This window comes from Strix aluco, chromosome 3, assembly GCF_031877795.1.
Source record: "Strix aluco isolate bStrAlu1 chromosome 3, bStrAlu1.hap1, whole genome shotgun sequence".
In the NCBI taxonomy this organism is placed as follows: Eukaryota; Metazoa; Chordata; class Aves; order Strigiformes; family Strigidae; genus Strix; species Strix aluco.
In genome coordinates, this window is record NC_133933.1 from 29,672,948 (window position 1) to 29,817,126 (window position 144,179).

General features: G+C 40.3%; 3 protein-coding genes across 5 annotated transcripts in view; 2 read left to right on the forward strand and 1 right to left on the reverse strand.

The window, feature by feature from the left end:
• Positions 1–26,136: 26,136 nt before the first annotated feature.
• DTL (denticleless E3 ubiquitin protein ligase homolog) lies at positions 26,137–47,237 on the reverse strand. The gene is made up of 15 exons (XM_074820636.1): positions 47,192–47,237; positions 46,809–46,934; positions 45,645–45,743; positions 45,258–45,319; positions 45,046–45,166; positions 44,507–44,572; positions 43,215–43,330; positions 42,447–42,520; positions 41,410–41,513; positions 40,323–40,427; positions 38,138–38,250; positions 34,381–34,470; positions 32,455–32,593; positions 27,735–28,597; positions 26,137–26,205 (listed from the first exon to the last, which is right to left on the reverse strand). Exons 1-15 carry the CDS (start codon positions 47,235–47,237, stop codon positions 26,137–26,139), a joined length of 2,193 nt encoding a protein of 730 aa, XP_074676737.1.
• Positions 47,238–47,482: 245 nt separating this feature from the next.
• On the forward strand, positions 47,483–86,801 carry INTS7 (integrator complex subunit 7). Of its 2 annotated transcripts, XM_074817950.1 has the most exons (20): positions 47,483–47,693; positions 47,986–48,115; positions 48,994–49,140; positions 51,148–51,285; positions 51,786–51,832; positions 52,323–52,522; positions 54,175–54,297; positions 56,955–57,072; positions 58,010–58,144; positions 58,707–58,804; positions 59,499–59,738; positions 60,431–60,568; positions 61,294–61,500; positions 66,282–66,476; positions 67,249–67,352; positions 67,742–67,810; positions 68,919–69,051; positions 70,297–70,395; positions 71,073–71,258; positions 72,193–86,801. In XM_074817950.1, exons 1-20 carry the CDS (start codon positions 47,603–47,605, stop codon positions 72,478–72,480), a joined length of 2,886 nt encoding a protein of 961 aa, XP_074674051.1. In that variant the 5' UTR covers positions 47,483–47,602; the 3' UTR covers positions 72,481–86,801. The 2 variants fall into 2 exon arrangements, with proteins under 2 accessions (XP_074674051.1, XP_074674052.1); XM_074817951.1 differs by lacking the exon at positions 48,994–49,140.
• An 8,898-nt stretch (positions 86,802–95,699) lies between these two features.
• The window catches only part of LPGAT1 (lysophosphatidylglycerol acyltransferase 1), a 68,110-nt gene continuing 19,630 nt past the window's right edge, over positions 95,700–144,179 (forward strand). The window contains exons 1-7 of one of the 2 annotated variants that reach the window (XM_074817952.1): positions 95,700–95,812; positions 96,126–96,278; positions 96,716–96,983; positions 123,890–124,008; positions 130,537–130,632; positions 134,044–134,317; positions 142,875–143,001. In XM_074817952.1, coding sequence (XP_074674053.1) covers positions 96,746–96,983; positions 123,890–124,008; positions 130,537–130,632; positions 134,044–134,317; positions 142,875–143,001 — 854 coding nt within the window. In that variant the 5' untranslated portion in view covers positions 95,700–95,812; positions 96,126–96,278; positions 96,716–96,745. Of the gene's footprint in view, positions 95,813–96,125; positions 96,279–96,715; positions 96,984–118,691; positions 118,756–123,889; positions 124,009–130,536; positions 130,633–134,043; positions 134,318–142,874; positions 143,002–144,179 lie in introns of those variants that run through there. The other variant, XM_074817953.1, reaches the window with a different exon arrangement.

Below are 144,179 nucleotides of genomic sequence, written 5' to 3' on the forward strand. Positions count from 1 at the left end.
TGAGATACAGATAAAGGTAGTGCTCCTACCCATAGTGGTGAAAACACTCCATAATGTTGAATATTGACATCTTCCCACTATTGATAATGGTGTGTAGAGAGCACTCCTTATGGAGTGCTCACTTGTATGTTGGCTCAGGTAGGAGAATTTAGGATCCAAACCGGCCCCTTTTAAAGACCTGGCATATTTGTTTTTCAGGAAGCCTGCCTCTGATGGTGGGGTTCTGAGATGCAGAACTCACCCAAGGCTGCCAAAGACCCCTTGCCCAGGGGTTTTTCTACGAAGGCTTGAGAGTCTGCACTAGCCATGCAACTTCTGCACGTGTTTATTTTCTATCTGTATTCTAGAATAGCTCCAGGCCCATTCCCCTGGGTGCTGGATCAGCCCACAGAAATATGGTAACTATTCAAAATAAGATCTATATCAGACGTCAATACTCATATCAATTAACACATGACTGCACAGATTCATACAGACTAATCTTGGGCACATAAGTAACGTGCCTTAATTAGGGATCTATGCTCCCTCTACAGTCAGCGGAGAGAGGTAGTTGATAGATGGGCTGAAGTTGCATTCTTGTAACCTCTAAGTGAGCAGGGGATGATTAGGCATCAATGCTTAAGAGGCTCGACTAAACGCTTGGAGTCAAATGGAGTTAAAGTTTCCACCTCTGAAAGATGAAGTAAAAAGGGAGGGAGAAAGGTGACTGTGTCACCTTGGATGAAAGGCTATTTCACTTGCATTGAGCAGACTGTGTATGCACAGTCATGCTAATGGTAACCAGGAATTTCACCAGAAAACTAGGTGAGAAGCAATATAGGTAGGACAAATGGGGACGCGATTGTATAAGAGGCCTTCTAGAGTCATGGTCAGATGAAGGCAAAGGAAAAGATGATACACCAGACAAAGAAGTGGTCTGAGTTGTTCAGCTGATGTCACATTCGAGCTAGAAATTGCCTTTTTGTTGCTGCTTTTTTCTGGGTTTGACTGGTAATAACTGGAAAATGGGTGGAGAGCAGCTGAGTAACAGGGACAGGAAGACCGCCTGTGGCAGAAGAGAGGAAGGGCCAAAAGCATGGCCAGTTTGGGACAGTATAGAAAGATAAAAAGCAGGTCTCACTTCTGAAGCCAGAGGGTGGGGACATGAGAGTGGAAAGCCTCCTGTTGCTGCCAGTGCTGGGACTGCTGGAGCAGCTGGGGAGGCTAAAGCTTGTTGTACAGGCACCGCACCTCAGCCCACTTGTGAGGATGCTGGGGCAGGTGAGCAGCTCTAGAGCACTAGCAGGGAGGCCAGCAAGGCCTCGACATGTCTTTGTTTCTGCTGCAAATACAGTCAAATAAATATCATGCCTGTTTTGAACTGCCAGAGCACCCAAAATGTTTGCAAAACCCTTGCTAATTATTGTACTTAAAATAGCACACTTGATAATTGCCAAAATTGTAGGTAGACCATATGTTTTGGTTATGGTTTTGGTACAATTTGTTCCACTCAGATCTGAAAGGATGCCATTTTTAATAAACTCTAGAGAACAAATGAGTACTATATAAACATAAGAATGAATCAATAGATTCATAGACTTGGAAGTTACCTTCTGCTGCTCAGGATTGCTATTGATTTATCGTGTTCTTTAATATTTCCTCTTTTTATCTGGGCTTCTTTGCTGTGGGTGTTGAAGTCCACTCTGGCTGAATGATTTATGGGGTCCAATGACTTTAGACAGGCGATCATCTCTGGCTGAACTTTCCAAAAGCTCAGGCTCTTTGGGTCACTCACTGGGCCAACCTTTATAAATAATGTAGGCTATCTCCTTTTTTCATATTCCTTAATTTGAAACTCTGAATAATGTTCCCTGAGCAGTCGTTTATTTGGATGATTTGGGACTACAGTGACATTGTGTTGGACATTCAAATTACATTCAGATGAAGCAGTTTTCATATCTGCCTCAACATTTTATGTCTTAACCTCCTAAATTCAGACTGCAAGTTGTCAAGGTGAGGTGAATAATTTCTATATCATGTATTTACTCTTGTAATTAATTTCTGTGGGTGCACCCAAGGTAAGGCTTCCCTCTAGAATGCCAGGTTATGTTAATATTCCAAGAAAATTTCCCCTGCTCAGGGATGAACACAAACCCTATATAGCTCTTATGTGCTAGTAGACCCTCAAAATTTAGTTTCTTTTCAGTTTAAGTGATTTGCAAAGAGTGGTGGATTCAGTTCCTAAGTCCTTGAGGACCATTTGTGAATCAACATATTCTCAAAGAGAAGCAGGCTGGTAGCAGCAACGGCTGGTAGAGACCAGCCACCTTCAGACAGTAAATTCACTCATGAACATAAGCAGGATTCTATCGGTTTGTTGTTTCTTCTAATTCACACTCCAGTTATTCTTTAAAGCTCAGCCTTCCTTGCAGCAAGGCAATTTTGTTTTAAAATCAATCCCAATCCATCCGACTGTTATGATAAATACCAACCCGAATGACTGTTGACCTGCAGCTGGAGAGTAAAAAGAGCCCAGAAATAGAGAGCCCCATGGTGCCAACGGTTCATGAAGGTGCACTGCAGGACCCCCTGGCCATGCACTGTGCTTTAAGACATGATATGTCCGTAAATATCAAAAAATGCATGTTCCTCCTTAAACGGCCATAGCAAGACACTGTTGCAAGACCTATTCACCGCAGACTTTTCTCTCTTCATGTACAATAAAAAGGAAAGGTGAAATTGCTGAAAGATGAAGCCTTTTGCTCTGTGACTTGCTAATTTCAATTTCCAGACATCTCTGAGTTAGGAAATGAGTCAGATGGTTATTATTTACTCATCTGCTCTGCAGTTTCTGCTGTCTTAATCATTTTAGATGTATCTGGGAGTGTTACCTTCTTCAAAACAAAGGCTTGAAAGATGAGCGACTAATTGCAGTCTTCACCCCTTTGATTACAAAACACCAGTAGGTACAAGGCTGGCAGCCATATTAATGCCTAGGATGATGTATTTTCCTGCAGTGTTTAGAGGGATGCCTCAAGTGTTTAATCTATAAGGAGAGTTAGAAGAGATGCAGTTAGTAGTACAGGGATATCCACCAGTGAGACCATAGCCCAAGGCCTCCTCCATCCCCTGTGCATGGATGGACCCCAAGCCCTGCTGGCTTCTGTGCTCATGGGGCTCAGAATGAGTCAGAGCTGGTCCACAGAAGTACTCTAAAACTGCCATCCTGTCTCCCAAGGGTTAGACAGGACTGCTGTAATGCATCATATTCCATGATTGGTCTCTTCCTAAACAAAAGTGAAAAAAAACACCATCCTCTTTTCTGGTCCTTTAATGGTCTCTAATTTTGACAAGCAGCCTCTCCCACTGCATGACATCCCTTGCAGTCTAGTCCCACTCATGTGAAAATGGAAGGAGAGTTTCACAGTGGCAACCATCTATGAAATATTTCCTAAGCATCCATATGTCTGTGGCAGCCATCACTGTGGTATCTGAATACCTCACAAAACCATTGCCACAAGCTCTAACTGCTCATGCTTGCCTAGCCGTAGGTTTAGAAAGTGTGGTATATTTTGGGGCTATCTGAAGTTTGAAGTGACTTGCAACAATGCCTGACTTGCTTGTATCATCTTCCTTCTTTATGCAGCAGTTTAGTAGCTCAGTGTCCTGTTTGCTTTAGTTATCAAAGCAGCATGGTAAAGGTACAGGCTTTTCTACAAAGGTTTCACACTCACCCACAACTGCTAGTGCTGTAATTGTTCCTTTGATAACAAGTGCTGTGTTAGTGCCTTGTTTGCTATCTCTATCACTGTCACGTAGCTGTACTGGATGTCACTTATCATTGGACTACTGCCCTTTCTATATGTGGGCTTTTTCAGTAACCATTAGACTTTCTCACTGCACATCCCTGTATGATTTTTAATCTTTTTTTTTTTATAGCAGCAGCTAATGGTCCCAGTGAAATATAAGAGCTATGGTTTGAATCCAGCATGCAAATACATAAAAATAAGTTGTCCCTGCCCTAGTTAAACAGTTTACAGTGTAAATAATAAAAAAGGGCATCTGATGGGAGAAAGTTAAGCTATTTCTGCGCTATTACATTTCTGACACTACTGGCATTTAGCATCCCTCTCAGAATTGTTGGCAGGATCAAGACACTGCAAGAGTGTAAGTGCTGGTTTCAGACAGACTAAGAAAAAGGGGGAAAATTAAATTCATCAGACAGTTTCTCTTTATTGCGATATGTACACAAACTGTAATCCAAGTATCACACCATCATTAAGTCTTAGCCACTTACCTACTTCATTAGTTCAAGGTTTGCGGTGCTTTTAATCTTTGTGATCTGGGTCACTGTAAGATTCAGGCTAATGTCTGAGTCAACACGGGGCTTCAGTTTCCTACTCCTACCACTGAATGTTTTGCAGTCTGTTCTCACTCAAGTTGAGTAAATATGAAGAAAGTCAGATTTTGAAGCTTGGCTTTTTTTTCTTTAATAGTCATGTCAGTTAGGTTCTTTCCTTGGTTTGTCGCTAGGTTGTTTAAATAACTGACATGAAGTAACCAGGGATCAAAACCCCACTGTACTCAGCACTGTGCAGCCCTTTGCTTCCCCAGCTCCCAGAGATAAAAGCTTGAAAGTGTTTCAGGCGAAAGCAAGTTTTCTTGGCTGAGGTTGTGGATTAGTTCCCTGTGCGATGTTTTACAGCAGCCTGGTACCTACCCCATCTGCAAGGAGGACGTAGTGAAGTGCAGGCAGCTCTCCAATGCCCTTCTCATGCTTCCCCTCTGAAAGTCCAAATGCTCCTGCAGCTGACACAACCAGCAGAGACATATTCCTCAAGTTTAGCAGTCCAAATAGTTGCAGGACATCTCCCTGGACAGTCAGACTGTAGTTAACACAAATAGACAGTTCTTCATACTAATTTTTAATAGACGAGCCTGGGCTCTCTTCAAACTACCAGTGCCAACCATGGCATGAAGACATGTACTCAGAGGTGGTGGCAGTCTTCACTTCAGATGGAGCATTCTTTCCGTTTTTGCCTCCAGCTTGTGATTGCCTCAGAGAAGGACATGTTAATGTGCGTACAGGGGCTGAGGGGATGCTGATTCCCTTCAGGAAGCATGGAGGAATTATCCCAGTGATCTCCTGTGGCTGGGAGTAATTACATTGCTGCTACTAGAGAAGAAGTAGGGAAGATAGATGTACACACATAGGTACCTTATCCAGTTTTGTGGGGTGGCTGTTAGTTTCTAATTCAAATGTCTGATAAATCTAAATGTGCAAGAGCCTCAGAGAGAACTTGCATGGGGAAAAATAAGGTCTGTACTTAGGGAAACCTCTTTGCAATGGAAATTAGGCTGGCAAGGCAGTCTGATGGTAAGATGAAAAATTATACCTCTCTCGAATTGTATTCATTCTCTATCTTCCTATATATAAATGCAGGAATAAGCAGGTAACAATATTGCCTAACACTCACCTGTCCTGCTGGAATAACTGGGCTGTGTTGGCCTTCTGCTGCAGCTGGTTTGTTAACCCATCTGATAGGAAAGAAGAGGAAGTGCCTGTTGGAAGAAAAACTGGAATTTAGGTGATCATACCCGTAGGTTTGATCTGAAAGTGTTTCAAGACTATTGGGAGGAGTCCAGCCTGGTTTGTAAGCTGCAGAAGCACACACAGAAGCACAGCAGGGAAGACAAAGAGGGGTCGTGATGAAAAGATCCCCAAAGAAAAATCCCAGAAGAAGTGATAGAGAAATAAGCAAGTTCAAGAAAAGGTGACTTTAGTTGGGACTTATACCTAGTTGACACTGGGGTTTTATTAGCAAAAATATGATTTTTCTGTTGAGATGTATATAGATATATAGCCAGTGAAAGCTGCACTCTGCATACAGAGATAAAAAATATGTATGCCAGTATACCCTGTTTTGCTGCGTGTAACTGGACTAAACTGTACCAGTATAACTGCTACTGTGCCAGAAAGGCATTATGCTGTTCTGTGTTAGCATAATTAAAGTAGCAGAACTGGTAAGCATAGATGAATCCTTGAAGACCTTGGAATCTTGTTTGGAGTCAGGCGGAGCTGCTGGTCTCATTTGTATTGCATTGCTTTTTAAAAATATTTTTCTGGGGTTTTTTTTGTACAGAAATACTTCCTTATTGCCATATAATCCCTCTCATAGTGCTGTATGCACTTAATAATGTACGCTGGTTTGTTTCTGAAAGGTTTCTTTTTTAATGTGCGGGGCTGCTGAATCTTTGAAGAGAAATCCTGGATCACTGTTTTAATGAGGTGTGGAAAGCGAACTGTGGGAATAAGTGGACTTGGCTGGACTGTAACTTCCCTAGATGCTCTGGGAGTTTTTCGTGTCTGAGGGATGTGAGAGTTCGACGTTAAGAATATCACAGAAACATGAAGTTCCTGAAGGAAATACTAATCATGATCACATGCATCCTAAACCCTAGCAGCTCCTGAGGTTTCAAGCGTTTACACTTGTACCCCTTACTTCAAAGGAAGTGTGCCTGAAGGGAGTAGTTAGATGATTCACAATAAAGTCCATAAATATTATAAGACAGTAAAAATATGTTCTAAAACAATTAATAACATTAATAACCTGTCTGAAATATTGTAACTTCAGCAAAATCTATGGGGAAAGATTCTGACCTCCCTCATCCTTTGTGAAAGACAAAAGCACCATTCTAAATACCAGGGAAAAGAATAGCGAAGGATCGTCATGCCTCAGCCCTTGGGAAAGATAAGCTAGATCCAGAAAGCACGAGAGGCATTTTTACACACGTCAGTGCAGAGAGGGGACATTTCTCTGAAGCACTTGAACTATTTTATCTGTTTAGGAGGAGTTATAGCAACAGTAATCAATGAGATATTGGCTAAGAAACTTGTGAAGTAATCAGGAGGATTTTAGATAGAGAAAAAAAATCCTTGGGGCTTGTATGTATATGTGCAATCATCTTTCTTTGAGGAGAATGCGAAATGGCTTTGTTCTGTGGTCCAAATACTGCCAAAAGCAAATGGACCCTCTCTTTGCTCAAACTAAAAGGACCCTGCTTCTCTAAGCAAGAATATTTGGATTCTGCCTGGGAGGCACGGTACAGCTTTGCATGCTCAGTGTCTGCTGAGTGCGCAGCTGGATACCTGTGAAATGCTGGGTGACCACAGACTCATTTCCATGTATACTACAGCATTCCTTTGGGAGGAGAGGCTCTTAATAGGTCTGTTCATAATGGATGTGTAAGCATGCAAGCTTTATTACCTGCCCCTGCCAACTCACCAGGAAAGTATGCCATTCCTGCACCAACGGATATGTAACCAGGGCTGTTTAATTGTCATGTGGCTGTGCTGCCAGAAACACTGGCTTGCTCTGTCCTTGGGCTTTTCACTGATATACACAAAGCAGGAACCTCCTGCTCCTCTGAATCACTACTGGTAATATTTCAGGAGAAATGGAAGGGCAGACGAGGAAAGAGTTAGTCTCTCTGCTTATGAAGAAAGTTGAGGAGGCACTGATTTTAGTGCAAATCTGTGACTTATGAAGTCTGTGCCCGAAATGTGTATGACGTGAAATATCATAATTCTAAAAAAAACCCCACATTAAAAGGACTTTCTGCAAACTGTATACATTACAATAGTTTAAACGGTAGGATTTAGACACGGAGGGTTTTTCTTTGCCTCTTCTCATGCTTGCAAAACTAACGCTCTGAGACAGACCCGCAGTGTTGCCATTTAAGTGCTGTGCAGAAGAAGTCTGATTACAGAAACACTATTACGAGCTTGAGAGGAAAAAAAATACAGAAAAAGAAAGTTGAGGGATTAAGAAGGAAAAAAGAGCACAAACCCCAGCCAAACCAAAGCCACAGGAAATGGAGTCTGAATGTAAGAGCAGGATCGAGACAGAAAGGGATTTGGCAGGAGAGAAATTGTTGCAAGGACTTCAAGGAGAAATATAAGGCCCAGTCCTGTAAAACTCATGCTCGTGATAAGTCTTTATTCCTTCAAATGAAGCCATTTGCATGACTCTACTATAGTTAGTAGGTCTAGGATGTTAGAAAAATACTATCTGTTAAAAAAAGGGTAGCACCACTGGAAAGGGAACAATAGGTAGGAGCAGTGTAATGTATAGGGAGGAGGGATTGCTTGCTTTAAGCTCTCTTTGGCTGGGCAGCAAGACTCATATCCACAGAAACAGGTAGTGACTGTTCTTTTCCAAATGGGTAGGGTGTTTGTTGGGAAAACAGTGCCTCTGGTTGTGACAAAAAGGGGTACATTCACATATGCTTATTTGCCAGCTCTTCTGTTTCCATCAGGATACTCCTTGTGATGCTGGATTCCTTCCCAGCCTCCTGTAGATTTTGGAAAGCCTCCCATTCAGCTGCCATGTAGAAGGCTTTGAACTTAAATGGGAACAGCTGAAATGCACCCAGTGCTGGGGGGACCCTCACAACCCTCTCACCATTTCTTTCTTCCCTGTCAAGACCACCAGGAAGCTGGCAGACGCCATCCTGGGACTAGCAGAGCTGGCAGTGAGCAAAAGTGGGGTTTGCAGCACAAGGTGAAAACTTTTGAAGATGGACGCTTGGATGTTTAATTGAGATCCAGTGCCTGATTAGTTTTTGGGATGGAATTAAATCTCTTTGTGGAAAGAGAGGCACTTGTCCACAGGAGGGATTTAGCAGTGCAGGGTCCAATGAAGAGACACTTGTCCCAGAGCCATAAAAGTGTGTGGAAAGTCTGCAGAGAGACATACTGCATTCCTGTGGAAAAACAGGTAACATTAGGATTTCTTTGTAAAAATCAACAAACTACTTTCCCTTCAAGGAACAGACACACTGATGAAGAAAATGCCATCTGTGCATCAGCTCCCCTCTGACTATAAATGTGTCTTAAGTCAGGAGAAACAGAACAACAAACTAAGCTGATAAGCACAAGCAAGTAATTTAGCTGTGGCATACTGTAGGTGAGTCTTATATCAGTGTGAGTTGTGTGCAGCTAAATCTGGCTCATAAAACAAACATAACTTTGGGCAGCTACTCGGCAAAGTCCTATCCCACTTTATCCCCTTTGGAAGCATAGTCATGGCACTGATAAGTAACGTACTTATTTATCGATATGTCTGATGTTTGCATATAGGGTCTGAACTAGAAAGACAAAGAGATACCCTGGGATATGGTTAATATTGCCCTCAATATCCTTGATACACCTGGTGCTGTGTTTACCTATCATAGCACATTTGAGATCCCTTTCTCACTGGCCTGAGGAGCTGCAGAAAGTTGTTGGTGTGAGAGAGCAAAACAACATACTTTCTTCACTTCCTTCCTTACACTCTTGCGTAAAGCTGTGGTCACAAGCAGAGAAGAAAAAATAATGCATACTTTTTTTGTCCTTCTTTTTAAAGGCTTTATCTGGCCTCTTCCCTAATCCACAGAGTTAGGCTTCAGTTCTGCTGGAGAGACCCTCACGGTTGCATGGACACTGCAGAAGATGGTGCAAAGTGCTGCACCTCATGAAGGGAGGTACAGCCGGTCCCACGTGTACCTCTCACAGTTTGACTTGTGACGGAGGTTAGAAGAACAGATTTCAGCAGTGATGTAAAAAAGCATCCCATCAGTTTACGGGGATTTCTTGCAACTTTGAAAGTGACTGCTCTGTAATAAAGGGTATCTCACTAATGAGGGCTTTGAGCCATGCAGAAATTGAGATGTCACAGGGCTGAGCACTGCATTGTTGGTGGGTTTGTAGGATTTAAGACATCCAAGATAAGAGCTTTGTTCCTCTACAAAATACATGGGAGAGAGAGAAACATCTGAGTGAATAAATGGGACAATTTAAGAATAGTTACTTTTCCAGATTTTACACAAATATAGCTACCCACTTTTTTTCCCCTCCATTGTATTTGAGAACTAAATTCTTTCAGTTTTGTTTAAAAATCAGCTTGGTTTTCCTGGTCAGAAAAATGCTTTGTTATTAAAATTCTAGACCTTGTACAGAGGTAATGAGATAATTTACAGACATGAGGCCCTGATCTTTAAACACTCACCCTGAAGAATATACCAAGTTTACTGACCGAAACCTAGTTTAGGGAAATATGCTCTAATTTGTCTTTTCCTTCAGTCATGTGGAAAAAAAGACTAGATTTTAAATTTTTGAAATGTTTGATTGTCTTCCTTGATAACACTTAGTGGACCCTGTCCAAATAGCTGAGTGAGGGAAGTATATTGCATAACTTGGCCAGTCCCAATGTGTTGTCCTGTTTGTATCTCCCATCGGTTCAGCTGAAAGAGCACATGCTCCTGTCCAGACGATGTACCACTGAGCTGACAAACAAAAAGCTATCCAGGAGATTCGTGGACCTGTCTCTTACTGTGCATCTTGAGGATACATCTTGGTCCATAACCTTTAGGAAATGCTTAGGTACTTGTTCTACCTCACCCACCCAGGGAAAGCAATTCTGGCATAATGCAGAGATGCTAAAGCAACTCAGGAAAGGAATATCAAATTAAATAAAGCAATCAAATTCAACTTATCTGGGATTTTTTTTCCTCTGGGATCTCCTCTGATGGTCACTTGTATTTGTGTAGGTATGCGGTATCCAGGAGGAGAAAAAACTCTCCACTGAAGAGGATTCTGAAAGAGAATAGTAGACAAGATAATTCACTAGGAACAGTCATCGACGCCAGTTGCAATGTAGTACTCTGCCTTACAGGTATTTAACTTTCAATAATGTGCATGGCCCAGGTCCTGATAACCATAAGTGTATCCTTCTGCTACACCAAACTGGGAATCGTTTGAGTTAGCAGCATTGATTATGCTTTATACAAATGCAATAATATCACCCAACATGTTGTGAGGGAGAGGATGGATGATTCATTGAAGTAAATGATGCAACGGGAATATTTTGCTATTACTCAGAGAGGAGAGCCAAGCTGCTGCTGCTGCCTCTGGACAGATGTGTCAGAAGTGCCCTTTGCTCTTCCAGCACATCTGTGCAGGAAACAGCCATCACACTGTAGGCCATCCCCTCTCAAGGCTCTTTCTTAAAAACAAGTATTAGTCACGTGAGAGGTTTGAATACTTGTATTGGAAAAAGTGTATAATTAAGGACTTTCTAAAGCATGCAGTATATCCGTTTCAAACTACAAAGCAATTGAAAGATCAGTGGTCAGGGATTTATGAAATGATTTATTGTGTCAGTGACCACTTAGATACTTCATATCAATGGCTTATTTTTCTCTGTCACAGGAAGAACATTTGTTTTTATCCATGGCCAAAACCTGAAGTCATTATTCATTTTATTACTTAGGCAAAATTCTCATTAAAACTTAAGCGTTTGGCTCAAGGCTCAATATTTCAAAGGAGAATGCATTTAGAATAAAAACCAGAAGGAAGATCTTTGTAAACATCTGAATGTCTCTTTAAACTCATTCTACAAACACATTAAGTCCATAGCAATGCAAACAGAGAAAGTTAATTCAGACGTAATTCCCAGCCTTCTCCTGTGCCAAGAGATGGATCTGTTTACTCCTCGTGAAGATAACTGTGTTTATGCTCTCCCAAGCCAGCCTTAGCACCTCCCCTCTTACCACCTTCATCAGACGTGAGCCCTACTAGACTGCTTTACAAGCCTGCTGTGATGCTTATCGCCTTGGCATCCGAAAAGATCTCGGACAGCCTGTAAGTGAAACCAACTAGAGTGATAGAGCCTTTCAAGTGTGCTGTCAGTGAACAAATGATGTGGTCACTGAGGGAGCCTAAAATTAAAATAAACAGCGTACAGATTTCAAATTGGCCTGAGGGCCCCCTGAGAAATATTGAAGGAACATAGTGCAAACCTATCAGCAAGCATCACTGATATGTACTGGGCATACATATTCTTGCCTAACTCAATTAGGGAAGTTGTATCTGTGTAAATACAAGGTACCAAATGATTCTGCAAGTATGTTTTCAAGTTTAATTGGATACTTTTAAAATATGGAAGTGGCTTACCTGTAATATAGTATACTTTCATCAGTCTTTAACTAGATTTGACAATTCCTTAGGGCATTATCTTTGGTTGTGGTGCACATATGGATGACTATTAAAAATTTAGTAATGTATGTGGGGAAAACTGGAAATGACTGTAATTTGCTTTGTTTTTCTGAAAAGTCTTAAAATTTGCTTCTGCACACTGAGACTATGGTAGCTCTATGTTTGTACAGTGGAGAGATATCAGATTTCAGAGGTCAGTTTTCCATGTTAGAGTTTCCTCATGTAAATTATACCACCTTCCATCCTGAAAACACATTTTCCCTCTTCATTAATGTATCAAAGTGTAAGAATGACATTATTCTCTGAATTCTCAAAATTAAAGTAATGGACAGGAACCGTTTAGGAAGGAGAAACCTAAGTTTCACTTAGTCCAACTTCTTGGTAGCAAAGACAGAGGATGGTTTTCTTGAGTATCCAAACCAGCATGAGGATGAAGCAGCCTAATTCATCTTCACTTGATACAGCTTTAAGATTTTGAATTCACATCATCCAATATGATCCATTGCCCAATAGCACAGAAAGCTGCTTTACTATTCCAGGGTGTATTTGTCCTAGTCAAAACATCATTACCTGAAATGACACTCTTGGCCGTTCAACCAGAGATAAATGTGTATAAATACTAATCTAACTTCAACTGCAGGGCGAATCCGAGCAGATCTCAAACACTGGTGCACAAATGTGAGGCAAATTCATCATTCAAATAAATGGTGCATTTGTTAGGTAACCTCCTACTCAGAACTGTGTAAAGGCCATCAGCTTTGGTCAGGTGAGATTTTTTTCTTCTCCCATGTTCATCAAACAGTGGTTAAGCATATGGACAATTGATTTGATCATAATTTATTAACCTGGACAACACCTGCATATTTCCGGTATTCCAAAATAAGTCTTTCCTACGTGATCTGGGAAAAACGGGTAGCAGAGAGAGATTAATGGTCTTCAGTATGTGATTGCCTTATTTAACATATACCACATGTGGAGTATTTAATGTCCTTTTACTCTCTTTTTTAAAACAAAAAGGCAAGCGCTCAGGGATGTTGAAATGCCAGATTGAAAAAAAAAACCAACCTGCCTGTAACGTGTAATTCTGTCTCTTTGTGCTTCCATTAGCACCATCTCCAACTGCTAGGTTTTGGCAAGTGATTGAACTTATTTGCAATGTCCAGAGGCATGGAAAGGGATTTTCCCACTTGAGCCAAGGCAAGCCTTTCGGGAATGGGGCATGTGCTGCTGGGGCTGCTCAACTGCTGCATGACGGTGCTGGACTCCTGGCTTTGCTTGACCTGAGAGAGCAGTGCTGGCAGCAAGCAGTAGACCTCTGGATGCAGAAAAGGCAGCCGACTCCAGCATCATGTCACCTTGGTTGGGTCCATACCACCATACACAGGCTGCCATCCTATAGCTCCTAAGCATGCTGTGCCTGGCCACCTGCTTTCTGTCCTCATTGCTGCCTGAATGTGCACAGCCTGTGCAAGCACCACCAGCCTGGCTGGGAGCAAACACGGCCAGCATGCTTGGGCACTGGCTGTACCCAAGGTGTTTTTGCAAGCTTGCAGGAGAGATAGCAAGTGAATTTGCTTTCCAGGGCAGCCTCTAGGTCACCCGTAATAGGTCAACCTTAACGAACAGCGTTGACATGGAGCTGGAACAGCGGTGAGTGAATGAAACCTAGCTCTCTCCTATTTGAGCAATGGAATTTATTCCCAGCTCTGACCTCATGCAAACTCTGTTACCATATTTATCACATGGAAAGAATGACCATGGCCGCTGCCAGCAGCGTGGACAGGAGGGCTCCTCAGCAGGAGCAGCTCCCAGCCTGGTCAGGACACTGAGGAGCCAAAACACACCCTGTGGTGCTGAGGAAAGAAGGGAGGAGGGATGTCCTCTGCTCTCCCACCTGAATCTGGGGACATTGCAAAAGGCTGTTGAACCTGAACGGCACACAGGACATGGAGCCGCACAGAATGCTGGGCTCTGCTGCTCCCCACTGTTTCTCTTTCTCTGTCCCCTGGGGACCTCTGGGTGCAGGAGAGCACTCACTACCCAGAGCTTCACGCCCAGAAAGGGGTGCAGAGAGCTGGCCCGGAGTGCTGCTCTTTCCAGCCGTGCCATTGCAGCTGAAGGTGGCAGGCCAAGGAGGCTGCAACCTTACCTCACCCTTGAAATGAACAGCTGCATCTCTGAGACATGGGTTTGCTGCGAGAGATGCTGTGCTTGCTCTGCCAGCTTCTCAGAAGGCCAGCAGGAAAGGGGATTTCTGCATAAAGAAAATCTTCCCTTCGAATCCATACCTCCTCTTGTGCTGGCAGGTGCTACTTAGCTATTTGTACAGACACTGCCTGTCCTGCACTCCCTTCTCTCCTGCATGCCCCTCTCTGCTGGGAATTTACTTTGCCAGAAACAGCAACTGACCTCCCCAAGCATACAGGAAGCGTCATGCTAAAAAAAGAAACCAGATTGTGTGAACAGAGCTAAACTTCCCATAAGGTGTAATTTTTCTCCCTTTGTTACTTTTAAATGCAAATACATCATGACAAAGAGATAGAGAAGAGGTATAAGAGAGCAGGGGAAGGAGCCCTCAGGACCCGTCTGCTTTGCATTCGGATGTCTTGAGCCTAGAGAGACATTTGTGCTAAAGGTTATTTCAAAGTAGCTCAAAGGGGAGGCTTATTCTTACTTCAGGATTTTTGTTAATCAGCTGTGACGCACCTCAAATCATTCACCTCTTTGGGCTTTATCTGAAATAAGTCCATGTTTTTCCAAGCCGTCGCGCTGGAGGAAGGAAACCTCCTATTTTGGTCAAAGTGTAGGTTCTGGTAATAGCAGTGAGAATAAAAGCAAAGCCCAACGTGCAGGCACAGCAGTGCTCATACCGCTGCTTGGCAACCCGCAGGGAGCCTGACAGAGCCAGACAGCCTCCTGGGAACACTGGGACAGGATCTGCTGGGGACGAGGGCTGTGGGGAGGGACTCCCTGGCCCAAGCCTGCTTTTTCGGGTGGACTGCAGCAGCACCACAAGAACATGCAAAGGGCAAGAGGGTTTTTTTTAGTCATTAAGCACTTGTTCATTTGGATGATACAACTTTTTCTGAGTAGCTTCCGCAAACCTGAACGGGTGTAATAAAATGTCCACCATAAAGAAATCATCCCGCGTAGCAAACTCATTTTTATTGCCTTAATGTTGATCGGATGAAATATTATTTAAAGGTCCTACTACAGTGATCCTTCCCTGGGTTTTCCCTTCCCTCACTTAAAGTGAGATGCCAGAAAGAAGGATAGTTTGCCGTGAAGCATTTTTTTGACATCTCCAGCTCTGAGACAGAAAGCCTGTTGTTACACTAACTCTTTGGATTTGGGGGGCAATATACTTTCTCCTCATTCCACCAGTTACCCTGGAGCTGTAAAGTGCATCTCCTCAGATGTGCCTCTACACAATGATTTTAAAGCATTTTGCAAGTGGGAGGTGCCACCAGTGTTAGATGAAATAGAGAGGAATAACCTCATTACAAAGGAGGAAAAACAAGAACAAAAATGTCAACCTGTAGAGAACTTGCTGCTGGCAAGAACAGGGTTCAACTTGAGCCTCTTGTCCTGCGGGCATCTGCAGGTATATGGCCACCCTGCTGCCTTGGCTCCTCGGGGTGTGCCTGGCATGAAGCAGTACACAGTGCTTGAGCTGGTGGATCTAATGACTCATCCGCAGGCTTACTAAGCAAAAATCATTATCTCTGGTAAGTGTGAACACAGACCATAACTTCCTGCTATACATGATAGATACAGAAACGTAAGAGGCTACCAACAACTCGCAACTAGGGTAGACGAAAATTTTGTTGCATACTATGGGCCGGTGAGCAACCCTTTTCATTTTCTGTGGGTGTTTCAGTCTTTCTGTTTCACGGTGGGGCTGGGTGTTACTGCAAACTGCACTTCCTAGCCGGCCACTTGCATCGTGATTGTGTCAAAGCTGCCCAGAGAAAGTAGAATTGCAGCTGAGATACAGCTGAGCAAGATTAAACTGCTCTTTTTGTTTGCACTGTTTATCTTTTCCCTTGGCAGTGCACTTCCCTGCATTCCTCTGGTGCACTTTAGAACAAGTAAGCCTTTTGAAATGATTCTTCTAGCACAGAGAAACCACCTCAGGCAATCATCAAAAAGCCAGGCTCAATTTAAGTGAGGCATACCGGCAAGAAAGAACAAAGGTGAAGCTTTTTGCCTTGAAAAAGTGTGAAGCTGACTGTTGCAGTCTGCTGCAGAGGAGATTTTATTTAGAAACACACACACAAATACAGTCATGTAAAATAGAAGATGTTCAAACTCTACTGGCAGCACTTTCTTGCTAATGATGTGGTACAAATGGTTTGAGGCTTAAATTCGACAAGAATAATGTAAGAAAATTTATCTACTGCTTTTTTACCTTTCCATTGGCTTCACACAATACTGTCTTCATCACTCCTCTTGGCATCAATTCCCCTCTCTGTAACATGGGCCTTCTACTTCCCTGATGCTCTGGCCCTTTGAAATGCTCTCATAAGAAGTTCTGTAGGTCTCTCATATTTAAAGATGACTATTGATTGTAGAGGTATAAAAAATACATTGGTACTTACAGTTGAGCTGGAAAATTATGCTTCTACGGTATCATTATTTTGCCATGATAGGTTGCTGCAGGGACTTACATATTAATGTTTGATTTACCACAGCATGACTTCAGTGGTGGAAAATGAGCAACGGGCAAGTGCATAAACACAAGGCACTGAGAAAGTAGCAAATGTTTTCACGCATTGTTCTGTCTGATGATTTGATAAATCAGTAAGTTCTGCCTTTAAAATAATACAGAAGACTTTCAGAGACTTCAATTTGAAGATGCTAGTCTTTTCTGAGGTGAGAATTTTGTTCTCAACCTTCATAATTTCCTTTGCTGAAAGAAGTTTCCAGTTTGATGACAACAATGCCCAGACTGGATGCCCGGCCAGAAGGCAGGTGACAGCAGTGGAAACCCAGCTACAGTTACACTAGGAACTGCTATCAGTGGTACCTGGACTTACAAAGACCCTATGAGGAAATGATAGCTCTGTGTGCTGAACCTGTTTGGAAATAAGTGTATGGAAAATAAACAGCTTTTGTTGTGCCAGGTTTGGTTGAGAGTGCTTCCCCTTTTAACAGCTATTCAAATACCAATCTATTTTTAGCATTCCAAATATTTTTACAGCACAGTTTTGGCATGTATTTTCATACCATAATTTGGAAGGACTAAGTTAAGGTTTTGCTTTTGCTTTTTAAAATGAAACCAGAGGCATAATGCAATGCCCTCTTCAGCCGAGAGCCTGCACAAGAGTGTGATTTCCCTTGTAGTGGGATATGGAGTGAGTATAAATTAGAATCTAACACCTGAAATACAGTGGACAACACCTTCTGTTAGTGTAAAGGAGCAGAGCTGCAGTGTCAGTGGAGCCTGGCTGATTTATGCCTGTGGGAGTCTGGCCCTTTGTCTGTGCAACCCACATTGGTCATGGCTGGTAGGTCTCAAAACAGCCTCATTTTCTGCTTCTGGATAGAGACTTTCCCCTTGTTGCCCCATGGGACTCAGTGGATACATCTTGCAGACCCAGAGCTAACCCATCAGGGGAGTGCTTTCCCCTTCTGCCTGACCCCGTTCTTAGCAGGTCACCTTGGCATGAAAAATTGCTTGTCTCTGCAGGTCTGTGCCGGGCCAGATCCTGATTTTGGCTCCCTACAATTACCCCCGCTCTATTTAGTGAGTCAGGCCTTAATGTTGAAATGTTCACTGGTGCCAAAGGTCCTTGGAAGACAAACTCCTGCTTTCACACATCTACTGCAGAGCCTGCCTGGAAGCTCAGGGGATGAAGGCTCCTCAAGGATTCAGGCACTCCCGAAGATGAGTGGGAAGGTGGGAACCAAAAGCTCCGATTTCTGATCCCGACACGTCCTGCCCACGTTGCAGCGGCTGATGCTCCCCTACTTTGTTCAGTGCTAACACTATCATTTTGTTGGGGTTTTTTTAATTCACCAGGATACAACATGAAACAGAGTCCATTTGGGTTGTGAGCTGTCAGTGGCTTGCCCATCAGTCACAATGGATGTGTCGTGCCTTGGTCACTGTCAGCTGATATTCCAGGAGCAATTTTGATGGTTTGTTTGTGCTATATCACAGCACCTCAAGCCAAAATGGGAGTCTGTTCTGGTGTTTGGCCAGCCACAGTGATTTGATGGTAATTTTTACACCTAGTCAATGTGAGATTGAATTAATCTTGCTATGGTAGTGGGGTTCGCAGCACCTGAGTGTTGCTGAGCAATGCAAAAACTGGCAGATGTCGGAGCAGAAAGGGACTTTTCCACAAAGGATAAATCATTAGCAGGGTTATAGCATATTTGGTAAATAGGCTGAGAAGTTGAAGCGAAGCTAAAATACCGCTATACAAGGTGTTCAGGAAACCACTGTGTGTTCTAGCTTTCTATAATTAAATAGCTGCCTTGTTTCGACCCAGAGGTGGTTAATCTTCAACAGCAGATGAGCCACTTTGTTTTGTAATAGGCAAAGGCAGCCTGAAAAGGGCTTTGGTTAGATGCAGAAATCATATTGTCAACAAGAATAATACTTAATTACTAAGAGCTGGAGTCCTGGCCAGGAACAACACATCTTCAGGTTTACGCCCTTATGATCAGAAGGATAATCTATTGATAATCCAGTTTTTTGAGGAAGAATAACTGGAAAAGCAGTCTGTGAGCAGCTGAGACTGCATTCTGCTGGGTGCCGGTGGTGAAAGGATGTATTATCACAGTCCTCGGCACTTAATCATTGAGTGGAATACACAAAAATAGCCAGGAAAGTTGCAGGCTGTGCTGAATGGGTTGAAAGGTTGTGGGAACATGTTCTGGCACACCCTAGTGCTGTGGCGAGACACACAACGAGGGGGAAGGGGAGTGAGCATTTCGGCGGGCCTGGGCAAAGGGGAATATACTCTTGTTTCCATGTAAACCCTCTTCTCTCTTTCACTCAGCATCATTTTGCTTCCTGGAGCAGAAATAATTTCCATTAGTCATTTAGGGTAACACTTTTCTGATGCATATACTGTAGAAATGTCTCAGCTGCAAATCTATGGTCGCGTTCAAACACTGGGAAAAAGATGTAGTATATTACGCAATAAAGTATTTGTAAACACAGATGACTTGAGTTTAAGAACTTTGATCAGCTGAAAAATAAACCAATACAGGATTACAACATACAACAAATGAGCCAGGCAGGGAACCTGCCTGTGGCTCTTATTAAACCACCACCATTGCAAGAAAAACCCAAGGCCCATCACTGGAGCAGGTAGGAGAGCAGGTACCCCAAGGAAATTAGGATAAAGAGCCACTTGGTTGGCTACCTGTGATATATATATTAAGAAAAAGCCCATAAAACCCAGTCATTGTGCCACAGTTAATACCAAGTTAGCCGCCTTGCTGCCAGACCAGCCAAGGCATGAATACTAATGCTGCCCTCAGCTGCCATAGAAATTGTCTCTTTGCATAAGAGCAATGAAGACCTTTTGTCCTTAACTCACTTGTGCCAGGACTAAGCCAGGAGCTCCAGCTGCATCTGCAATCAGACAAGCTCTGCTTAGCAGCATTGAACTCGCAGCATTATATTTAAAACTCACTCTTCTCCGCCTCGCAGGGAGAAAATGAAAAAGGACTTGCACACACGTTCTTCAGTAGGGGTGGCCCCAAGGTGGTGTCCCTGCTGGGTGCACAGCAAGCAGACAAAAGTGCAGCCAGAATTTGCCTTTCTGAGCACTTTGGCTGTGTGAGCACAGCAGGGGACCCACAGGCCCTCCCCGAGGGGCAGCGATGGGGACAGAAGGTGGTGGGAGACTGCACAGACGACGCAGGGCTGTGCTCAGACCAATGGAGGTGCAGGGATGCAGGTGACTGAAAGAAATACAGCTCTTACCGCGGGCCTGTGTGCGGTGGGAAAGTGGAGCAGCACAATTTTGTACAAATCCAGAAGTGAGTGGAAGTCTTTCTCACTCGACAGGAAGCCGAGGGCTCTGCCACCAGGCAGCAGCAGCAGTTCCTTCAGCCTCGGGCCAGCAGCAGCATGTCAACAGCCAAGCCACAGGTTGTATTACACACTGCTGGAGTTGTTCTCAGTGTCACTCTTTTCTACCTGATATGGCTGGGGGGCCAAATAGAAAATAAAATTAAAAGAAATTTGTTTTCGTGAATAAAAGTTTTCCTGCTGCCTTCATGCTTGAGAGTATCTGTGGTTTTATGTAATACCACTCACCCAGCAGTCTCGCATCACTTTCTTGAAGGATCGCCTACGTAGTGGAGTTAGTGCAGAGCTGTTACTTCAGAATAGCCGTTTCTGAACAACCTTGTGCAAAAACAGGTTTATTCTGAAATAAGAAAACCTTATTCTGGTTGATCTTAATACACCGTCAAAACCGACTTCTTTCCAAGAGTGAATTAGGTTAAATCAGACCAGGTGCAAGAAGAGTGCCCACACACAAAAGGATCAGAAATAGCCTTCAAACTCACACCCACTCTTAATTGGGGTGAACTGGCAAACATGGACAACTCTCCCATTGCACAGAGGAAAAAAACTACAGCGTATAGATAGGAGACACAACATGGTCCTGTTGCATCTCTTACGCAAGGTACTTTGTTCTTTCAGTTTTTTTCTTATGTTGATTACTTTTCCCCTGCTAACATCTGCAAACATCAGCTTTCTCTTTATCACACCAGTCATGCTTCTTAAAACATTTGCATGTGTACAAACAGCTGATTCCTTATGATGCAACACTTCCAATTTTCACATAACCACCTTGCTGTCAACTACCTGCAAGCAAATCAAAGTCTAGTCAAGAAGATCAGAGCTCATTGCATTTATGTCAGTCATAGGTCATTTTCAAGAATCCAGTGGATGTCTTGATCTCACAGTATACACACTGTCACTTCCTCCATCAGTAAATCCATGAAAATTACAGGACAAAAATAATGGTGACACTGAATAATTCAGTAATACACTCCGACAATATCTGCTAAACTCCTGTCAACACAGCCTACTTCGCTGTCGTTGCAGCATACAGTGGAACTGGCTTTACAGTCCTATGGACTATTATTAGTCTGGTTTTTGGATACTTAACACCTTTTGCAAGAATGGGAATAGAACAATAAACTGAGATTTCTACATAATGATGTTACAACTAGAAGGATAAAACCCGAACCAAACAAGAGTATATTGATATTTTGTCACAGTTACAGGTAAGTTGATGTAAGAATGATCAACTCTACCAGGTCAGCTTAGTCTTTGCTGCCTGGATTTGTGTCCATCTCCTCCCTTGCCATCCTCACAATACAATGTGAGAGCACGCTTAGAGGCAACCAGGGGGTTACATAATTTATGACCCAAATATAAAAATCCAGGCATGGTACAGAAGTGGATGGCTGAAGATACTTTACCTAAAGATTCAACCATTCTTCTTTAGACAAGGGAGAAGTAAATCATAAAGCTGAGTCTTTGAGATAAGGAAAGACATAGAGCAGCTTTGTGTTAATACCAGTGGAGATACTACTGTGGCACATTAATGTGAAGGAATGAAGAACTTCCTTAGGTGTTTTACTCAAGCTTGAGAAATATTTTGGAGTTTGTATGTAGAATCTCTTTAGCTCATGAAAGAGGAGAACAAGAGGTAGTTCAGTCTCATATCTGAGCTTCCTACATATTGGATAAGAGACCTGTAGTAGTAGAAATATCTTTAACCCAGACCAAAAAGTGAATAATCTGAGCTAACAGGTGAAAGGCAAAGCTAAAAAAAATAAAAATCTTAAGTCAGTCAGAATCTTTTCACAGTATTGCACCTCTAGAATAATTTTATGTACAACTGTAATAGACCCATTATCACTTGAAGCCTTTAAATCAAGATTGAACAACTTCAAAAATAAGAACTCCTGTAGCTTAAAGATACCATGTTGAAATCATTAAGACAGGGTATTTGGACTATTTGGATCCTTTCTGATCTTTAGCTCTATGTCTAGTTGCACAAGCCTGGAGTAATGAGTCTTCCTGCTGTAATCTAGTTGTATTTTTAGTCCCTGGAATTTTTCCATAATGTGCAAATTAAGATGGAAAGTTACTTATTCTAATTAGAAAAATACATAAATCAGATTGAGGTTCAAAAATGAAAGGTAATCCTTCGTTATAATTTTGCTTTTGCCCTTCTGGGATCATGCTGTTCTCAAACCACTGTGCATATTTCTATAAACAATTGACATGAAATGTTTCTTCATAAGTTATTTTAAAAGAAACTATGTATAGACGCCTTCATGTTCGCTTTCTCCTTGTCCTTTCTTTCCATAGCATTTGGCCTTTTGTGCAGTGCAGATGGAGAACACTTGGTTATGGTCAAAGCTGTTCTTTGAAAGACGACACATGGACACTGTATAGTGGCAGAATGTATTTTGTTTATTGTAGACTGGACCATATACAAATCAGAGAGAGGAAAAAATGAAAGCCATTGGGTTCTGTTTTTCTGTGTAGAGAAACAGAAGGTGATAATTTCCACTCACTTGGGAAACCATTTAGGTCAGCTTCAGAAGGGAAAGAATAAAATTTGCTTGTAATGGACCTGAAGATGAACACTATTTCCCACTTACTGCAAAACCAGTATTTGCTATGAAAAGCTCTTAATATTTGACCTTGAGGAACCTCTTTAAGAGGCATTCTGGATGCAAGGCCTACACATAAACCTTTGAATATGGTAACACCTCTAGCCAGCTACCGAATGCTTTTGGCAAATCCCTGGCTGAAAAGCATATATTTCTAAATGAAATTTATTAAGAAATTATATACCACGTAGAGATAGCACCTAGAACATTTTTCAATGCCACAATAGTGTGTTTTTCTCTAAACTCTGTAGGTCAGTTTACAGGGTGGTATGGACACTCAAAAGTAAGATAGACCATCCAGGAGATTTCAACCATATTCAGTGGCTGCAGAAGCAACAGTGCCAAAGGAAGATTTTAGCACTCCCTGACCAACAAGTTACCAACTCTACACATCAAGAGATAGTTTGACAGAACAGTCCCTTCAGTGACAATGCTGTCCCCACACCCTCACTTCTGTCCCCTCAACGGTTTTGGTATAACAAGCTGCTGAGCCAGGGAACTGAGGCAATTAAATTTTTGGTTTTCTTTGTAGTTAGCTTCCCCAAGGGATTCTTAAGTCAGTGCTGTTACCAGAAGAAATGCTTGCCAAGGCTTGCTGACCGTGCATCTGTACAGATCCTGGGAGTGCCTCTTCAGTTTTGCCAAGTCAGGTTAGCTCAAGTCACTGTTAAACTGCTATTAAACTAAATTGGTTGACTGCTCATAGCTGAGCAGTGAGAGGCATAATTTCCAAAAACGCAGTAGTAACAACTACTGGAAATAGCACCATCATGAACTGCCACGGTCATTCCCAAATCCCACTTGGCAATTAGAGGGTAAAGACTGAGGACAGAGACAAGACATCATTAAGCAGTATCATCTGCATGGAAAAACCTGTAAGATACGTAAGGTGGGATTTACATATATACATGGGATTTGGGAAGAATATCTCAAAAGGCTTAATTTGATTGTAAAACATGGAGTACAGAGTTTCTGTAAATCCTTTAGAAGGAAAGGTAATTCAGAGGTATAGCTTACTGGCTCAAAAGAGCTCGGTTCTTTGAATGCTTAGTTCAGCAAATGTCTTGGGTAAAGACAGCACTGGTTACCTTAAACCACTTGACGTACGATTTGTATCAGCAATTCTTCCACGCTTTTGCAATCATGATTTTATCACAATAAGGTCAAGGCAGTTGGACATAGAAGAATGTAAGTTTCAGTTAATTCTCCTAGGCTCTGAACCAGGTTGACGTCAGCTTAAGATGAAAGAAATTATGCCTGGTGGTCCATAAAACAAGTTGTTCCACTAAACAAGCACTATTTGAAAAGGGAAAAATCCTCACATCCCCACACAATATTATTCATCCAAGAGGCAACCCATTAGTGTAAATCATCTCTAGGTAGGCCATTCACAAGATATAGGAGATACCGGGTTTGCTGCAGAACATTTCTGCAGGAGGAAAATATTGTAAAAGAAGTGAAGGAACATGAAATCCTGTTGTTGAAATGTCTGACAACCCATGTACTTCAATAGGGTCAATATCTCCTTGTCCTGCAACCTGTTATTTACAAACTACATGTATAAATCCTGCATGAAAATCTGGCTGTAGGCAAGGCAGGTTGTACCCTACAGAGTTGCTCTGATAATTAAAACTAAGACAGAATTCAATCCCAAACCTACTTATTTTAGATTATGTTTCTACTACTTCCATGTACCCCAATATCCAGAAGTAGGTTAAAATTAAACTAACAGATTTTTTTATATGTATGTTTTGCCCAAGATACGAGATCTATTCAGATAATCCCTTTTTAAAAATCCATTTTTAAAACAAGAACTATAAAAATTTGCCTGAAATATTACATTACCTTTCCCAGTTTCCTAATGGCATGTCCTCAAAGCTCATGGGAGAAAGTTGTTCTGGTCCCTATACATATCTGAATGTTCCTGCTAAAAGATACAACTTGATGATGACTATTTTTCTTATTTTAAAAACACACACTACACATTTACTTTTGCTTTGTAGCTGTAAGAGACGTTTCACAAAAGCTGGTTTCTCTCAAGTCATTTATTTCCTTGCAAAATACAATCTACAACATAAAATACAAACCAGCATGTTTTCCTCTAATCCCTTTCAGTTACCATATTATTCAATGCTACTGTAAAGCAGGTGTGAAAATTTCAGATGGAAAACATGAGTCAGTTGGATCACATCCCTTTCAAACACCTCAATTCTTTTGTAGCAGAAAAACTTAATAGGGATTCAGAGGTTTGGTTTGGTTTGATTTTTTTTTTGAAAGTTCATAGGAACTATTATACCAGAAGACAGAATAAATGCTCCAACCTAAGACAAATATCTTCTAGTAGCTCCCCCTTGGGAAAGCACGACTGAGGAGTTAGTATCATTAGCCAGCAGGAGAGTGATCTCATTTCAGTGACCTTGTTCTATCAGCATCACGACAACTTACAATGGCAAAGCATTTAATATGTAAACTCTGTCAAGTGCTTTCTAAAATGTCAAGTGCCCCTCCCCCAATTTACAAGCTATTATTTTATAGATACTGTATTATAAAAGTGTTATGAAGTTATGTTATAAGCAGTTGTTAATGCCTTTGCTACAGGCTGAATCTGTAAGAGGTGACCGAGCAACTGGCTGTTATGGGATGTCTACTTCGGATAGATCAAACTCATTTTTCTAACATGCCTTGCCAGTATTTTATTTCAGAGAAGTGACAAGCTGTTGGCCTCAACAGCTGTAGTGCTAATGGTTCAAGAGCCAGATAAGTTGGTAAATACAGAAGTTTTCAGACTGGGACAAGAAAAAGGATGGCAAGAGGAGTACAGGCATTACATACTTGATTATACTTTGTCTCCTCTTAGACTATAATCACCATCAGATGGACACGGGGTGTTTAAAAGTCCTTTATATTTACTTAACACATTCATAACTTCCCTGCTGGAAGCAGATAGTCATTGACATACTAGAGGAATAAATGTAGAAATGCCATCAGCATGAAGGGGCTCAGATCTACCTCCAGTAAGCTTTTCTACACACATTCCAACACTTCTTTTTCAGGAGAGTCTAACGATTTACACATTATTCTTAAGTAGAGGAAGTTTCAATGGCAGATTAGTAACATAAACTGACAAGCTATATGTGCCTGTCAACAATGCACAGCAGAGCTGTTGCTGTCTTTGGACTATGACAGTTGTCATGTAAAAAATACTCCGCTTTTCTTTATATAAAAAATACACTATCTGAAGTCAGTAAGAGACCACGAGTAAGTATTGTGTAGATTTTCCACACTCAGCTGGCCTCAGTTGTTAATGGCATTAAAAACAGAAGAATAAACCCCAAGTGCATGAATGTGTGACAAGAAACTGTGTAATCCTGGTGCATCATTGTCGCTGTTGCTAAATCTTGTCTTGATACCGTAGTGTCAACATCCATCAGGTGCAAGCACTGCATGCCACTTCAGTCATTCTGTGGCTTTCTTTGGAAGTATGTGCAGATCTTCCTCATGGAAACTGAAGTGGTTGCAGCCTAGGAAGTAAAAAAAAAAAACCCAAAAAACAACAAGAAACGTTTCTAAGTTAACATTTCATATGCTGCAGGAGTCTTAAAGTCTCCCCTCCATCATTGCTCCAGTTTGTTTAGCTTCCTAACTAAGACAGTAAATGAAAGGTTCTTTACTATAAGCTATTTGTCTTGCAGATAAGAGGCTTACTACCTACAAGAAGCACTGCCTAAAACCTAGGGTTGTCTTACTGCCATAAGAAAAGCACTCTGGCTGCAGTTTCAGCTTCCCTACAGCAGATAAGAGAGCTGCAGATTGCCAAGATGCAGCAAACCAACAAATGCTGCTGGTATTCCAGACACCTCCTCAAGCTTTGAGTACAACACAGGAGCATCCCAAAATCTGAACTAGAGCATACTGAGCAGGAAAGGTAATTGTTCTATAGTAATCTTTCTCCAGGGCAAATCTTTCTGTCTTGTGTTGAACAGGTACAGCATAGAGCACAAGTAGTTGTAGGTTTCCTATAATCAAGATTTCTTGGTACCACCACAATATGAAGAGTTCAGCTGCTATGCATAACTTAAGGAGTGGTGACTTACTTGCCTGCTTCATATCTGATAGAAGTGCTAGAAGAGGTGAAATAAAGTAAGAAATGAGATACCAAAATAAGCCTTAATGATGGCAACAACTTCTAGCGTCAGATATTCAATTGAGAGTACAACTAAAATTTTGTGATTGAAAGTTTACCTAACATTTACTGAAATAACACTCAGTCAAAGACAGTGTAGGACTTGGAGTCCACTTTCAGAGCCAAGACAAGTTTGGTTTGTTTTAAAAAATGTAATTATCATTTCTCAGTTTGCACGTTAAACCCTCATGCCTTCATGCCAACTTTTTTAGCTGCTTTATAAGCTTAACTTTCAGATCCTAGGATGAGCTCTGTGTTAGGCTTCTTGTACATCAAAAGTAGGATTATGTAGGTCAAATCCTGCCCTCTGACTCTTTTACAATTCTTTTGTTTTCTGCTAGTTTTCAACTGAAGGGACTGAAGGCATTATTTAGCCCCATGGTTTTAACATGGGTAACAAATTCTTTTGCTACCTAGGCTAGAGTAGAATTCAGCTCTTTCTTCCAATGCTAAACTGGTTTTCCAGTATATAAACAGGCAGATGTGATGTGAATACATAAACAGTACATCTGCTAGGAAAGGTGCTGTCATTACTGTGCTTCTCAGAGTAGAGCTGTATTTCAGGTGATGGCTACATCCTTTGAACATCCAGCTGGGGACCATGAGAATCTCTGAGCTCCTGTGTGCCCTAAGTCCTTTTAAGATGAGGGACACCACCATCCTAAAAATTCTGTTTCTGCACAGAGGGGATTAGTAGATAACAGTATTAATGTATCTGGCTTATTAGGCCAGAAATCACTCCTTTTGTCCATAATCAAAGGGATCAGATAATTCTTTGAATGTCTGAGCATGAGAGAACAAACAAGGGAAGAGTAGCAGCTAGGGATAAGTTCTTTCATGACCACTGTCACTGACCGTCCTACTTACAGTTTTTGGTGAAGTGGCTGCTGCCACAGCCTCTTGACGTTTGACGCCAGGACTGCAAGATGATGGGGGGCTGTTTGATGCACTCTGGCTGCCAGCTCTGCCAGTCCGTAGCTTCTCTCCTAGAGCAGACAACCAATTTTTTCTTTCAGGTGAACTATTCTCTTTATCTGCTACCTCACTGTCTTTCCCACATGGAGATCTGAAAAGATGAAGGGGAGTTTGAATGCTCAGTGGGTTTATATGGCTTCCAGGAAAGGAAGACTCTTTCAGGCTGCGGCTGGAGCCTTCGTGGTCATTATCCAAATCAGCCAGGCTGAGAGAGCCTTCATCACAAGCATTTTGGTCTTCAGCCAAATGACATAAGTTCAGCTTGGATTTCTTAGCTGCATGGTCCAGTTCAGTCACACAGCTACAGGCCTGCAGACACTTCTGCCCCGCCTTGTCTTTCTTGCTGCAGTCAAGCCTTCTCTTGGCACGCTTTTCAAACTGTGAGTGTGGGGCTTTAGAAGGGCAAGCGGCTTCCAGGAGACCTTGGGTGACTTCTGCCAGGGCTTTTCTAGGAGAAGGAGCCTTTTTCCCCACCTCTGTAGGAGAAGAGCACGGAGTCCTTGTAACCCAATGTTTAATGGACATTTTGGAGGAAGGGATCAGTTTGGGAGAAGCGCATGGGCTGGCTCCACTCTGCTTGGCTGGGGTGCAGGCTGCGGCCGTCTGGGTTTTGAGAGCACCCGTTGGAGTGTTTGTAGACAAGGGAAGATCTCCAGAATAAATGGGAGCACAGGCAGCCGGCCGTGGTGAGGAAATGCATGGGCTGCCCACTGTGAAGACCTTGGCAGGAGTAGTCTGTGGGCTGGCTGGCAGTCCTGATAGGGGAGAAATAAGTAGTCTGATGAGGAACACAGAACAGCAGATTAAAGACAGCCCTTTTATAAACACCCCTTCCAACTAGGAGATGAATTTAGCACTGAGTCTGCTTCTTAGACATAGCCTTTTGAATTAAGAGGTTGCATAAATCCCTGATTTTGGTTAAACTGGTACAAGTCCTGTGTAAGATCCTGTATCATATCGGTAAGGATAATACAGTACGTTTGCAATGTCTGATGTCTATCCCTTCTCTAACAAGCACTCTTATGTGAGCTACAGCCAAGGGACTGATGGGCAGACAAAACAGATCTTGAATATTCCAAGTTGATCTAGCCTTGCTGGAAGCCTTGCAGTGGCTTAGTCCAGACATCTCTGTACTGAGATGCTGCCTGAGAGCCAGGCTGGTCCCCACCTGCACCGCCATCTTTAACGGTTGCATAACAGTTGAGAGACAAAGGGACTGTGAGCAGGTCCCACAGCTAATTACAATACCAAGGAAGCCATACGCTATAATGGCCTACCATATGAATAGTGTTCCTAGTCAGGCGTTAATAGCTGCATATTTTAAAGATGGAAAAAACCAAGAGTGAGAACAGGAAAGGACATTCTCTTGTCTTTTTGCTGGAGGATTTTCTGCAGTGATGTATTAGTATGAAGATGGTAGTTATTTACCACATCCAGGGAAATAAGAGAAATTCTTCACCTCCTGAACAAGGACTTAAATTCCAAAGAAAATAAAATCTGTCACTGCAGTAAGTTACTCCTTTAAAGCAAATTATTCCCAAATAGATATTTCACGGTGGCTTCTGAGCTCAGCAGCCAAGATGTAAACTCCCCTGCTTTTAAAAAAAGAGGTTCTGAATATCCAGCTTCTTAAAACAGTAGTTATAGGTAGGGGCATAAGGACCTCACTAGTAACAGTGGAAATCATATTTAGCAAAGATCTTGGTCTGCAGCAATATTAGAGAAGGTTGTTTTACATTTTTTATTTGATTTATTTCTGGCACCCTCCAACAGAGAACACATTAGCAGGTTTGTTACGTGCCTGCTTTCTCATTCATCTAACTTGCGGTGATGCAATTAAATAGGATAGCACCTTGCTTACTCTATGCATTTCCACTGCTGAGCACAAGAACTCTAAACATCTTCTGTATACCAGGGGTTTAATCTAAACTCCTAATTCTCAGCATTAGCACTGTACTATAAAGCACTTCATTAGAACAATGAGAAGTCTAGTGTGAATAACCTGCCATTTTCTTTAGGACGCTGGGCTGTCTCACAAATAACATGTCGAGTGAGCCACCTACATGACTCGTTGATTATATACCATACTAAGACTCTTTTGATCCTTCCTTTTACTGTGTTATCTAGTATCCGAAATACAAGTACTGATGCATCAGGGCAAAATTAAATAGGATCCTGTATTAAGGGATCCCACTACAAAACACTCTAACACACAAAACAGAGTTAAAGGCTCCTTTCCTGATAAAATATGCTACTTCGTAACAACTTGCTTCAATCTGGACTAAGAGAAAGTAACTGCCAACATTGGTTCTCCTAATCTTTACTTTAATGAGCACTTACAAGACAACAATATCTCAGCTGGGGAATTAGTTGCACTTAAAACGCTAAGCTCCTAGAGGTAGAAGAGAAGTAGCAAGCTCAGCAACTCCTGATCCCTAATGACCATCTACAAATTCATACGGCAGAAATATTGCACACATAGCTGTGTATGAGCACTCTCAAACCCAAACCAGTCTGAAAGTTATACTGTGGAGACATTGGATAAGGGGAAAAAAGCTATCCTGAGAGTTTGATGGGTGTCACCACATGAAACAAACCCACACTTGAGAAACATCCTGAAACTTCACAAAGAATATGAAGATCAGGATTTTGTTAAGACTGCATGCATTATTCAAGTTTCTACTAAGCCAGTTCCAAGCTGTTTCCATTTACGCCGCCAGTGCATGTAGTACAACACTTTAAATACCTGCAGTCAACCTGCATAACACCAAAGCAGGTTATTTCAGATGTTTCCTACCCTCTCTGCTACCTCTATCTCCTAGAGTGATATTATCAATCTCCAGATTTAAGAGTCACAAACTGTCCATGCACAGGCCTGCTCCAAAAATTTGGTTACACTAAAACATAGAGAAAGTAGTGCAACTTAGGAAAACCACAAAAATAATTTCCAAAGAAAAGGAAACTGTGCTTGCTACACTGGATGATATAGGTCAACAGTCAAGACGTAACCTCAATCTTACAATTTGTTCCACATAAATGGGTGGGGAACTACCTCGATCTCATCCCAGCGGGTCTGAAATAGTACTTAGCTTGCCAGCTCTGAATCAGTCTCTGCAGATAACTCCCATATTCTAACAGCATGTGCTTTGTGTTCAAGAGCCAAGGTCAGCAGGAAGCCTGCTGTTGTATTTGCAGTGTCTGTGTACTTCCTCTTCCCTCCCGTGTTACTTTACTGCAGCAAGAGCATGGAGAAATAAGTTCTTTTTCTAGTATAATTGCCAAGGCTGACTCATAAAGTTTTAGTGTACAAGCTACTTTAGGTTTCAGGCTTCTGGACTAGACCTATGCTTACTTCTCTTTTGCTGAAAATAGTACTCAAAGTGATTTTTGAGCTCTCTCTGAAGCAGAGTGTGCACACACACAAACCATTTACCGGCTACAGAGCAGACCTGGCACTCTCCCTGCTATTGTCCTGCAAACTTCCTGCAAGACAGTTACTCACTGGCAAAAGGTTAGAGGTAATGTTATCCCATTAGTGGGATTTAGAGACCTTCAGCCTTTATTTGTGTTAGCCAAGGTGAAATTCATTTGGAGGGTGGCTAGAAAAGATAGGTGGAACACAGGAAGGCACACCAGCAGCTGCTGGGAAGCTATTGTATTCTTAGTTTCAGAGCTACTCTACAGAGAAGCCTATCTTATTTCACTTTTGGGGGGGGGGGGGGGGGGGGGGTGCGGTATTCTCCTTTCACCTACTCTACTGTAACAAAATGTAAGTTGCAGACAAGTCGAAGCAGTGGTATGATCTAAGGGTCCTTTCTTCCGGTCTAGGGTACTGTCCAGGGAGTAGCTTCTCTATAGAGCCCAGATCTGCTTGCTAGCTGTGAGAGCATGCTGCATAGCTTGTCTGATCGCCTAGACTTTGTAAAAAGGTATTGCATTTGTTAACTAGCCTTAACATGTGAATAGATGAATGCTGCTGATTAATTCTGGAACATTATATGCATATATTACACGCATATTTGAAGTACTTTCACTACATGGCATTTGTCTGTATAGACAGTACCACCGTATGAAGCTGAAGAAAGAGATGTAATATTGATAGCAGCAGCAAAGAAATCTGTGCAGAATTCAACTACTGGGCAGGAGGAAACAGTTCAGTGTTCCAAGACTGTGTATGTGCCATCAGTCCTTTACTGGGTAAACAAGTAAACTGGAAAAAACATACAATCTTACTGCTCGCAGTTACTGTTTGATATTAAAAAAAGTGTGACTTGTTGCTGCAGTGCATGCACACATGACATCTACTTTGGCTGTTCAATTATTGAACCCTACTGATACCCACTGAAGATCTGGCTACCCAAAAAACTTTATTAATGAATATTTGCTTTGCAGTCTGGTCATACAAACTTTGGCATACTTGTAAGCTATTTCAGCCACCTCATCTTGTTGGTGGCAGAAATACTTACAAGTAGAAGTTTTTTCTGGCTATATTGCCTAATATGAAAAAAATAGATGACTAGTAAGACAAGCCAAAGGCTTTTCTTGGTACAGAGATCAGCCAAGATTCAGAAGCCATGTTGCAGAGCAAGATATCTCAGCTCAGGGGCCTTACCTGCTCCACGTTGTTCTTCTAGTCTCTTCTGAGTGACCCAGCCCACCAAGTTGATTTTGCTGAATGCTGATTTCTCCTCCTCAGGAGGATGTCGTAAGCGCCAAATTCTCACAGTGTTGTCATCAGAGCACGTGGCAATCTACAGTATAAATTAGTTTGTTGGAGTAACCAGGGCACATCCTATGGATCACACAGAGTGTAGAACAGCTACACCCAACACACCATGCCAATATGAATGAGGTTGAAGCCTGGTTGAGGGGGTACAAGATTTGCCCATAAACCAAACAAAACCCAACTCTGTTTCATTACTGTACCAGACAGCAGTATTTGCTTTAAAGCAGGCAACGCTGCTGCCTTCATGCCTTTCTGCTAGAGAAATCTGTCACCAGTAACCATTTGCCTTGCATAGCTCCGTAACAGACAGTAGTCTGCTCAGGAAGGGCCAGGGCATATTTTGAGATTTCAATCACTTGGGAGACAAAACTGGCCATGCTTTTTTCACCTGCATCGAGTTCTGTCTCTGTTACTTAGGACCCTTCCTGCTTGGGGACAAACATTTGCAACACACCAAGAAGGTGACATTGGAAGGCTGTTGCACTAGCCTTAAGCGCTATCTCTTCAGAGTCAGATGTCAACAGTATCTGGCAGAGAAATCAACTCTGCTAGAAACATTGGTCTAGATTCCTGCCGCAGCATCATAGGCTCCAAAAGGATCTGTGGAATCTTGTCTGAAGCAGCAGCAGAACCCACCTAGCCCATGTTTTATGGCTCTCTTCAGATTAGCTGGTGACTCACATGGGAATCAGCAGCAAGAAAAAGGAAATGCTGTGGCCAAAGTTCATAGTAATCTGGATGGGAAAGTGCCTCTGCTCTGACCTCTGTGACACCAATATCGTCCCTACAGAAAGCAACTTTGCTCTCAAATCACTCCAAGTAGTTACCTGACCTGTCTTAGCACCACATTTTCCACTTTTCTTCATCCTTTGCCACCTGTACAATGGCTGACTATTTCTCACCTGTGGCAGTAACAATTTTAAAGGCTGCATTGGTCTGCATTTCCAACACATCATATCAGGATGCTGGGCTACCTCTAGATCACAGATTTAATCCAAAATGCTAATTCTCATATTTTTGTGCATCTTACACAACTAGACCAATTCCTCCTGTTTGCCTGCAAGACTCCCACCTTCCTACACTGCAGCTCCTTTCTGAAGACCCAGTGCTATGGTGCAAGTGGCTGACTTGCTTAATACAGTGGGGCGAAAGAAACTGGCTATTATTAGGACACTGTCTAGGATTTTTCAGTGTTATTTCTCATTTTGAGCCAGGCCAATCATTTGAACCAACCTCCTACTGCAGTTCTCTTCATTTTAGTGATACCTGGTGCATAATTGCTAACCTGATTTCACTGGAGGTTTTTGGGTGTACACACAAATATGTCATAAAAACAGCTCAGATTTTGAAAAAAGGTCACAATGAAAAGAGTCCACATATTTTTTAAAGGGCATTTAAAGCTTCTTGCTGCTCTGTACAAGACTAGCAGGTGTATCAATGGTCAGACAGATAAGGTAGCTGTAAGTATGGAACCACAAAACAAGCTTTTGGCTTACAAAAGCCCTGATTAAATGGTTTCAGTTTTGTCTCTGACAGGTAGTGTCACAAGCTCTCGTCAGGAGAGACCTTTGTTCATTTGCAATTTCCTAGGTCTTATCAAATAGCCTAAATGATTAGAAAATATGAAAAAGTTCTGATACATTGTACTCATGTGACAAGCTTCGTTTAGTACCGACCTAAATGAACATTTTTAGAAATTACTAACTAAAAATTTTCTCCCAAATACACAAATACTGCTGCAATTTTGAAAAGCAGATGTTGCCACCTCACGTCTATTGTTTCACGGGAAAGAAAATTTTCCAGAAAACAAACCTTAGTGAAGTCTGAAGGACACCAAGCTATGGAGGTAACTTCTTGAGAATGACCAAGGAGTATCCGTGGGGGAAGGCTGGGCTCAGAAACCTTAAAAATTCCATAAAAAAACAAGTATAGAATCAGAAGCCCCACAGTCTAATATACATCACGAAGAAAAGACCCCACAGCCCACCTGTGAAGCATGTGAATACTTTCCATCTTTCCTATATGACACGGATAAATCAAATGCTCTCAGCCTGTCATCATGAGGCAACAACTGATGGAACCTAAGATCTGTTCATGTTTCATCTCTAGAGGTGAAGCAGCTGATCAGCATTGAGATGTACTGACTTGCCTGGAAACACTTGTTCAATTCCTACTACACACAGGATTTCTGCCTCCAGAGCTGTCAGCCCAAAACATGACACAAGCACTTTACTCTATTAAGTAGGATGCTGAAAAGTTTGGGAAACTCATACGCTGAATCAGGATAGGCAAATATATTCTGCTGCCATTTTACAAATGTCCCAGTCAATGGTTTATTAAAAAAAAAACATGCCACCAACAAAATTCTGTAGATGAACCTTCAGTGGCTTCAGAACTGGCATTTGTGGGACTGTGAAGTGCCTGTACTTCCTCCAACCAACCAGCTGGACCAAACACCCTTGTAAGAATTCATAAAAAAGCTCCCTAAATCATTCATGCTCATTAAACTGATCTCCATTTCTCTTACACCCTTCATAAAAATCTATCTTCTGTTCTACAGTATCACTATTAATCTTCAACTACAGCTCATGTAAGTGACAGATACAGTCAAAGCTAGCATTAAGTGGCCCAAGGAAGAAAACACACACAAACACACACAGAGATTATATCCAAATTTTGCATGGTTTCAGCAGGCAATCCTTTCTGGAGCTATGAGTCACCATTATTGATGTGACATTATAAGGGGGATTTATCAAGGGGATTTGCATAAATGACTAAGTGAATGAACCAATCCTTTACTGTGCGGGAAAAGGAGTAGACATTACATATAGATTTCAAAGGAAGATGCAAGACATCGGGGAAGGCTTCTGATCTACACACAAGTTTTTCTTTTGTGGATCACCTCGTACAACAGCCTGCAAAACTGTAATTGAATATCCAGCTTCAGATCTTAAAGTTGTTCTCATACAAACAGGCTCATCTTAACAGGCTGCTTTTTTTTTTTCCTGGCATAGCAGAGGCAATCATTTGACTAAATATCCACTAAATGCCTTGGTCAGAGTATTCCCTTCTCTGCCAAAACATGCAATACCATGGAAACTAAATCCCTATTTAGGGAATAAACAACAGGAGATCTTGGTGCAGCGAACACCTTCGTTTACATTTAATAACAGTCTTGCTATGCACACATAACAGACACAATAGCGGTCCAGTAGCCACTGATTGCTGAAAGGAAACCAGAGGAAAAGAATAAATCTTGCTGGGACACAATGGTTTCACGCTACTAGTGTAAATTAAACCAACTACACCCAACTTAAAATACTGTGAACTGAAGGAGGATGCATAGTTATAGCTGTGTGCACTCTGTTTAGCAGAAGACAGCTGGCCAGCCTGTGCATGTTAAGTCAGGATTAGCCAGCACTTGCTGCTTTTTGCCTGATTTAACAGGATATTGGTGGGGAAGTTAGAGCTATTGTGGAAAGGTTAAAAAGAGAAACCTAGGAAATGAGACTTTATTAGTTACTCTACTCACTGAAACAGCTGTTGTCTCCATCTTCAAGAGTCAGCATAAAATGGTGTACATAGTTTTATGCACCATACGATACAGAAGCACTTAAATTCCAATGCTGGGACAGACCAAAGAGTAACTTAATATGGTCACCTCAGCATGGTCCATACCAAAGGATTCAAAGACAATGGAAGTATATGTCTATGAAGTATATTTTTGTATTACCAGGAAGGTATCTCAGCTGGGTACCATCTTTGTCAAAAGAAACCTCTCTGCTCTCTGGCTTTTATAATCTTAGGGTTGTTCAAGAGTCAGTTCATTAATCAGGACTAGTAATTAAAAAAAAAACCAAACCAAAACACAACGTAATAAAGCAAGTGTTCATTGCCTGGAAGTGATTTATGTATGGAAACAGACTGAAATAGCGTCCTTGTCAGCAATAGCTTCTAGCCAGTGTTCCTTGGGAATTGCTGACCCAAACACAACTTAGCATTGCTCTTAGAGTTTCTCAAAGAAATAATCTGGGTGGACAAGGTCTTTCTCTGCCTTTCATTCCTTGACAAGGCCTTCCTCTGCCTTTCATTCCTCTCTAGATATGGAAAGCTAGCACTCCTCATTAAGTTCTTTCCAACATTACATGTTAATTGCTCATGCAATATCTAACCGTGTTTTTCTCACAGCATAGTAAGTCCTCATACCAGGAAAAGATACATATGTTTGAGTCAGTAAAATCTGCCAACATTTAAAACAAATTAAGAAGCCTCTGGATATAACAGATCTTGAAAGAGACAGTTTCGCTGGGAGTCCCACATTCTAACATGACTATGGGACTAAAGTAAAAGTAATCATCTGATGATTTATTTAATAACTATGCAGTACGATCTGTCACTCATGTGATAGCAACAGAAGCCTTCTGTACATGAATGCATTTTAAATGTACTTTAAATGCTTAAACTTTGAAATGTAATGGCATCCTTGAATGCTCTCGGCTCAGACACAGCCTGTGTTCCAAGAAAGTATCAAAACACACAAATGCAGGATGCTCAACTCAAGTTTGCACAGGTATTTTTGCTGAACTCACACAGAACATGAGGAAGGTTAAAATTATACCACTTGGCATGGGAGTAACCATGCTACCACACTCCTGGTACTACTGAGTAAGCAATCCAGCTGCTTACAAGTGTTCTCCAAATCAAAGAGACTACATGCTTAAACCACAACTTCAGCAGGCTGACCCTTGGCTCTGAAAGGTTTATATTTTACTTTCAAACTCATTGTGAAAGGGATAAACAAGTCAGCATTCCCCCAAAATTACCTCAAACCTGAAATAGGCAGTCACCTGTGGTTTCTGTCTGTTTTGCTTCAATAAGAAGTCTACTCTGTTCCCATATGGCTGTCAAGTATGGAGAACAGAACTTGAAGCATGCCTTATTCTGAGATCCCTGCTATTAACTTGGTGACATTTGCATTTCCTACACGTCAGTGCAAGATGTCAAGTGACGAAGCCTGAAGCCTCTCGGCTGTCAGACGGTGCTTTGGAATTTTGCTGAAGGCTCTGGCTGAGCCCTTGCTGTAATACAAAGGCTTTAACTACTGTAAATTAAGCATGAGAAAAAGTTGTCTGAAGCAAGAGCTGGAAAGAGGGGAGGTGGGGGAGAAAGAGTGCCCTTTAAAACAATAAAATTGCTACGTTTCTGCTAATGTGCTCCGTTGATAAATATGAGCTGAGACCTGTCTGTCTACTTGTCATAGCTGGCTAAATCAACAGGATTGAAAGAGGATTTTAATGCCCATTAAAACCAGATTAAGATCAGCAACTTGCAATAAGCAGCAGTGATGAGAAACGTATTGATGGCAGGAGGTTAGCTCTGGTTTACATTAAACAGTTACATCTAGCCTTGACAGCAACAAACACACTCTGGGCACAACGTGCCAGTTGCTAACCCATGCTGCTTTGAGCAGGAGTGGGAGGCAGGGAGTGTCCTATGTGAACATGAAAAACAAATAAAACGGAAGAGCGGAGCAGCTCTGGGTTGCGTGCTTCTGTCCCAACTGCCTCACCTTCCAGATGTAAGCGTTGCAGTCACTTGAGCCACTGACCAGGAACTGGTCATCTGGGCTGGTGCTGGACTTGATGTAAAAGGTTGAATTCTGGTGCCCGCTGAAAACGGCCACTGTGAAGAGAGAATTAAAAAAAGGAAAATAAAAACTTCATTCAATGCACAGGCCTGGAGTCAATTTCGCAAGGAGGGCTGATCTTACAGGCTTTTCTTGCCGAGCCACATATCCTCTGGAGAAAGTGGTTGCACTGCTCCCTCACTCAGAGGCTCTGGCAGCAGGAAGTTTTTATTATTCAACCGGAGTCCTTCAGGCTTCCCAAACGAAGCAATAGCTCTCTCCACAGCATTAGGAAGTGGTGGCAGTTTCATTAAAACTTTAGCTTGACCCGTATCGCAAGCAGGCCGAGACATCACCTGGGCTGCCCCACTACTCTCATTAACGTTCCTTGTCTCTTCCTCCCTCGGCTGCCGTCACCAGTCCTACTACGTTAACAAGGGCAGTTGCACAGAAAACATAGCGAGGACCTTATTCCACCCAGGCAGCAACAAAGGCGCTTGCTGCTCCTTCCTCCTGCTGCCAGTATCTTTATTTCATCAACGAAACTTTCATCATGTCAGTCATGCTCGCCGGCTGCCTGTATTTAAGGCCTCAGTAGTGTTTGCTAAAGCCTTGAAACCATCACCCCGAATGGCTGCCATTCCCCCTATTGCAATGATCGTAAGAACCAGCAGCTGGCACAAGAGCTGAGTGTGGATCTAGAGCACTCGGATGCACCATGTCCCATCCTCTCGTCAGGGCAGAAAGGATGAGTTTCCCAATGTAGCACCAGGCGGGAGCTGGCACCTGCTCTGCCAACCCTGTTTTAACAGTGATTTTGCTGAAGGAGGTGACCAGAGGACATGTGGCTGCCTTTGGTGGTCTTTGAAAAGTTGCGAGAACCCACAATATCCTTTAGTTTTTACCCACAGCTGTCTCAGCGCAGCAGTTACCAGACAGCAAGTCCCTTCCTAAGCCAGACCTACCAGCAAGTCCTGTTACAGTGAGGATTTCCTCACGTCCCCCTGCAAACTAAAGCTGCCTCAATACTGGCTAAGAGCAGCTGCAATCTGGATACAAGTCAGCAAGCGAGGAGAGAGGCACCAACCCGTGGGCAGGCGCTGCCCTCTGCGGGAGCAGTCGCACACTGAGAAGCTGTACATGCTTCATTCAGCTGGATCAATCGAGATTGCTCGCTGGGTTTTATCAGCTGCACACAGAAGGCAAGAACTCCACGAGGAGCCCGAGGGCAGGATGCCCTGTACTTTAGAAGGAGCTCTCTCCTGGGGGGAGGCAGGCCAGTGAGTGTTATTTCCACAGCTCAGCGGTGGCACCCGGGGTTAACCTCAACAACTGACCTATTAATATTTACTACTTGCACCACTTCTTGACTCTGGAAGCATTCCCACCCACCAGACGGCCTTTCTGAAGAGCAGACAGAAGGACACATTGTTCATTTAATTTCAATTAACTGAGAGACTGAGAAAAGGCAATGGAAACTAAATCATGTGTACGGCTGGAATGTATCTGACAAGTTTTGCTGCTTTCTGAGAAGCAGCCACTGGCCTATGACAAAGCAACTTAGTGCACCAAAGGCTGTGGGCTATCTTGTCAACCTAAAAGTCACAGATGCAAAGCTGAAGAAATCTAAAAAACTGAACTATCTCTACAATATGCTGAGGATGCTTTCTCCCATAAACTGCAGTAGAAGCTAAATTTAAAAGACACCTTAAAATATCTGAATACAACATATCAGTTGATCACTTTACATGGATTCATATCTAAGTTTGAAAAATCAGTGACTGTCAGTAAGCAGAAGATTCAAGCTTCCTTTAGGTGGGTAGCAGCTGGACGCTAGCCATTCCTCACCAGATAACTAGAGTCAACATTAGTCTCTGTCTGGGTGAACCAGTATCTGCACTTACTTAAGCTTTTGTGCTATTAATTTTATGTAGATGGCTTAACACAAAATACGAACAGCCCTTGTAACAGGTGCCTTCTCTCCCAGGTAGCTTTAGACATAAGAGCATGGAATAGGTTTCTTAAGTGTTCAAGGTGGTTTCTGTCACCAAGTCATAGGGAGAAACTTGCCTTTCTATGCTCTGGAACAGCTATTTTTTGCAGCTATTTCCACAGATATCATGCTTACCTGGAGTGGTCCTTAAACTTGTCATATTGAACATGTAGATACTGTCATCAGTGCAGTTAGCAAACAGATTAGCACCAGTGGAATCCAAAACCAGGCTAGAATATCCTATAGACAAAAGGAGAAGTTCTTCATAAGAAATAACTCCACAAAAAACATTTTGGAAAACAGGCATTCTCAAAGAAATACCTAGAAAGGGAAATTTGGAAAGGACCTCTCACATATGAGATTGTCATTGAAAAGTTTATTTGTTTGACAGAGCACCTGCTGGAGAAGGAAAGTTTCTAGAATAACATCTACATTTTCTCCTGAGGATTCAGAGTGATATTTAGAGACGAATCTCACCTTCAGAGCAGGCAAGTTATTTGATAGTTTCAAATGGATAACAGGAACAACCAATTGTAGAAGCAGAGATTAAAAATAGAAACCCTCATGCTTTGGTAGAAGAAGTTATCCTCTGATTTGCTAGTGATTTAGGTTCAAGAAAAATCTTTTCCTGCAAGCAAATTATTTCATAACCAGCTCCTCGATGATTTCCCTCATGTTCTTGGGCCTGACACTGACCATTACCATGTCAGGATAGTTGATTAGACAAGTCATCAGGAATTACTGTGTTGCATCAGAGCATTGCAAGGCATTAAGATAGAAAGAAGCACAGAACAACATGAACAAGAGCACTATTGTTTTCGGTTAACACACAGCTTCAAGTATTACTCGACTCTGGAAGGTTATAATGTAAAAACCCAGTCCGGTCTGTTGTCTTTGCAAGTTACAGTGCAAAAGAGTTCAATATGATTTCTACTCATGCATCAAAATGAGTAGCTAAATTCTACCTCAAGAGCTCTGCTATTCCCTCATCTCAATTTCTGAAAATGCACTGCTGAAACATATGCAAGATTTTATCATTGGTGCAATGATACAAAAATGGGGCATTTTCACTCCTCAACTTGAAAATTTGGTATTGGCAATCAAAATACCCTGCTGAGCTTGTCAGTCTGATCAATAATTGGCTAAAAAGATAAGAGGTGGCACTGTCAGTACTTCTTAAATTCACTTTGTACTTTAACAAATACATCCTCCAATAACTTACCAAGTTTGCGAGTACTGGTCCCAGGGTAGCAAAAAGACTTGAAAGGCACCGGGTCCTGACGATAAGCAGCATAGTTCTTGCGCAAGTCCCATACTTTGATCACACTGAAATAGAAAAGCACAAGTGTCTTTAAATTCAAAATTTCTTTTGCAATGCTGATAGGGCCTTTTAAGAGCACAGGAAGACTGGTTGCTCATTACTGGGGAGCGTGCAGTGCTAAGGAACACAACTGAGCAGAAGTAGAGGAGAGATGTGCTGAAAGCAAAGCAATTGCTCTGCTGGATATGGAAGAGGAAGCAGCACTGTCTTCTGTAACCAACACAAGATACAACAAGAGCCAGCAAGTCAACTTTCTTCAACTAGTAAAAGGAAATACAAGGATGCCTTTATACTCCTGACTTGTAGTTTTAAAAGTTCTTCAAGTTTTTTCTGGTCTCCAGGAGCAAGCCTATCTCACGAGCCATAGGCTGGAGGATCAATCTTATCTGCCTCAGAAAGGCTCTGACCACATGGAGCCTGCTAAAGATTTGAGTCCTGAGAAGGTAATCTCCATGCTAATCAATGAGACCGTTTGCTTGAGCTCCAGGACGCTGCAACGGATCTGGCACCTAAAAGAATGCATCTTTTGTAACTCAAGGCAACATTTTCTCAAGCATGCCTACACACATCCAGGCACCAACCACTCACTCACATCCCAAAACAGCTCACTCTCTAACAATGGTCTGTTTATATCTGGTCCCATAGGTCCATGAAAATAGAGAGAGATGATAAGAACTGCTCTCATTCTGCCCCATAGCTAAGACACTAAAATGAGCATTTACCACATATCCCAGCACTGCAATATCCAGTAAGGAAGAAAAGCGGCATTCAGCTTTGTCAATGCAAGCTGGCAGTGTAGCTCTGTTGATTCTACCTAATAGTAACTCTAGTCTCACGGGCCACTGGGTGATCTTAGAAAAAAAAAATCCCCCAATCTTTCTGTGCCACTAAGGAGAACACACAGAATAGACAGAAAAGCAGGCATCCTTTCTCCTTACCCATCAACAGCTCCTGCAGAGATAAGAGTATGCTTGTCCTGAAGCAGAACCACAGTTACACTCTGCTGAAAATCCTTAAAAAGAAAAGAAAAAAAAAAGCCACTTTATTTTCTTTCAAGGTCAGCGAGATATTTCTGCTCAGTTCAAGGCCAAGTGAATACTGAGAAAACCTCCTCCTAGCCAGGCAGGAGAACCTGGAAATACCAGATGCCAGTTAGGATACAACAACCCTTCAAACACTCCCACTAGGAAAATTGGCACTGAGTGATAAGTATTTGGGCAGCAGTTTGAGATTATACCTTTCAGGTCACAGATAAGAGAGCTGCCTCATCACAAGGTTTAATAGATTAAATAAGACCAGGGCTTATCCAGTAAGGCAGTAATCTGCATGGTCAAAATAGGGGGAAAAAAAGAAAGAAAAAAAATTACAATCCTCCCTATCTCCTCAAAAAAAGGAATGCTGGCCATTGGTTTCCTCTCTGGAAAAAAAAAAGATGTATTTTCACATGGCACTTGCACAAAGATGGCTTTGATGGCACGTGGGTTGTTAGACAACTAAACAATGTCTAAAATGAGCCATAGCAAGTGACCGTGACACAAAAACCTACCTCTGCAAAGATAAATGGAAGCATTTACTACATTCAAGCCAAATATTCCTCACAATAATTACTTAGGAAGACTTCTATGAATAACACTGAATAACACTTCTGTGATTAACACTTTCCTCAGAAGAGAGGCCTACATTTCATTTGCTCCCCAGATACCTACCACCAAGGGAGCAAGTCCTCTTAGGTTCTGCCTCTTCTTCTTCGGTTTGGAAGGAGTCTGCTTGTCAACCACATTGTGTGCTCCACTGATTTGATTTACCTGCCTATAAAATCCATCTGAAAGAAATCAAAGACATCTCAATTAATAGTTTCTGTGCAATTTTGCTATCATTTTAATAAAACAGGCATCAGCTTGGAATAAGTCCTAAAAAGTGGCCGAGACTAATCTTTTAAAATCATTAATGTATTCTGAAAACAAAAAGTTACATATGAAACCGATGAGAAGAACACAATAGAAAACAGGAGCATATATTGCAAAAAAATACAGAGGTCAGTGTAGCATAGGCATTGAAACTAAAACTGGTCTAGGCAGGCTGCCTTTGGAAATCATTACCCCTTGGTCTGTTCTTCAGCATGCATCCTCGTCTGGGGCATTCAACGCATCTCATCCCGAGCAGAGCCGCACTCACAAGGTTTCCAGTGCTTTTCCACTCTATTTTATTTCCTATTTAGCCTTTTGCCTGCTACTTCTCACTCTTTGAAACTTACTGCTTTACTAGAGCAAAGTGACTTTTCTACTGTTTCCCTATACCTTTCACTTCAATCACATGGAGCCTCCCTTTTCCCCCACTTGACAGTTTGAAAAGCCATGTAACCTGGGTCAGATGGAGAGTGAGACATGTTCTGGAAGCATAGACCAGGAAACTGCTGGGACAGAGGAGGGAATTGGGAAGAAGCATAAGGGTAAGATCTGATTGGGGAAGGAAAAGCTCCAGGAAACAGAGAGGAGCAGAATGAGCTCACCCTGAATTTAGTAGGTGTTCCCACAACATATTCAGTTGTTCCCAGCACTCACAAGTTCCTTTGCTCCTGCACCTTCTGCCTTCCTTCCCACTCTGGCTGGAGCCTTCCCAGCTTTGCTTCATCCATCTGGATGGCTCTGACCTATGTACTCTCACCCAGCACATCCATCTCCATGCTGTCCCACACACAGATGTATTCTGTATCCCCTTATCTCCTTACCAATACACAAGGGTATTATCAGGCCGCCACGTACATCATGCTACAAATCTGAGACTGTTACAAAATGGAAAAATGTATTATACATAGACGAAATACCTATTCCATTATTTTACTGTACTAAAGCAGTAAACTGTTGTCTGACAATCCTCCTCTTCTTACTGAAGTGTTACCTATATTGTAATCAAAAGCATTAGTCCAAAAAATACATCCGAGTACTATTCTTATATGAGATACTGAGCTTTTCTGATACACGTCTCAAAGTTCACTTACCTTTCTTGTTGCATCTGGTATCCCAGACCATGATGTTTCCATCTCTGCCTCCAGTACAGAACACAGCTGAGAGAGAGAAAAAGAGTTCTACTAGCTTCTAAAAGTGTTAATTTAATTAACTGAATGCAGTACTATGTGCCTCTGGCTCTTCTCCCCCAACACTGGGGATGGCAGTCCTAGAGATACAAAAATGAGGCCATTGTTTTGGAATGCTTTTTGACTAGTTTCCTTACTATTCTTAATCATTTTTTTACTACTACTCTAGAGAAACCTGCTTATGAAAAGAGTATTTACACACTTACGTATGGAAGTAGGTTTCATATCTTAAACTGGCCAAAGATCAGAAATGTGCAGATGTTAGCATCAGGTCACTGTGAAGTTCCAACAAGTTAGTTTTGCTTCACTGGCTGGGTCACTGTTCAGTTGGCCTGTGCTATTTGTAACTGTCAGTTTCCAAAGCCCTTTTCTAGCCCCAAAAGTACCAGGTGTGCCAGAGGGAAAGAAGGAAAAAACAGACAACAGGGAATATCAACATTTACCTTTCTCAAATCTAGAAAAAGCAACTGATTTGAGGCTACACTGGTGACCTTTGCATATGCCAAGAAGCTCGCCAGTTCTCACATCCCACACCTTGGCTGTCTGATCTCCTGAAGCAGTGACCTTGAGAGGAAAACATAAAAAGCTTTAGTCATTTTCTGCACACAGTTCCCAAAGCATTAAAAATAAAGTCAGATGACAAAAGACTGCTTACAATCTTGTGTTCCCCTGGTACCCAGGCAAGGTCAAATACAGCGTTTGAGTGAGCCTGCCATTCTAACAAGAAAACAAAAGCCAAGATCAGATCAACGGATTGCAGTATGGTATTTTGCAGAAGACTAAAGAATATCAGACACTGAAATCAGAAAACTTGTTAATAGCTTGCCTTAGGCATGAAAAACAACACAGAACAATTCACCTACTACTGCTGTTCTAAGAGCACACTCATGCTGCTCTTTGTAAAGACAACTCAGCAAAGTATACCAGAGGATTTAGGTACTGCCCACATTTATGTTTAAATGACTTGCAAAAAGCTTTCTTTATTCCAGTAAATCAGGTACCTGTCACATCAAACAAAGACCATATTCTATATAATAATTACCCTTAAAGATGAGTTTGCTGTTAGTTTGAGCTTCAGTATCATACAGTCTAACAAATCCTTCTTCATTTGCAACTGCCAGTACATGCTCCAAATTCGGGGCTGAAAAGAAATTGAAATATATTTGTGTATTATATAGCTGATCCATAATCATGCCCTGCTCCTTGTGAAGGGCCACAGACACTTTAAATAGGGTACACAGCAAATAGATATCTGTGAAATAAACAGTACTTACATAGCAATTCAAATGTTCAAAATGCAGAAATATTGGCAAGCATTTTTGCAGGAACTACTATACATGGGCAATCAAATGGCTCTAGGAGCAAGTTTTGAGATAATGGCCTCTTTCACCAGCTATAATTTGCTAGTTATAGTTTTCTGTGTCTATACTACCTATCAGTCATCTGCAACCTCCAGTACTTTTTATGGATCTGAGTTGGAAAAGCAGGAAGCTGTCTTGCAGAAACGTATAGTCTCACACCTAAACTAGAGTACTACAAATGAAAGTTTTGCCCTAAAGATTCAGGAGCTTCCACACTTACTTCACTCATCATGTGTTTATCATGAGAAAAGGCTACATGTCTAGTGACATCCATCCACCTCTTTGATTTCTACATACTATTCTCCATCTTGTTATAGCTTTTATGTATTTTGAACAAAGCCCTATTTTTCAGCTATGTAGCCTAACACTGTCACCAAGAGGACATACCTGGAAACAGACAAAGCTCAAACAGAGAGACATTAAAATAAATGTTTTGTAGTTGCTTCTTTAAGGGAATACCTTCCACCAGTATACCTAGGAGCACCATGATCCAATTTATATCACATCTAGGTGCAGGTACACTATTACCAGCTCACTTTAAAACAAGAAACTTTGAAACCAAATCATAGAATCATAGAATGGTTTGGGTTGGAACAGACCATAAAGATCATCCAGTTCCAACCCCCTGCCATGGGCTGGGACACCTTCCATTAGACCAGGTTGCTCAAAGCCCCGTCCAGCCTGGCCTTGAACACTGCCAGGGAGGGGGCAGCCACAACTGCTCTGGACAACCTGTTCCAGTGTCTCAGCACTGACATATGAGACGTATTTAAACAAACAAACAAAAGCTGACAGCAGTGCCCACACGCTGGCCCCTAAAAGGGCCTTTCGGAAGGTGACTTTACCAGCAGAAAAGGTGCAGCCGAAAGGAGGGACCGGCATTCCCGTTTCCCCGTAAGACAAGTGGTCATCTTCTCGGCTGCACTGGTAGCCATCCAAGAGATGCTGCAGGGGAAGCGGCGAGGACCGACCTACAACGAGACAGACAGACCGTAACCGCACCAGGCACCACAGACTCGGACGCGAGGAGGCCCAGGGCCCCCACAGCGGCTGAAGAAGCGCCCGAACCGCCCCCCTCCCGCTGTCGGGGGGAGCCTAACCCGGGAGCTCCGAGACCACTGCTGCGGCAGCGGGCAGCCCGGGCTTACGCCGCCGCGGCCCCGCCGCCCGGGAAAGAGGCGGCGGCGGCACGGGAAGGCGCGGAGAGCGGCGCGGCCGCGATACTCACAGGGCGGCGCGGCCGAGGCGCGGTGGAGCAGCGCACGGCACAGCATGATGGCCAGGAACGGCCGGCGCGCGCGGACCCGGCTCGTGGCGCCAACTCCCGCCACCGACCGGCCCGCCAAACGCGCCTCGGCCCCTCATTGGGCAGAAGGCTCCCCCTGCGCCGCGCCCTCTGCCTCTGATTGGGTGGCGCAGGGAGAGGGGCGTAGCCTCCAAGCCACACCCACCCCGCGGTGTTTCACCGGGATGCCGCCGGCGCGGGTGGTGTCGCGCCTGCGCACAAGGCGCGCGGCGGCGGCGTGGCAGCTCCGGGACTGAGGTGGCGGGAGCGTGACTGCGCATGCGTGGCGGCGCGGCAGGGCAGGGCAGGGCAGGGCAGGGCCTGGCCAGGCAGGGCCGGCGGTGAGGGGTCGGTATGGCTGCCAGCGCCAAGTCCTTCCTGGCCGATGCGGGCTATGGTGAGCAGGAGCTGGACGCCAACTCCGCCCTCATGGAGCTGGACAAAGGTGAGGCCGGGCAGGCTGAGGGTTGTCGCCGGCCCGGGGAGCGGGGTTGTCGCCGGCCCGGGGAGCGGGGCTGGGGCCGCCTGCCCGCCCCCTGGGGCTGCAGTTAGCGCCCTTGGCGGGCGTTCTCTGCCCGCCGCCGCGCTGTGGGGGCGGTCCCGTCCCGTCCCGTCCTTCGGTCCCCAGCGGTTGGGAGCTTTGTTCTGTACTGCTATGATGGCGAGCGGGGGGTGGAGGAAGGGCTTGGTTTTGAAGGAGCATCGGTATCAGCAGTAATGATTGTTGTTTCGTTTAGGCCTCAGGTCTGGCAAACTTGGGGAGCAGTGCGAAGCCGTCGTTCGTTTTCCCAGGCTCTTCCAGAAATATCCTTTCCCTATTCTCATTAATTCAGCTTTCCTAAAGCTAGCTGATGTTTTCAGAGTGGGGTAAGTAGCATCAGTCAGTTTCTAGCCATTCAAATCTCTGATCTGTAGTAACACACTGTATCTTGGCCTCTTGCTGCATTGGAGCCTGGGCAGCTGTGGGATTTTTCTGCCTGCCTGATAATATCACAGTGGTACCTACTCTCTTGAGGATGAGTTGTGCTTGACTGAAGCTTGCTTTCCCTGTCTTTAGTGGGTTTAAGTGGCTCTGAGTGATCAATGATGTATTTCCTTTCCATCTGTCCTGATTTGAGGATATCCTTGCTGACTAGTTTAAGTTCACTGGTGTAAATTCTGCTCCATAGGCACGTTCAAATTTGTAATTAATAAACAGACGAACAATATGTGCAAATTCCGTCTCTAAGGAATGTTAACAACAAAGCCTGAAGTATAGCTTTTCCAAGTGCCTGATGTCTAAAGGATGCGTGTGATGGAATTGGAGCTACTTTTTAACAGCTTACAAAGTTATCTGTTGCTGTTGTGGAATCTTCACTATTGGGCCCAGGAAGGAAGAGAAATTCACTCACACCTGGAAATGGCAATTAGGTGCTTTTGTCTTAGTCCTGGACATAGTTTTCTAGCAGAATTACATCCCTTAAGTGTGCACAAAACAGGCACCTGCTTACACTCCTTCTCACTGGTGTTAATAGGTTCATTTCCCTGGAATTGGGCCTAAATTTGACACTACCTTTTACTAGAAAATAAAACAATAGTGTGTTAATAGTCTCTTTTTGACTATATCAGTCTACTTAAATATAATGTTTTTAAAGCATAGACCTTTCCTTGTTTTAATTTACTCTCAGAATTATTTTTAAATAATTTCGTGTTTGAATTTTTATTATAAAACAGCCTGATAAAGAAATGTGTGTGTTTTCTAATAGAAACAACTTCCTGAGGCTGTGTGTGCTCAAAGTTACTCAACAGAGTGAGAAGCACTTAGAGAAGATACTAAATGTGGATGAGTTTGTCAAAAGAGTTTTCTCAGTAATTCATAGCAATGATCCAGTTGCTCGGGCTATTACACTTCGGTATGTATTACATAAATGAACCTAATTTACTTTAAATCTAGCTAATTATTAGTATGCTAGTCTGGAATAACAAAATCTGCAATTACCATGAATGAACTGTAGGAGGCGTCTTTTACGTTGGTCATAGAGTTAAAAGCAAAGACATCTGTCTTTAAAAGGGGTGAATGATAAGGATCTGCGATCAGAAAAACAAGGTTATTAACCATTTAGGATGGTGAGAATTCTGTGGATGACTGGGCAAAACAGAATTTGCGGCGTTGGGATTTTGTGTACTCAAGAGAGGAAAAATGAACCTGCTGTATGGAGAACCCAGACAGTAGCTATATGCAGTGTATCATATGTGCCTGTGATATATTTAGACCAGGACCGAAAGGAAAGTGCTTCCTTATGTGTCAAAATCATTTTTGTTAACTTGTAACCAAAACTCATTTATATGAACCTTGTTATGCTGGCACCTATTTTTCAGTTATTGTTATCCTAGAGGCTTACTGCTTGTTGGTCTGATCAATAAGTTCTAAGGAAGTGCCATTGTATTGATTGCTTTGGACTTCCTGGGTATCAAATGGAAAAAAAAAAATAAAAATTAAGCTGTCTCTAATGTCACTGTCCTGCTGCTTTGGTGTCTGTGTCTCTAACACTATCCAACATGATCATTTTAACTACGTCTTCCAACTCCTGTGCAAGTGAATTAAAATGTGAAGAGAGCACTTTTCTTGCTCCTTTTGTGTTTTCTTCTGTCCATCTAGAACTGTTACTGATTTTGCTATTGAAAAATGGGTGGCATTAACAGGGGTTTGTTTGATTAGGTCATACATCCGTTTCTTCTTTTGATATTTTATTTGAGGTTATGCTTTCATGCTCTGGTGTCATAGAAATCTGTAAATACAATTACAGTTGTTGACTGATATTGAGGGCTATCTTTACAGACTGCTAGGAGTCCCAGGAATCTGCTCAATTTAAAAAAATACATAAATTACCAATCATTTCACAAGATGCATCAAGTGAAAAGTTAAAATGCCTGTTGGTTCAGCAGTTTCAGATGAAAATCTTCAGTTGATTTGTTTTTGTCCTCCTTAAGTAGTGTCAGTAAGAAAGAACATGCTGAAAGAACTGCTAAAACAAAACTTTGTGGAATTTTATTGCTAGATAACTGTGTAAATATTTGCATAGAACTCTTGCTAAAATTACCGTCAGTGCAAATCCTGCCTTCATTCTTCTTTTAATTGGATTATGCTAAATATGTCTGAAAAGTATGTTTGAGATATTCTTAGCGAAGTATAGATTGATTCGCTCCTTTTTTAGCAGTTACAGAAAAGGTATTCACTATTCCCAGTGAACCTTATCTTGCTTCAGCGAAAGCTCTTGGAAACAAATGATGAAAGCCAGATATTTGTTTGCTTGATTGTGGTAACACTCTAGAAACTTTGCTTTCTTAGCATGTGGTTAAAATTTATGACTGTTCAGACATTTGACTTATTTACTTCTGCAGTCTTAATTGGGAAGAGGGCTAGAAAGGGTGGAAACGGTTCTCTAAATGCTTTTTTAAATCTCCCTAGATGACCACATTTCTGAATTTATATCCCATGATGTGTACTTCATATGTGTCTGAAAATAGCCATCAGTACATTTTAGCATTAAATCTGTTGTTTTGGTACCAGAGCTTGAATGTAAAAACATCTTAAAAGTACTTGTTTCCAGTGCCATAGTGCACTCTTAATTTTATAAGAATTCATGGTAAGTTTCTCACTCTGCCCATTTCAAGCTAAAAGGTGTCAAAATGTAATTAATTTTTTATTTAACCACTGACATAACCCGCATGACAAAACTTGTTTCCTTTTAATTATATGCCTACTTTTAGCATTTGTTTGTTTCTGTAAAGACATGAAAGAGCACATATTTATATAAAAATAGTCTTTTAACCAGTCCTTTTACATTTCTATTTGGTTTCATCTTGCATTTCTTCATGATCATTGTTCTTCCTGACTTTGCTGTCATTTATTTCTATAGGATGTTGGGCAGCATGGCATCTATTATTCCAGAAAGGAAGAATGCACATCACAGTATTCGTCAGAGTTTGGATTCCCATGATAATGTGGAAGTTGAAGCTGCTATATTTGCTGCTGCTAACTTTTCTGCACAGTCAAAGTAAGATGTTATTTTCTTCAGTTTTTCATATTACAGAGAATGGGAACTCTATGGACGCTGGCATTCACAAACCTTAGTACTTCCTTCTGTAGTGCTAACCATGTCATTTATAGTGAAACGTTTAATTATGTGCAATAACAGTATTGTAGAGAAATCTGAATACAAGTTTAACAGATTTTTTTTTTTTCTAAAAGAGTAACGGAAATCTTATAAATATGGGAATGCAAAGTGGAATAGCAGCTTTAATCAAGGATTATTTTACAGAAATTATATTAGGAAACAAAATGTAGCTCTGCTTATCACTTTGACACATTTTTGAAAGCTTCCATTTTATCATTTGATCATGCCCATATGCAGGTGTTCTAAAATGACTCAGGTCTTGGCAAGCACTCTTTTGTGAAAATTTTTATTGTTAAAACACAGTGGTAGTTCAGTTGATTTTTATTTTTTATTATTTATTTACTTTTCATTTCACCTGGTACTTTGTCTTTTCTCTACAGGGATTTTGCTGCTGGAATATGTAATAAAATCAGTGAGATGATTCAAGGTACATATGTATATTAAATGATAAAAGGGAAAAGCTCCACTTTCTCTGAGAATTCTTTATTATCTATATGTAATTATCAGATATCAGAATACTGTTGCTCTTAACCTCAAATGATTCCAGTTTTTAAATTAAATTAGCTAACCAGTAATCTAATGTCTGGCTCTTGTGTCCTCTTAAAATCCAAGTTCTCAAAACACCTGCTGGTAAAGGATAAAAGCTTGCATAGACTGTCACAGGCTGCTTCAGATGAGTTAATATGTATGCTACCTGCCATGAAGCAAGGAGCAACCTTCTCGAAGAGCCACGAAAGTGCTTGTTACTGCTGTCGTTATGCCGTTAGCTAGTGGATGAGTTGTTTGAAGCTAATGCAGGTGCCTGCACAATCTGTGTTCAGCAGTGGTAGCAATGCAGATCTATTGTGTGCCTCAGTACTGCCAAAAGCCAGTACGAAGGACTAACACTCTGCCTATGTTTCTCTTCCTTGTTGCAGGTTTGGCCACACCTGTGGACTTGAAATTGAAGTTGATCCCTATTCTGCAGCACATGCATCATGATGCTAGCCTGGCTTCCAGCTCCCGGCAGCTGCTTCAGCAGCTGGTAACATCATATCCCTCTACCAAGATGGTCATTGTTACTCTGCACACCTTTACTCTGCTTGCTGCTTCTTCTTTAGTTGACATTCCTAAACAGGTAATCCTTCCTAATTCATTCCTTCAACTTAAAGTACAAAGTGCACTTAAAAAACCCTCAGTTTCTAGCTGATGCTAAAAATAAATTACAATGGATATGCTAGTGTGGCAGCTCCTGTGTGCTATAGAGAAATAGCACGTGGCAGCTCCTGTGTGCTATAGAGAAATAGCACGTGGCAGCTCCTGTGTGCTATAGAGAAATAGCACGTGGCAGCTCCTGTGTGCTATAGAGAAATAGCACGTGGCAGCTCCTGTGTGCTATAGAGAAAATGCTCTGAAAACTGCTGCTGCTTTTGTGTTTTTTGCACTCTCTGGTCCCATTTCCAGACAACCCCATCAAACACAGGAACCCTTCTTTACAGATCATAACCTGTCTTTCTTTAAATCAGCTGGGATTGACATCAGGTAGGATGAATCAGCGTTTAGGAGAGCAAACACCCTGACTTCCTGAAAACATTTCATCTTGCCTGTAGAACCCAGGCTTCAGTCTTCACTGCTGTATATTCTCTTGGGTTGTGGGTGTGCTTTTTGCCTTCCTTGCATGCAAGCAAATGAATATTTCACTAGCATAAGACATTTAAAAATGTATTTCTTGAAAAACTCTGAGGAATTTGAATCTGTTGCTATAATTTAGGACTATCAACCAAGTTGTGGGAAAGCAGTGATGAAAAAGTACAATGCTTTTATGTTCTGGTAATGTGCTTTGTGGATGTGATTTATATAGCAGGTCTGAACACAGTGACATTTGAGATTCATGTAACTAATCCTTGTGAAGTAGTCATGAAAATGTATTTGCTTTCTTTCAGTCCTGTACAGATATGGAAGGCTGGTGTCTGTTACTGTTAGACTAATAGCATTGATCTGTCTGAAACTTCTTTCTGGTATGACTGACTTCTGTATTTCAGAGGATGCTTTTGATAGTACTGAATCTAAGCCAACTGAAACCACATTAGAACACTTGATGTGCCTTTTTTTTTTTATGGCAGTAAGCATGATGATTTAGGCTGTATTTCTGCAACACAACAGCCAATGCTGCTTAAAAGTGATATAGCCAGGGTGGGGACTGCAGAGCAAAACCATGGCCAGCATGTTCATGGTTTTTCATGTGCTGGCTATTCTGTCTCTGTAAATTCTTGGGAAATGAGCACAACAAAGGATATGCAGGTAAGTGTCATTTGAGATAAATGCTGCAGGGGGTGTGGGTAGGGGTTGTTTTTGTCAACTACTGAGACATGCAAGGTATGTCTGTGTTGCTGTGTTAACTGCAGATCATGTGGACACCCAAATTGGTATCAAATGCCCAGAATAGTAGCATAATTGTGACAGTGTAAGATGTTTACTGAGTTTCTCAGGGATGTTTTTTAGTATTTCTGTGAGTGCTGAAACAGGTCTCAAGGCTTCTCAGGTATGCAAGGTGATGTAGAGAAGGGTGCATGAACAAGGAGAGCAGGATGGTAGAAGCTGGCTGTCAGGCTGTTTTAGCTTGCCCTGGCATCACTGCCTAAGTAGGGGCTTTTCCATGCGGCAAGCAATCAGACAGATAAGGCAAGTTAGTTTTGGCTGAGTATGCTCAAAATTTCTTCACAAGTACTTTTGAAAAGACTTCCTTCTAGTAGCATCTCTCTCTTATGCAATGAATTTACTTTGTTGCAGATCCAGCTTTTGTTGCAGTACTTGAAGAATGACCCCAGGAAGGCTGTGAAGAGGCTTGCAATCCAAGATTTGAAGTTGTTGGCCAACAAGACACCACATACCTGGAGCAGAGAAAATATTCAGGTTTATACCTTTTTAAGCTAAAATTTATTATGAAACTTTGCAATTAGTTGTAGGATTCTTTCCAGAAGAACAATTTGGGAGGTAAAAGAAGGACGAACATACATCTTACATATCCTTAAGTAAGGTTACTCTGCCAAGCAGAGTAGCCAGGTATTAATGAACAGTTCACAGAATCATAGAGTATCTCTAGTTGGGTAAGTTGACCCATAAGGATCAAAGTTGAAATAGTGTAACTGAGGAAGAGCATGTGTCATGTAGTAGGCCTTTTTACAGTAAGGAAATAACTTTTCCATCTAACGAACTCATCTAATAGACATGAGAGCTGAATGTTTACGTTAATCTTACAATACTGCGTGTGTATTAATGCTGGCATGTAACAGAGAGTCTCTCTAGGATTTACCAAAGCACGTCATCCAGCAAGGTATACTTGAAAGAACAAATGTAATTTTGACTTCATTTCTTACTATTAAAAATGAGCCATTAATACTATCATTGTGACTCCTATTCATGAATGAGACTCTAGAAGGTGTTTATAGTGCACCTGTGTTATTTGGCGAAACAGTTGTTACATTGTAGATAGTGTTGCTGCTTTCTTGCAATCGCAGTTGCATGTGAACATTTTTCCTCTTGTTTTTCTCGTTCTGGTAGAAATGACTGTAGAAAGTAACTTCAGATTACCTTAATGGGAAAATAAATATTTCAAGAACTTAATGGCACAGGCTTAATGCTCTACTTTTCTGTTTTGTTTATTTTTTGTTTGTTTGTTTTTGCTACTCATGGAGTTACTTTAGCTATTTGCTGTTGGAGCATAAGGCAGCTGGGAGGAAAAACTATGTGGATTTTTGTTAATACTCATGTGAGAAATGAAGCACGTTTTGCTTTGTCTCCAATTCTTAGATAAGATGATTTGGAGTGTGCAGAGGTTTTTGTTTTAGTGAACTGCTTTATTCTTCATAATGGATTAATACCAGAAATTTATTTCCTTTTAGGAGTCTTAAGGAACTGCTTTAATGGTTTATGGATTCTTTGCAGTCAGAATACTATACCATTATGCCTTGTTGCTAGTTATCTCAATACAATGAAAGACATTGATAGCACGGCTTTTATCGTTATGTAGTGTCTTAAAGTAGGTGGCCTGATGGTTGAAATGCATAGGAAAAAATTCCGTTGATGTCAGAACTAAACCAGTGACTGGGCTAGAACAAAATTGATGGAAGTTGGTTACTGCTTGCTGAGTTGCATGCAGAAGTGATGAGAATTTTTCTGACTTCTGAAATATAGAGCAAATATTTTTATTTGGGCAACTCTTTTCCATATACGTAAACAACTTGGTAATATTTATACAACAGGGACTGGAACAGACCCTCCTTGTCAAAAAACCTTCTTCTTGTACCCTTTTGCCAACAAGAGTTTCATCAGTGTTAACTTCTTCAGCATTTTGGGTCTGTGTAGGTCAGATAGGAGGCTTGGTCTTTGAATTGTGGAGACTTCACTGGTTTCTAGACATCAGCTTTAAGAAGCTGTTGCTGTTGATGCTTAGAGCAGTCCTACTGACTGCAAAGGTAATAAGCAGTCTGCAGTCCATCCTGCTAATTCTTCTGTGCTCCCACCATTCTTCATAGTTGCTGTTTCAAATATGCTCTGTGAGTGGTGATCTAATAGCACTGGAGTAAAATGTCAGTGTCTTGGGAGACACCAAGACTTATTTTCAACCCTAATCACTACCTTCTTCTGTCTGTTGATGACAGATTCAGTGGATTAGCAAAATACTATATCGATACAAAGTACAAATTTATTTAGAATTTAATTCTTACACCATACAAAAACATACATATGCCTGATAAGAACACTATTTGGGGTTTCTATTTGTTCTATGTAACTAATTCTGTGTTGTTTTTCTTTATTCAGTTAGTGGATGTTATAATTAAGCTTTGGCACTCTGAGGCAGAATATACTAACATTTTTCATTTGTGCCTCATACTGCTTTCCCTCATGTTGAGTGAAAAAGCCTCCAAAACCAGTGAATGACTAAATTGTGGACAGTGTTGGCATAATGAATCTGAGAACAATGTACATTTTAAGAGTTATTCCAATCTAGATGTGATAAGGCCTAAGGACATCTGGCAAAAGGCACAAAAGTATGACAGGAGCTCTACTATAAACTTCTTAAAGTGTATTTTATTTAACTCATTTAATCAAGAAACTTGAAGTGTATTCTGTTGGACACCAGGACTGTTAAAGGAAATGCCACTTGAAACTTTACTTTTCGGAGATGTATGCTTACATAAAGCCCTGCGGATGGTTATAAGGCAAAATAATCAGTATGCCTTTAAGACTGGAGAACTGTCTTAAAATCTTTGCAATATTTGATCAGTAAGACCTGATAATATTTTTGCCACTGATTTTTAATTAACAAATGACAAATTGGTGTTTTCTAGCATATGAGACCCACTGTCGCTTTTCTGCAAACCATGTCCTCAGTCTGCTAAAACAGATGCTTCAGGACATGACTTCTAACTTTTGATTTCAGTATAGTATTTTCTGTGAAAAAATCTTGACTTGCAAAACTTTTCACAGACAAGTGCAATGAAATGCTTAATACAGATAGCTCATGGGACTTCCTTCCCTCTGTATCTTTTTTTCCTGCTAATCTTTAGGCACTCTGTGAATCTGCTCTTCACACACCTTATGACAGCTTGAAACTGGGCATGCTATCTGTTCTTTCCACGTTATCAGGGACCATTGCCATTAAACAGTACTTCAGCAGTGCTCCAGGTAAGAAAACTAGATTAGATTATCATCTTGGGCATTTCTAATGGGTTGGCTATCTACTGATAATCAGTTTCATCTAAATACATTGTAGCATGTTCTTAAACTATTTTTGAACTTCAGAACACTAGCTGAGAGTCAGATGCTGTATAACCATGAATAGTTGTGGTCTAAGATTTTGTTCTGGATTTTGTGGGTAATATGAAAGGTTTTTTATCTTTGGGTCTTCAACTTTTCTTCATAAAATGAACAAGTGTAATGGCTTTCAAATGGCTGACCTGTATTCTGCTTAAGGTGCTTTGAAACCATGGATTTGCGTAGTTTTTGAGTGGCATGGAGGGTTAATGGTATGAGAGTGGGCTGGCTTGTTACCCTGGCACAGTGAAACTGTGACCTGCTTCAGTACCAGGTGAACCTTTCTGCTTTGTGACTATATTCTGGAGAAACAGTAGATGTTTTAAAGTGATTAAAGGTATCTTGTTCTTAAAATGGTGATCATACTGTTTTCTTTTTTTTTGTTTTTTGAAAGCGAACTGCCCTAATGACTATTATGAGCTCAACTACATGGGCTGCAGAAATGGGGAAAAACAGTACATCCTTTTCAGTCATTCTGGCATGTCTTAATAATGAATATGCTCACCAGCTGTTTTTAATCAGATAAAATATTTCTTAAGGCAATATTTGTCTGAGTCCCTGGAACATCAGCCTTCAGACCCAAATATTCTTTCTCATGTATGTCTAATTATATAATGTTCAGGAATGGAGGGAGAGTCTCTGTTTGTGTGTAGAGAGAGAGAGAAAGATGTTATTTCCTATCCTTTAAACATATGAAAAAAAAGTTAATCCTAAATCAGTATAGGTTTTTTTGCAGAAATGTACTTGAAAAGATCTGTCGTGTAGTTATGGACTGTGCTGTTTTATGTCCTGTTTGCCTCATCTTTAGGAACAGCAGCTACTACTGCAAGATCACTTGATTTGGTAAAACTAGCACAGGAGTGCTGTTACCATAATAACCGTGGCATTGCAGCTCATGGTGTGAGAATTCTGACTAATATATCAGCCTCTTGTCAGGAAAAAGGTAAATGAAAGCAAGGACAATGAAATGTGTCTGTTTACAGTCAGGCTTATGCACTTAAGACTTATTAACTGTTCTTGCCTGTAAATCTGTCTGATCCTTCGTGTTGGTTAGGAAGAATGGGGACTATAATCTAGTAGAAAATAATCTGTATGATTTTACAAATGGTGGGAAGATTTCATCTTTGTCTAATTTGAGAAAATTACTGGGCATAGTAGACCTCATGCTAAGTAAATGCTTGTCTTACCTTTGCTGTGAGACTAGTGAATTGTTTGTGAACCTTTGAAAATTCTTTGGACAAAGTCTGTTGCAAAAGAGTAACAGGTCATTCAGAAGTCTTAGTACAGAGATTTATGCACACTCTACAAATGACACAGTTGGTGTGACTGCTAAGTAGTTACTTGAGACATGTAATGGTAGGATTGTTTCTAATCAAAATAAGGTAAGGCAGAAGTATTAGGAGGATACTTATCTGTCATGATTGCAACACCAGTGCAAACATTACATTAGTTATGGTCAGAAAACGTAATGGGGAACTAACTTAACTCTGTTTCTCTTTTCGTAGATCTTCTGCCTTTGGAGCAAGATGCAGTTTTTGGCTTAGAAGCTCTTCTTGTTCTTTGTAGTCAAGATGACAGTCCAGGAGCTCAGGCAACCTTAAAGGTGATATAACTGATGTCTTCCCCTAGCACAGCTCTAAGTTATAGTAATAGCTTGTATAACAGAAAGGTTAGTGTGCACAAGATCTTGTCTGGTGGAAGCATAACTTACTGGAAGGAAATGAAGGGTTTTTTCTATGTTTTGCCCATAATCAGAGTTCAGAGCAGTAGAGAAACTGAGCATAACTATAGAGCAACTTCTCACATCTCTAGAGTGAGTTTATTATTGTAGGGGGAAAAAAATGCATTCCCCTCAGAGGAACAGCTGTAATAAAACATGAGCTTGAACATGGAATGGGGGTGTCTCCAGAGGATGAAGAGAATTTTGGAGAGAACCTTCTTTTTGGAGATGGGGATGCAATGTACACTTGTACACAATTTCAAGACTTTTATAAATGATTATTTTTATTTTCTCACTTCATAAGCTGCTACCAGTAATTTTATCTAGTTATTTACCTGTAAAAGCTGGTGGTATGAGAAAGATGATTATCGTTTCTTGAATTTGTGGTATGTTTTTGTGCTGTGAGTTCAGGGACAGACGCTTGGGCTCTTAGAAAAATCTCATCTTTTCTGGAGTACATCTGAAAACACCAGATCTTCTATATTTCTGCAATTGTACTTGCAGAGAAGTGTGTCTGGCTTCTTTATTTTTAAGCAGACATTGTGTTTACTGTACCTGTTGATTGTGTGAATTGCAGATCACATTAACTTGTATGGTGAAGCTGGTCAAGTGCCGTCCTCACCTGAGCCAGTCAGTCGTTGAATCCCTGCTGACCCAGTTGCACAGTGCCCAGGATGCTGCTAGGATTCTCATGTGCCACTGTTTAGCAGCTATCGCCATGCAGCTGCCTGTCTTAGCAGATGGGATGCTAGGAGACCTAATGGACCTCTATAAATTAATTGGACGATCTGCCACAGATAAAAAACAGGAACTCTTGGTAAGACCACCTTCTGGTGAATAGCCCTTGATGGATAAAGTCTATATAAACTACTGTGGATGGATTTTATTTTAAAAGGCAGCGAAGCCATTTGTGTCCAAGTCTATAGACACTGTTTTCAGTTTTGCTTTAACTTTTGACTATATATGTCAGTGTTTGGTGTTGAAACGGCTCATAGATGGAGCTGAACTATGCAGTGTATTCCATTAGATTTTCCAGCAGATGGCACTGCTTAGACAAACCTAGCTATTGAAACTATTGGGGTATCTGTAAAATAAGGGTTCTAGAAAAACAAAATGGCAGTTAGCTCAATTTTTGTATGGTACTCTGACGCACATGACTTCTAATATACTGTAAGAGATAAAAATGCTTTTATCGGATCTATTTGCAAATGAATTTTAAGAAAATGACAAGCTTCCTGTTAATTCATTTGGAGCATTTGAAATAGCTTAAAGCCACAGTAAAGATTTTTTTTTTTTTAAATGAAAGTGACTTTTCATCTACAAGAAATACTTAAAAGATATGTATGAGTGAGAAAAGTTCCTCAATTAAAATGTATATATAATCTATGTAGTTTTGAGTCCAGAATCAAGCAGACCATTTCTGGTAGTTCAGGAAACAAAATTGGCTTTTTTAACTTGTTTTAGTTCCTGAAATATAACCTTCTTCCTCACCCCTTCAATCTTTTTTAGGTTTCTCTTGCCACAGTGATATTTGTTTCCAGTCAGAAAGCTTTATCTTCAGAAATCAAAACTGTTATCAAACAGCAGCTTGAGAATGCCTCCAATGGGTGGACAGCCTACAGGATAGCCAGGCAGGCTTCCAGAATGGTAAGTGAAAATACTTGGAGGAAAATGGTTTGGTGTAGTTAGAAGGATGCTAGTGATTGGTTTGAACTGGGTAAAGAAAGTAAGGAAAATGGTAGAACTCGGGAGGAGGAATTGGGGGGGGCACCAAAAAAAAAAATTTGCGCTCTTAATTTCCTGGAATGCTGATTCAGTTATATGCCATTTAAGGCAGTCATTCTGTCAGGATGGTTTTTCACTTGTCCTTTTGAAGTACTTGAGAAGGAAGTAAATAATGACCTGATACTTTCTTGAGGACATGCCTAATCTGCATTGTCTAGCTGTTCTTTAGAAGGTGATATAGGCCATCCTGATGTGTGCTTCACTTTCTTCAGTGTGAAGAAAGGAAGAAAAAGATACTGTTTCCTTTTTTTCCTTCAGTAAAGTCACAGCTGGGGTTAGAATTATATAGAAACCTTAGTATGAGATGCTGGGGTAAAAGTAAACTTCAATATTTGTTTCTCATCTTGTTGAACTATCTTGTGTAAGTACTATTCTTTATACAGGCTGATATTTCCATAAAATAAGCATTTGTACTTTTATTTATTGTTAGGATTGTCATGATGAAATGATTCAAAGAAGTTTCACTGTTTCTATTTTTAAAGTAAGAGTAGTTCTGGAGCTGTTACTGTTTTCTTATTTGTATCTGTTTTGTAGAAATGCACAGCCTTCTTTCATGTCCCCACTTAGAAACGTTCTTGTCATTACAGGGCAACCATGACATGGCCAGAGAGCTGTATCAAAGCCTGCTGACTCAGGTGGCTTCAGAACACTTCTACTTCTGGCTGAACAGCTTGAAGGAGTTCTCCCATGCAGAACAGTGTCTGACGGGTTTGCAGGAGGACAACTACAGCTCAGCGCTTTCCTGCATTGCTGAAGCTTTAAAATCCTATCACAAAGGAATAGCGTCACTGACGGTTAGCACAGATCTTCTACTTTTAGTGATGATGTTTCTGTATACTGCAGCAGGTCTGTTTGGCTTCTGTTCTTAAACCTCTGAGAAGTTTTTAGAGAAGTCTGACACCTGCCTGACACTCACTTTGAGAGGACTGCAGGGCAGAGCCAGTTGTAACACACTGCACCTTCAGAAAGAAGATCCTGTAGCTCAGTAAAGTGTGACTAGCTAGATTTCTCTTTCTTCTTTTCTTCTCCCTGCCCCCACTCACTTCCTGCCTTGATCAAATCATATGATATGTGACAGATCTTTTTTAAAGCTACAGTACTTAAAATTTTCCACTCCTTGTCTTGGCTGAATAAATGCTATTATAATAGTCAAGCCTGGGAATTTGCTTAAATTGGCTGCTATCTTCTGGAGATATGGAGAAGGATTTAATTGTCTTCCTCCCTCCTGCTGAGTTCACATTGCTTTGTATTTGACAATGTGATCCTGTAGAATCCTAATAACCAGGCAACACCAATTTACTAAGAGGAGGGAGGGCAATTCAATCTCATCAAATCAGCAGAATTCAGATAGTACCTGCTTCTATGCAAATACTTCCTGCTTCTCTGAAGTGGTGAAAATGGCAAGAACTGCCATTTAGATGTGATGCTGTGAATGTAAACAAAAAAGCATTAATGAATATGGACCTTCAGTTCTTATGGTGAAGTTTCTTCTTAACAAAAGATCTAGCTTCACACAATACCTTCCTTCATACTTCAGTTTCCATGAAGAAATTTTTACATACAGTTTTCTTGTATGTCTCTTGAATGAGACTGCTTTTTCTTTTTTTTTTTCCAGTTACTAGAACTGTCAGTGTTGTTACAATTCAGATATTAGTGTTTAATAAAGTTCAGATATTACTGTTTATTAATAAACTGTCCCTGAATAAGCAGGAAGGATGTAAATTTTACACCTTTGTCCTCTGAGAGAAAGCTCCATCATTCCTGAAGTATTTGTCTTTAACTTGTTGGTTGAATGAATAAGGCTTTTAATTCAACATTTCAAGATTTTTCTAATGTCTAGAAGATGCAGAGGGGGGACCTCGTCTAATTAGATGTTAACATTTAATACAGGCAGGAAGATGTTTAAATAAGTCATTCTGTGATTCAGTAATTTCGTTAGCCTTTCCCTAGAGAGTTTGTTTTCTGTTGAAGGATTCCTGTTCTTATCTCCTCTGCTGACTTCACTTCCTGTGTGTTGCACATAGTGCTTTTCTGGGTGCAGTACCTTCCTTGTGGGTGGCTGTGGTCCAGAGGAGTAAGTACAGGTTTTGGAGAGCTAGAGAAGAGGAGATTAGGTTTTATTGCTGGCTGTTGCTGACTGGTTGCATTGCTCAGGACAAATTCCTAACCATGCTTGAGTGTCTCAGCTGTAAAAGGAGCCACTCACTGCTTGCATCTACAGAACTCAGTATCTCAAAGGGGCAAAGTGCCATAAAGTGCACGATAGTCTTACTGCTGAAGATGTTTGCTGTCTCTTCCCTCTGACTTCAGAGTTACTGTTGCCACTGTTTCAGTGTGGGGTGTGACTCAGCACTGTTGGTACCGCAGACCATTAGTGTGTATGATGAACCCTGTGTAGCTGTCTGTTTAGTGGCTGGAAGACACTGTGCCAGTAAATCTGTTGCAGATGTTCAGTCAGCCCAGTTTAGAGATGATGAAATATTCAGACAGTGTCTGATCTTGTCAGAAAATTTCTCAATTCCTTCTTGGTATACATGCAACGGTCTGTCTTGCATTGCTGAATGCAAAATGTTCTTTCGTGTGAGTTAGTCCACTGGAGGAAAAATGTCCCACTATGGATGAGATGTGTGGGAGGGAGGGCAGGGACTTGTCATAGAGTATTTCGGCCACAGTCCCCATCTGTCTTACTGTTTACTTGCTTGTAGAGTTAGCAAAGGTTTTGAATAGGACCTGCTCTTTCTGGCACAGAACATGCATCTCATTGGAAGCGTTATCACAAAGCTGATCTCCTTCTATGACAAAATGACCCGACTATTGGACAAGGGAAAAGCTGTGGATATTATCTACCTGGATTTTCGAAAAGCATTTGACAGTTCCCCATAGAATTCTCATAGAAAAACTGGCTGCCCATGGCCTGGATCAGCAAACAGTCTGCTGGGTCAAGCACTGGCTGGATGGACGGTCCCAGAGAGTGGTGGTCAATGGAGCTAAATCCAGCTGGCGGCCGGTCACAAGTGGTGTTCCTCAGGGCTCAGTGCTGGGACCATTTCTGTTCAACATCTTTATTGATGATCTTGATAAGGACATAGAGTGTATCATTAGTAAATTCGCAGATGACACCAAGTTAAGCGGGAGTCTCGATGTGCATGAGGATAGGGAGGCACTACAGAGAAACTTAGATTGGTTTGGTGGGCCAACGTTAACGGGATGAGCTTCAACAAGGCCAAGTGCCAGGTCCTGCACTTGGGCCACAACAACTCCATGCATCGCTATAGGCTTGGGGAGGTGTGGCTGGAGAGCTGTCTGGAAGAGAAGGATCTGGAGGTTCTAATTGACAAGCTGCTGAACATGAGCCGGCAGTGTGCCCAGGTGGCCAAGAAAGCCAACGGCATCCTGGCTTGTATTAGAAACAGTGTGACCAGCAGAAGTAGGGAGGTGATAGTCCCCCTGTACTCTGCACTGGTGAGGTCACACCTTGAATATTGTGTCCAGTTTTGGGCACCTCAATACGAGGTGCTGGAGCGAGTGCAGAGGAGGGCAACGAAGCTGGTGAAGGGCCTGGAGAACAGATCCTGTGAAGAGTGATTGAAGGAGCAGGGACTGTTTAGTTTGAGGAGAAGGCTAAGGGGAGACCTCATCACTCTTTACAACTACCTGAAAGGACATTGTAGAGAGGTTGGTGGTGGCCTCTTCTCACAGATAATTAGCAATAGAACAAGAGGGAGTGGCTTTAAACTGCAACAGGGGAGGTTTAGACTGGACATTAGGAAAAATTTTTCACAGAAAGAGTGGTCAGACAGTGGAATAGGCTGCGCAGGGAGGTGGTGGAGTCACCATCCCTCGATGTGTTTAAGGGTCGTTTAGATGAGATGTTGGGGGATATGGTGTAGGGGAGAACTTGTAGAGTAGGGCTGATGGTTGGACTCAATGATCCAAAGGGTCTTTTCCAACCTGAATGATTCTGTGATTATGCTTATTTTTCACTGGTGGTAATCTAGAGAAGATACAGAACTTGAACAAAGAATATAACCATTGATTCAGTAGCACTAACTCTAAATATGTTGATAACAAAGTGGTTCTGTTTGAAGAACTTGGCTGGACCAAAGAACTCTTTCAGTAATTTTCAAAAAAAGAATTGTACCTCACTTATTGCCCATGACTATGTGGGTAGCAGATAAGGTAAATTGCAGTATTAATGAGACAAGCTTGTATTTCCATTTACAAGAATTGAGTCCAATTTGTGCTACTAAAAATGTCTGGATTTTCTGATATGAGTACTGGTACTTTACTCTCTATAAAAGCATGTGGTCTCTGTAGAGCAATTACACCACAGTGAGATCTCTTCAACAGAGGGTTTTCTGAAACCACTCTTGCAGAATAAACTGAACAATTTCCATTCAAAAGGGATTTTTTTTAATGCCCTTGGAGAGGGAAAGAGAAGTGGTAGATAAGAGGGGCTGAATGGCTCAAGTGATGAAATAGTCTTATTTCTTTGAATGAAATGTAGCTCAGTAGTTTAAAGTGGTTGCAGTTGGCTGATGTTTCCTCACTTCAGTCAACAGTGGCCAGTTCTCAGATGATGTGATGTTTTGTGAGAAACTAGTTTGCTGCTTTTCTGTTGGCAAAGAAATGGTTCTTAGTAAGGTTTTGGGATGGGTTATAACTTCTTGCTTCCAGAACTGACCTTTTCTGTTGGGGAATAAGAAGTACTGGGGAAGACACACATGAGTTTAACATACTTCCATTCTCTGAGTAAGAGGAGGTCCTAGTGCTTTTTTTTTGCAGATGGCTTTTTTTCTCCCTAAAGAGGAACATGTACTCTTCTCAAAATCTAACAGTGTAAGAAAGTAAGTAGTGGATTTTTGGCTTAACTAGTATCAAATCTTGAGTGCTGAAGTTTACCCCTTCCTGGGTGTCTTAAGCTGTCCCAGATGCTTTTACAAGTCAGATAAGCTTTTAGGGAGCCAAGTTTCACAGAACCATATTTTGTAAATAGCAGCATGCGTACCCTCCTGGAGTTCTGTTATCTACTGTTCTTAGTTGTCACTGAACTGTGTCTCTGACTTCATCAAATGCAAGGTTCAGTGCCTTCATAATGTTCCTGTCCATTTCACAGTTCCAAAGAAATCAAAGGTTATCACCCCTTCATCTTGCTGCAGGTAACTTTAGCCAATTCTTTCTTTTCTGGCTAATGCAGAGAATAATTTTTTCAGTCCTTTGTGTTTCTGTTTGCCTTCCAATTCAGTGTGCTTTCTCTTATGGTAAGGACAGTCTGGACTAATGTAATTTTAAGCCTAATGGCTTGGACTTGGAAAAAGAGGAACTAGGTGCCCTGATAGCATTGTAACAGCTCAAGTCACCTTTCTTACGGGGGTGAGATATGCTTGAAATATGGCTTGGTAATTACTCAACTTCTGTGTTGTTTATACTCAGTATGACTTAAATTGAGCAAATCTGTTAAACGTAGTTTTTAAAAAGCAGCTTTTAGAATTGAAGGGTTCAGTGACATTGCAAAGTTATTTTATCATGTTTGCTTTTGACCTAGATTGCCAATGTTCCTATTACTGTGTTTCAGGCTGCTAGTACACCACTTAATCCTCTGAGCTTTCAGTGTGGATTTGTGAAACTCAGGATTGACCTTCTGCAAGCTTTTTCTCAACTCATTTGTACCTGCAACAGCCTAAAAACAAGTCCACCACCAGCTATTGCCACAACGATTGCTATGACATCAGGAAATGATCTCCAAAGGTGTGGACGCATCTCTAACCAGGCATGTGTTCTTGTTCCACTTGTGTGCAGTTACGTTTATGACTCTGGTATGAATTTTGTCTCTCAGCAAACATAGCTGATGGAAGAAATGAAAAGCGGTAGTGAAGAGTTGCTAAATAGTGGGCCTTTGTTTTCACCTGTAGCTATAAAAATGTCTGCCTGTAGCAGACTTTATTTTGAAGTTGAGCATGTAGGTATGTTTTCTCATATGTTCACATGCACAGCTTCCAAGAAGTGCATGTAGTAAACCACTCAGTATGCTCAAACTTGCAGCAAGACCTTTCACACCTTGTTTTGAAACACCTCAGATACTGTGATTACACTAAGGAAGAACATATACTTTAGATCGTACTGCAGCTCCTTCTGGTGAGTGTTGGCAACTAACTTGATACCGTACCCAACACCAGGACAGGCTGTTTCTAGAATACACATAGTCTGCAAGAAGGAGTGAGTGGGTACTCTTTGAAAGACAGAGCAGGTTTATTTGCCAGTAGGGGATAGGGGAAGTTGTTGGTGAGGTTTTTTGTTTTATTTTTAACCCAAGGAGGATATGTTGGTGCTGTGTTACAGGAAAAATATCTGTTTAATGCGTGGATAATAGTCTGTCACTCTGGTGATTTCTATCTGTGTGAAGAAGTAAGAACTTTATATGTTTTGCCAGAGTATGTTGTCTTATTCCTTCAGTGTTGTGTAGTGCAGTGGTTTTCTGGATGTGGGGGGTTTTGTTTTGCTTTGATTTTTTTTTTTTTTTGACTAGTAACATTGCCCTGTAGATGAAACATTCGATGGAGGAATTCCGAAACCTGGCTACACGGTATGGAGATCTGTATCAGTCATCTTTTGATGCAGACTCAACAACTCTAAAGAATGTAGAACTGTATCCTTTTCAAAATCTTAGAATTTGTCCATTTCTCACATGGACAGCATGAAGTTAACAATCCTCTTTTCTATGAACACTGGCACAAAGTCATTTTGAAGCAGTTAGTAACATAAAAATTAGGTACCAGTTGCTTAAAACCTATTTGGAAATAAACATGGCCATACTATTGTTTGGAATTACTTTATGAACAAGTTATGACACAAAAATTGCAACAGCATAGAACTTGGGATTTTCATTGTACTTGCTCTGTTTACTAAAGGAGTAATGACTGTAGGATTACTTCACAAAAGCAAGAGAAATAAGGAAAAGTGCCAGTAAATATACTGCATTTCTTGGTTTAGGTGCCAACTTTGTAAGTCTTTTAACTCCTTAGTATTAATAATCAGACAACAGCAGAGCTGCCTGTTGATTTCACATGCAATAGAAGCTCTGATTTTGGATCCAGAATCTGCAAAGTAGGTTTGATAACTAACTTTCTACTCCTTTGCTATTTATTTCTAAATCCTTGGAGCTTTAAGCCTAGGAATTCAAAGAATGTTCAGAAAGTTTCTCAGTAGACCCTTCTAATTCTGCTCTGGGCAGGCTTGATGACCTGTTGCTGCTGTGCTATACCTGGGTTAGGGACTATGTTTCGGGTTCTGTATTTTATACTGATTTTGCTCTTCAGAGCAGTATACTGGACTTGTCTTAAATACAGACTTGCACTAAAATAGAAATTAACTTCTATTATCTTCTTTAGTCATCTATTTTAACTTGTGTCATTCTGTGTTAGCTTCCATACCTGCTGTTTGTTCTTGTAAGCACACATGAGTTTCCTTCAGAGTCCTGAAAATACATGCACTAAATGAGTTTAAACTTCTAATGTAAATCCATCACCTCTGGCTCTTTTTTTAACAGTGAATTTATACCCACTAGAAAATAACGTATGAATTGGATCGCTCCTTAAGTTTCCCAGGCTGAGATTAAATGGAAGATAATGTGGATAAACATCCTTTTTAAATGTGTGATTTTATAACTGGAAATAAGTGAACATTCTAAGTGACTGTCCAACTCATTATGAATTAAGCATTGCTTAGAAGATGTATTAATCATATTTGTAAAAAGTATGAAGCTGTGAACTTCAGAACATTAGGTTTCTAGGAGATGAATTTATATTCAAAGCATGAGATTATAGACTTCCAGATTTAGTCTTAATTCTGACTGGCATTCTTGCTTTTCCTTGAGTTGTGAGACTTTTAAAAACATCATAAACATTGCAGAATTAAATAAAAGCCAGGGGAATTAAGCATGCTGAGTCTGTTAGACCTGTAACTGCTTCAAGTGAGAGGGTGGGGACAGAAAATGATGGAGAAACTGTAGTTAAGAAAGGGTTTAAAAGTAAAGGGCAAGTCTTACAGTGGAAAAATAATAAAGAAACAGAGTAAACAGTTTGAAGGACATAGTTATTTTAAATGGATTTCAGTTTGTAGCAGAGGATGGTCTTGCTGGGCCTGTTTAGGAGTGCACCTCCCAGATTATGATGAGGAGAGTATGTTAGACATGATGAAAAGTTTTATTTTTTAGTTTTCAGGAATATAGCTCGAATGGAACAGCACATGTTGAGAGTGAATATGAAAGAAGAATGATGTCTGTATTTAATCATGTACTGGAAGAAGTGGAATCCCTCAACAGGAAGTATGCTCCTGTGTCTTACTTGGCAAGTAACAGTTTTAAATGTATATTCTGTAGACAAAGATTCCAAAAACTTGGCAACTCCATATATCTGTGGTGCTCAAGAAACTGAAGAGCACACTCTGTTAATTAACACAACCTCTTACTGGCACAAATGGTCTCTCCAGAGACTCATTACTTCAAATATTCTCCAAAAAAGGTTTTGCTAAGACATCTGTAACCTTACTGGTCTGATTCAAAATAATGTTTTAAAAATTCTGATACTAAGAACACAGCAGATGCTGATAAGATAACTAAAAGTATTGTCAAGTCTCTGTCAGATCTCTTGCCACAGTTGCATTCAAAGACTGAAGCGCATTCTCTTTGTTCATGCTGTTGTCATGAAGGAATTCTTCCCCTGTCGCACAGTGGTGGAGGGTCCAGCCCTAGCCTAGCTTTGGTCACTGAGCTGTTGGCAGTTAATACTGTGTTTTGTGAGTATAGTGTTTCTCTTATCAATGCAGGTCATCAGAGAACACAATGTAAAGTGTGCTGAATGCAAACAGTGAGCTGATAACGTACTCCAGTGCAGGGCTAGTACAGTTTTGTCTTTTACTGTTAGTGAACATCATAAAGCTGAAGTGCATGTTGGTGGGAACGAGGTAGTTCATTTGTCGTGGCTGGCACCTATTTGCCTGGTTTCTAAATTCAACAGTCCTTACCAATTCCAAATAGAAGAATGAGTTGTGTAAAACATAGCAAAGGTAAACCCTGCAAACTTAGCTGTTGCTGGCTCCATATCAATGCAGCTAGGTGACTTCAGTAGCGCCGCTGTTGCTCATCTGAGCCAGAAGGATGTTATAGTGCAGTGGGGAAAGGAAGAGTAAACAAGAGACTTAAAACTTAATCATTGCACCACATTAAGTTGTGGTAGATGCCAGTCTTGTTTGCTTGGAGGGGAATTGTTTATTGGAGAGTTTTTGTGTATGAGTGTTTCAAGCAGATACTGCTCTGCTGACTTTAACACTAGGACTGAAATGATTTGGATTTTTCTTTTTCTTGGCCTCCTTGTGCTTTCCAGGGCAGAATACCTTCTTCATAAAGGGCAGAATATAAACAGAGAGGTTGAACGTAGTCAGTCGTCATAGAGGCTGTTATCCTGTGACTGTATCAATATATTTCTGGACTTCTCATGTGAATTACCGCAGTTTCAGTACCTCAAGTGCATGTCTTTTTACTATGCCATGAATGATATTTTTTTTCTCAATTGTTTTGGCTCTGTTTCTTACAGCATACAGCTTGTCTGTGCAATGCTGTCATTGCATTGTTGAAGGTACCCCTTTCATTTCAAAGGTACTTCTTTCAAAAGCTGCAGTCTACAAGTATTAAGGTAAGTACTGCTCAAATGTAGCCTAAAACTTCTTTATAAAGAGTCTTTACTTATGAGAAAAGCCTTACTGAAGGCACAAAGCTTCAGCATTTTTAGTGAAGATACATAACTGCAAATAGCATCTGGGTTTATCTGTTAGGAGTAACTTGAATAATATGTACTTATCATTAAGAACTGCTAGGCTGTGACTTAGGCAAGTAGGATTCAGTTCTTTGATTGCAAAGTCTTAAAGATAAAATCTAACTGGAATTTTTGTTGATTCTGAGTCTGCAAAGCTGAATAATGTTCTAGTCCTGGAAAAGCAACTTTTACAAATTTGTATTGTTTTTCCTTTAAAAAGCAATGTTTACTATCTTGGAAGAAAATTGTAATATTTATCAACTGAGTAAGAATGACTATATGTGACTTTCAGTGGTCATTTTTTTTTTTTACTTGAGTGCTCTTTTTTTCTGGGAAAATGAAAGCCTCAAGATTTTTAATATTTACTGTTACTGCATTTTACTTCTCTGTTCAGTTTAATATACTTACCTGTGATGATTTTGTAGGAGACTTTTTCCACTTCTTTTGAAGAAGTGCAATTAATGAAACTGATATAAAGACCACATCTGGTATTGCTGATGATGCTTACTAATTATTATAGTAACATTATGTTTTGGTCTGTTTTCTTGGTTTTTCAGCTTGCTCTATCCCCATCTCCAAGGAATCCAGCAGAACCTATTGCAGTACAGAACAATCAGCAATTGGCCCTAAAGGTGGAAGGAGTGGTTCAGCATGGATCTAAACCGGGGCTTTTCCGTAAAATCCAATCTGTCTGTCTAAACGTCTCTTCAGTGCTGCAGAGCAAATCTGGACAAGACTATAAGGTATGGATAGAATAGAGCCAGGAGTCTTGAGCTTTCTTGCTGTATTTTCCAGCTCTTTGGTTTGGCTCTGGTTAGCAGAATTTTCAGGTTGACTTGAATGGGTTCTTCTGTAATCCTCTCACTTTTGACAGTTGACCTTCAAGCACTGGTCAGAGCCAGGCATAGTGCATGGAAGGGATCTGGGATTTTTAAGTCTGCTGTATGCTGATACCTTTTTAGTAACAGCTTTTCTTCCAAACAAAAGAGGCTTTGTGATGTTCAGAACAAGTCATTAGGAATCTGCTTGAGATGAGGAAAATTCAACCTGGGTATATATCATATGAAACTCCACGGGGGAAAAAAGGCAGGAGTAGGTTATTCTCTACCACATAGTCTCTAGAACTTATTTATCCTCATTTTAAGTTTGGTTTTTTTTTTGTTTATGGAAATTGGGAGGACAGGCTGTCCAAATTAAATAGCACCTGAGGAGATGCATATTAAATTCAAATCAACAGTTTGATCAGAGGTGGCATGTGTGAAGTTCAGGTTCTGCTCATGTGTGACATTTAGTGAAAGGCCTGTTTTGGTAGGTTTGGGTGTTGTTTTTTTTTTGTTTGATGGGGTTCTTTGAGGGGGGAAAAGGAAAAAAGTCAGTTGCTTCTAAAAGAACAACAGGACTAGGAAGTGTGTAATGTTTGTCTGACTCATTTTACTCTGTGGTAAACTAGAACCTCAGGGAGAAAAAGGCATGTTAGCTACCTTGTTTCTGTGAATAGATATAAAAATGACTCATTCATCGATGAAAAAGCATGTCAAGCTGGCTCAAACATGCATTGGTTTAGGAAAATTGAGGACAAAGATTTTTCTTTTTTTTCCTCTCCTTGAAATGGAGAGCAGAAAACTTATTTTAACAGGTTTATATAAAACAGCATTTTAACCTTCCATGTGTTCTCAGATTCCTATTGACAACATGACCAATGAAATGGAGCAGAGGGTGGAACCACACAACGACTACTTCAGCACTCAGTTTCTGTTAAACTTTGTGATACTTGGCACCCACAACATCACAGTAGAGTCCTCTGTAATAGATTCAAATGGTATTGTCTGGAAAACTGGGCCTAAAACAACTATTTTTGTTAAATCTCTTGAGGATCCATACTCCCAGCAGGTTCGTCTTCAGCAACAGCAAGGACAGCCGCCATCACAGCAGCAGCAGCAAAGAACAGCATACTCACGGTTTTAATTCCCAGAAGTGACTCTAAGCTGGTCAATGGTATTACAGTTTGTCTTGGACACTTTTTTTGAAAGACATACAATTTTAGCCTTCTAGAAAGTATCAGATGCCAATTTGTTGCTCTTTAAATTATCTGGGGTAAACTTGAACTTGATTCAGCAGAGACAACACTGTTCAAATTTGGAATTGTGCTTTTAATATAAGAACTTCTACTTGATCACTTCTGTTTGCAAACCTGTTGTGGCAGGCTCCACAAACTTTGATAGCAGGGGACTCTAAGAGCTCTTATGAGAGAAAAGTACTTTCTGTACTCTTGTCTTTTTTTGAAGCACATAGGTTCTAATGTTAGGCTTACAGGACACTTGTAAACACTTTGGCTAGTTATACAGAACTGAGTGTAATACCAATTTTGTATCTCTTAATGTGAAGGAATTGGCAGGAATATCCAGAGATACTTTTTAACGACACTTTAAGAGCAACTTCCAGTATTCAGCTGGTGTATGTGTCTTATTACAATTCATCAGCACCACTTAATGCATGCATCTGAAAGAAAAAAATGTTGTGGCTGGCTTCTCATACCCAGTCATTGTAGAGGGAGGAGACTGCTTGAGGGGTTGTTGTCCAGGGAGTCTTACAAGAGGCAGAATTTTAACAGGTGGGAACAAGTAACTGTTTCTCAGAGGATGCAGAAAAGATTACTGTGTTGTTTCTCAATCTTCATGTATCTGTATTTCAGAAGGCTTTGGTCTTGTTGGGTCTTTTGTTTGTTCTTTTAAGAGGGAAATTAACTTGCAAGTTGTCATTTGTTTTAACTGCTTTGGTTTTTAAAAAGGCATTTTATATACCAGAGCTTTGTAATCTTGTGTACTCTTTGACCAATTTAATCTTAATGGTTACTTTTACAGGATAACTTGAAGGAGATTTTGCCAATACTAGAAATTGATTCAGAATGATTTTGGAAATATGCTGCTTCATACATAGTTTTTATGCTTCCTTTGAGATGTAAAAGACTGAACTCTGCCTGTGTCTGGACTCCCAGGCAATAGGTCACATAACATGTCCTTCACCTGGTTCTCATAAATAATCTCTGCTTATCACTCTTCAGGAAAGTAGGACCCACTTGAATGGGGAGGAGGAAGGATGGCCCTTCTTACAGACTTCAGTTTGTGAATGGTTTAATCTCTCTCATTGGAGCAGAACTTTTCATTGTTATTTTCTCAGTAGATTCTTAAGATATTGTTATTTCTTCAAGTTGATTTAATTGTAGAAGCTGACTAGAGCTTGAAGATTCTGCTTGCTTTATTTGCAGAGAATATAGTAATGGGTTGTTATAAGCCTAGGTTTCTTTGGCATAGCTGGATGAAGAATTGTTTTTGTTGTGTTTCCCCATAATAGTTGCATAAGAAATCAACTTTCTTTCTCTTGGCTTGAGACTAACAAAAAAAAAAAAGGAAGTGATTATTGTAGATTTCATAATATCTTGGTCAGGCTATAATCCTAAACAGAAAAGATAATTGGGATGTAAGATGGAAATAGAAGACTCAGAATTGGTGAAAAATTCACCAGCATCTTTCTTAAATCTGACTTTTATTTTGTGCAGGAGACAGAAACTACCACTGCCCTTCAAGCTGGCTGAAGAAAGTGATGGTTTCTGGTGCCCACTTTTACAGTTATATACTTTGTTTTGTGTGTATGTACATATAGCTATTTATGCACACATGCATACATGTACCTATAGCTATGTATAGTTATATGGTCCAGAAAGAGATGTTTCACCTAGTGTTGTGCATGCAGTCTGTCAGATTGAGGATCTGAACTGTTTGTGGTTGGTTGGGTTTTTTCATTAAAGTTGTAGATCAGTGTCTTAACCACAAACCCCTCCTTATTGTAATGTATAAAAAAAAAAAAAAAAAAAAAGACTTAAGAGGTCAAACAGATATTTTTTTTTTTTAAATCCTGCATAATGAGTCTGTGTTTCTTGCTCTATTATTGACCAATATGTTGCTGGAAACCTATGATGGCAGCATTCCAAAACAATTCAGAAATGAAATGAAATTTCCACACTGGGAAGCAGACTTTTCTTGTAAGTCATATGATATGCACAGTGCATAGCTAAACTTATGAGAAGCCTAGTAGAAACGAACTTACCTAGGGAAAGCCCTGACCTGACCTGAGGCTTAATTGTCTGCAAGCCAGTAAGATTAACACTGCTGCAGTTGAAAAAATTGTTCCTTCTCCAAACAAGTTCGTTCACCTGATCTGAGAGGCCTCTAGAACTCCAGTAACTTATATCAATTTTAGAGCCAGGCAAATAATAACTGAAGTCTAAAAATCTGGATGCTAAATCTGAGTGTTTCTCAATAAACAAAGCAGTATCTTGATCACTATGCATAGCTGCACACTGATCATGGAACACAATTCAGCTCTTTTTCACTTATTGGAAAAGGAAGGAAAATATTCAGTGGCTAGACACTGGTCTTGAGGGTGCTGCTAAGAATTCAAACAACAAAAAGGCTTATGCAGGCAGTTACATCATTATCTAGTCTTAATGATTAAGATATGCTTTCATTTAGCTTTGATAAATCCTTGGGCTGGGAAAGGGTGGAGATGATCAAGATGACTGGAGGTATTCGTAATACGTGCAGTTCTGCATTAAGCCAATGGTAATTGGTGCTTAGGCTCTAGAATTTAACCTGGCTTTTCATGGATGATGTAGCCAGTTACTCTCAGAAGTAGTTACTACTCACATTCTTGGGAACCTGTGCTCAGACATACCAGGAAGTGTCACTTCTAGATTCCTGGCTGGTCTCTTGCTGAAGGCAATGTGGAACTCAACAAGGGGTAGGGAAGGAATTTCCCCTGTCAAATTCTGCCTTCATCTGAAATTTAGAGTGTAATCTCCTGCTAAGGTCACTTAAGTCTGTTTCATAAGTGATTCCCTGAAGTTGCACTCATTGTGAGTATTCATGGCATCTTAGACTTCCCTTTCTTCCCATTTTTGTTTTCTTGGATATGCACTCATTTTAGCTGAGGACTGAAATGCCTTAATTTAGCTAAGGTTTTGTATTTGATAGTGGATATATGTATATCTTTGACATAAATCCTTTGAAACTGGACAGGAATTGGACAGGTCTAGAAGCAAGTTCAATGGTCCTTTAAACATATGCATAAACTTTTAAAATTATTTTCTTTAGTGATGTTACAACTTTAGTTAAAAAACCCCACAACTTACTGAAGGAATTGATAGGATTTGAATGAATTATATTGCATTCCTGAAATTTCTTTTGAATGATGTGCAGTGTGTGTGTATATGTATATAGAGAAAGAGAGATCTCATACAATGCAGTATGGAAGCATCTTGCCTTCAAAGTAGCTATATTTCTTTTCTGGCTCTCATCTTTCTGCTGGCCTACAGTGCTTTGCTGTCTCCTTGGTCAGCATATTTACACATGTGCCCTTTCAATTCTTAGCAGCGTCTTCTCAAAACAATCTGTTTCTTTTGCGGCAGTGCAGGTGTAGTCAGGTATCTGCATTGTCCAAAGCAAGAGGGGTAAAAAATAAAAGAGGATGGAGGGGAGCAGGGACAGGACTTAGGAGCCCTGCCAGCTCACAAAGCAGTTCTGAGTTGAGTAGTGCCCAAGAACTGGTAGTTCTCTCTGCTCGACTGCTGTAACCCAGCATCCAGCACTATTGGAGCTGCTCTTGCTTCACCCATATAGGTGCCTCCAAGGACACAACCTTAGATGCTAAGCAAAAGGAGACTCATCCAGAACCTTGGCCTATTAATCTCCAAAGCAGAGAGAGAGTGAATAATAGAGACAAAAGCACTTCTTGAAAGCAAGGGAAAAATAAGTGTTCCACTGCTTTTCATACAAGATATGTTATGTAGTGTTGCAGTTACCTTCTCCCCATGTGAATTTCTAAGCCAGGTGCTGGTTTGTGTTACTGGGAAACAAGCCTATCTTATTGGTGACCCTAGGTAGCTCCTGAGTTCTTTGTACTCCAAGGGACATCTCTCTGACAAACAGCAGCTGCTCAAACTCGCTATTGAAGTCACGGATTACGTATATTTCAGTGAGCACTCATCCCAGTTGTTTTTCTGCACGCTTCAGAAATTGCTCTACTCTGCTGATTGTCAGAATAGTGCAGAGAAATAGGAAGTATCTTCTTGGTGTTCTTATTTGCTTTTAGGATAAAGTCTCTTTATCTACCTCTTGCTTGCTCACATCAAAGCAATGCTATTGAAATTAAGGACAGCTTGGCTGTATGTTAATGCAGTTTTCAGTTAGCCTCAACCTTCTGATCCAAGTTCCCACTGACTGGAAAAGGGGTAACATGACCCCCATTTTTAAAAACGGAAATAAAGACGACCTGGGGAACTACAGGCCAGTCAGTCTTACTCTGTGCCCAGGAAGGTCATGGAGTGGATCCTTGAAACTCTACTAGGGCACCTGGAAAATAAGGAAGTGATTGGTGACAGCCAACATGGCTTCACTGAGGGCAAATCATCCCCGACGAATTTGGTGGCCTTCTATAACAGGATTACAACATTGGTGGATAAGGGAAGAGCAACTGATGTCATATACCTGCACTTGTGCAAAGCATTTGACACTGTCCTGCCTGACATCCTTGTCTCTAAATTGGAGAGACGTGGATTTGACAGATGGACCAATCAGTGGATAAGCAACTGGCTGGATGGTCACACTCAAAGAGTTGTGGTCAATGGCTTGATGTCCAAGTGGAGAGCAGTGACGAGTGGTGTTCCTCAGGGGGTGGTGTTGGGACCAGCGCTGTTTAACATCTTTGTTGGTGACACGGACAGTGGGATTGAGCGCACCCTCAGCAAGTTTGCCAACAACGCCAAGCTGTGTGGTGTGGTTGACAGGCTGGAGGGAAGGGATGTGCCATCCAGAGGGACCTGGATAGGCTGGAGAGGTGGGACCATGCAAACCTCATGAAGTTCAGCAAGACCAAGCACAAGGTCCTGCACAAATACAGGCTGGGTGATGAGTGGATTGAAAGCAGCCCTGTGGAGAACTTAGGCATATTGGTGGATGGAAAACCGAATATGATTCAGCAATGTGCACTCACAGCCCCTGAGCTGCATCAAGAGAAGTGTGGTCAGCAGGTTGAGGGACAGGATTCCCTGCCTCTGCTCTCATGAGACCCCCCCCCTGCAGTGCTATGTCCAGCTCTGGGGCCCCAACATGAGGAGGACACAGACCTGCTCGAGTGAGTCCAGAGGAGGGACATGGGGATGATCAGGGGGCTGGAGCACCTCCCTTATGAGGACAGGCTGAGAGAGTTGGGGTTGTTCAACCTGGAGAAGAGAAGGCTCTGGGGAGACCTTATAGCGGCCTTCCAGTACTTAAAGGGAGCTACAGCAAAGATGGGGGGGTACGACTCCTTATCAGGGGATGTAATGGTAGGCCAAGGGGTAACAGTTTTAAACTGAAAGAGAGTAGATTTAGATTAGATGTAAGGAAGAAATTCTTCACTGTGAGGGTGGTGAGACACTGGAACATGTTGCCCAGAGAAGCTGTGGGTGCCCCCTCCCTGGAAGTGTTCAAGGCCAGGTTGGATGGGGCTTTGAGTGGAAGGTCTAGATGATCATTAAGGTCCCTTCCAACCCAAACCATTCTATGATCTTAGACAAGGTTAGAAGAGTATTCAGTAAATTGTGAGAGAAAAATCTTTCTCAGTCTAGAAAGAGCCTGTGGCAATGTCTTAAACTCTAGTCTACTGGACACCTAACTGTAGTAAAAAGGTAATTTTTCTTTTTGTCAGTGACCCAGTACAGCAGTCAAGGTGATACTGCAGCTCTTCTATTCTGTAGAAATAAAACTTATGCCATAACCATTTCACAGTCTTACATTCACATTCCCTTAGATTTGAGTTTGTGGTGTTCAAGAAGTTTTTTAAAACTCTGATTAATAAAAGCAATTGTTTGGAGTATTTTATACATATCAGTGGTGATTACAAAGCTCCAAAGAAGATAAAATGAAGACTTGTGTGGGTTGACTGATTTAAAATACCTTTGCTCAATTGTTTAAGTATGTGAGTTGCTAGCAGTCCCTCTTAGAGATCCCTTCCCTGCTTACTAGAAGTACTAAATTTAGGGATGCTGTTAATTTTAAATTAATAGCTGTCCATGGTTAACACACAGCTTCTAACTACAGGGTAAAAACAATGAGTAGCAGTTGAACTGAAGAGACTGTGATAAACTGAATGGTATGTGGATGAATGGACTCTGCTAAAGGTGGTGGGTGAATCTTCAGGGTACAGTTTCATGCTTCATTTAACACAGTCGAAGTGTGTGGTGTTGCTGAAAGGGGCTCTTGGCTGCTTCTTCCTGCCTCTGTCTTTGCTCTTTGTGTCAGATCACGAGTTTATCCAGTTAAAACGGTTTCATTTAGCTAGGGTGTTTTTTCAGCTGAATCATCAGGTTTGTCTTGGCTGACTGTGCAGCAACTTGATCAACAGAGCCAGTACAAAGAAGGTGCTGGGGAAGGCGTATGGTGTATCCTAGAAATAATAGTTGGACTGACTGACCATGCATCTGTGGTATATTTCTGTATTTAACACAAGTCTGGAGGGAACAATCTGTGTGCATGCATCTGAACTGTGGCATTTCTGCATGGCTGCTTTGAGAGGGCAGAGATCACTGCAGCAGTAACCAGCCAGCTGTCTGGCCTTCCCATCTGCTGTGAGTCACCACCTACGAGGGAGACAGCAGAAGGGAAGAGATGCCCTTGTGGAGCAGTGGATGAGGCCAAGCCTCAGTGAGTTTAGTTAGTCTTTGCTCAGGCGTGGTGAGGTGTGCTTGAATACGTCCTGATTGGCCAGCAATGCAAATGGACAGTAGCTAACAGCTGTGAGCAATGACAGCTCTCTGACTCGCCTTGTTTCACAAAATCCTAAAGTGTGTGGATGTCAAGGTTCTGATTTCACATTATTTTTTAGTTATACTGGTGTTATTCCTACATGAACACTTTGAAATTTTGGCTACAGCCAGGCTTTTATCACTTAATCTTATATCCACTGGCACTAGTTTCATGGGTATGTATTTGCAGAAAATGGTCTGTGCAAATTATAATGTTCAAACTAGATCATTGTCCACTGAGTGAAGTGGAAAAACAATATGGATGGAGACCTCTTGGAGCTAGTCACCCACTTCAGACAGATAGGAAATTCCAGGAGTTGTAATAATTCATAAAAAATGTTGTCTGACCTCTTCAGATGGTCTCTTTCCCTCATTTCATGAGGGAAGAACAGAAGCCATTGTAATTAATTATGCTAATTGTTGTAACTCATTTAAGGAAGCCATCACTCTGACACATTTTTTCCTAAGCAGTGTGAACTGATCCTGTCTGCAGTGTACAAACTCTGATAGTTTATTTTCTTTGTGTCTGTCTCTGTCACCAGTAAAGAACTGATGTGCAGTTCTTACAGAGGAAGAGATTTTCATCCTTGCAGAGGAGGAGATGGACCTGACAGTCTTCTGTGTCTGTGAGAGAGATGCAAAACCTTTCCTTGTTTTGCCGGTTGTAAGGGTTTGCGTGTTAGTGTGGACAAAGTCTTTGTGAGTTGGATAGGAATTTCTGAGAGAATTAATTCTGAGTGTATCTGGGTAGTACAACCCACATGATGAATCCCCTAGAGAGATTTGTATTTCTGTTAGCATGTGTATACTAGGTTAAGAACAAAAATATACTCCTGATTTTTATTTTTGGGGGGAGTAGGGCAATACAGGTGAAACATAAGGATAGTTTGAAGGCTGTAAGTTTAGTTTTCTTCCTGATATTTGAGCCTGACCCTAAGAAAAGCACCTAGTTATTGTGTGTTGGTTTTCCCACAAAAACCTAAACCCTCTAATTCCTTATGCTTTGCTCTTCAGAGTTTTAGAAATTGGTCCTATGGAAATACAAAATACTGTGGTGGTGTTTTGTGGATGGTGGTTTTTTTTTTTTTCTTTTGTATAGGAAAAGGGAGGTCCCAACCCATGACTTAAGTGTGTTGCAATATATACTGTAGTTCAACTTGGCAAGATAATAAAACCAGCGCAGAACTTGCCTGGCAATAATGCTTTTGTGAAAAACTATTTTTAAATGCCATGCTCATGAATCAATCTCTTTCTCCCTCTTTTTTTAAATTAAAACTTTTCTCAACAAAAAAGCATTGCAGATTGGGTACCCATGTTCAGGTCTGTTCTTTAATGATACGAGTGTACTAAATTGGCAGATGGGAATGTTGATGATTCACTGAATATATTTATGTATATATATAAACACTACCTCACCAGAAAACAGATTATCAAGAGGGGTATGGTAACTTAAAATTTGTTTTCAGTGAAGCCCATTCTGTAGTATAAACATAGTGAGCTGTTGCTGTGACAATACAGATGGGAGAGCCCTCTGCAATGCCTGCCTAACCACCTGAAATGTGCCTTTCTGCTTCTCTTGGGCTTTGTGCTTTCTGGGCACTGCCCTTACCATCATGGCTAATAACAGCATTTACAGGCTAATCATCCACTGCCAAAATCAGCCACTGTTTTTCTGTGATGTAATGTAGCTTTTCTGATTCATGAGTTCTCACCTATGTTTGATCACTTATCTTCTGTTGGCAGAGATGAGAATGTTCTTTGACATGAAAAGCTGCTGGGAGCTTGAGGCTCTCTTCCTGCTGTAAATTTTAGACTGCTTCCAGCAGCTCCAAGGCAGCCCAGGGAGAAGTTGGCATTGGCCACCTCTTACTCTGCTATGCAATCTGAATACATTTAAGAAGTGCCACTTACCATCTCTTGAGCTTTTATTTTCAGCTGCTCCTTCACAATCATGATAGCCATAAATCATGTTTTGCATAATCTTATTCCTCATTTTTATTTTTAGTACTTGACTCCAGAAAGTGTGTCTTAAAAAAAAAAAAAAAAGCTAAGAACCAAACGTTCAGTAAAATCTGTCCTTCCAACAATATTGTTAGACAATTCAATTAGCTCTGATTTAGCCTTCAGATGCCCAGTGTTGCTGGGCTGTGCCTGATATATTTGGCCATTCAAGGAGTAAAAGAACAGCAAAATAGTAACTTAATAGAAGCTTTACAAGCCAAGTATCTTCCACTCAAACCTGTAGAAAAGGAAGTAGGGGTGGGAGGTGGGGAGCACTTGTGTGAGGCTTGCAAGTTGACAAAAGTTGATGGCAAGTTAGCAATTCAAAAATATATCACTGTAATTATCGCCTGCTTTATTTCCTCAACTCTGCCTTTTAGAAAAGAAAAAAACCAACACCCTCTGATTGTGCTTGTAGAAATGATTACAACTAATAAAGTTACGTATTCAGTAAACTAAAGTTTTGAAATACTGAGATCACTGGGAATATAAACATAACTCATTTTGTTCTTTACCTTCAAGGAAAGACTGACCAGTTTTCTTAAGAAGCTATGCTGTCTGGGTTAAGTCATAGCAGTTTAGCTGTTTGAGCACTGATTCATTTGTACCCATTCCTAGTACTAGTTGTGGTGTTAGTAATAACAAAATTTGTGGCTGAAATTACAGGACAGAGATGGAAAGGGCCTTGTCCAGCAAGAGGGCAGCAATCTACAGCTGTGCTGCCTGAGATATAACTCTGTTTGCCAGTGATTTGGTTACTCAACAGTCTAGATAGATTCACAAGCCATTTCCAGGAATCAAATTTCTAAACAGAATTTAGACAAAAGTTTCCTTCAATGTAGGACAAATCCTATTAACACTGTAGTAGGGTTGACAGAGGGCATAGGATCTCTTCTATAGTTCTGTATTGGACTTACGTTAAAACAAGGTACATAATTCATGCCTAGCAGAGGCAGTTGAGACCATGACTCATTTGTGCCACTCTAAAATATTAAAACTTCCAGGCCACTTCAATTACAAGCCTGGCAGGACGTACAACCTGATACAGTGAAATATTTACCCGTGTTATCCAGGCAATGGCAAAGAATCTAGTCATTGCAAAGAATGCTACTTGTGATTAATGATGCAATTATTTAAATTGTTTCTTAAATTATTTTGACTACCTAGGAGTAGAAAGAGTTACAGCTGAGTGGCAGTCCACTTAAAGTATGTTGGAGATGCATGAAAACTTTGTACCTTTTCTTCAAAAGTTTAAGTCTTTAAAGTATTTGTGCGTGTGTAGGCAACTGCTACTGTGAAGTGGGTTGGAAGGTAAGAGAAACTGGGCACATTTATACTTCTGTAATAGCAAAGATTAAAGCTGAATTCTGTAAGAGAATTTGAAAAGGATCTTTTGAGGTATTTGAGTTTCGGGGGGAGAGATGTTAACAGTGCATTTAATAAATACACTTAAATAGCATCTGTTAAGTAATGAAACTACTGATTAAAGACTAATTTAAGTGTACCTGCTGATCAAATCTAATGTAAGAGAATTAGTAATTCTGAATTACTAAAACTAGAATCTTGTTTATAAGCATCCTTTTTAATGTAGCTGGTAGCAATAGCTGGAATTTACGTGCTCCTGTGCTTGTTTTTGTGGTTCTTTTTTTTTTTTTAATGGCAGTAGCATTGTATCACAAATTCAGAATTTGATTTTTGCATTTATGTAGGCAGCTCAACTGTTTGCAGACAACAGATGTATTTAGGAGTAGACTTAGCCTGGAACTGGATGCATGCAAATGGCTCTACATGTGAAACTGTAGACTGGACTGAAAAATCTGAGTATTCCAGCTCATGTTTCCCTGCATAATGAAGTCACTGACTAGTATGATCAGATTATATAAAAGTAGTCTTTGGCATATATATAATACCTAGGCTCATATGAACTGTTTTTAATCAGTAATTAATATTGTTCTTCTTGCATGATGAAAGGATATAAATGAACATACATTTGTGTACATTGTGACAACCTTTGTAGAAACCGTGCAGGATTTTTATAACAGTTCAACTAAAATTCAGTGTAAACCAGATCAGCTGTTACAGGCTTGATAGGATCCCAGCAGCATAGCATCACAGGGTGAAGAGCTCTGTGAATAACGGCACAGAGACCTAGAAAGAAGTTAAGTAGAGATTCTACTGAAAAGCTGTAGTAATATTTGAAAAATACGGGCTTTCAACTAAAATTGCAAATATATGGGGTTTTCTGTGACACTCAACACTTTCCTATTGGAACAGAATATTAATTCATTGTATTTTGTGAGGGTGTTTCATTTGTCCTCCGTTTTTAAAGACAGTGACCAGAGATAGTGGGAGGTTTTGGCAGCTGTTGATCCTGGACAACAGGATTGCAAGACTCAAGTTGCAAGTCAATGTTTTCATCTTTTTGTTTTGATCACTAAGTCAAGTCCTGATGTTTTCTAAGGCCTCTGGTAAATACTGGTGAAGAAAGACTGCTTCTGGGTGTGTTGGTTAGAGTAGTGATTTGCAAATCTTCCCGACTTCCTGCAGTGGTTTAGACTTCTCCAGAGTGCATTATGTAGTATATTTGAGCAATCTTATGTAAACACTTGATTAACTTTTTTCACTACAATCTATTGCCTTCATTCTTCAAATTCACAAGTGGATTTCTGCTCAGTTGTGTCTTCATCCAGCTTCTAACTTCCACCTTTTCATCCATCTCCTCAAGGCATAATCCATAGCTTCTAACAGATCATCCTGTACCACAGGGTTTGCACCCAGTCCTTCCAAACATACCTAGTGATTCTTTTTGTCATTCCCTTAAGTTATCTTTGCAAAAGTTGTGATACTTGGGAATTAATGTCAGAGAGAAGGAAGAGCAGGGGGAGTTAGGAAATAATGTGCGTGTCGTGGGATAACAGTAGGGATCACCCTTGCTGCTTTACAGTGAGCAATGGCCTCTGCCTGACCAGGCTGTGTTGGGCTGCTCTCTTCCTTGCTCACATTTCACTGAGAAAATTTAGTGGCCAGGAGCAAGCGTTAAGGTGGTTGGCAGCATAATGAATAGCAGAGATCTAAGTGCATTTCCTCACCTGGAATGTGAGCCTTTCTGCTATAGATTGGGACATGCATAACTTATGCTTGCTTGCAGTCCAAGATACTGCCTCTGCCATCTATGAGAGTGGAGCCCAGGGAATGTTTTTGTGGTCTCATCTGATGACTGCTGTTGTTTTGGGTTGGTTGTTTGGGGCTTTGTTTTTGTTTGTTTGTTTTTTAATGTGTACCCCTTCCTTAGGGGTGAGATGATCAATATTTAAGGTATGTAACAACTTCTATACTACCTCCACTTGGAAACAGGAGTTACCACAATAAGAGTGTGTGTTGTAGGGAGTGGAATGTGCAATATAATTTGCATACTCCAAATTACTGGCCTCCACCCCAGTTTGAGACAGCAACAGCTCATGTGGGACTAGGTGTCAAGCCTCTGCTTCCACTCCTCCCTGCCTTCAGGAAAAGAGACAGTTTATAGCTGGGCATGGTAGATGCTCCTGCAGATTCCAATGTCCAAGATATTGTCCTAGCTAGGGCTGCTCCCTATGAAGCTGTCAGCTGGTAATCTCAAGCACCAAGATAGTCTGGAATTAAAGTACAACCAAGTTCAAGAATCACCACTCAAGCTTGAGAATCCTTACTAAGAAGCTGTAACAAATCAAATACTTGTTCTTCAACTGCTGGATTTTGGTTTTGTGTTTGTCTTTAGTAGCTTTGCTTTAGTAAGGGTCTAACTCCAGTCATCACGAGTATTAACAGTGGAAAAGAGGATGCTAGGCTGGTCTTGGGAGGCAAGAATCCCCTGGAATACACAAGTACAGAGAAAGGAACATTGAACAGTAGGTGAAATACCTAAGCCTCCACTCTGCTGTATCTAGCTATTTCTCCAGCATATCACTGGTTTGATCCTTCCTTACAGTTTGCGAATCAAGACGCCTTTTATGACAAGATAACTTTTTTTACTTACTTTTTTCATATTCTTTCTCTGACTGGAACTTTCTGCTTCTCTGTAAATTTTTGGCCTAGAAGGTTTGAATTAATGTCTTCTCTTTAGACAGATGGTGCCATTTAGAAATGTTATCTAGAAGACATGCAATTAAATTTTGACCTCAATTAAGTCAGTACAAAGTTCTCACAGCTTAGTGTGATAAGCAGTTATGGTTCTATGATACTGAATTTGCTGTGATGTATCACTTTACCACTCGCCATTAACACAAGGCACATCTTGTTTGATAATTTTTCAGAACCTCAACACATCAGCCTGTTTCCTCTTCTCCTCCCCCCTCACCCCCCCCCCCCCAATCTAATTATAGTGACTTTCACTGCTGTCTGACAATTATTAGTGGAAGCAACCAGAAAGACGTGAGTTATGCCAATAACCAGACTTCATTTATCAATTTCACAACTTCATTTAACTACCATTTTTTTAACCCTCAAAGCTGGGGATGCATCCCCATGTGAACAACGTGGTGAGTGTCCTGGGGTAAGTATGCTGCAAGTACTATATCCTACTCAAATATGCCATCAGACCAGGTCGTGCTTTTCTGCCGCCTCCTGCTCTGGGCTCTTTTGGCTCCAGGTTCCACTCGACTCCCTGGGGCTATAGAGTGCTAAAAGGTGAAAGCTGAGACCTTAGTGAAACTGTTGCATTTGAGACACAGTGTGAGGCCATGGGCATAAAACACTGGTAGGTTGGATCAGCCACCGCCTGGGCCACGTGGGATTAACAAGGGTGTATGTGTGTCCAAAGGAGCTCAGTGAAACCGGCACTATTGAGGGCAGAGTATTCTTATGCAGGGAAAAAGGGATAATAGTTTAGCAGATGTTTGAAAGGGTTTTTTCTTTTCCCCTTGCATCAATTCTGTGTAGTAAAGGGAGTTTCTCTTGTGTTTTTGTGGTGTTTAATCATTTTTCCTGAAGACAGAAGATTAATAAATCCAAGCAAAAGTAGCATTACAGTTATGTCTTGATCATTTTGAAACCTTAGTTTTGTTTTCCTCTGCCTTTTTGTTATGAGATTTAGGCTGAGCAAATCAAGCTATGTAATTCCTTGTGGTCTGGCTGAATTCATCCATGCCATTAGGATTGCTTTTCTTAGCCACAGTTAAATGGTGTAATGGCTTTTATAACATTTTATTAAGTTGAAATGCATCGATAGCACTAATGATAAACAGTTGTGGTATTTTAGGAAGAATAGTTTCCAACACTTATGGCACATGCCAACTGGCAGACCTTTTGGGCAGCACTTGACTCTGTGGCATGAAAATGTGGAATATTTGTCCTTACAAACATGTTTGTGCTGTGGCACAAACTTAGAGAAACTGGTCTTGAATGTCTGTGGTAAGAAGTATATAAAAGCATTACTTTCATCTCTTTAGATTAAAATTTCTCTTCGACTGATGATGACTGTTGCTTAAGTCTTTGCTGCTGGCTAGTATAAATCAGCATAAAGTGGCCTAGCTTGGATTTGCTCTGGGGAGGACGGGAAGGGGCCTTCTCATTGATGCCAGTCATGTGACATGGCAGTTGTAATGCAGCCTCCTCCTTTCCTCTCCCTCTGATGCATGGTGGGACTGTCCCAGGCTTAGGATGATAAACTTAACATGAAACTACAACTAAGATGTATAAGGAATTCAACCTTCTCCTACATTCTCTCCAACTCTGGAGAGAAGAAAAAAAAAAAAACAGCTACCTTTTAATGCCTAACTAATAGTGTTATCTAATTAATGATTACTGATTAACCAATGCCAACAGTAGCTTTAGCTGAACTTTTCCCAAGGAAATGATTAATTGCTGTTAACACTGGACACAACAGTATTTTGCATTCAGCTGAGACACAACGGTTTTGTTTTTCAGCCATGAAACAAGCAGGTAGTGAGACTGCAGAGGATATGTGTGAATGTAGCTTAAATACAAATTATGATGTGACTTCTCCTTTTTGATTTTCCAGTGTTGCGCTATTTCTTCAGTCAACTTCAGCTTGTGCAAAAACTACATAAGTAGCTTGCAGTATGGACATACTCATCATTACCTTCTTTCAGTAACCAAGTTAAACATAGTCTTGAGGAAGCTAAGCAAAAGAGTTGCAAAGCTGCATATGGCACGTTAAGACAAGGAGGTTGCATGGTGTGCTAAATTGGGGGAGGGAAAATGAACCATTTTTTTTAATAGACCTCGGTCCTGATCAAATTTCAGTGATGGTATTTATTTTACAATACCTGCTTCCTAGAAATGCTCGGTAGTCCTTGGATCAGAGCTGATTAGTTTGTCCTCAGTTCTTCAGTCAACTCAAATGGGATGGATCTTTGCACTTTGCACAGTGCTGTTTGAAGTTGCTGGAATTCAGCACATGGACAAATAGACTCCCCCACAAAGGCAGCTGTCACTGTTGGACTCTTACTTTCTTTTTCAACTAGAAAAAACCCCACTCTTCTGAAACATCAATATTAATTTTAGCTTGTAATGATATAGAAGCCAACAAACATAAGAAGGATAAAGTAGTCTGAATACCTCTTTAATTGTATAACAAGGTATTCACTAGGGATTTAAGTGTGAGAATCATCTTAATAACAGTGATAAGTATTTATTTACTTCTGTTGTATTTGCAGTTTGATCTACAAACATTGACTGTATGTTGATAAGAGTTCACCAAAGCCGAAGTCAGACAGTTTGGTAAATTTTGACTTGAAATGAACTTGAATGAGTTTGAAGAAAATAGGAGCTTCATCTGATGACTGACCTCACAGCATGTGGTCTTTATGATCAAGACTACGCAGTGTAGTGCTTAATTTGCCAGTACAGATGGAGAAAAATATTAGAGATTAATTCAGTGCAGTCAAGTCCCTATTTTTACTACATTCTTTTTTTGAAATGGCTAATCACAAAACAGTGTGATAGCTAGAAAATGTGAAGAGACCCATCTGCCTAAAGACAGGTTGGCTTCATCTTTGTACCATGCTTACACATGCAAACTTTATGGGCTTATAAAAATCTTGAGAAGTGCAAGTTTATATATAATCAGCATCTCATCATTGCCTGAAGTAATATGATTCTGTAGATATGATTGAACTAAATCAATTTGTCATGGATAAAAGATTTCATAACCAAGCTAACAGAGAGGTTAAAGATTCAGTAAGTAGGCGGAGTAACTCTGGAGTTCCTTTCAAAAAAAAAAAAAAACCCAAAACAAACACCCCAAAATTCTCCAGACAAACCAAACCCCTCGGCTCAAACTTACATTGGTGACAGTAGTGTCAATGGGTGAAAAACACCCGTGTAACCGAGATGAGAACCCAGCTTTGTTGTGCTCCACTTAAGCTGACCGTTGATTGACACACATGGTATGGCAGAAACACATAACTTGCAGTAACAAATTAAAGCATTGCTCGCTGACCATCTGGTTGCATTGCAGTGTATCTGTTCTCCATCTTTAATAAGTGGTCTCTGTTGAAGTCTTCAGTTTAGTTTTAATGAGAAATTAAGCACCTCAAAACATCTGAATTATTCAGCTCACAGTTACAGGTGTTGGTATGGGAAAATTAGTATGGTATGAAATGGCATTGTAATAGCAAGAACAAGAGGTTTTTTTCCTGTTGGGAGATGTTTATATTAGGTTACTGCAATGTTGAGAGTCACATCAAAATGTGTATTTTGTTGAAACAAACAAAAGTCACAAATCTGAGACTCAAGACATTGTCTCTCTATGGTTAATACTAAATTCTTGCTTATCTTATGCCCTTACGATAATTGTAGCCAGAAAAGGGAACTTCAAGTTAACTTCTGCATCTTTAAGAAGGTTGAAATATCTTTTGAGGGGTTTAGCTGTTTAAAACCTAACTTTTTTTGAGAGCTAACCTTTCTGTTTTGAAGGTGATACTGATTTGGACTGTGAAATACATTACAAGTAATCTTACCAGATCTGCATAGGAATTACAGAACATGTAGTTGGTACAAGAGGGCTTATATTCCTGATACGCTATACCAAAAGCAACAGAAAAAATTATAAGGACCATGTATACATTTTATGTAAAACAGATTGATGGAAAATCCAAGAGTGGCATTGTTGTAAAGACTAACAAGCTCTGCCTAAGTGGAAAATTATGAAATTTGCAGATAGCTGGTGACGTATTCTGTTTTTTCACCTTTCTTACACATGGTGAATGCCATGAACAAAGATGAGTGTGCTGTTCTTATCCAGCTCAAAAATTCCTTATTTGGTTTTGCTATGCTGTAAAAGAGTAAGTACATGCAGACATTAATCTACCCAAATTCTTTTGGGAGATCAGAATAGCCTTGACTGAAGCATCATATGGCTTGGTCCCCCTCTCTAGCTTATACTTTAAGTCTCTTTAGATTCTTCATGGTGAAAGTAGTACAGACACTGGTTATTACACTGCTTTTGTGAGCTACAAAGGAAATAAATGTGTCCAAAAATAGTTAAAAACAAACTCTTGACAAATCATAAATTACAGAGTATTTCTAAATTTTAGAACATAATCTCCACCTGAAAAAGTTTACGAACTATCACTTTTTATGTGTTCATACCCAGAAAACCTGTTTTGATACTGCCTTGGCCTCAGAAAACCTGATAAATAAGAATTAGCTATCAAACGGGACAAGAATACATTCCCGTAGAGAGCGCCCAACTATGTTAGCCAATTAAATTGAGCAGCAGTAATCCAACAGATGAGCTCAATCTGAAGTGCAGAGCAGGGAGAGTGTAGTACATGCGTTCTTGAGATTTCCCACTGTATAAAGATCCATTTTGCTGCAGGACTTACTAGACAGAGTGATGGGACCATAGCCAGCCCCAGCATTAGATGCAAGTGGTCTTCTCTCTTCCCCGGTGGCACACTTGATAATGTGTACTTGTACTGATTTAGCGTAGCTGTGTCTTCCGTGTCATATGGCCTCCTTGGCTATGGCTCAGCTTGCTCTCCCCAGAAGCTGTGTGTCAAATTTTAATTTTTACTTTGTTGGACAGAATTTCAAGATTGCACTGGAGTGGAATGTGAGGGGATGTTTCCTCACTGGAGCCAGAGTTTGTTCTTCTGTCAGTGTCTAACTATATAAAATTCCCTAGAGCAAAATAACAAATGCAATAACACCTGGTTATAAAATGTTTCCTTGGTTTCATTTAGGCTTACAAAAATTTTGCAATGAAATATTAACTCAAAGAACTATGTAACAATCCAACTTGCATAATATTTAATCATTCCTGATTAAAAAACAAAATAAAACAACAGATTTGGGGTCAAACAACATGACACTGCTACTTCAATGCTATTTTTATTTATTCAGAAGAAATACCTTTTGTTTGTTTAGTCTCTCTTACCCTAGCAGTAACTTTTTGGCTTCTTTGGTTTATTTGGTTGTGTGTTTATATAGATTGTTTGTTTAAAGTCAGGAAATCTTCTTTGCCACTTTCTCCCAGGAAAAAAATGGTCCTAAACCAACTCAAGTTAGAACTAACACTGTCTGAGTTCTGATGTCAACTCAGGCTAGTAAAGGAGGGGAAAAAAAGAGCATACATGTATCATGAGGCTGAATTTTTTGGTCACACTTGTGTCATTTTTTTCTAAGGCCTATAATTTTTAATGTGAAAAAACTTAGGCCCTCATCCAAGAGCTTGAAATATTAGAGGAAGTGAACAAAAATGACAACTGTTTGCTAGAACCATAGGAACTGGCAAGGCTGACTTACCTGCAGCTGGCTGATCTTGGTGAGGGATACTGCATGTGGGATCTGGACTTGGGGGCAAGGGAAGGGAGCTTGTTGGAGGGCTAAGCCCTGTGTCATGCCAGTTAAAGTCTTTTTACATAAATACAGCAATGTAACAAATCTTAAAGTCAATGCCACAAGTTACTTCAATTTTAATAGCTCCTTCATGTTACCCTTAAGTGTCCTTAAAAGAATTAAGATGCAAGTAAAACCAAAAGGTCAAATAGTCTGCTAACATTTACTTCCTGGAGAAGAATCAGAAAAGGAAAATGGCCTGGGTTTTGGATCTTGTGTGTGATAAATGGATGTGCGTCTTCAAAAAGAACTCATGTATCTAAAAGATTACTGAAAGTAGAGCTTTTAAAAAGTGTGGACTACTGTTGGATGAGTAAGAGAAAGGACGTAAGAACAGCTTGCCACTGAAGATCAAGGGACTTTAACAAGCATGTTTCCTCTGTTCCTCCTGAGGTACAGCTGGTAGCGATGGAGTGACTGATACTGTCCTTTAAATTTAAGAATGTACTTGGAGAATGGAGGTGATTTTGCCTCTCATACAGAACACGTAATAGAATCTACTGTTACAGAATATTTTGGAAGGTTTCACTGTTATGAAAAAGAACAAAATGTTTAATGGTCTGAAGACAACAATGCAAAAATCCTCCACATCAGGGTATCTGACACTGTAAAGCAGCTCAGAATTGGAGGTTAAAATTTAATTATATCTTTTTTTTAAAGGGCCCACAACCTCCTTTTATTTTTTTTCCTTATTAGTTCTTTTCCCTTCTTTTTTTTTTTTTTTATTGCAGCCTATAGAAAACATAGTTGTTAAGTTGTTCTTGGTGCTTCTTTAAACTGTTATTTTTCCAAATCCAGTGCTAACTATTTAATTCACTTGAGATGCTTTCTGGATTTATGCTCCCTCGAGTATATGCCCTATTTCATGTTATGTATCTTCCAGCAGTCTGTGCTCTGCATGTGCTCCCATCTTTGCAGTTCCTCATGGCAGTTTTGTCTACTTTCATCTTTTCTGTCATGCTTTTTTCTAATAAAATTTTATACAATTTCCCAAGTAGCAAGCTACTCGTTCTGAGAGGTTGGAAACAGTAGTTGTTTTTGGCTCTGTAGAATTTCTGAAATTTCTCAGGCAGTTTTCTTGTCCTTGCTCTCTGTATGACAGGCCTTTATGATTTTTAAAGGCAATTTTGGTTTTAGTGCCATCAGCACACGAGTGCATCCTCCTAACCCTTTTTTCTCACACTATATGGCATCTGTGACTTCAGTTTGCTACAAGGAAAGCAAGCAGGGAGAATTGATTGAATCTGGTGGGGGCCAATGAGCAGCTTTTTATTTCCCAATCTTTGACCCAGACAGAGGTTCAAAAGCATTCCAAAACTTGCTGTTTCTTTTAGTTGGTTTGCTGTTTACAGCTTCGAACCTGGATTACATTATGGTTATCCATGCCTCTGTGATTCGTGGACTAACTTGAATGTCTGCAGTACATTCCCTCCTCGCAGCCACGCTTGCAGGCAGCTATAATGCTGTGGCAAAGTTGGAATGCAAATATGTGCCATTGAACAGTAGCATATGAGAATGACAGTGGCTAATTAGTTCTTGAAATGTACCCAGAGACAAAAAATGTTATCTTCTTCAAAAGTCTCTCAAGAATTTTATGACTAAAACCTGACTTGAATCTTGCAGCCAGATACAGTGATCAAATCCAGCCGGTGTGAATTAAGAATCTTCCAGACTGTGCAGCTCCCTTGCAGTAACCTATATGCTGTTTAGCATAACTTTTTAAAGTAACCAAATGTAACAGATGTGTTTATTACTGTGCAATATCTCCACCTCAGTAATAACATGTTTTTCCTTCTTATAGGCAGGAATAAGTCCAACCTTCTTTTTTTGTGTTTTTGTTCTGCAGTTTTTGGAGGTGAGTGGGAGACAACTCCAGTATTTAATTATCTGCTCCAGCAATCCTTGACATCAGTTAATCACCAAATACTACCAATGTTAGTATCTGTATCTACCAGTTACTGAGCACATTAAAATGTATTTTTAAAATGATCAGTAGTGACATCCCTGTTGGTATTTCAGTGAGGCTGAAAAGACATAGATACAGGGGCGTATTCAGTCAAAAAATATGCGAACTTCAGAGAAATGGTTAAAAAGCCCACAAATTGAGAGTTGCTTGTATGAATCTTTTGCCTTTTTTGCATTTATAATAGTAAAATGACAAACGATTGTCATTTTTTTGTTTGACAAACAAAACCTCATGAAGCTCAGAGATTATGAGGAATTGCTTTCACAAATCAGAATTATAAAAAAAAAAAAAACCCAAACCAAAAACCAGTTGTGGAACTTCTGAGCTTCAGAGTTAACAGTTCTTGACCAGATGAAAAAAATTTCTACTGTTTAGTTGTTTCCTTCTTTTCATTTTCAGTAATGGCACATATATACACGTATGTGTTACTTCATACTAGAAAGGATTCTTCTGAGGCTCAGACTGGATGACAGACAGCAGGCGTCTCGAGATCCGTAAGGGTATTTGGTTGCGCACACTTCCTAGGACTTGGGTTGTCCATGTGAAGGCCAGGAAATGAGGAATAGGGCTGGGTCTTTGCTACTAGCTCATTCAGCAAAATGCTAAACCACAGCTTCCTAAGCTTTAAGGCAGTCACTCTGACAAAGAATGCTTTGTACGCCTGCTTCCCCATGTGCAATTCCTTTCTGCAATATAAATTGCCTAATTCATTAGTTGTCTAACATAATTTCTGCAGTCCCTCATTTTCATGCATCAGATTTGAGAATATGATTCCAAATTGCAGAGTGTGAATAAAATTATTAAAATATACCAAATTTTGTAAAAATGAATTATAATTCATGTTTTTCATCTTGGAATAATATTAAACAAGCCTTCATGTTGCTGTTGGGATGTAAAAATTAGAACAGAACTTTAATTATGACCTAAAAATTGTCCTTTTTCTATCCGAGGATTTTTGAGCAAAATTTTGCTGAGAATAAGTTCAAGTGTATGCCCAGAGTTGTTTGCATGAGATATGGAAGGAGAAAAAAAACAACAAACCAAAACCCGAGTCTTACTGAAGCTGGTAACACTTCAGAACAGCTCAAACTGACTCAAAAATGATTACTGCGTGCAACTGTCAAGATTTAACCTAGTAATAAAAATAACGTAGACAGAAACACACCCAAACATGGAAACACTTATGCAAGATGTGTCCTTCTTGTCAAGGTCAGCAGTTTTGATTTGTTTTGTTCAAATAGAACATGATGGCATTATTTGGTTGTCTACCTTTTTAAATTCTCAAATGAAATTTATCTGCAATAACAACTTTGTTTTCTTCCTGGAATGGAGGTTGGGATTTAATTTTGTTGACGGTACAGTCATCTCTGAAGCCTTATTGTCTAGGAAACAGTGGACTAGCTTTACACATGGCATTGGTTTGTATGTGAAAGAGATATGTTTTTCAGGCTAAGTATTAGAACTTGCAAAATTTCCTTTTTTTTTTTTTTTTCTTCAGCACAAAAGACATTCTAGCATGTCTCCTTAAGGGGTAGTTGGTTGGTTTTTTTCATCTGCTTCTATTTCTTGAGCATCCAAACAGAGTTAAAACCACTTACACAAGCCATTCTGCTCAGTGTAGGTGTTGTAATAGTTGAACTAAGCAGAAGAAAGCGGGCCCAGTCAGTCCGGAGAGGGCTGAAGGAGGTCTGGGAGTGCTCTTCCACAGCCTGTACAGGGGTTACAGAAGAGACAGGAGCAGGCTTGGGTCTGACACACATAGCGCACAGACAAGAAGCAACAGTCCTGTATCACCGTAAGGGATGATGCAGTTACCCAGAAGGCAAAAATTCTTCCCCCAGGAGCGGTTTTGTGGGGGTGCAGGTTGTCTGGAGGGGGCTGTGAAGTCTCCCCCCTCGGCTGCGTCTGGGCCGGGGTCAAGTGTCACCGTCTGTCGAAGACCTGCACAGGGGTTTTTCTGGCAGTGGAATATGGTGTTTGTGGCTGCAGGCGAGGGATGAGAGAGAAGGAAAAGCTTGAAAATTTAATCTGTAAGAAGTATGCGAAAGGGATTTAGGACTACAGCGACGAAACAAAACGGGTTGTTGCTGCCCGGGCCAGGAGGGTCTTTCTGGTGGTGCCGAGGGGACCTGTGCCAAGTGTCCCCTCTTGCACCTTCCCCGCTTACCCAACTGTAACGAAAAAGGCGGCCAAGGGCCATTAAAGCAGTAGGTCGCCACGGGGGGGGGGGGGCGCGGGGCCGGGCCGCGCTGCTCCCCGCCCGTCCCGCTCTGGCCCCGCCGGCCTCCGGGACGGCAGCAGAAGCCCCGGGTGCCGCCGCAAGGGCTGCCCCGCTTCTGCCCCCTCCGCAGCGCGGGGACAGCCCGCGGGCCGCTTCGGGCGGCGCTCCCGGGGGCGGCGGGGCCCGCTCCGCTCCCCGCTGCCCGGCGTGTGTGTGTGTGCGAGGGGCCGGGGGGCGCAGCCGCCCGCGCTCTCCGGCGGGGGGCGGCGCTCGTTGCAGCGCCAGCCCCGCTCCTCGGCGGCGGCGGCGAGCGGGCGGTCACGGCGGACACGCAGCCGGCGGGGGCGGGGAGCGCGGCCCCAGCGGCCGGCATGAACCCCGGGCGGCCCGCGCTGCCCGCGGCGGGGACGGAGGCGGTGGTGCTGAGGTACGGACCCTCGCCCCCAACAGGTGCAGGGTCCTTCCCCCCGCCCGCGGCACCCGCCTGTCCTTGCGGGGCCGGGGCTCGGCGCGGTCCCGCCCGCGGGCGCCGCGCCGGGCCGAGCAGGCGGGGAAGGGGAGGGGAGGGAAGGGAAGGGAAGGGAAGGGAAGGAAGGGGTGCGAGGCCCGGCCCGGCCCGGCCGCCGGCGCGGGAGAACCGAGGTGAACCCGCGCTCTGCGCCTGCCCGCCCGGCCCGGCGCTCCCGCCTCCCCGCCCGCCGGCCCCCGCGCTCACGCCGCCCGCCCCCCTCTCTCCGCAGGGAGCCGCAGGGCGAGTAGCGCTGCCGCGGCCGGGCCAGCCACCTCCGGGTCCATGAGCCGCCGCCAGCCGGGACTGCCGCCGCCGCCACCGCCGGGCCCAGCTCCCCCAGCCCCGCTGCCGCTTCCGCCGCCGCTCCGCCGCCCTGCCGGAGGTGAGTCCCGCGGCCGGGCCCGCCGCCGCCCGCTCCCCTCAGCGCCGCCCGCGGGCCCCGGCTCCTGTCAGCCGCTCCGGGGCGGGGGGAGAGGCCGCCGGCAGCCGCCTTAGTGCCCGCGACCTTTTTTTTGGGGGGGGGGGGGGGGGGAAGATGGAGGTCGGCTGGGACCGCGCGCGTGTCCCCCTCAGGGGAGCTGCGAGCGGGCTGGGGTCCCCCGGAGCCCGCCAAGGAGAGGCGCGGGGAGGCGGCCCCCGCTGCGGTGCCGCGCCGCTTCCTTCGTGCCCCCCTGGAGCGGGGGTAGCCCCTTCCCCGGCGACTAACGGCGGAGGCGGGAGCGGGCTGGGGCCGGGCCGGCGGGCAGCCTTGCCTGGCCTCGCCGCGCCCCGCTCCGCTCGGGGAGCGCTACCTGTGCCTTGTTTTTCTTCTCCCCGTAGGACGGTCCCGCGCCCTCCGCTGCGAAGAGAATGGCCGTGACTCTAGAGCAGGCCCAGCGGGTGGGCTATACCTGTCTGAAAGCACTCCTCAGGTTCGCTTTTATGGTCGCCAATAACCTGGTTGCTATTCCGTCCTACGTCTTGTATTTAATTATGCTGCAGCCTCTCCGAGTGTTGGATAGTAAAAGCTTCTGGTATATCGAAGGAGTGTTATTTAAGTGGCTTTTAGCTATGGTGGCTTCCTGGGGCTGGTGGGCAGGATATACAGGTAAGAATGTCTTATTAATTCAAAATGTACACATATAAAGATGTAAATAAGCATTAAAGATGTTTTAGTATGGGGATGTGTAGGGGAATATGTAAATATAGTGGATATGTGGGATGTTTTTCTTTCAGGTTTCTTGTACAGATGCTTTGTTTCTCTGGATTGAGATGCTGAGTGTACTGAAACATTTTTTTAAATCGTAGGTACAAACTTAACCTGTTAAATAAGAGTTTCTCAATCAGTATTTTGTCTTAGTGTAAACGGAAATAGGATTTTTCCTAAGTATCTTGATCGCTTTATTTTAGTGCTACATGAAGAAGATACATCTGCTCAAAAGAGGGTTGATTTGTACAGTGCATGTAGCTGCTAGAGCCAAACTTTTCTTTATTAAGTCTATGCATCTCTGAATCATCTCCACTTAAAGCTGTCAGGACACAAGGCTAAGAAGTTCGACACGAGGCTGATGTCAGAAGAGTAGGTCTTCTATTCCTTGCAAGAGCAACTGTCTTTTGTGCTGCTTCAGAACGGAGGGAAACAGAGGGAACCTCTTTCATACAAATAGGGATACGCAATGTTTCTCCACTGTATGGGTCTTCATTTATTGTTAGCAGAGCTCATTACAGAATCCGTAGGGTTTTTCCCCTCTGCATGCTTGCTTTGCAGTTATTATTGCTTGTTAGTATTCACAGGCTCATCAAGGTGACGGACTGAGCTAAAATATTAAGGAAGGCTCTAGTCTTGTCCTTGAGTGCACTGATTTTCATCCTGGCTGCTGCACTTTGTGCAAGAAGACAGCCATCAATTCTTTGTATGTGCTTAGACCTTGGAAAGGGGATGAAATTAATCTACTGAGTACAAAATATGAACAGTCCTCCTAAAATTCTTTCCCTCTCTTCTGCCCAGGCTGCATCCGCAGGTCTTGTCCATGTAAACAAGGAAAAAAAAGGAATGTCAGCACACAGCTCTGGAGTCTGGTCAGACTCCTGATTAGTCAGAAAGTCAGTGTTGACCCAGATGGAGCGCTCTTTTTGTTAGGCTACAAGAGCTGAAGCCTCTGTGACAATGTGCCTTTTGGTACCCTGTCGTGTGCCTTTCCGAGATGCACAAAGTTTCTGTGGATACTCTAGGTGAGCTTCCAGTTCTTCTTAAGGAGATGGTGGCAGCAGCAAGCTAGATTCTGGTCTATTGGGCTAGAACTGTCGCAACGTTGCACTGCTTCAAAATTGCCTTGCCTGGTACAGCTCAAGCTTTTCCAGATACGCTGTTTCAAAAATCTTTTTATGTGTTTGTATTTGCTCATTAAAAGAAGTCCACATAGTATTTGCAGTGGCAGGTATATTTTTAAGTCTGCTTTATGCCTTAAAGCCCAAAGGCCTTCTGGAAGGAAGGATTGACTTTCAAGGTGTCATGTGTATTATTAATTGGAAATGGGAAAGTTTATGGGCATAATGGTAATGGTAAAGTCATACAGCATATGACCCCGGGGATTTGCTGTGTATACTGAATGTGCTGGTTAAAATTCAAGCCGTTGTCCCATGACGATACAGTTTTCTTGGGATAGTTTTGCTGCTGACTGCAGAACTGTGTGGTTTCTTTTGCCTATTGCTTGGAAAGTGGTCTTAGCATGATCTGCATATCCTAGAGTCTTCCTGAAGCATCTGTTGATTGGTGTTGCTGATGTATCTTGACAATTTGAAATCATTTGTTTTACAGTCTTGAAATGTCTTAGTATGTTTGTTTGAAGTATCATTTGCAAACAGCTACACAGAAGTGTTTTCTGGGATGATGTATGGGTAAGGAGGCCCTTTTTGCTTTTCACTATAAAGCATGGCTTTTGTTTTGGGGAGGATTTTAAGCAAATGCTTGTACAAAGTCTCAGTTTAAATATATTTTATTTGGTATGAAGACATTAACATGTTTTATACTGAAAGCTACAAAATAGCAGGAATAGCTTGTTTGTTTGTCTAGTCTTTCTTTACCCTCATCAGTGCTCACCACCACATGCAGAACAAACCTGGAAAGTGTATCTTTCTGGCTTTGATGTATGTAGCCAGAGTAATTTATGTGTCTGTTTCCAGATTGATAGATTTATAAAAGACTGTCGCTAGGTCCCCTCTTTTTATAGAGTACGACATGACTAATTCAGAACTGAAATACTACTTCATTAGAGTTGGTGTCTAAGACTTGCATGCATCTGAAAGAGATACTGCTCCAGAATTCTTCTGTTTTCAATTCCAAAAACTAAGTCAAAGATAGACTTCAATATGTTCCATCTTTGCAAAAGTAAATACAAGGTGGTAGGTGTGTATGGGTTCATTGAGAAGACTAAGGGTTTTTCTTTTCTTTTGAGTAGCAGAGCAGTTGGTGAGGGTTTTTTTTCCTTCTTGATTGAGAGGGTAACTAGCTAAATAAGTTTACTTGTCTTTTAGTTGGAGGTAGTGTTCTGCTTCAGTTGTGTTGAAGGTATGTTTCAGTTTTTTAGTTTATTTAATTTTTCCCCTTCTGAGTTCGGGTCCTGTTGAGTGAGAAGTGACATAAACCATTTGAATTTAGGGACTTAAACTCAGCTTGCAAAGTGGATTCAGGGCGGACTTTTTTCCCCCCCCCTGTAAGTTTGTGTAGGAGAGAGCTCAACACCAGATGAAGACAGTATGGTGAGTGCTAGGTTTTCCTTCTGGGCTTTGCTGCTCTTGCATAATTGTGGATATATTTTATTGAATAAAGCTGAAAGAGCTGAGGAAAACTCATGAACTAGGTCTGCCCTTCTCCCCACCCCCGCATAAACCTGTGGTTTTGTGCTAGGTTCCTAGAGGATTTGTCACAGAGATTACATGATCTGTGTCTATATCAGCAGCTATAATCTGTGCTTTTTGATAAATGTAGGTGTTTCTCTTTGCAGAGGTACTTGATGTTATGTAAAGAGATAGTGTATAACTGGACAAGAAAAATAAAGGAAGGAACGGGAAGAGAAATTGTAAAGGTCACTCCTTTCCCTAATCTTTTTCTTCTTAAGATGCAAGTATGAGAGAGAACTTGGGTATAATTGGTTGCCTTTGATTTTTAAAGGCCAGAGTATGATAAATATCTATGTTGTTCTCTTGAACTCTATAGTGTTTCTTATGAAAAGCAAAACTGAGTGTCTTTTTATGAAGAATGTTCAGATAGTCTAGAAATGTTATTTTATTTTTATATGCTTTCAGAAAGGCCTTCTTATAACTCTTCCAAGCCTTTTTCTTTTTTTAAGGCTTTTTATATAAATGTATTGCTCTCGTTGTAGGAGCTGTTCAGTTAGGACACTTGGAATCTGCATATTAGTGTGATTTGAAAGGCACCTTTGAATAACACTGAATATTTCCTGCATTTGTTGGAAGACGCGTTCTAAAAAAAGCAAACTCGAGAGTGCTTGATCCTTTGTTGGCACGTACCTTTTTCCCCCTATACTATAATTTGTTATCTAATATACAAGTAAACCAGAAACCACTAAATTGTGCAGTAGATGTAATGGGAGGGAGACGGAGCATATCTGTGGTAGTGAATTTCTGATGACCTCCTGCTCACCTACAAAACTAGTTTTAAAGCAACCATCTTCTAGATTTGAACTTCTTTGGGCAAGTGGCTGTTGCAGACTAAAGTTTAATATCCCTGTATCTAATCAAATTGCTAAAAATAGGACTTCTAGAGAAGAAGCTTGCTTTGCTTAAATACGCTTAGGCAAACTGTTTTGTTGTCTTCTGCTGTCTAAATGCAGAAGTTAGCATTAGCCTGTGATAGTGATGTTGCCATATTGCAATTAGAAGTCTGTGGGACAGCAGAGTAATCGGTTAGCAATGCAGCCCTGATGCTCATCTTGTGCTCCGCTCTGCTCCGCACAGCTCAGTGCCACTGCAGGGAGTGGCGGTGCATGCCCAGCCTGTATCTCTGGCTGGGGACAAGGAGGAGCTGGCGGGCAGGGTCAGTGTCCTATGTCTGCAGCGACCATCAGCGCTCTTCTGCCTGTCGGAGCACCCAGGGAGAGAAGGGTTGTGTGTGGTCAGCAGGGTTGTGTGTGTCTTGGGAAGGGGTTTCCTTGAGAGTTGTGCTTGGAGTGTTCCATACCCCAGAAGTAAACAGGACAACTTGACAAAACCTTCTGTTTCAGCCCCTTGCCGACATACATCGTCTTGCAGTAATGTTGGACAGGTTGCTGGGCTGTGAGCTGATGAAAGGAAGGGTGTACCACACACAGAAAAGTCTTAGTGGTGTGACTGTGCTTACTGATACAATGATGCAGTGCTTAATAAAAAGTGAACTAATCCTACCGTATTGCCTGTTACTGTTCTGTGTCATCTGGGAAGGTGACATTTAAAGAGTGTCTGTTAGAATTGTCAAGTTTTGTCAAGCGAAGAGAATTTCCCTTTCCTCCTTCTTGTTATTCAGCCAAGTAGAATAAAATTGAGATTTGGATTTTTAGTTGCGTCCTGCCTCCTTTTCCCTCAAGTGATTTAAAATTTATTGGCTGATTTGTATGTATGATTAAGTAGTCACCACTCTATAATTTTTTCACCAGACACACATTTTTTTTTCTCTAATTCAAAATCTTCTTTGTGTCTATTTCATCAGTCACAGCCTCAACTCCTCTAATCTATTAAGAATGTGAATATTTTTGTCTTCCAGAATTGTAAAAGATACAGGTGGAGCTGCTGTGACAACACTTCCTTGGTACACTGTCTGCAGTGTACACTGTCTGCACTGCCTCTCGTGACAAGTTGGCCCCTCTCCTCGGGCAGGAAGTGCGGCAGAAGCTGGAGAACAGCAGATGAGATAAAGTAAATTTTTTTCCCCAAGAAAGGCAGGAGGTGTTATTTCAGGAGACCTATCTGTGCCTCTAACCCTGCTATTGTTTTCTACCCTCTTCTGTTCCTACAATATGATGTTTAACTGGCAATATTTTGTTTTGGGGATTGGTCACTACTCTGAGGACTGGGCAGGGAGGGGTGTAGAGGAAACCACTTGTGTTTTGAGGTCAGGCGGTGTGTGAAATGGAGAAACAAAATTGTTCTCATTTTGTGTTTTCTTTGAATGTGCAAAAATACCTGATGTGACTCAGTGGATTTGGATAGCAGCATACCACACAGAAACTTTTAGTTTATGCTATGGCTATGTGTTGAGTTTCTAGATAATCCCTGGCTTAAATGCAGCTTTCTCTGATGTGTATGATTTATGTGTAGGTTATGCTGAGATCAAGCAGGGATCTTTGAAGTTATTTTGCTGTTTGTAAGGGGAAGTCTGTGTGTAATTTGTGAGCTGTCTTGATAAGAAAAGGTCAGAGTTGAATGAGTTGGGGACATTGGAGCAGATTCTACTGTAGCCTCAGAGCAAAGGCTCATTGTGCCTTTGCGTCAGAGGAGGTAAGCAGTACAGTGAACTTACTGTCAACTTCTTTGTGCAAGTGATGTGTCTGTTTGTAAAGAGTGCTATACAGTGACCCTTGTCCTATTTTAGTAATACGTAAAAGCACACCAGGATATTCCCCTCTCTCCTTTTTGGAACATGAGTTACAGGCATTACCAATACTTCATTGTAGTTCATCTAGTGTCAGTGAAGTGTCAAAAGCAGAAAAGCTTATCTTTCATTTTTCTATTGTATCATTTAACTATAAAGGATCATTCCAAAAGATTAGGTATTGAAATGCTCTCTGAGTTTTATTTTTAGGAAGCTACTGCCTTTTGGCACAAAACTTAGAGTAAAATCACACACTGTTAGTTTTTTGCTAGTGATATTTTTGTTGTTTGTTGCTATTTACAATCTTTTTTTTTTTTTTTTTAAGTGGGTTAGTCTCTGCTCCTGTTTCACTTACTCTGGATAATACAAATACTCTTGCAAGCATACCAAATCTGTCACATCTGCCTAAGGATAGTAAAGATGAAATTATTAAGGAATACCTATACAGAGAGGTGTGATTATTTACTTTTAAATCCAGAAATGGCTGTGGGATGCCTCTGATTTAGCTTATGTGCTAATGGCCAAAGGAGGACAAAGTTTGGGGAATTCTGGGTTCTATTCCTGCTTGTGGCTGAGTTCGCTCTTCTTAGGATGTGTTTTCATCCATCCTAGTTCTCCTGGGCCTTTGTTTTTAGTGTATCTATTCACGCTAGTCAACTTACTTCTCCCTTCATTGCTGGTTGAGTGCCTGAAAGGATATGACTAAGAATGCCTGAGAGATGTGTCTCTGTTCTCTGTACCTTTTCTTGTTCTTTTTCTTGATGGTAGGCTTTTAGGAAACATATGAAATAATTACAGGAAAGCATTTGTCCAGCCCTGATTTGGAGAACCAAAATCTTAGGGAGTTAAATTCTTTGTCCACAAATTCTTTGCAGAGTGTATGAAGGAGGAATTTTTTTCCACTTCGATAGTGTGATCGCATCTGTATTGGAACATGTCAGAGATGCAATTTCTCATTCTCGTTTAATGTAACTGTTCTGAAGCATAGGAATTTTAGAGCTTTTCAAGAAAACTGGAGAAGAAATAGAATGTTTAATGTGGATAAAACCTATTTTCTCTCTCATTTTGTGCTGGGAAGTTACTTTTTTAGAATGAAACTCAAACAGATGAACAGAATATATCACTTTCCCTTTCTCTGTCGGGTGTGCGTGAGGGACAGAGAAGTCTTGCCAAAGGTTACTTTGGCAAGATTTTAAGCCGCTGAAAACAGGATCTTAAAAGTGGGAAAGTTGTGCAACCTTAATTAGACAGGGTAGTTAGTAAATCCTTTATGGAATATAAGCTTAGTGGTGTAACTTTCCAGTGCGAACTGGGCCAAAATACAGCTCCAAGATATGTAATCTGCTTGTGTTTATTACAGTGGAATATAAACTCTAATGCTTAAGATGACATGTCAGATGCGGGATTGCGTAGGCATGTAATTGCACTGCTGTTGTAGGCACCACAGTTGAGATAATAGTCCAGCCATTTGAATATGCACTTACTGAAATAAATAAGGCTAACACGTTTGCATTCCTAAAAATGTTCCATGAGATCAATGAGGGATTCTGCATGTGAGGCTGTATTTTTTTTCTTTTCTTTTTTTTTTTTTCTTCTCCCCCCACAAGCATTTCAAGCAGGGAGTGCCTCTAAGAGAGCCAGTCCGAGCCTTTCAGACTTGTCCTACCACTGCTGCTTCAGTTTTATTGGCCAGATATTTTAATGATTGTGTGGTGATCTGGATCATAGCCCTGATCCACACTAAAACTACCCACTCCCTTTTTTTGCTGGGTGACTTACAAAACACAACCCCTAACCGAGTTCATTTTGCTGGTGTGGTGAAAGAAGGTGGGTACAAATAGCAAAGGGAAAGAGGAAGGAACTGCATCTTTTGGTGACAGTACCAGCAGCTTTAATGTATTTGTTGAACTACTACTTATGGCCCCCAATTCAGGAGAGCAGTCCTGTGCAGAATAGGGCTCTAGTGTGTGACTAAAATGTCACTGAAGTAGACTTCTTCACCTTTTCTTACTATTTTGTTAACTGGTTACTGTTGTTTAGACTGGAAGAGTGCCTTCTACAAAGTTGCTTTAGAGAAGAAAACTAAGTGTAGGGTGATAACAAAGGGTTATCATAAACTGAAAACTGGTTGATAAAGGAGTAAAAAAAACAGTGTTCATTTTGATGAAAGCTTAGCAGTGGGGTTCCAGTGAAGTTTTGTATGTGTACTGTTTGAGTTTGTCAGCTACAGAGACAATTGTAAAGAACTTCAAAAGTATTTAAGCTGTATGAATGGCCAACAAAATGCAGAAGTTGTTCAGAGTTGAACAGTCTAAAGTAAAAACCGTTTAAGTAAAGTAGCAGTTTAGGAAAGAGATTAAGTATCATGGTGCAGAGTTCAGGGAAAGTTTTGGCTTAATGCACAACTGTACATTCTGTTATAAAATATGTAAAGAACAAGATGGAGAATAATATTAAAAATACCAGTGCTTTGGCTTCACACTGTGATGGTTTTGTCTCAGTTGTTTTAAAGCTATTGAAGAGTTAAGAAGGGGCTCTGAAAGGGTCAACAGCTTCATTAGTACAAGCTGAAATCAAATCAGAACAATTTCATTCACAGCTGAACTTGCATCGGAACTGAATTGGACAATGGTGATTCTGTTTCCTGGGCAGAATAGAGTAGAAGAGATGCAATCTCCCTGTCTCTGTGTAAAGAAGAAGGGGACTCTTAGTGTCATTGGAAGGTAGAAAATCAAAGTCTTTAAGATTTAATAAGACATCAGTGCCTGGGGTGTGTGTTTGTTTGTTTTTTCTTAAATACTTTCATTATGTCTCTTCACAAATATTTACTTTACGGGATAGTGCCAATGGTGTTTGTTATTTGAGTCATACAACATAATCTGAAAACAACTTGTTTAAATGTTACAATTCTAAAAGGTAAGGAATTGTCTCTGCTTAAGGAGTCTAGTAGTTTAAACTAGCTTAGAGATTCACCTCAGTTTTGTAATTTAAGTAAGGGGGGAGAGGAAAGATTAATAGCTTTATTACTACTTCTCACTTATGTAGAACTAAAAATAGAAGTGCTGTTCCAAGAGCAAGGGCCAGCGCTGCTGCTGTTTGGGAGGACGTGAGTTCTGGAAAGTTGAATCATTAGGACAATGGCATGAGTGCTTGTGGATGTGGTTTTTGGTGACAAAAAGGAGGATTTTGTCTGAGGTTTCTTAATTTAGTTTCATTTGTTTTGTAGCATCCCAAAGTTACAAACGAGCAGTTTCTGTGAAAGTCTGTAGTGTCTGTGTTTGCTTGCCAGAACTGGGGAAAAAACCCAGTAATATTAAGACTATGTGGTTTTGGTTAATTTAAGCATCAGTTATGTTTTAGTGTGGTGTTTAGGGTGGCCATTGAACACTATTTTGATGTAATTTGGTGACTTGGGTATTTTATAATCTATGTAGATAAATGTGACAGTGTTTTAAGCATCGTTTCCTGATGGGATTAAGCTACTTGTTTAACAGCTATTCTTTCTCTCACCCCTCCCACACTTCTGATTTGCCTCCTTGCAAATCTGTCTGCGATTGACCAGATGGTTCAGATTTCAGACATAATGGTGTTCTCATGAGTTTTGTGAAAATTGGCAGCTGAGCGGAGGAGAGAGACCCAAGTTAGTGCCTCAGCTCAGGGTAGTGCAGGCAGATTTGGCCATTGTGTCTTGTTTGACATCTGCTGCACATCCAACCCGTGCATCAATGGGTTTGGGTTTGCCACAGTGCTGGTATATCTGGTCCAGCCCCTTGAGGAGAAGGAGGTTAGACAACAAGTTTTTGGGAAACCAGACTTTGTTACTTCTGCTGCTTCTGGAGCAAGGTGTTAATCTGGCAGTGGCAGACGGTGTATGAAGCAGCATCCTTTCCTTTAGATGGTGTTTAGTCCACCTTGCTTATCATAACCTTTTAGATCCAAAAGGCTTATGCAGATAACCATTTAGTTTTAATATTAGGAAAAAGGATAAGGTGGTAAAAGAACTTAAAGTATTGTGTTTTTAAAACTTTCTACTCTGTATGTAAAACAGGAGTTGGCATAGCCTCCTAAAAGGACGACTAGAAGGGCATCAACCTGACTGAAACTCTCAGGAAAGAGCAGTGATGCTCAGATTACTATAGGCAGGGCAGAGCTAAAGAAGTCAGTTATGAATCTGACCCAGGGACATGTAGAAACATGAGGCTCAAGCTGTATTTGAGTGTATTTGGGGAGACCTGGGAGAGAGCAATGGTGTGGGTGGTAAGCAGCATGTGAGTCTGTCAAGAAGGGTTATGTACCACTGTGCAGCACATGTGAAGGCATTACATTAGAAAGGTGGCCTCTTGAGTTTTGTACCTGAACGTGGTCTATTTTGGTATGCATAAATATATATAGATGGCCTGGCAAAACTCCAACTCTGGTAATTGCCAATTTCCTTTCCAAACGCATTCTTCTTTCATACCCATTTTTATTTCCTATGCTTGTCTCTGGCATAAAATTCAGTTGTTGTTCCTCCTAGCAACAACTTTACTTGGAAATAAATATAACTGTAACCTGTGTATACACTAATATAACATGAAATATCCATGAAGTTCAGTTTACATTTGTAAAAATGCTTTCAGATGCAGGTATGGTTAATATAAATGTTTGTTAAGCCTCTTGCATGTAGTGGATTACATGAAAACAGAGTTGGTTTTGTTTTTTTTTTATTTGAGACTTTTATATTTGTATCATCAAACCTAATAATTCAGTCTCCTAACTTAGTAATGTAGGAAGGGAATGTGACAACAGCAAGACCTTTGCCCAGGTAAGTATTGTCTTGGATGAGTTTAAAGACTGTTTGATGCCTACCTTGGACTTCTGGAGTTTGACAAAATTTTTACAGGCTGGAGAAGCACTATTGTCTCTCATTTATTTCAGAAGGAGAAAATACTGAAACAAGCCTTTATTTTTTCCCCCCTTTACTGCTTACATTCTTTGCAAATGTTTTAACAGCCTACTGAACTTTAAAAGCTAAAATGCAGAGCTGAGTTCACATAACCACGAGTGGCATTGCTGTGTGTCACTGTAGGAAGGCTAAGGGTTATTTAGGTGACTGCTGTGGTGAAGCAAGAACCATAGCAGGTGGCCTGCTCCTTCCTTTTCCAGTCCCATTACCACCCTTTCCTGATACTTTGCAAAAACAATGTGGTAAATCTCAGTGTCTGGTCAGTCACTGGGTTTGCTTTGAGGCAGGGTTTCTTTCAGCAAAGCATGAGGACTTAGTTGGATAGGTAGAATTTGATGTTTGAAGTGTATTGACCAAAGCTCTTACTCTGTGGGAGTGCTAGACTTTTGCAGCCTGAATAAATTCATTTTTGCCTAGTTTACTTGTTGTCTGAGGAAAGAGTAATTTGTAACACTTTGGGCAAGTGCTTCATGAGTAAGCCAAGGCACTTGTAGCCACAGATCGTGCCAAGTTGCATGTAAAGTACTTACAGTGCCTGTTGCTACCCACAGGCTTAGGACTATTCATATTAATCATTTAATTGTAAAGTGGAATTTTGAGATTTGTAATATCTTCTTGCATTTGTGACACACTTGCTGTATTTGAAATGGAGAAGTCAATTTCCACAGTCTCTTTCACAACTCTGTTGTTCAACCCCTTTAGGGGTGCTCCAGAGAAACTGCTCTGCAGTGAAGTACTGGTTTTAATTGAAGTATTCTGAAGTCTGCTCTTTTTCTTTTCTTTTCCCCCAGCATTTGTCTGCTGTCATTTTTACCATTTGTTCCCAATGTATAGAAAAATTTTTTGATCTGCAATGTGGACTTTTTTCTAATTTGAGGAGGGAGAAGAGAGAGAGGAAGAGAAGCTTCACTTACTGTCATTGCAGCATCGTATTTCAAAATTGGGACCTAGGTATTTCATTGAAAGGTGCATTGAATATTAGTTTGTGTGCTGAGGATGAAAGGTAGGTATTGGAGCCAGCCATTCAGAATGTTTGAATAAATTTCTTTCTATCGAGTCCGACCATTTTATGTCAGTAAAGAGTACTACTGAAACTCCCAAGACTGTCAGCCACAAATCCAAGGTATTTTTTGCAGTTGTCAGCAGGTGTAAGAGGATTATTTGTTCTGTAATAGTAACAGATGCCAGAGAGCTAAACTTTTTTTAAAATTCGGAACAGTAAACTTTCTGCTGCTGCTTTGAGATACATCAGCTAGAAGAATCTAATGAGAGAGGCTGTGTTTTCCTGCGAATTACTTCATCTGTGATAGCTTGAGAGTACCATTAAAGGTGTTGCTTCTGATCTTACCATGATGGACTTCTGCTTATTGGCAACCTGAAACGTGGCCACACACTTAACTCTTAAAGAGTTGTTGAACTGGTATAGGATAACCTGGGGTAAATTAAGTATGGTAAGATGCTTTGTTGGCTTGAATCATTTGCTGCATCCATCATACCAGCAAAAGTACTAGCTTAAGCTCCCAGTTAGGATGATTGTCATACACTTCCCAGCATGTTTTTCAAACTTACTATGGCCTCTTGTTTTAATAATGGGACTTGCATAAACAGAAACATAAAACTGAATACAGGAATTTGCTGTTATGTCAATCTGCATCATTAGCTTTTTACTGTTTTATGATTAAGTTATTTTGATTAAATTTGTGGTAACTGAACATTGCTTTCCCCCTGGCCTTTTTAAAATCCATTATGTGAAAAAAAAAATGAACATAGTATCTAAAAAGTCCAAGGGGAAATGTTTTTACAGTTCTTGTTCATGATATAATTTCTTTGTTGTGAAGACTGTTGTTTGTAGCGTGGGTGAGAAGTTTTAATATAAAGTCCTTGAAACCTAACAGTGCAAACACTTAAGGCTTCTTTTAAAAGGTTTGTGCTTTTGCTTCCTTGCATCTGTATCCAGTTACTTTTTGATTCTTTGCATGCCTTTCATTATTAAGTTTTCCCCTCCACATTGCAACTTGAAAATGTCCAGTGACTTAGTTCTGTTTTGTGGTGTATGGCAATGCTAACCCACTGGAACTGGAGGATGATGCAGAGGTGTTTGGGGGGGAGAAAATGCTGCAGCTGTTTGATTAGTAGCCAGTTTTATTGCTTGAGGATATTGATTTTTAGATTATGCTACTTGTGCAATCTCAAAATACACTGTTTGAATATGTGTTTCTGTTCTTATGATCATTCAGGTGCTCAATAGCTGTTTTTTCTGTCCAGAGTTGACTGAGTTGAAGTGGTTTAAATGGTCAGTGTCCTTCAAGTGGAGACAAGCTCCTCTGTTCTGAGGTCACTGGAGGGAGACAATAAATAAATGCACAGAATGGCCTTTTGCCTTTCACATGGAGGCCATTTAACAGAGATAATCTAAAAGCAAAGTGTTTTCCAAATACATCTGGCATTACTTTTATGTGGTGATTATTTGTACTGTATCGCGAGCTGGGCTGAAAAATGTCAGCTGTATAACGAGACAGCATCAACAGTGTTTTGTAGTAACTTAAGCAAGACCTGAAGAATATGAAGAGGTAACTGGGAGGTAACTGAACTTGATTTAGATAAGCAGAAGGTCGTGACCAGAGGTGGGATACAGGGGTGATCTTAAAATATTCAGAATCTTGATTTCCAGTAATAGTATTGTTTGTTTTCTTGACTTGAACCTTCAGCCAGTGATTAAAGTCATGCAGTTTGCTTCCATTAGGAGGAAAAATTGATGAAGATCTGGTATTTTTTTTGAATCAATATGTCTTATTTAAAGGATATATACAAAATCATGTTTTTCTGAGCCCAGTTAGATTTGAACACTGGGAAAACAGTTTCTTTGCTCAGTAGTATAATTTGATTTTATTTTTTTTAACCTAGCACATATTCTGAAAAGCATAGTCTTAGTTCCTACCTATAGTCACTCTGGCAGCTTTTCTTGATGTGTACCCTTTTGGCTTACCTGCGCCCAGTCCTGGTGGTACAGATCTAGAGCTCAGTAGTTGAGTGCTTGGGGGCTGATCAGGCTTTTTCACCGTGCTATTTAATTAGGCTTGGTATGTAGGGAGACATGAATGCAAACTCTCACTTGGAGTTTTAGGCAAGTTTCACATCTTGTTTAAAGAAAATGTAATGTTTGCTCACTTCCAGCGCTATTGCAGTTTTCTGTTTTCTGTATTTGATAAACCCTGAGGCACTTCAGAGAATTTCATGGATACCAGAAAACCATGAAATTGATAACTTGATTAGTAATCTCGCTAGCTACGATAAAAGTGCAGTAGAATAATGTGCTTTATCAGCTTCTGTGAGAAATTGCTCTCTTTTTTTGTGCAATCCAGTGCCAATTTTCTGCATTCTGCATATCTTTTACCTGAATGAGCTTCTTGTATAGCGCTCTGGAAAGTTTATGGTCCCAAAATATACAGTAACTTAAAACTTGTAGTTAAAAATGGAAATGAGACTTCCAGCTCTTGTCTTTTCATTGCTAGCTAGCCTCTCCAGTCCCTTATATCCCCACAGTAGATAATAACTAAATTCTGTTGAGTTCTTCTGCTGTCCCCAGAAAGACTTGATATTCAACAGCCTTGGGATATTTGTTGTAAGATTGCTGAATATGTCGTGTTATTTCTGCAGCTGTGTTTTTTGGGAAAAACATCTGAAAAGCTTCTAGATGCTCTGGTTTCTTTGAAATGATACAGGAAGCTTGCAAGCTACAAATCTTAAAAGGAGAGGAAATGGCCATCTCTTCCTGAGCCAGGTTCATTGCTATATGTCACCAGTTACTTGCTATTTAAAGCTGTATTTCCAACTGGCCTGACTTGGAAATCTAGACTAAGTAGGAGCAGAATCTTCCGTATGGCTAGAACTGCGGCTTTCTAAATACCTCACTTTTTTTTTTTTCTTCTTTTTTTTTTTTTTTTTTAAGAGCTAAACAGCAATTTTTGCAGAACTTTGTGGTAATAGAGCTTGCTCCCTCTTAAATAACAGGAGTTCACTTTGGGCAGTCCAACAGTTATCACAGAATATACTTAAACTTTTTGTAACACGTTCCTTCAAGTCTTATGCAATGCTGTCCAGAAGCAGTAAGGACTTGAATCTGTCCACTTTGAAAGCAAAAGCAAAGAAACTAGTGTGGGTTACATCCAACTATTTACCTATTTATGATAGTAGATTATTTGCATTTTTATTTTTTACAGCCATCAGACTCTGCTAGTGTCTTATTTTCTTCTTAAAACAGAATTACAGATTTTCCCCGATCATTTATTTGAAGGCTTGCTTCTGTCTTGTGGGTGCATTTTTTTCCAGTGGAGTCTTTGTCCGGTTTCCCCAGTATTCATATTATTCTGGACTACGCTGTGCAGACTCTATTTCTGTTGTATAGAGAAGGCAGTTTGATTCCTAATAGAAAGTCCTGTGGTGTTGCAGTGTGCAGCACTGTGTAAGCGGCCGAACAGTTGAATGGAAACTGTGGGAGTCCTGTGGTCCTGTACGATAGTTGTTGTTTGTTCATTTGTTTTAGCCAGTTTGCACTAGACCCAACTAGTTTGCATCTTGCATTTCTTCTGTTTCTCTTTTGATCAAGATCCTCAGAGTTAAAAGCTGAGGCTGCAAAGCAGGTTTCAACCATTCCCCCTGCTTTGAAAGAGGTAGTTGTTTCTCTGGAGGAAACGGGACTGCTATTTCACAAGTCATTTGCTTTGCATAGACCATTACCCTAATGGGATTTTTCACACAGTTGGTTTGGATATACTGGGTTTTGGTGTTGATTACACAATCTGAAAAGTATCCCCTTACTTAGGACTGTGAACCTGGCTGTATTCTTTGGGCATTGTCTCCCCTGAAACCTGACTGGGAAAGATCTGCTTTTGTCCTGTATCTGTTAGCTTTTTAAGACTGTATGATATGGTAGCTGTACTTTTTGAGCCACCTTAACAGTTGAGGGAAGTGAAGTACCTTATGAATGACTCTTTGACATCACAGGGAATTTCACATCTGGAAGGACAAGCAACAGGATCAAATTAGTAACGCATACCATTGCCAGTGACTCAAAAGGAAACTGTAGTAATAGTATCGTAGTTTTTGATACTGCCCCTGGGTAGATTCTGCTGCCTAGAGGGTTGACTCTGCAAAGACAGCTCAAGTTATTGTTACAATGCAGTACTTATATCTGTGACAGAGGGTGTGCTTTCAGAGTGTTCTCTTAGGGAGAAAATGTTTTCTTTAGTTTGCTTTCCCCAAACAAATCCAAAGCCCACTAAAACTCAAACAGCTGTCACCCTGTCCCTGAGTAAATAGGGGTTCTGTAGTGTCTATGGCACATGGCTACAAAACTTTTATAACAAATAAGTTTCTTTCTCTTTTATACTTAAGCTTGAAGGGAAAAGGAGAAGAGTGGGGGATTGCACATTTTTAACATGTTCTAACGTTTTTAAAAGAACAAAATTCTACACTTGCTACGCACTAAAGACCACGTTAGTTTGTTTGTTTTAAGAAGAAATTAATAGGAATTTCGAAGGTAACTTAGGTGACTCGTGTTGGTTATGCTTTGCTCGTTGGGCCAACCAGACTTGCCCAGCAGGTTTTCCAGTGCAGCAGACCACAGTTCCATAAGGATTCATTCTGGTCTGACTGGTGCTTGCTGCCCCACCATCCCATCTTCTGATAGCTCTGATTGTGCTGGCTTGCCGCACCCCCCCCCCTTTTTTTTTTTTTTTTTTCACCAGCACAGATACTCACATGATGTTGCAGTGGCTTTCTCTTGTTTTTCAAGTGTTAGAGAAACTTGCCCAAAATGGGATTAATAATAATAACATCTTAAAGAGAGCAGGGGAAGTAATTGAGGCCGCCTCACTTTACATGTTGGGGTTTTTTGTTTACTGGTTACTACTCTAATTTTTAAGTTTTATGTTTAAGTAGGTGTCAGTAGCTATATCTGAGTGTTAAGTAGCAATTTGAATGTCTTGGTGTTGGAGTAACTAAAAGTAGCTCAGTTTGAATGTTGCTGCTTGCATACTTCATTTTTGACATGCAGACAAAACAATCTCAATAGAGTAATTTAATTTGCCATAGTATTTTGTAATATAGCTAAAGATACAGGTAAAGATATAAATGAAGACCCAAAGATCTCTGTCTTCGGATAAAGATCTCGAGACTCTATAGCAGTGAACGCAATGGCTTATTCAGGCTAAAATGCATTTTTGCCTCAAGTTTATGGTGTTGGTTACTGGTCCCACTTTTTTGCCCGAGTCTGCTGATCCTAGGTGAATCATATTCTGCTTCTTCCATGTTAAGGTTTGAATTATCCTTCAAATTTTTATCTTTGCTGCAATTCTGTGGCAGTAAGACAAGACAACCTTGCCAGTTTGTATTTGCAACATGTGCTTTGGGATTGTAAAGGCTGCTCCTTTTCATGCTGCATGATGAAATTTTGTTGTAGTTGAAGGTATCCATTAAGAAAGAATTCTGTTAACACTGCATTTTTCCTCCTGGTGTCAGGCTGTAGATCACAGAATCACAGAATTGTTTAGGTTGGAAGGGACCTCTGAGGATCATATAGTTAAACCCCCTGCTCAAAGCAAGGTCATTTATAGCAGGTTGCCCAGGTGCATGTCCAGTCAGGCTTTGAATACCTCCAAGGATGGTCACTCCAAAACCTCCTTGTGCAACCCGTGACAGTGTGTGACCACTCTTACAGTAAAAATGTGGGGGTTTTTTTCTTTTTTTTCCTTGTGTTGAAGTGGGATATCCAGTGTTTCAATTTGTGCCCATTGCCTCTCAGCCTCTGGATACTGCAGGAAAGAGTCTGGCTAAGTATTCTTTACTCCTCTCCGCACACCTCCATCAGGTACCTACATATGGGTAAGAACCCACCTGCAGAGTCTTTTCTTCTCCAGGCTGAACAGTCCCGGCTCCCTCAGCCTCTCCTCATATGAAAGATTCTCCCATCCCTTAAGCATCTTAGTGGCCCTTTGTTGGACTCACTCCAGTAAGTCTGTGTCTTATATTGTACTGGGGAGCCCAGAACTGGACCCAGTGCTCCGGATGTGGCCTGCCCCGTGCTGAGCAGAGGGGAAGAACCACCTCCCTCCACCTGCTGGCAATGCTTTTCCTAATGCAGCCCAGGATACTGTTTGCTTGCCATGAGGATGCATTTCTGGCTTGTGGTCAGCTTGGCCACCAGGATCCCAGGGCCTTTTCTGCAAAGACTCTGCCTAGGTGTGGGACTTGGCTCGTCTGCTTGTTGAACTCCCTGAGTTTCCTGTTGGCTCATTTCTCCAGCCTGTCCACATCCCGCTGAATGGCAGCACAACCATCTGACCTGTCAGCCACTCCTTCCGGTTCTGCATTGTCTGCAAGCTTGCTGCAAACTTGTAAAGGGTGCACTCTGTCCTGTCGTTCAGGCTGCTAATGAGGTTCTTAAACAGTACTGGTCCCAGTACCAACCCTAGGGTACAACCCTAGTGACTGACCTCCAGATGGTCTTTGTGCTGCTGGAGGTGATGATTTTCTCTCCTACAGCTTTCCTTCTTAAAGCTCAAGTCCCAGTGTTGACATACTGAATTTCAGACTAGCTTACCCCCCCCCTTTTTTTTTGTGCTCTAAATGAATCTTCCACTTGCCTTCTGTTTTATTTCTCACTCTTTTCAGATATATATAGAGGGAGAGCCTGCCTCTGACTTTTTCTGACTTGAATCCAGGAGGGAACAAGTCCTCTAGCTCACAGAGCAGATGGGAATTTTTTTAGATACCTGTAGTTTTTAAAGGGAAATAAAAACAAAAATGCCATGGCACTTTTATTGAATTGCTCCTGTCAGTGTTTGGTATGTCAGACCCTGCTTGTCTGCTCTATTCCTGCTTGGTTAGGTGCACAGCAGTGGTAATGGGGCAGATGAGTATGGGTGAAGTACTGTAGTAACCTGCTGGGTTCAAGTTATTAAAAATATGAGTTGCAGCCAACTGTTCTTCGCTGGAAAGGGTGATAAGGGTAACAATAATAGCAAGCTCTGTATTTGTAGCATTTTTTAATTACCCAGCTGCACTGGTATGTTTTTTTTATCAGAGAAAAGAAACACTTTCCTCTTCTCACTGCTCTTCTGTGGTACTTAACTTTTTACAGAGCTTGAATTGTTATAAAGGTGTTGTATTCTGAAATTGCCCTGCTTTCAAAGTAATTTTTCTTTTTAATTCTAAAAAAGCCAGTCTATTTTTCATGAGGCAGTCTTACAGATATAGTTTTCTTTGAGCTTAGGATGCATTTGGCATTGTAACCATACTTAAAATAGTCTAGTTTCAATATACAGAACGCTGAATAGGACTTCTAAGACTGTGGTATCAACTTATGCAAATTTGATGTTGGGCGACCTTCTTGTTAAGAGTAAACATCAGTGTTACCGGTGAAACTTCAAGAGTTTGACCCTTGCATTTTAAAAAAATGGAAAAGTGTTCTGTGCATTTAGTATATAGTCATGTGCTTGAGCAGTGAGAATCCTTCCTCACTTGTAAAAATTATCCTTGTAGACAGAGACTGAAATGTAGGACCCACAGCCTTGTCTGACAGAAAGGTCTATTTAGGGAAGTGCCAGACCTCTGCATTGAGGGATTGACTGTGGCATTTCCATTGTTGTCTCTGACCTTGGGGTTGAATGACAGAAAGTGCAAACTTATAAAAAACCGTTACATGTCTTGGTTCTTCTCCTTAAAATTTTCAAATCTGTAGTGTCTGTCTAGGGAGCAATAAAACATCTGTGGACCAAAATTTTTTGGGACATTTTTTCATACAAGCGCTCTTGTGGCCCAGTGGTTGCTGAATGAGATTTCTCACCACATAAAATTGTGAAGCCTTAGTAAGCTACAAATCTTGTCTTTGCTCTATGTAACAACTTAGCTGAGATCCTTCTATTCAGAGTGTCTTTGATGCTTGTTTTATGGAAATACGTTTCTTCACTTCTGTCACTTAGGGTATTACAGCTTTTTGGTCATCCCTGGAGTCTTTAGAAGCTTTTAACCAGCAAAAGCCAAAAGTTTGTTTTAAGCTTATATACATCTTGTTGGTTTATTGTCATCTTAAAGACAGTGCTGTAAACTTTGTCTTTATTTGATGCTGGAAATAAATGTTTTTGAACAAAGATTGACAGTGTTTCTTTCCACAATATAACTAAGAATCACCAAAATGGTACTGAGTACCAGCTTTAAATATAAACTGAACTGATAGCAGTTAATCTGAAGTATATTTACCATTGGTTCAGATTCTTCTGTCATTTTTAGGACCTTGGTGACTACGTGCTTCTAACTAGGTAATTTTTTGTGCATACTTTGAAACTTCTTAGAACTGTTTTTTTAACTTTCAACCCTGACTATTTGATTTCAGTATCCCTTAATAACCTTTACTTGTTGTTCTGATGTTTTATTTCCCAAGTGTGTTAAAAATGTAAAAAATTATTCTTTCATAGTGAGAAAAAATTGTGAGACCACCCCATCGTTTTGCTGCTTCTTTTTCTAGGCTTCAAACAAACTGATTTTTTTTTTCCTGGCCATTATAACATCTACAGTATGTAAGGTATTAGAGCATTAGGATATTAGTTCATGAATGCGTTGATGGTCCTCTGGGTACTTAATACTTAATGTATTTTATCTGTCACCGGGGAGGAATGTGCTGTACAGCTTGCTCCTTCTGTGAGTGGTCTGACTCATGAGCTCGAGGTACTTCAAAAGGATTTCAGCTCTCCATCCCATTCTTCAGTCTTGCAGTTGCTTTTCTAATAATAGAAGCAGCAAAACAGACAGTGGAGTTGCTTGTTGGCTGCTACAGTGTATTACCAGCATAGTCATGAAAGCTGACATCAATCACAATCTTCACGTTTCACAGTCTACATTTGCCTGTGTGGCTGTGAACGTTGCCTGTCTGGTGCCACTCCTTGGAAGCAGTAACCACCATATACGACTGGGGTTCTAGTTTGGATGATCTGAACTATGAGCTGTGCGACTTTGGTGCCTCTATAATTCAAATAGTGTTGTGGGAGTGGTATAAAGTAGCTGTAGGAGACCTCCCGCAAAATGTGGAGGATATGTCCAGTGAAAGGTATGTTCTTGTAAGACCTAAGATATATTGGAATGATTCCTTAAATATCTGTAGTGAGTATAGCTTGTCTATGCAGACAGAATTTGTTAACTTTAAAAGTTTTCTTATGGTTGCCTGGCCTAATTATGGAGAAGCTCTTGAAATTATATTGCCTGTACTGAAGTCAGTGGAAGAAGTTTGCTTCACTGAAGGTGAGCTAAGGTTTCGCTTTTATTGATTCTCAGTCACGTATGGGTAAAAGGAGCCTTCTCTTCAGCCACAAACATCATCTCTTGTGCCAGTGAATTATGGAGCTCAAGCAAACTGTACCCATGAGGTCTTGAACATGCACTCCAGGAAAATTAAGTCAGTCTTCAAAAGTAGTCATCACTAGGGCCTATTTCCAAAAGGAACTGCTGTACTTAGGAAAAACATGGTTCTTGGGTTGGTGAGAAAGATGAAAGAGCCAGGGCGTCTCTGTTGTAATGTCTCCTGTTTCTAAAACCTCTTGCTGTCAGTTAATTGAAATGAGAGTGTGGGTTGACTTAGGGCATAAATACTGTGACTGCCAAAGTTCTCTTCTCCACAAAGCAGATCTGTCTGTAAACTGCAGAAAGAGAAGGTGAAAGCTAAGAAGAATGGGACTGAAAGCAAAAGGAAATGTGCATTCTTTCCTACAATGAAATGTAGTTGGGTGCAAAATGGTTGGTCGCAGGAAAATGAAGATGGTGACTGGGACATCTTAAACCCAGCCTTGGTTTATTAACATGTACTGTAGGAACAGTCTCCCTTTATTTGCAGGCATCTTTTCCCCAGCTGCTGCTGCTTCTCTGACTTCTCTACAATAAGCATTTCTCTACAATAAGCATTTTTCTTGGAAATAAGAGGAAAACTTTGTCAGTGCAGGTCAGTTTATTATCATCATAAAAGTCTGAATCAAGTCAGATGCAAAAGATGCTTTTTTGATATCAAAATCTTGTTTGAAACTGTATTTTTGCAAACTTAAGATGTGTATATTGTAATAGCATTGAAATTTACAGTACTTTTGTTAATAAGGATACATTGCTTAATGGGACAAGAAAGATAAGTGAAGCTGTGTTTAATGAGATACGATGTTGTATGTGTGTTCTTTGCCTCCTTTTCAGGATTGTACTTTTATTGATCAGCTGTATGTCTCATGTGTACTTCAGAGACAGTGTATGAAGGTTTCCTTGGCAGTATGAATTTTAGAAAGAATGCATGGGATAGGAAGAGCTATTTTTCCAACAGTATGTGTCTGATTTTGTATAAGTGTTTTTAAGTACCTTCTAACCCTAAAATACACGCTTAATAAATGTAAAAAAACTCACTATGCTGATTTGCTTAGTCCATTGTTTGTTTTCTGTTTTTTTCACTGTAGGCAACCAACTCAGAGACAAATGCCTTAACCTTTCTGTTAAGAGGGAAAAACCACCTTTAGCATGTCTTAATCCTTTTTATTTTTTTAATGCGGTCTAGGCATGCTAAGCAATATTTAACCTTTGGCATCACTTCTGGGATTTCTTAATGCCAACTATCAAAGAATCCCATCTATAAAGGAGACACAAATGAATTTAACAACTGTACAGAGCTACTCTAGCTGAAACATGCTTTGGCGAGTCATTTGTGAATAACAGTAAAGCAGCGTTGCAACTTGCCAGAACCAAGTACTTGAGTATGAGGAGTGTTTAAAACATAGAAACCTGGTTGTCATGAGCTACAGTGACTATTGAATACCTAATGACGTTCCTTCTGTTAGAAAGCAGGGTGGCTTTTGAGGAAGCAAAGGAGGCTGTCCATTAATAATGCCATTTATTTTTTACTGAAGGTTTCCAAGCGATTGAAAAAAGGTGGTACTGTTCAGTTCTAAGTGTTGACAACCTGACAAACCTGTGGTTTTCTTGAAGTCTTGCCTCATGGATGCAAGTGATTACAAGTGATCAGAGGAAAAATAAACTAAGGAGTGGGAAGTTCTAGAGTAAAGGTTCTTCAATTTCTAGAGAAAACTGAATATTGTGTGTAGACTGAAATCTAAATGGCAGATAAAGTGGATATCCAAATCAATTATATGATTACATATATCATAACTTTCAGGTGATTTATCTAGCTGTTTTATGGGTTTGGGGGTTTTTAATAATTGTGATTAGATCACTTAAAGAGTTTCCCTGACCTTGCCATAAAACATCAGTCTTTTCATGTTTATTTGTGGGATTAATATTGGTAGCTTTTAGATTTGGATGATGCTAGTATGAGAATTGCATCTGGTTCCTTCACTGCCCATTTCCTAATTGCTGTTGAAATTTCTGGCAGGAGGCGCCTTGGTTTTTTTTTCTTTTCAATTCAGTGGGGAAATAAGAAGTTAAAACTCAATACATTTTGAAATAATAACCCCAGGTACTCATCAGAAATTAAGGTGTTCAGATGCCAATAAAATTTATGCCAATTCTTACAGCACACACTGTAGTGGAACAATTAACTATAATGAAGAAGAGACAGTCATAAATTTCAGAACATTTTTAAAGTTTTAAAATGCAATATGCAAAATGAAGTAGTTCATAATAATTGCTGGGCAATTGTGCAGAATACTACACTGCCGTTCTTGCCAGGTATATTAAAAAGTGTAAAACAGATCTACCGAATTGTTAGCCGAGTATTCATTTGCCCAGCCTTAATGACATACTGCAGTTAAAGTGCTTGAATATTTATTCATAGCATCCCTTACATGCGCACAGTTATGTTAAGGACATGATTACAAAGCAGCCAAGTGTTCTGAGAACTCTCAGTTGCTACATTTAGATGTGCAATAGTTCAGTAAAAACGTGGAAAAAGCTCTTCCTGCTTTTATTTTCTTCTTTAAGCTTTGCAAAGACTAGCCCATAAAAAGCATAGTTTGCAGCTCATAATATGAAATATTTTCTTGATGAACTTCTTGTTACAAGAGTAGGATAAATCTTTCTGTCCTATGGCACATGTCATTGCAAGGAGACTTGTCTTCATCCTTTACAGGAGAAGCCTTTTGCTTAAAACACTAAGTCACAATTGAAGTCTTTCTTACAGCTAAACCACTCTTGCATCTCAATCTTGTGGGTAAGAGATGTTATTACTAATCAGGATTACCAGATTTTCTTGGTACTGAGTTTACCATGATTTCAAATTACCATGTTAAACTGATCTCCTGCTCTAGTCTTCCTTTATGTTACTTCACTATGTTAAACTGCATTTGCAGTAATCTAACTATTGCGAGGCTGTAAGACAGAACCGGTATCCTTATAAGATGTGCCCTGGCAATAGAAGGAAGCTGTGAAGGAATGTTTGCTGGTTTTCAGGCCCTTGAGTGACAAAGATTTGTCTTTGAACTGTTTTTTTGTCTTGTTACAGTGGAGCAAAGCAGTGTTCCTGGTTCTGCTGCCATGCAGCTGAGGTTTTGATTTGAATGATTCCAACTGCAGTGGAGGAATGTAATAACACAAGTATTTCTTAAAGCAAAAGGTGCTCCTTTTGAAAATTTCAGTGTGGTGAGAAAATTGAAGACAAGCATATATTCCCCCCACTGATTTTAAAGGGACACTGTGAACTTAAAATTCTAGATATGAGAGGTTTTTTTCTTCTTTAAAAAATTGTGGTAATTGCAGTGGTTTTTCTGCACGCTTCTGTGGTTTGCTGTTCTGTTTCTGATCCAGAAATGCTCTGTGAAGGACTTGCACAAACTGATTCTTTTCTCCTTGATAATCGGGTCAATCAATTGACTATAAAGCGTTATTAAGCACAAGAGACAGCCTGATTGCCTGAGGAGAAATGACAGAGGGAAAAGAGACTAGAGGATGTCCAGCTGAATCACTGTGATTTAATAACTTACTACCTGTCAGTAGAGCCACAGAAGTTGAGCTATTAGCCTGACCAGTTGATAGATAAAATGAATTGAGTAAATCAATTAAAGCATTAAATGACATTTCTTTTTTAACCTTGCATTTGGAGTGGGATAACAGAGCCCACCTTTTTACTACTTCTCAGCTGAAACTTGTTAGTGCATTGTAAGCTGGTTGTGTGTTTTTACCATCTATTGTATTTAACAAGAGTAGGTAAAATACTCTAGGAAACAGCAGAAGCTTTTTTTCCCTGTTTTTCTTTGACTGGGGCCTATCTGAAAGTTTCAAAGTCAGACATTAGTCTTCACCTAGTATGCTGAAGATGTACTTTTTCCTAGCAAATGAAGCTTCATAAATTCTCCTCTTTAGTTGTTTTCAATTCCATGCTAATTCTCATGGCTTATAGTTTTCACTCATTAACTTTACTTTAATACTTTGAAAAGTTAGATCTGTGAAACCTTTTTGAAGATAAAAAATAGTTTCTTTTTCAACTGCTCTACAGTAGAAAGGATTAGTAGTATAAATTGATATGTTCCAGGGAAGTATCTATAGTAATCAATTTTTTCTCTGAGTGATCTAGAAATAAAGTAATTTTATTTGGAAATAATTAGCTACTTGTGAGAAACCTTACTTAGCAGATGCTTAATGTATTTATTACTTAGTGTTTATTACATTTGGAAAGCCACAGTTCAGTAAGACTATTGTATATTGGTTGCTTAATAAAGACACTGAAGTAATAATTTCAAAATCAGTATGTGGTTGATTCATTTCCCTTTAAAACAATTCTTGTCTTATCTTGGTTTCTTGCCTTATGGGGTACTGCCACAGGTGAAATACTTGATAAGGAAAGTGCACTGTCAATTGTGAGTGCCAGGCACTTTCCTAACTTCCGTGGAGTTTAAGAGGACATTGGAGGGAATTTGCACATAAGTGAGGAGGAGGGATAAAGGGGATCTTCCAAATTCATGTTGAGAAAAATAAGAAGGGATCCACGCTTAGATTGCCCAGGGAAAGGAAAGGAGGTTGAACATTATTGAATGAATAGTCCTCCCCACCTTCATATCTCTAGTCTGTTTCTATCTACTTGTAACCAAATGCCACTTTTTTTTTTTTTTTTTTTTTTGTGTTCAAATCTCAATCCAGTACTAATTTGGGAGCCGTTAGAAAGTAATAGAAGTGGCAGTTTTCAAAGGTGTGATGCTAATTATATTTCTGCAAGGACAGGGAAGCTATGCATGGATGCTTCTTGTCTTCAGTGTGTAGCCTGTTGCTTTTGCATCATTAAATCACTGCTTAAAAGACAGATAGTAGTAAAGTAATTAATTGTCCTGTGATGAGAGTTGTTCACTGCCTGGAGACCTGTTAATAACAGTACTAAAGATTCAGCAGTGGAGGTGAAAGATATCCTTTGATGTCAGAAATGAAAATAATAGCCGGTAAGAACCACTTAAGATACTGAACAAACACAGAAAAATAATCATATCCTATATGCATGGCCAATGCATCTTTTCCTTTTGAACTTCATAGAGTTACTCTGCCTGCCCATCCTTTCCCTTTCCCTTGCATTGCAGTAATCATCCGTTTTTACTGAGGAGGGCCAGACTCTACTCACTTGTCTCTTTGCCCCAGTAACAGCATTAGACATAGTCTGGTCTTTAATTTGCAACAGTCTTTTTCTAGTTTTTCATCCTGTGTTCTTCTTTGGGAGGTAGTCTTCTCTTTCTCTATTTAGTTACTTTGTGATGATGGAACTATCAATTTTAACTGCTTTTCCTTACCTCAGCATATTTTTTGTAGTCAGTGTAAATGTTGGATGATCAACAGCTGTAGCTTCCTCCTGACATCATTCTTGCCACTGGAGTATCTGGTTTCTGGCCTACAAAATAGTGACTAATAGTTTCTGTCATCTGAGCAGCATTTTCTGAACCCGCTTTCTTGCCTATAGCTAACTTGTTTAGATTTGAATTACTAAGTTTGTTTAATGTAGCATTTTAAACCTAATGATCCAACTACAGATTTTTTTGTTTTTCTTTTACCAGAGTGGTTTAATAATAGTAAGTATAGAAATGAAGCAAGCCTGCTAAGTTTAAAAAGAACAACAAAAAAAACATTTTTGACAATGTGATTTTTTTTTTTTTTTTTTTTTAATTTAATGAGGTGAGACAGTTGAATTTGAAAGCTGGGTCAAAAGCTTATGTAATTTTGAGACCATAAATATAGAATGGTGTAATGACACAAAAAGATCAATTGCAGTGTGTATATTCTGGTAGAATATTTTTGTTTTGTTCTTATTCTGCGCATGCAATTTAAAACTAAGCTGGATACCCTCTGCTTGGAAAAAATGGTCTTGCTAATATTCCTATCTTATGCTATGTGCCAATTTAAATTGACATGTAGCATGTAGGTTTCTTTATTATAATTGTCTGGGTGTGGGGTCTTTGGGTTTTTTGTTTTGTTGATAGTAAAATTTCCACGTGGTCATTGTAAAATTTACCTTTTTATTTATTTTTCTTAATAGTAGTGGAATGGGGTGATGATGTTAAAGCAGTATCAGAAGATGAAGCCATGGTGCTGGTGAACCATCAAGCAACGGGTGACGTCTGCACTCTGATGATGTGCCTTCAGGATAAAGGCACGGTAGGCTACAACTGGGGAGTGGGATAGCTTCTGTGTACACGACCTGTTACCTTGGGTGTGCTTGCATCTGTGTGTGGTCCTGATGACTGACGTTTGGTTTGTGTGTTAATCCACCAAATAATCTCAAGGCCCTGAATAGGAAGGTTTTTGTTTAGATTTGGTTTAATATGACCGCCAATGGCTTGAAGCCGGTTTTAGACCTTGAATGTTGCCTTTGAAGAAGGTCAAATATGAACTGAGTCAGTGTACATCCAGTCTAGGTTAACATAGAGGGAAGCAGATCTCCTTGCAGGTAATCATGTACTTGACTTTGTCCCCTCACCCCATGCCCTTATGCAACTCATGCCAATTTTGCTCAAATGAGCGCAGGTCTAGCTCCTTGGTTATGACTTTATTCCATCATGAAATTTTTCTCAAGGTTAGAAGCAAGTTGTGTGTGGGATTTTGGTAGAAGTTCAGAAGCTGAAAGTGACTTCCCTATGAGGATATGTCCAAGCTAAGCTAGCTAGCTAAGGTCAAAACTGCTTGAGCTCTTATTTCACAAACTCGTAAGCATTTCTTGGTCAGAAATGCAACTAATGTCAATTGTTTCCTGCATTGCCATTCAGAAAATTCATGTCTAGGGAGTGTAATGCTGGAAACTAGAGTATGGGATCTAAACGGGAAATTAAATCTATGTGCAAATCAGGAGGAAGCGGGTATGTATGATTAGACTACAAAGGATGGGAGACATACCTGGCAAACTGAAAAAATGCATTAGCTGTGTCTGTCTTAGTGTTGTCTTCTTTCTTGCAACCATACAGTGAAGAAACAAGGAAAACAACAACTGCTTTTTGTTGCATCTACATAACTCGTAACTGGCACTGTTTTTCTTAGTGTATATTAATATAGATTGTGTATACACTGTATCTGTACCAGTGATTGAACATTTTTTTAAAGACATTTTCTCAGATCTTACTTATGACAGCAGAGTCGATTAAAAGCAAAATAAAAAACTCACGCAAAAAAACCTCATAAATCAAAGTATGAAAATGCCACTCAAGATTGAGCAGAGATTAATGGCTGTCTTTCTACTGTTGCCTAGATAAGACTGTATTTTAAAAGTACTTTTAATTTCTTTAATTTCTTTTGGAATTGAGGAAATTAGGTATACATATATGGTATTCTGTATGGTACCCCAATGAGTAGAATGAGAGAGTAAACACTCTTCAATTCCTTTCATCAAAATTATACATAGGACAATCTTGTGATGAAGACACAATGGTGAGGGTATAGTCCTGTGGATATGTATTGCATATAATCTTGACTATTGATGTCCCAGGTGTTTTAAATATCATAGCACTTTATTGACTCATGTATGTATGCTAGTGTATATATAAAGCTAAGCCATATTTATTCTGTTTGACTCCATAGCTAAAAGTCAAGACAGAGTAAGTTTCAGTGAATGCAGAAGATGTTCAAAATGGAGGGAGGCATCGAGATGGCAAATAATCTTCACCATGGAAACTGTTAGGTTTGCAGGTTTTCAGGAAAGCAAAACATCTGTAAAATCACTATATTTTCCCTTAAATAACTGCAGTCATTGCTCTTGGAATATGTATGTCCAGACCTCGTATGGCTTCAGTGTTTTAGCTAATAAAGTAATAAAAAAGTATAAGCTTCAACACATACTTAAAATATAGCATGAGTAGTACAAGGGGCTAAAAATAATGAGAAAGATCAGGATAGATTATCCTTGATAGAACTTGCTGAATCAGGTGTTTTTAAATAGCATGCTTCATATTTCTGAACAGAAGACAATTGTCTTTGAGTGACTGAAAACACTGGAGGAAAAGAACGCCAATCCTACCTGTCCAAAAGAAATCATTATACAATAGGCAACTATTTAAATTAGGCAGTTTTCTTTAAATACAGTTTAAACTTAAGATGGAGTCCTTCACAACCTTGATATTCATCTGTTAGTAACATGATAGTAATTTCCAAGAATTGTTTTTATTTTTTTTAGGATGGTTAAGCTGCATTAATTCCTAAACACTTTACCACTCAGGCAACACTTTTTAGCTCTCAGAGTATTTTGTGAAGGTGAAAGTCTTGCTCACATTTCACACAGAAGAGTGTACAAAGAAGTAAAACAGCTTACCAGAGGCAGGCTCTCGGCAGTGGTAGTGCAGTGGCAGAACTAGGAAGACCTTCCTCCTGTGGCAGTCCAGAACTTCTTTTGCTTGCTTTGCCAGCCAATACAGACTGAAACCAGATGTAGTCTGCAAGCACTTATTGTTTAATGCTGCTTTTTAGAAAATGTTAATTTAAAGCATTAGAAGCGTTCGATTTAAAAGTTCTACATTTTTCTGTGTAGTGAGGAAGAATACTGAAACGTTCTTGTAACTTGACAATGTTTCCTAAGGGCCATGTCAGGAACTGTGATGGTATTTTTTTCTAGTATTTTATAAATTCTTATATATAAATGACAATGTAGCCTATCTGTTTTAAGCAAGTTTAATCTCACTAAGCAGTAAGATAAAATACATGTATTAAGATGTTTCCTGTCTTTCAGATTCACCTATGTGTATAAGGAAAGTGGAACTTCGCTTTATTATGGAAGTGGAACTTAGCTAAAAGTTACAATTTTAATGGAAGGACTGGACTGGTATCATTTGACTGATACATGTTACCATGAGGCAAGCTCCACAAAGCAAGATTTCAGCTGAATCAGAAGTGGCCTAATTATACTTTTTAGATAGTTCAAGAAATTGTTCCAATTTGTGAAAGTAGGTGTTAAACTTAGTAAGTTAGTTGAGGTCTCATAAGTATTAAAGGTTATGTGTTTAACAAAGAGAAGTAGGTTAAAATGCTGCTATTACTGCTTTCTGACTGGATTAGGACTGATAAATGTGGCTGTTTTTTCTGATTTAGAGCAGAAAGCAGTGCCAGGAAGGGTGCAGTAGAGAAAAAAAGGTAGAGCTTGCAGCTGTTAGAGTCCAAGTTCCAAGACATGCATTCCCAGGTTTCATTGTTAAATTAGAGGTGCTTGAAAGATGAAAGTCAGTCTATTCAGGTTGCTTTGTTATGAAATCTGTGTAGTGTGAAATGAAAGTGGGTCTGTGAATAGGAGGCTCCTGGATTTTTTTAAATAAAATTGGTAAAATTTTTTTCTACATTCTGAACTTATTTAAGCAGGAAGGATGAAGCAAAAAGGACCTGAAACGGCATCCAAAAATTCTTTCAATCTAAACCAACTATGAATCTGTGCTCAAAACACTTCTGAATGTCTTTGCTTAAACCTCCTTGAAATGCAGGTGATAAGAGACTTATCTGATAAGCATTGTTTCATTCCTGAGGATACTAAATGGAAGAGACAGCACCAGTATTTTGCAGTGTCCTCTGTTCTGTCCTTGGTAGCAGAACAGAATGAATATCCATTAATCTAGTTTGACTTTTGATTGCAAAGAAGATAACTGTGTCCTATTCTTTGAACTCCTCCTTTTTGATTTTATGTGTTAGAGTGTGTGTATTCATTAATTCATACATAAAAATATTTCTTCTTTGTACTAACCACTGCCTAGGCTTATAGGCAGATTTGTAATCACTGAGCTCTGGAGTTTGCCTCTTTGTAGCCCACTTGCAGCAGACTGCCTGTGTGTTTTGTCTTAGTTATAACTTGTATGTCGCACTGATCTTTGACACAATCGCATTACTCCTCCTCAAAAAGGCTGAGGTAGTCCAGGGATGCTAGTTAGAAGCCCCATGTCACCTAAAACATGGTGAGATGGACTTCAGACTCTGAAGAGCAATGATAAACCTACCATCAGTTAAATAAAAAAACAGTAAAAATTGGTATGGGAGGAGAAGAGCACTAGCATTGCTGGGCAAGAGTTCCTCCTCCAGGATTGCCACAAAACATCTAGGGACCAGTGTTGACTCCTCAAAAGACAAAAACCCTTTCTTTTCAGGGAAGCAGATCATTAAGCTTGCTATCCTCTCCTATATAAAATAGATTATGTTGGTTTAACTTCTGCTTGATATAATAGAACAATAATTGTCAAAATGCCAAAGTCGTAGGTGAACACTGACAGTCATATGGGTACTGCTGCAGGCTAAATTATCATCAGTGGAATTTTGGTGGTGTTTTTCAAAGGATATGGTTCCCTATACCTGTCATCTTTGGGCTCATGCGCGGGCATGAACTTGGGATATTGTAGTGCCTTGAAGAGCAATAACACCTCTCAGTGATGCTTTTTAAAACTCTTGTCCTTAGGGCACACCTTTTCTTTCTTTTCTTTTCCCCTCCCTAAGGCTTTCTAAGTTACTGAAATGGAAAGAATGTGAATCTCTGCAGGGAAGAATTTTTGCTTTAAGATCCTCTCTTTTATTTAACACAGACCCGGAGATAGCTGTATGAGAAACCATTTCACCAATATTAGTCTCAAGTGAGGATATATCTAGGAACTAATTTTTCTTCTATCACTCACAAATACATAGTGTGTCTTTGTTCCCTTGGATGTGTAGCATCTAGTAAGAAATACCACTGGCAGGCAGGAAAGGATACTAGCATGTCACAGAGGAGATACAGGTGCTTGTTTCCAAAGCAAAACCTTTCATGTCTTTGAGAGCTGTCCTCTTCTCTCAGACATGGTTTCCTTTTCCACTTCTAGTGATGCTAGAGCGTCCAGAAGTGAGTGGTCTTGCATTATTCCAGATGTTCAGATAGAAAGCTTGCTAGTAGTAAAAAAACACAAAAGTTGAGGAGTTCTTAATATACTCTTAGGCAAGGATAACTAGCTTCTAAATGCGACATTCAGATTCCATTGGGAGATCAGCTATATGTCTAAGGCAATAAAGTATCTTAAACGTTCTTTGGCAGGTATGTTCTTGCAAATGTGGAAAAACTTCATTTTGCTGAGCATCTGGCTGCGGTTGTTTAAGGATAAGTAAAAGAAACAGGGTATGTGGCAGTTATCTTTCTCCAGGATTCATTTATAGCTTCTGTGGTCAAAAGGGAGAATAGGTAATCAGAGCACTCCAAGAGATAATTAGATTTCTTTGGAAGAAAGACTTACTGATGCAATTCTAGATACAAATTGCAAATTATTGAGCTGCTTTTACAAAACAGAATTCCTGTACAAAATATGATCTGCTTTCTTCAAATTACACATAGACACGTGAAGATGTGAAAACAAGTAAAAGCCACCATCTTTCACTGTATCAAACTATTTTGTTAGTATTGTTGAAGGCATGGATGTGGATTCTGAATATTTCAGTTACTGTGCAAGCCTCTGGTGTTTGAGGAGAAGTGTAGAGTACACTTTAGCAGTAGATGTAATCAACTAATACATGAACAATACGTTGTATTTTCTAGAGAAAATCTTTATTTCTTAGACCGCTTTCTTTCTCTCTTTGCCTCAAATTATGTGTCTTGGACAACTGAAAGATGCCAAGCAGAAGGTGCCTGTTTAAGATTCAAAAAATGATCTTCTTACTGGCAGAGAAATGTCATGGTTCTCCATATGCTTTTTTGATAGTGATAAATGGAAGAGTACTATGTTATATGACTTTGTTTCACTGAACTTGAATCAGTTGTGGTGTGGCCTGATAGGGAAGAGTAAAGGCAGCAGCTAGCTTTGTGTATGATTGAGAGTATGTAAGAGACACTGGATTTTCTGGTTTTGGAGAGCCAATTCCTACCCCTCTCAAAATCTACATGTAGGAGCTGTAGAGGGGAAGGACCTTGTGAGTGAAGAAGCTTTTCCCTTCTGTTATTTACCTCTTCTGGAGTAATTCTTCTATTTTAAATCTCAAAGGACTGAACAGGTATAGTATTTGCCTTCACTGTCCTGTAAGAAGTGATGGTCAAGGTGAATCTAATGGCTCAACCTCTATTTTTGCCTTCTTACCATCCTTCTTGGCCAGGACAAGGAGCATGACGTAATGAAATTCTCAGGGGTGCATGTGGCTTCTCTGCCATGAGAGAAATCAGTAATGGCATGTGGGCTGTACATAGGTCTCAGTGAATGCTGCTGTGCAAAGATAGAGTGAGCATGTATGGAGCATGTGCACATCAGAGGCACGAGAGCAATGTTATCTCATCCCCAAAATTGCCAAGTACAAAAAGATATAAGGAAACATGCTTTTGTGGTAGACATAAAACAGTTGGGCATTTCAAACACAGGTCTGTATTGTTTTGCATACTTTAACAAACACTGAAAATAGTTTTAGTTTGCAACTGGCTTAAAATTGTCATGGTATGTCAGCAAGAAGCATTACACTACCTGTGTGAAAAGTCGGAGTAGAAATTACTCTGGCATATGGCTAATAGTGTAGAACTTACATTACAAAAAGGCAGCTGTTTAATTCTGCACTTAAGGGAGAAGTGTAGCACCTGTGCTGCTTTATACTTTGGAGCATAAAGAACTTCATTCTGTACATATTTGTTAGTTTTACTGCTGTTGCAAGGGTGACAACAATGTGACCAGTATATACATAATTCTCTGCACTTGTATTTACCGAAGGTTTTTTTTTTTAACTTTTCAGGTTGTCCGTCAGATGATGTGGCTGATGGATCATATTTTTAAGTATACAAACTTTGGCATTGTGTCTCTAATCCATGGGGACTTCTTTATAAGACAGGTAAATGGAAACATGTAATAGTGGTTTGATTTATCCTTATATTTCAAACATTGTGGTGTTATGGGACTTATACATTACCTCCTGGATAATTTGCAGGATGAAATAGCTATGCTGTAATGTGTGTATTTGGGTAGAGCTTTGTTCTGAAACTGCCTTTTTTCCAAGCTTATTTTATTATTTTGCCTAGACACAAATGTTTATGGAACCAGTTGTGATGGGAGCCTTTTATGAGAGGTGTACAAGCAAAGTACACGGGCAGTCCTTTTTGTCTCTCCGCTTCTGACTGCCCGTTGTTGGCGCCTCTCTTCTTTCCTTAGTGGCCTTGAAGCTCTGCAATGAGTCTGGTTAGGTCACTGTTCTGGCTGTTGGAGTTTCAGATAAGGAAAGGCAAGACGGTCCATTTTGATGATGACGTGGCAGTAGACCAATTTAAGGTGGTGGTGGACCTGCATAAATAGTAATTAATTGATTCTTGAAGGTTAATTATTATTTGAGCATCGGGAAAGAATGTGTGTTGAGCCAGCATCTCAAATGTTAAGAACTGAAAACCTCAGACTATTTCTAACAATTTGGGGTTATTTTTGTTGTTTGGTAGCTGTTGATCAAACTGCACTCTAAAAGTAGAAACTTAAAAGTACAATGATAAGTGTGAACCTGCTGCCAGTTATGCAACATCCAGCATACACATTTCTTTCCTCTCCTTACTTTTATTTGTCTGGACTTAAAATGTATGGGCAGCCAGAGAGAATTAATGAATTTTCACTTTGCAGAGAATGGGAAGCTAATTTACTCAGAATGAAATAAAGAAGTACTTAATCACAGCTACACAGAGCTAAAGTGAGATGTCTCACTAAGACTAGAGGCATGGTTAGAGAACCTCAGGCAAATTTAGATAATAAAATAAAAGTCTCTAGAGATATACAACTGTGTACTGTGAGAATATGGAAAGGACAAGGCTTGACACTTTTTAAAATATAAATCTATTTCAGTAGTTAAAATTCACAAGATATAAATTTTGAGGTACACATGGCTGTCAGCTTGTTAATTGTAATTTCTGAATGTGGTGTTGCAATTCCAGTTACAAAACCAAACCATCAGTGAGCTGCAAAAACTATGGCTTTTCCTCACTTTTGTGAAGTGGCTGAGACATGCAACATCACAAATAAAATGATGTTATAATGAATCTAAATATAAACCAGTCGAAGATAAAATGTTTCTTGGCTGTTATTAGCTGTTGGGTGTACCAAAAAAACTTAAGGTGAGTGAGTAATGATCCTCTGCCTAACTATAGAAAGGCCTAGTAATATTTGGATGAGCAAATAATTCTTTTTTTTTTTTCCCTGTAAAATAATGTAATTTGATCATGGTACAATACATCCTATTTGTTAAGTGTACATTGGCCTCATTTTCATGAACAGCACCAGAGGCAGTTTTGCTCAGAATGCTGCTGAGGTCTACTAGAAGTTGACTAGTGTTTTCTCTTCTCTTGCTGAAAAGTTTACTGGAAACCGAGACTGTCAGTAATTTGCCACATAGGTGATACAAAGTGCATGGCATCCTAAATGATTTGTCAGCAGCCTGCTGCTACCTGTTTTCTTTCCTCTAAAGGAAAGAAGGCTGAGCCTGTTCCCTGTGGTGGTGATCAACTAGCCATGGTCTTCAAGAATCGGTTGTAATAAGGAGCTGCTTCTGCTTCTGTATGACTTGCTCTTCTTTCTGGACAGTATGTTAATTGTATTTTATCTTCAGGACTCTTCAGTATTCCACTAGTCACAGTTGCTTTTAAACACTCCTCTCTCCCATTAGTCCAGTAGATTTTTCTGTATAACAGCAGCATCTTAAACCTCATGGTATTTGCTAAATGCAATTTATCCACCAGTTGTATTCATTAGTTTTGTTTATGTTTTGGAGAGTTCTAATATCTAATGTTCAAAAAGTTTATTGTTCGCTGCTGTTTTTTTTTAACTGCTGTGCTATCCTGGAGTCCTGTGGGAAAGGGCTGTTCTAACTGAGACTTTTATATTGCTCTTTAATTGCATTAATATGAGCAGCCAGAGATTTTTTCCTTCCCTTTCCTGAAGTAAGTTGGAAGTAATTGCAATTGTGAGATTTCAAAATCTAGGAGAAACACTTTCAGAAATCTTATCTTCAGTAAAATATAGTTTCTTGTTGTTTTCCACTCAACCCCACTCCTTCCCTCTTCCTTGCCAAAAAAAAAAAAAACCCCACACCAAAGAGTGGAAGGTTTGTGGCAGTTTTGTTGACATTTCAGAGAATTAAAATCACCTCTGCTGAGAGAAGCTTAAATTTTGGACTCCTGTGTCTTTTGAGTGATTTGGCAAAGTCACTTTGTAGCACTCAAATATAATTGATGTAAATTAATTCCTGTGAAAAATTGGGTAGCTTGCTCTTGCTGTGTGTGGAAGTGGGAAAAGAAGAATTTTTCTTGAGGATACTTCTGCAGTAATTAAGGATAAATCTTATTGTCTTACGTGAAAAAGTTGTGCTAATATATCAAAGAGGAGGAATGAATGAAGGCTGGTTTTTGGTTTTTTTAACTCCCCTTGGTCCTTCAGGTTTAATTATCACCTGGCTAGATCCTATATACAGCTAATTACCAAACTAGAAGCTAGTGTCATACAATATCTTGTTGGCTAGGGCATCTCATTTTATTGCTGTAGGCTTTAAGTTCACACAAATAAAATTACTTCCTACTCAACAGTTTCTCCTAAAGAAGGAAAACCTGCAAACATCACAGCCCAATACTTTTTTTTTTTCCCCCCTCTCAAACAATAAGTGCTTCCATCAGTGTGCTGATTTCAGTTGAGACTAAGCATTCAAGCAGCACAGGTTTGGGAGAAATCTGTGGTTCTACTGTGGTAACTGCAGTAAAGCCTGGTCTTGAGGTCCAGCTATGTCTTTGGCTACCTCTGCTATTCTAATACGGGATGTGGGGAGAGGCACATGAAAGATGTGTAAGCAAAGGTACTGTTTGGCTTGCAGAAATTACTGATGATACGTGGACCTCCAAATCATAGCTTGACCCCTACGTTGTCTTTGCAGAATTCAGATAGCAATTTCAACTTGGGACCCAGTAACAGCTAGAGAATTCTGTAAATATATCCTCCTGTTATGTGGAGTTCCCATTTACAGTCTGGATGTCGCTCTTGCAGAGAAGTCATCAAATTGGGAACTTCATCTTCAATTTCAAGGGCTTTTTGTCAGCCTTTCTGTAAAGTGGCACTAACTTGGGCACCAGTGGGTATTCTGGGAGTATTGTTTTGTCTTGTCAATAGAGGCTTATTTGTATCTCTGAAAAGAGAGAGGAATCATAGAAACATAATAATTATCTGTCTTAATGTTACCTCTTTTAATCATTCATTTTATTTAATTAATGTTTTATCCTTATAGGGAAGAGCACACCGTGACCACCAGCTTGTGTTACTCAAGGAGCATCTAGAAAAATATTACAGGAGCCGTAATCGGAAATGGATTGTTTTATTTCCAGAGGGTGGCTTTCTTAGGAAGAGGAGAGAAACAAGCCAGGCATTTGCCAAGAAAAACAATTTGCCATTTCTTAAACATGTCACCCTACCGAGACTTGGGGCAACACAAGTAATTTTGAAAACACTTGTAGCGCCACAAGAAAATGGAACTCCAGCAGGCAGAGATGCTGTGATAAAAGGTAAAGACCACTTCACTCTTGTGGATAAAAAGCAAATTGAATGTCCAAGTGTGATTGCATGAATGTTTGTCTTGTAGACGTGGTGGGTAGAGCAGATACTGGAATGAGCACCCAGAGTGGGCAAGAAGGTGGACTGCTCCTTTCAGCATGATTGATGGTTTCCACTGGTTTATGGTAGTATGGAACTATAGTAAAAGTATTTCTGGAATATGCAAACTATGGTCAAATTTTTATTTCTGTCTTCAAAAGTTTCTTTACTTCCAGTACTGTATACTTCATTCCTCTTTCTTGAACTATTTTCTGTTGAGTTCAAGTTCTTCCGTTCTCTACAAGATTTTTATGATGATTGTCCCCTTGGTTGCTGCTGTTAGCTGTCACTGATGACTAGATTTGAAGGATTGTTTTGGCTGTCTTATGTTAGAAGACTTATGAGGGAATAAGAATGTTCCTGCAAGACTATTGTTCTGGGATGCCTGGGCTGTAGGGGAGAGTATAGTTGGGATATAAATAATGCCTGTTGTTATGGGACTTGGTGCTTTTAGTCTAAATTTTTAAAATTAACTTCTTCGCACGTTCAGAGAACAGGGTTAGATTTTACTTAATCTAGTTGTGGATTTCTGTTACTTATTATAGAAACAATGGATTGGGGGGTTGTGATGGTTTCTTATTGATGGGTGGGCTGTGATGGTTTCTTATTGATGGGTGGTGCTGGTATTTCCATAGACAAATTATTATAATCGTTTAGCAGTTTGAACAAAAGATTCATCCTAATGAAGCCACATATGCAGATGACTTTGGGTTTTTTTCTGTGCTGAAGTTCAGATTTCAGGGTTAGCAGGAAGCCTCATACAGAAATTGCTTCCAGATTTTTAGTTTTGAAGTTAATCTTGTCAACATAGGAAATGAATGGAGATGATGTTCTTGCAGGAACGGAGGGAAGACTTTAAACAAACTGAAAATCAAGCTGTGGAATGCATCAGAACATTTCCTTTCAGGCTACATTCAGAAAAGAAAGGCTGAAGAAAGCCCTTCTTGTCTTAGAAGATTTTTAGGTTTAAAAGAGAAACAGAATACCCTAGTCATTGTTAAAAGGGTGTTTTTTTAAGGGAGAAAAGTTTGGCCTGTTCCTGTTCTATTTATCCCCATCTCAAAGGCAAAAAGATATGAAAGGTAAGAAGTTCCCCAAATGTGAATTACAGGCCTTCTAGTTCTGGAAGAGGACCAAAAGCACTCATCAAATACCAATTTTATATTTTCATACTCTTAGATTAAGCTCAACATCAAACCTGGCGTGTTTTTTTTTTTTTTTTTTTTAAGCGGCATGATTCAGACTCTGGAGAAATGAGCATTTGATAGTAGTTGACCTAACTGGGTACTAAAATAAAGGAATTGTCTCAGAAATACAATGGAACCATATCTGTCCATCCTACTCAAAAGTCAGAAGGAAAGATAAGTGGGCAAAAATAGGAAAGAAATATGTGGTTTTAGGACATGAAAACATAATAAAAGGGATGAAAAAGACATGTGAAAGTAGACTTTATATGCTAGGAAAGAGTAATATTTGATACATACGAAGATGAGATATTTTAAGTCCTCCCTTAAGCTCACAAAAATGTTTCTAGCAAGGTAAAACTTCCCTTTCAGAGACATACAAAAGGTTAATTCTTAATCTATAAAAGACTTCCTCTAATCTTCTGCCTTCCAAGTGCTTTTACTGTACTCTTGCTACTTAAGAAATTTTTGAAGAATGTTTGTTCAGTTAAATGAAATATAATTGTATAAATTGATAAGGTTATAATATGAAGTTGGAAGCCTACAAGTTAGTGATCATCTTTACTTTTTATCTCTTTTATGTTTCCCTTTTTTTAACCACATGAAAAAACCTGGCTCAGTGAAATCAAAACTTGCCTGTATCCTCTTTGGGTTACCATCATTGAGTTGTGGGCTAGAACAAGATGTAGTATATACAGCGTAAAGGTTTTGCCAGTGTCTTGCATAGAGATTGCATATATACTTTTTGTACATTCTTACTGTACTCCTTTGATTGGGAAGTGGCTTGTGTGTCAGTAGCATCACACTTGAACTTCATGGTTCACCAAAACCAATTTTCCTCTGCACCACTTCTCTTGTGCTCTGTACTGTCTTACTTAATGATGTTCCTGGTGTCCTGGGTTACCAAATTATTCAGCTTACTATAATAAGCTTTCTTCTCCATTATTTATCATTCTCTCAATCTTTTTGTTACCACCAGGCTTTACTGATAATGATGGGAGTTCACGTCCTTCCCCCACCCGATTTTGATTAAATTGGTGTATAAATTAGGAGTAACTCCTCCTCAGCAAAAATTATGTCCTCTTCCTGTTGAGTTTCCTGAGTAGTTATGTTAGAATGAGTCATGATACACAGTTGCAGTATTCTTGAGTGCTGTCATCTGATTTGTACTTAATTCATTTAAAATTATCCTTGTAGCTCTTATACCATTGTAGATTTTATACCATTCTACTTTCTCAACTGGAATGGTGTATAATACTGGGTGAAAGAAGACGACAAAAGCAACTACAATAAAAGATGGTTCATTCTTAATATACTGCTATGCTGCACCCTAATTTGGTACAAACCAAGTTGCATACAGTGGTTTCATCATGTCACCCCACTGCTTCCCAGCCCACTAGCTTGCTTTTGTACATCAAATGTCACTGGAATTAGAGCCTTCAAATAGTAGTTCAAGAATTGTGCAACAACTAAATGCTACATCATCTGTCCTTCTTCTGTAAAGTCTCTAATCTGATTTCTGTCATCCCTTTGGTAGAGGTGGGTTTATGTTGTGAAGCGCGAGGTTCAGTAGCCTCTCCAGAATTTCATTAGCCTTAATTATGGTATTAGTATTCTTAATATCTAATCCCCTTTTCAGTTTATTTTTGTACTAGTTATGAGTTTCCCACAGTTTATTACCTGATTCTTCCCCTGTAAAGTGACAGGAAGAACAAATGTTCCTGAGCTAGATGATCAATACTATTTGATTATTCTTGTACTTAAACTGATCAGTTCTTTATCTGTTGCTTTTCCAAGGCAAGCAGCCTCTATTTTCTTAATTTCTTCCTCGTAACAGTTTTCCAAGCCTTCTTTCATATTCAAGTCTCAAGTTCATCGGTGTAAAATTTAACTTATTGCTAGTAAATGCTAAATTAAATGACTAAAGCAGTTGTTGCTTGTGCTGCCTTTTGAAACACTTGTTTAATTTCAATGAAATTGTACAATTTTATTCCTAAATAAATGGAAGGATGGAAAAACATATAGGAAAGGTAGTACTCTCACTTGATGGCTTGAGTGCTTTTGAAGCTAGAAAGTACAGACAATGTAGTTAAGTGGTGTCTGTCCCTGAAAACATGGTGTTAAGTTAACTCTGGTGTCTGATGAAAGTATCCCTCTGGACAGATGTGCTGTGCCCCCCCAAACAGAATGCTGCTGCCAGCGCCTGCATTCCAGGAGAAGGTTTTAGTGCAGAATAGAAATACTGGCAGCATAAAAATACTTGATGCATAGCCATCGTCACACCATAACCCTGTAGGGACTGATGTGTGTGTGGCTGGAGTTATTTTATGGTTTTGAATTTTTTTGTTTGTTTACCTTTTTAAGATAACGCTTAGTCTCTGACATAATTGCAAGTACAGTGTTTCTTTAGTTAATAAGAATTGATCATCTTGTGAGTTTTAGAGCTAGTTCAAAGTGCTAAACATCTGGCAATTCAAAGGAGTTTAGAGCAATTGTTCACTGAAGATATGCATTCCAGAGCTCGTTTTTGATCAACCTTGCTCTAGTATGTTTTTTTTAATTCTGCTTTATTTTACTGTGCAGCAATTTTTGGTCTGATAAGAGGTTGCTGTGAGCTTGGTTAGAGCCCTATTGAAATCTTATCTTACTGTTTTCAAATGCAGCACAGTACATTCAGTTCTGATGCTTTTTCTCAGAGAAATTCAATTTTCCCTTCTGCAGAGCTGGACACTGGACTTTGTAATTGATTTTTTTTTTTTAATCAAACTTTTTGATTCACTGTTATATGAGGAATGTGACTTGAATAACTTTTTTTTAATCCTGGAAAAGGGGCTGCTTGTTTTGTTCCAGGTGATTTGTCACAGAGAGATCTTGGGATAATGAGTAAGATGTTCAGTCTGAGAGCTAATCTTTGGGAAGAGAGTTAATTTTAAGGTCAGTGGTCCAGTTGTCCTCTACTTGTCCTCGTGTGATCAAGTGGCAAGTTACAAGAGCTCATTGCTATGCAGGGGGAGACAACAGCCTCTTTTCACTGAGTTTAGAGTGACATAAGTGTTCAGGAAACCACACCTGAATACTAGTGAATTGTAGTAAATATTTTCTTTTTCAAGTGGAAGCAGCAGTCCCCAAGTTCATGCCTGACTGATGCATTCTTTTCCACTCCGGATGCAATCCGACAGTATCGCACCATCCAGAGATCAGCTGGAGTGAGTTTTCCTGCTGAAACATGTCTTTATAACTTGCTCTTTTTCTCAGCAGTAAACACTGACAATCTGCTGGCAGGTTTGAAGAGTCCTGCTCATAGCAGCTTTAAGCATTGGTTGAGAGTAACCCCAGGGAGGATATTGAGGGACGAAGAGAAGCTCTGAACCCCGCTACATTTGTGATTGTAGACAGTCAAGTATCTGCTGTGAGAGGATTGTAGAGGATGACAAAGTGGGTGTCTTGAAGATGCTGATGGTAAGTTGCTTCATAACTAAATATGAAGATCTTACTATCACTGAATCCACAGCTAGAACAAAAATAAGGAAAAAAATAGTTATGAAGATTTGCCTCTGATGGTGACTTAAAAAAAATCCAAAACAAGAAGTTAGGAGACTGTTTACATTTTATTTTGATTTTTTTTGACTAGGCTAGAAAGCTAATATATGTGATTGTTCAGTCTTGTCTTAGCACTCATAAGGCAAGTATGTACCATTCATACTAAGGTACATTATTACTACATGCTTTGGATGCAACTGTGTAGGACAGATGTCTGCAGGCCTGTTTTGAACAGCTATGTACTATTTTAAAAAAATCAAACTGCTAACATTTTGAAGCAGTTTGAGAAATCAAAATCCTCCACCTACACTGAAAGTGGCAAGCAGACTGACACCACAGAAGAAAATCTAGTCCTCAGAGAGATCAGCCTAAATTTGGTCTCTGCAGCAGTTTCTTCTGCTGAAGTTTTTGGCAGCCAGGCTGCTCGATCTTTCAGTAGGTACTAGAAATGAAGGATGAGGGTGTCTTTTAGTGGTAGGTAGAAAATTCAAAAGGGTTTGGCTGTCGGAAACATCTGTGGCTGTGTTGCCCAAGCTAAACTTGGCAAGAGGAGTTCTTGAACAGGTATATACAACTGCAACTCCCTTTTTTTTTCAGCTACAGATGCCAGACCTGAGTAATGCAGCAATCTTTCTGTTCTGAGTTCCTGTTAGTGTGTTCCATTTAAAAAGTAATAGGGTTTATTCTTGTTCAAAGGTCTTCTTAGGCCTGAAGGCAGCATCCTTGGAGATACTGAGGTCCTACCCCTTTGTGTTGTGTGCAATTGTCTGTTTCTTTTTCAGTTTCAGGATCTATTAGAGCTTTGTGGCTGTAAAATAAATGTGCTCATGAACAGGGCACAATACAGTATAACTCCCCAAAAAGGACAAGAAGATTTATTTCAAAATTAATTTTCTGAAATCCTTGGTGACTTAGGTTTTTTTGGTAGTATGAGATCTTGGATGATTATGTAAGACTTATTTTAAACCAGAGCATGCAGAAATATGCCTGTGACTGAGATTTGATAGCACGCCTTGGTAATTGCACGTGGAGGTAGCTGCACTAACACCTGCTTGCTCTAAAGGAGGGTCTGTGGAGGCTGACGTTACCTTCAGAATTTTATTTTTTTTCCCCCCAGTCTCTAACCTGGGGTTCCTGGTGGGCTGTCAGAGGCAGGTTTTAATTCCCACCCTGCCCTGGAAAGGGGCTGGAGGTAAGTTTGGAGCTGGTCTGAGGAATCCATGCAGCAGCTCTGCTCCACAAAAGCAGAAGGTAGGAAATCAGCACAGAAGAGGGCTGCAGGAGTCTTCCCGTAATGAAGTTTGAACCATTAGCCACTGAAAGAACAGTTTGAAATACTAGCTAAATATTTAATAAATGATTTTAAAACATTTTACTGTAAATAATAAGATCATGTGCCCATATTCATCTGGCAGTTTTTAATTGCAATTAATGATCTTTGTTGCTTACTCAGACAATTTACTTGTCTTTATCCATTCCTACTTTACGTCTGGGAAATAACAAATTGAATGGGTTTGTTCTGAAATCCATTTCTAAATGAATACTTCTGTGAATTTACTATTAATTTCATATTGGCTTTTCTCTAATACATTGCTACTTTTAAAATGAAGGACTCCATAGTTAGTGCTTTTCTTAAGAGAGACTTGACAAGCACTCTGTCATGATGCTGGCAAGCCTGGAGCCCCTAATGGGACCTCGTGGTCTCATTTCACGTGTCTGTCAGGGTTTTAAAATACTGTATTTCCAGAAGGTGACACTGGATGTTTCAGCTTGACCCATGTAGCTTGCCCTTGGTCAAATTTTGGAGTAGCACGTTGCATGCTATTAATAACTCATAACCTAAATATTAGGAAATACTGCCTAGCCTTATTGTCAGGTAGTGTATGTGCATTTGTAAAAAAGCAGTACAACTCCATTGTTGAGTAGACACCATGAAAACACTAGCTGCTTGTTAAAATAATTCATAGATATATGTGATAGCGTTGCTGCAATTGTCTTCTTGTGCTTAATTAAATTAGATGCAAATTAAATCAAATGCAAATTAAATTAAATGCAGGTAGAAACTCGCAAGTCAGTCCTTGCATGGGTGTACTAGTTGGTGTTAGTAACTGTGGCTTTTAGAGTGCACCTCAGACTGTGTGTTGCAGATTTCTTCATGTGCGGTAGCTCTTCTGTAAAATTTGAGTGACAATTCTGGGCAAGACCAAACATCTGTCTAGCCCAACATCTTTTCCGTGATTCCCAAGTGGATATCAGAGGAAAGAGTGTGAAAACAGCAAACATGTATTGTATTTCTCCCACATACTCTTCTAGCTTCTAACTGTTTCCAGTGTGGTAGGTTTCCCAGGACAGGTGGGGTTTCTGCCTGTTTAGTTAACCCTCCAATGGATTTCTTCTATGTACTTGTCCAATTTCCTCTTGAGCCTAACTCCTGGCATCCTTGACATCCTTTGGCAAGGGGTTCCCACAGTTTTATTCCCCTCTGCACAAAGAATCATTTCTCTCTGCTTTCAAAACTTCTCCTCTTAGCTTCATTTTGAATATATCTGTTCTTGTGTTGAGAAAGTTGGTGAACTGTCCTTGTGGACGTTCTTCATGCCAACAGTGTTTTTGTCAACCTCTATCATATTTCTTTCATAGCTGTCTCAGCTGCAGGCTTGAAGTCTTGTACTTTGTACTAAGACCTAACACCTCTTAAATGCTTCTGACAACAAGTGGCTGTTTTTAATAGTCAACTTTTTAAATGCTTTAAATGCTGGGTATGATGTAAGTATATTACTATACTAGTGTATTAAGGATTAAGTAAGAATATTACTATACTAGCCCAAACATAACATGACCTCAGATACAAGGCAGCTCCAGTTTCCACAGATTAGATATAAAATTGACACGCTAAACTCAAAGTGCCTTCTTGGCAATGTGCCCCTCCTTCCTAGTTTGCTTTCCAGATCTGCCGCTCTCCCTCTTTGCAAACCTGTGAATTGAAGACGTGCCAGAGAGGTCACGGCTAGGTTGATATCTGACCTTGACTATTGCTGATAGTAACCTGTGTTCAGATTAAATTTGACTCTCCTGAATAATCTTCATAGTAAATATTTTCACCTCCTTTGATCCTTTTTTCAGTTTCTGAATATGCTGAGCAGCGTATGAACATGTATTGTATCAGTCTTTCTGGGACCTTGTGGATGCAATCTCCTCTCCGTTGTAAAAACTGACCATGTTCTTTCTACTTTATGCTTTCTTTAATACACAAAGTGGTATATTTCCTCTTTATTCTGCAACTCGAATTTTTAAGAACCTTTGAGGGATCTGCATGGCTGTTGCTTCATCAGTGAGCTGCAACTGTGAGCTCTTACAAAGGCCTAGTTGTAAATGTGCTTGAAGTGCGGACCAAGAAAGTTGGATTTTTATTTTTGAAGTTTTCCTTTTGGTGAATGGAGGAAGGCACTTGGCTTTTGGGCCAGCATGTTGTGTGACTATACTCATAACCAGTGAGTGAACTTGTTCTATTCTGTGTACTACAATATGTAAGAACAACAGAAATAACTGAAAATAAAATCTTGGTCTAGCTGAAGTTTGTAAGAGTATTTCTGTGCTCTGTAATGAAAGCTGGATTTGATTTTTGGCTGTCTTATTTTATTTGTGCCCCATACCTCATCTCCATAATATAAAAATGGAATAACTATTAAATGAGTGACATGCACTTTCTGATTACATTTAATCTCACATTTCTTTTTGTTCCTAGAGAGTAAATCAAAAGGCCTCCAATGGGTGATAGATACAACCATTGCGTATCCCAAAGGTGAACCTATAGACATCCAGACTTGGATTCTTGGCTACCGACAACCAACAGTTACACATGTACATTACAGGTAGGAAATAAACCTTCTCTCTTATATTGAACTGAAATGTTAAAAACCAAGTATTCACAAATCACTAACATCATGCTTCAGGATATGGGAAATCAGTAGCAATGTCTTTTTAATGTGTGTTTCACACAGGTGGGCAACTCCTATTATCTAAACATAGCACGGTTTTCTTTTGAAAAGTTCAGTGACCATTCCATATCTTAGCACATTTAGGTTTTTGACTAATGTCCTGTGGCTGAATATAGTTGTGAGAAATATGTTTCATGACTAGGTTAAGGTGCTGGTAAACCCAACTTTTTTTTTTTTTTAATAATGACAACAAATTAAAAATCACCGTGTTATTTAATAACAGGTTTCCTGAGAGATTGTTATATGTTGTATTTAACTTTCTGACAAAGAAATGTCAGCTTTTTAACTCAAAGCATCCTCTTAATAGTTGAGCAGAGCAACACTCTGGAAATAGTAGAAAATCTCATTGACATCTTGGGATGGGATACTATTAAAACTTTTCTCCTCAGCAGTTCTTTGTCTCAAGACTTGAGCTAACGGAGAGATAAGTTGCATTTTGCTTTTGGTTTTCAGTTAATTGCCAGTCTGAAATCTCCAGAAATGTTTTAACACTCTTCCTATACCAAATAAGTTGATCACGTTTTATCCCAAAATTACATTATTTTGTCTTAATTCCCTTTTGCTGATTTCAGGAGCTTTTAGACTTTTACAGTAAGCTTTCAGATATCCTTGTGTGGATCCCCCTGGGTGGCAGTTTAACTGGGAGTGACCTTCTCCAGCACCACTGCTGTGTCAGTGTTGTGTGATGCAGAATACAGGCTGCTCACTGGAGCTTCTTTCCACAGCCATGTTTAAATCTGTCCCTGCTTTTTACAGAAATCTGCCTTCAAGTTTTTCCAAAGGTGAACAGACTTGCACCCTAATTTATGCAAGATTTCATAATATCTATTGTGCTTTATTCAGATCACCTTAGGACTCTCTCAGATCTCTGGGATAATTGCAAGTTGAATGTATTTAGAATTTTACTAAAGAGTATATCCAAAAATACTTCCTTTAAAAGAGAGAAGAAGTTATCTTAAGTTGAATTAACTTCCTGCTTCTAAATGTATATGTTCAAAAGCTATTTTTGAGCATGAGCGTAAAGATGATGTAACCTTCCTTGCATTCAACTT

Coding starts and splice junctions, on each gene's coding strand:
- DTL (XM_074820636.1), bottom strand. CDS start 47,237: ATGCTGTGCCGTGCGCTGCTCCACCGCGCCTCGGCCGCGCCGCCCT. Junction 42,521..43,214: donor GAGGACTTGCTCCCTTGGTG/GTAGGTATCTGG, acceptor TTTCTTTTTAAG/GATTTTCAGCAGAGTGTAAC. Junction 28,598..32,454: donor AGAAGAACAACGTGGAGCAG/GTAAGGCCCCTG, acceptor CTCCCCTATCAG/GACTGCCAGCCAGCCCACAG.
- INTS7 (XM_074817950.1), top strand. CDS start 47,603: ATGGCTGCCAGCGCCAAGTCCTTCCTGGCCGATGCGGGCTATGGTGAG. Junction 49,141..51,147: donor GCTCGGGCTATTACACTTCG/GTATGTATTACA, acceptor TTATTTCTATAG/GATGTTGGGCAGCATGGCAT. Junction 69,052..70,296: donor ATGCTCCTGTGTCTTACTTG/GCAAGTAACAGT, acceptor TGTTTCTTACAG/CATACAGCTTGTCTGTGCAA.